This window comes from Clytia hemisphaerica, unplaced genomic scaffold (assembly GCF_902728285.1).
Source record: "Clytia hemisphaerica strain Z4C2 unplaced genomic scaffold, Clytia hemisphaerica genome assembly, whole genome shotgun sequence".
NCBI classification, from domain to species: domain Eukaryota; kingdom Metazoa; phylum Cnidaria; class Hydrozoa; order Leptothecata; family Clytiidae; genus Clytia; species Clytia hemisphaerica.
The window spans coordinates 216,172-360,350 of NW_027104428.1; the positions used below are offsets into that span (position 1 = coordinate 216,172).

The 144,179-nt window shown below is 35.0% G+C and overlaps 9 protein-coding genes across 17 annotated transcripts in view; 6 read left to right on the top strand and 3 right to left on the bottom strand.

Moving 5' to 3' along the window:
- The window catches only part of LOC136820511 (3'-5' ssDNA/RNA exonuclease TatD-like), a 7,527-nt gene extending 1,275 nt beyond the window's left edge, over positions 1 to 6,252 (bottom strand). Inside the window, 6 exon segments of the mRNA XM_067076698.1 lie at positions 601 to 799; positions 949 to 1,205; positions 1,208 to 1,257; positions 1,771 to 1,987; positions 2,038 to 2,208; positions 6,102 to 6,252. Of these exon segments, the coding sequence (XP_066932799.1) occupies positions 601 to 799; positions 949 to 1,205; positions 1,208 to 1,257; positions 1,771 to 1,987; positions 2,038 to 2,208; positions 6,102 to 6,162 (955 nt within the window). The 5' untranslated portion in view covers positions 6,163 to 6,252.
- A 9,672-nt stretch (positions 6,253 to 15,924) lies between these two features.
- Positions 15,925 to 30,898, top strand: LOC136820499 (leucine-rich repeat and calponin homology domain-containing protein 1-like). 8 transcript variants are annotated; one of them, XM_067076682.1, is made up of 21 exons: positions 15,929 to 16,175; positions 16,302 to 16,443; positions 16,730 to 16,856; positions 17,148 to 17,253; positions 17,728 to 17,867; positions 18,195 to 18,260; positions 18,627 to 18,697; positions 18,901 to 18,994; positions 19,809 to 19,874; positions 20,650 to 20,798; positions 21,068 to 21,211; positions 21,474 to 21,527; positions 21,881 to 21,905; positions 22,526 to 22,648; positions 23,166 to 23,198; positions 23,576 to 23,620; positions 25,486 to 25,537; positions 26,871 to 26,965; positions 27,568 to 27,705; positions 28,230 to 28,307; positions 28,894 to 29,132. In XM_067076682.1, the coding sequence occupies exons 1-21, from the start codon at positions 16,040 to 16,042 to the stop codon at positions 29,029 to 29,031; spliced, it is 2,022 nt and encodes a 673-aa protein (XP_066932783.1). In that variant the 5' UTR covers positions 15,929 to 16,039; the 3' UTR covers positions 29,032 to 29,132. The 8 variants fall into 8 exon arrangements, with proteins under 8 accessions (XP_066932788.1, XP_066932785.1, XP_066932790.1 ...); XM_067076685.1 differs by having other exon boundaries at positions 20,707 to 20,798; XM_067076687.1 differs by lacking the exon at positions 21,474 to 21,527 and having other exon boundaries at positions 15,925 to 16,175; positions 20,707 to 20,798; positions 28,894 to 30,898.
- A 7,008-nt stretch (positions 30,899 to 37,906) lies between these two features.
- On the top strand, positions 37,907 to 38,398 carry LOC136820501 (DNA-directed RNA polymerase II subunit RPB11-like). The gene has a single exon (XM_067076692.1). The coding sequence runs from the start codon at positions 37,961 to 37,963 to the stop codon at positions 38,312 to 38,314; it is 354 nt and encodes a 117-aa protein (XP_066932793.1). The 5' UTR covers positions 37,907 to 37,960; the 3' UTR covers positions 38,315 to 38,398.
- Positions 38,399 to 38,679: 281 nt separating this feature from the next.
- LOC136820500 (vacuolar protein sorting-associated protein 37A-like) lies at positions 38,680 to 49,140 on the top strand. Its single transcript, XM_067076691.1, has 13 exons — positions 38,680 to 38,834; positions 39,593 to 39,670; positions 39,827 to 39,908; positions 40,211 to 40,246; positions 40,410 to 40,486; positions 46,032 to 46,119; positions 46,934 to 46,995; positions 47,147 to 47,216; positions 47,313 to 47,370; positions 47,731 to 47,858; positions 48,435 to 48,528; positions 48,846 to 48,895; positions 49,045 to 49,140. Exons 1-13 carry the CDS (start codon positions 38,719 to 38,721, stop codon positions 49,099 to 49,101), a joined length of 996 nt encoding a protein of 331 aa, XP_066932792.1. The 5' UTR covers positions 38,680 to 38,718; the 3' UTR covers positions 49,102 to 49,140.
- Positions 49,141 to 51,196: 2,056 nt separating this feature from the next.
- LOC136820512 (contactin-5-like) lies at positions 51,197 to 65,424 on the top strand (the record flags this gene model as incomplete). Its single annotated transcript, XM_067076699.1, has 9 exons — positions 51,197 to 51,399; positions 59,776 to 59,907; positions 60,991 to 61,293; positions 61,745 to 62,066; positions 62,465 to 62,743; positions 63,071 to 63,358; positions 63,665 to 63,946; positions 64,424 to 64,693; positions 65,324 to 65,424. Coding segments are annotated over exons 4-9 (1,236 nt in total), but the record flags the coding sequence as incomplete, so codon positions are not given.
- A 4,798-nt stretch (positions 65,425 to 70,222) lies between these two features.
- On the top strand, positions 70,223 to 75,320 carry LOC136820513 (uncharacterized). The gene is made up of 7 exons (XM_067076700.1): positions 70,223 to 70,247; positions 70,434 to 70,616; positions 70,870 to 71,157; positions 72,124 to 72,402; positions 72,706 to 73,032; positions 73,329 to 73,499; positions 73,766 to 75,320. Exons 1-7 carry the CDS (start codon positions 70,223 to 70,225, stop codon positions 75,163 to 75,165), a joined length of 2,673 nt encoding a protein of 890 aa, XP_066932801.1. The 3' UTR covers positions 75,166 to 75,320.
- A 3,103-nt stretch (positions 75,321 to 78,423) lies between these two features.
- Positions 78,424 to 84,367, bottom strand: LOC136820491 (uncharacterized). Of its 2 annotated transcripts, none has more exons than XM_067076676.1 (8): positions 84,070 to 84,367; positions 82,673 to 82,744; positions 82,058 to 82,285; positions 81,670 to 81,799; positions 80,696 to 80,892; positions 80,050 to 80,140; positions 79,558 to 79,667; positions 78,424 to 79,203 (listed from the first exon to the last, which is right to left on the bottom strand). In XM_067076676.1, exons 1-7 carry the CDS (start codon positions 84,308 to 84,310, stop codon positions 79,595 to 79,597), a joined length of 1,032 nt encoding a protein of 343 aa, XP_066932777.1. In that variant the 5' UTR covers positions 84,311 to 84,367; the 3' UTR covers positions 78,424 to 79,203; positions 79,558 to 79,594. The 2 variants fall into 2 exon arrangements, with proteins under 2 accessions (XP_066932777.1, XP_066932776.1); XM_067076675.1 differs by having other exon boundaries at positions 79,553 to 79,667.
- Positions 84,368 to 86,984: 2,617 nt separating this feature from the next.
- On the bottom strand, positions 86,985 to 108,939 carry LOC136820514 (uncharacterized). Its single transcript, XM_067076701.1, has 27 exons — positions 108,568 to 108,939; positions 107,338 to 107,628; positions 105,744 to 106,734; positions 105,202 to 105,456; positions 104,232 to 104,351; positions 103,831 to 103,941; positions 103,306 to 103,403; positions 102,847 to 102,997; positions 102,140 to 102,427; positions 101,478 to 101,615; positions 100,919 to 101,194; positions 100,204 to 100,416; positions 99,594 to 99,716; positions 98,877 to 99,021; positions 98,070 to 98,224; positions 97,454 to 97,645; positions 96,977 to 97,204; positions 96,485 to 96,592; positions 95,970 to 96,203; positions 95,276 to 95,434; positions 94,780 to 94,920; positions 94,200 to 94,490; positions 93,451 to 93,645; positions 92,203 to 92,586; positions 91,219 to 91,524; positions 89,089 to 89,616; positions 86,985 to 87,283 (listed from the first exon to the last, which is right to left on the bottom strand). The coding sequence occupies exons 3-27, from the start codon at positions 105,979 to 105,981 to the stop codon at positions 86,985 to 86,987; spliced, it is 5,376 nt and encodes a 1,791-aa protein (XP_066932802.1). The 5' UTR covers positions 105,982 to 106,734; positions 107,338 to 107,628; positions 108,568 to 108,939.
- Positions 108,940 to 118,690: 9,751 nt separating this feature from the next.
- Positions 118,691 to 139,522, top strand: LOC136820492 (neurocalcin homolog). The gene is made up of 3 exons (XM_067076677.1): positions 118,691 to 119,050; positions 138,215 to 138,468; positions 138,807 to 139,522. Exons 1-3 carry the CDS (start codon positions 118,767 to 118,769, stop codon positions 139,115 to 139,117), a joined length of 849 nt encoding a protein of 282 aa, XP_066932778.1. The 5' UTR covers positions 118,691 to 118,766; the 3' UTR covers positions 139,118 to 139,522.
- The last annotated feature ends 4,657 nt before the right edge of the window (positions 139,523 to 144,179 follow it).

The following is a 144,179-nucleotide window of genomic DNA, read 5'->3' on the forward strand; positions in this document are numbered from 1 at the left end:
TTAGAATGCGACACTCTCTAAAATTATTAGACACTTTTAAGTCAAAATTTAGAAATATTAGTCTGAGTTTTGACAAGCTGACGATGATTTTGCCTCTGTTATCTTTGTTATGATATAGATAAAAGACTTGAGAAGATTAGAACAACAGAGACTTTTGTCGAAGTTTTGACGTTGTTCGCAAGGTACTCCCAAGTGGTATATCATCAAAATCTATTGTTTCATTTTATGCTTTTAACGAGGCGGCAACGAAGCTAGCAGCCTTTTCTAAAAAAGACAAAGGAGATGGATGTCCAGTCGTTTATATGTTCATGGTTATAGGGTATTAGAAATTTCTCTAATCATCTCATTTACCTAACCTCTTTAAAAATACTCCATGGATGTGTTATGAGATTTCTTAACGCCAAACACAGCCACATCCACCAAATCGTTCATGGCTGACCTGGACCAAAGCCTACTCTGTCTGCCCAAAAATATTGACAGTCATCAGATTATTATGATACATTCCTCGGGAAAGAAATAGATTAATACCTAGATGTGAAAAGAATCAGAAAAATAGGATGAAATCCAAAGAAAAGAATCTGGTTCAAAGCAAGATCATACCTTTACAAAGATAGCCAGTTACTCCAATATAATATCCACGGTCGATATAAGCTTTAATTTGATCTTTAGTTCCAGTGAAGCAATGAATAATAACTGGTGGAAGGGCATCAGTGAAAGGTTCAAGAATATCCAAAATACTTTGATGAGCGTCACGGTCATGAACAAGTAAAGTTTTCTTGTAGCGAACAGCCAAATTGATCTGTGAAACAAAAATTAAGAAAAATTCAAACTCTTCAATTTTCAATGTGTGAATGTAGCTTGACGAGAAGCTATTTTCAAGACACTCTCAAGCCAATTGAATCTCAAACTTCTCATATAGCTTTACGCAATTCAGCATGTAAAGGTTACCTGTTCCTTGAAGGCAGTTTCTTGTAATTCTCTTGGGGAATAGTCTTTATTGAAATCCAAACCACATTCACCAATGGCAACAACACAAGGATCTTTCACTAGCTCCTCGATTTGATTAAGTGATTTATCCGTCCAGTCATCCTTTACAAAATGTGGATGAATGCCTACAGCTGCATACAAAATATTTGGTCTTGTTTTAGACATGACAACTGCTGATTTACATCCATTCATTTTAAGTCCTGTGACAACCATTTTTGAATACCACCTTTCAATGCACGGGCAATAACGTAGTCAATGAACTGGTTGAATCTAAAATGATAGATAGACTTTATAGCTATTGCTCAGACGAATAGTAGAATGTCCTTCGCTTCTAAGATCAGTATTCCAAGATTTCAGTATCATCAGCTGTTCCAGCATTTTAATAAAATTGAGAAGTTTCATGTCTATTCTGGTCTATTTTGCTTACAACAATTTTGGTTTGTTAGAACATTACCGTTACTTTATAAATAAACACATTTTTTGAGGAAAAATTTTTCCATAAATGCCCCTTTGAATAACCCCTCCTATAGAGGGGAGTTTATTTGAAACAAGTAGCTAAAAGGAAGTATGATATATATGATACCAAACAGTAGCAAACGTACTATTATAGTATTTTAACTGATTTTGACCTATTTCTACATCTCAAAGTTAAACATTTGCAGGCAAACTTTGTCAAAGTAATACAGCAGCTCTTAAAATTTGTCTCTGGAACTCTAGCACTACACAAGCTTGTCAGTTCAGTTTCTTTAAATGAGGAAATCTTAGATTTAAATTTGAGGAAACCTTGGATTTGTTAAATTGCATCCGCCATCAACCAAAGAAAAAACTTGATCTGCTTCTATGGCTGGAACAGTGTATTTTTTTCGTTGGTCATATCTGTTACCACCTCTACCATTGTTTCTATTATAACCACCACGTCCACGTCTGTTGTTGTTGTAAGGTCGCTGTTTATTTCTGTTTTCTTTGTTTTCATCATTTTTCTCATCATCTTTTGTTTTGGCTTCTTCGATAACCAATTGTCGTCCATAAAATTCAATACCATTCAATTTCATAAGTTCACTATGGACATGTTCAGGAACATTAACAAAAGCAAAGTTCTTTGATTTTCCAGTTTTTCACAAGTAGCAATTTCAATTGTACATGAGGTTTTCAAGTATGGAGTGGCTGCAAGTCCAAACAAATTTACTAAGTCATCTCTGGTTACATTGGTTCCAAGATTTCCTAAACACAAAATAAAGAATTCAATAATTAAGATGGATGATAATGGAAAAAACATCACAGCAAAGTTATTTGTCTCAGCTGGTCTCAGACATGAACATGAAAACCTTTTTGACTTGCTAGGCTATCAAAACATTTCTTGACCTGGAAATCTAGATTTATCCCTAACCAATCCCTAGGTAGGACAGGTTTTTCTCCAGCAAACCTCCATAGGATTTACATAAGACCTTTACTAGAGAGCCCTCTACTGAGCCCTTGCAAATGAACAAAGCCATCCTTTCCAGACGCCTTCAGCATTGTTTATCACACTGATTAAATATGGCTTTTAGGCCTCACTCTTGGTCTATAGGCACTGCTATGGGCGGCCACTAGTGACCCCTACCGGGAATTTGCTTTTTAAAGCTGTGTGTCCACTGGAAAAAATAAGTTTGTCGCAAATTTGTTTGTCGCAAAAAAATAATTCCAGACAATTAAATACTTTTTGTTTTATTTGCGATAGGGCGAAAAAAATAAGTGATGAAAAAATGAAAACATTTTATTCTATACCGTTTATATTTTACTTTGTATTTAAAAAGAACAAAAGATTTTTTAATTCCAGACATATGTCTGGATTTATTTGTTGTCAATAGGTATTTGAGACTAACTTACTTTTTTTCAGTGGACACCCAGCTTAATAAGATTAAATCATAACAGAAATTTTAAGCAAAACAATTTTATCAATAGATTTAAGTATTGTGCACTATTTCCAGACTGGCCCGGTGGGAGAAATATTTCTCAGGTTTGCTTAGCATTATAATTAAATTTGATACCAAATTTTTTGATGATTTTTGACATTTTTCAAAGGGAATTTTGACTTCAAAAGCTTAAAACTTGAGAACCACTAACTAAATCTAAAAAAGTTATACAAAGTTTAAGTATGCCTTTCATCTTTACAATGTGAAAAGAATTACGTAAAAGTTCAAATTATTTCAGACACAGTTAATCTCCAAACCCTTATACTTTTTCTGGGTCACCCGGTATTTGGAGGAAAGGAAGCACCAGAAAGGGCGACACCTCAGTGCTTAGTCAGATAGATAAAAGCTACTTCTTTAAACAACAATAATCTCAAAGCAAAATGAAAAATTGAAAGTTGTTTCGAGATGTGACCTCTCATTCTATTGTTTTTGTAAACAAACAAAAAATAGCAAAGTTGATTTCAAACGAATTTACAATATAATTTTTTGATACAAAATACAGAAAAACCTTCAATTTTACTATATATGCATGGAAACATTCTTTTGTGTGAAAAAGATTTATTATCTTGCACTTGTTTTTACTTACGCATTGCATACTTACTGCACATGCGTGACCATTCCTGAAATATTGTCGACCTTTCAATCAAACCAAAACTTTTAATTCTTCGAAAATATTCAAAATCTGCTGGTCCCAGGGAAAAGGGCATGAAATTCTGATGAAAATTGTGATATAAAATATGCCTTGCAAAGGTTCATTAAAAGAACAATATTCAAGCAAAGTTTCAGCTACAAGATTTTGGATTTTGCCTCCAAAAACCTGACCTGAACACCCCCCCACAAAACCTGTGCTGACAAGTTCAGGTCATGTTCCAGACTTTTAAAGAGTTCAAAATCGCACAATTGCACAAAAGGGTTCAGTTAATTCTGCCAGTGTCAATTGAACGCAATCAAAGAAATTGTCATTTGATTGTTGAACGCAATCAAATCGTAATCGATATCACCCAGGAATTGCTGTTCGATGGCTTCAGTTGCATTTGCTCTCATTAATCACTCCTGTCTCATGCAGTACTAAAATGCGCCTGCTCATATCCAATTTTCCAATTGGGGTATTGGCAGCCGTTGATGCTACAGCTCTAACAGTCTACATTAACCTGATCGGTAAGATTCTTCCGAATTGGGAAAACTTCCTAGATGGGAAGAATTTACTCAGATTTTTTCTGCCCATTTGGGAAGATTTTTCCTCATCTGGAAGTTGAAAAGTGACAAATTTTTCGGTAAAGCTGTACGACGGCCGGCGAAAGCGAAAACTTTTTAGAGGTTTTATTGAATTTTAAGATTTTTCACCAAAAGAAAGAAAGTCAGACAGTGCCCCTCTTTTTTATCCCCGCCATATTAAAATTTTATTTGGTCCACCCCTCTTTTTTTGCTTTCCCCCAATTATTTCCATCGAATCAATTTTTGTAATCGAACCAGAATTTCTTCGCATGAAATACCGAACCTGATCGAGCAGTAATCAAACCAGAAAATCTCGGTTCAATGACTGTTTGATTTGGTTTGGTAATCGAACAGTTCAATTGGCATCGCCTGGTTATATGACAATTTTGCAGTTCCCCTGTTTGGTTAACATAAATTTAACATTATTTTAACATAAAAATGCCTTATCAAGTTTAAAGTTTTAGAAATCTTGAAAATGATAGCCTTGAAACTGCTTGAAAAATGAAGTTTTGTTGAAAAATTAGTTTGGTTCAAGTAAGGTTTGCTGATTTTATTGCTTAAACAGGTCTTCTACGAGATCGCCTTGAGATCAGTGAAATTCCCCCAATCAAAATTTCTGGTTTTCATCCTCTTTATTATTTAAATTTTTCATTTTCCCCATACCTTAAAAAATGGGGCCAAATCAGAATCCCCTTTTTAAATGGGTTGAGGACACTATGGTATTGTACAGGAAGAAATTTTGGCAGGAATTTCATTTGGCAGATGGCCGAAAAAGCTTATTTTGGCGAGAATTTAATTTGGTGGATCATGGAAAAAGCTTATTTTGGCGAGAATTTGATTTGGCGGATGCCAGATTTTTAAATCTGAAATCAGGCTGAAAACATTGATATCAGTGGTAAATTGTGAAAAATTGGCCATAAAAAGAAAAAAATTTAATTTGGCGGAAGGCCCTGAAAAAATTAGTTTGGCTGGAACTTATAATGGTGGATTTCAGACAAATTCGCTAAATTTTCTTCCCACCAAAATTTCTTCCTTTAATCCAGACGGTGTCAATCGAACAACTTCGAACAAAAATCGCAATCGAACCAATCAAACGTTAGCGAATGCGATCGAATAATTGCGATTCGATTGTCAAACGTAATCGAATCTCAATCGAACGGCCGATTCCTGGGTAATATTCGATTGTGTTTGATTGCGTTCGAGTAAGGTTAGATTGGTGGTTCGATTAATAGTTGACTATGTTCCATTGGTTCGATTACGATTATGTTCGATGAGTTTGATTGCGATTAAATTAAATTGGATCACTCTGTTAGAGCTTTTTAGCGTGGGGCGGCCGAGCGCTTATTAAGTATAGTACGAAAGCGAATAAAATCTAAATCATTTCAATCGAACGTACTCAAACATAATCGAATACAATCGAACGTAATCGAAGCAATCGAACGGCAAATCCTGGGTAATATTCGATTGCGATTCGATTGCGTTCGACAATCGAATCGCAATTATTCGACTGTGATCAATTGATTCGGCGTTCGATTCGTTCGATTGACACCGTCTGGTTTAATTTAATACTTTTTGGCACATGATAAAATACAGTATGGTCTTAACTTGACTAGTTCAATTTGCAGGTTAGTAGATCTAAACCAATCGACAATGTGAAATTTTTAACTTCAAGTAGGCCAAAACCTGCTCATCAGAGCATGTAGTATACTATCTTCACTTTCTGATTTGAATGATGGTGTATCAAAATTGTTAAAGGAAAAAAGTGGTTGAGCTTCAGCTTTTGAAGTAAAACCTGCTAAGTCATAACATGATCTGATTTAACACGTGCAGATCCATAAATGGGCAGTTAATAGTTACAATTTGCTGGTTACATATGCTAATGAGTAAGCCACAATTTATGTTATAAAAAATATCAAAAATCATCATACTTTAGAAGAACAAACTTACCAACATATATTTTCTTATTTGTAGGTGCATCAGGTGCTGCAACTGTTGTACCAGTTGACATTTTTAATAGAAAAGTCTAAGCGAAATCAGCTCCAACCGAAATGCAGATGGCAAGAGGAGATCGTCACGGCCCTGCGAATCTTATTGCTCAACACGTGCAAAATGCGGACCAAGGAGGCTGGGGTGGAATCATAGATTGAAGATAGAGGAATTTTTCTCCAATTTCTTCGGGAATTTCTTTTGACTTTGTAACAAAAAATGGAAAAATTAGGCATTAGAAATTTCAATTTATTACCTAGGTAATTTTCATCAAATGTTTTGGGGGAAATTTTCGAATTTGTTGAAATTTCAATGGCAAATCAAATAAATATCAGCTGGTGATTTTTTAGACAGCGGAATTTCCCGCCCGCGTTTAAGAAAAACTTGCCGGCAATGAACTCTCACGCGTTTTGTTTCACATGCTACCGCGGTTAGTCGAAAACGCGGGTAACATATTTTCTAATGTAAACATAATGGCGGAACTTGTAGTGGGAGAAACCAAAAATGAAATTTTATCAAAAATTCACTTGGCTTTTGGCTTTTTGACTTTTGAGAATTTTTTATATGGAATGGCAGGTAACGCACTTCATTGTGTACATCATTATTATTATTTGATACACACAAAATTTATTTCCTTCCTGTGAGACTTTGCTAGCCATTCCAGGGTCAAATTGAAACTATTCTGTTGGCAATTAAACCTAGTTCATCTTGTATATTGTAGAGCTTCAAAAAAGAAAAAAAATGAGGGGTCATACAACTCCTAATGATAAGCGGTTCCAGAGATATTGAGATTTTGGTTCCGCTGAAATACCACCTTTTTAGACATTTGAGGTTGACAATTTAGCCCAGAAATGGCATAACCTGTGGCACCAAAATATGCTGCAAAAATTGAAAATTCAAGCTTTTGTACTGAGTCAAGATATTCCAGATATCTTCATTTTGACTGCAGACTTTTATCAAATTCTTTTTGTAATGGCTTGGTAACACTTCAAGGAAGAAATGAAAAGACATTTTTTTAAAAAAAGAAGACATTGCATTGCAAAAAAACAACAAAAACGTTATAAAGCGGAAGTTAAAATTGCTGAACCTACCTATCTTTGTAATCAAAGCGCTGCGGAGGAAAAATTCCCCATGGCATATAAATAACTGTTTTAGGCTAAAAAAGGGTCAAATTTTTCAGTGGTACCACTCTCTATAATTCTAGTCCTCATTTTCAGGCTGAAAATGCTTGCTAAAGTATAAAAAGTAAAAAATAATAACTTTAATGAAAGAATTAATTTCAGAGAGTAGCACCATTGGATTTCTCAGGTATTTTCTGATAAATATGGAAAGTTTCACTGTCTGAAACATATTTTCCTCCACAGCGCTTTGAAATCAAAGATGAGTTGTGAAATTTTTTGTGTCCCGCAGATCTAATTTTTCTAAAAATGGCCTTAGGTGGAACGAATTTTTAGACGAAAGTGTAGAATATTACACCTGTATATTATATATGGACATGGTTGGAAAGCTAGAAGAAAACTCTAAAATTACTCAAAAATAATTAATGTTATAGCTCAACTACACAAAGAACAATTGTTTGTCAAAGTTGGACCTAAAATTGAAGATTTTCATGAGCGTCAAATAAAAAACAAGCAAACCCGGAATGGCTAACTTTGCATGTTAAGTATAAAGCCAAACCAGTATTTAGATTTTCTTTTTTTTTCTAGCTAGCTAGCCTACGACCTGTCAGCTAGCTCTGGCGGCTGGGGTATCTATCCAGCAGTCTGGGAAATCCTCTTAGTTATGGGCTCAACTTCTGAGTAGTTGTGCAAATTACATGGCTATCAAAATTGTAGAATTTCTTAAAAGCAGGGTGCAATAGACCTTTTTTCAAAGAGCAGAGGAGGACCCTGCCGACGCACCGGACTTAACGAACACCGGACACGCGAAAGTCCGGTGTAAAATGAGAATTTTTTTTACCACCGGACAATCTCTACACCGGACTTAAGGAAGTCAGATGTCCGGTGTGGAAGAAGGATATTTTTTCCACCGGACAATCAAACCAGGGTTTGAACAAAAGCTGGCTCGCCCAGTTGGCCCGGGCCATTTGGCCTACTATATGGCCCACCTTTTGGCTCGCTGATTTTGCTGAATAAGCAGTTTTAAAAAAAGTCGATGTAAGGGGAAAATTACGAAATTTAGCAATGGTCCTTACGGGAAGGTCTTGCGCTGTACTAATTGTTAAAAAAGTCCAGACCGATTTAATGCAAAATCTAATCGGGCGCTGTTTCTTCAATTTTGGTGCTACGTCGTAGATATTTTGCAGGCTTGTTCTCCATTCTGTAGAGATTCCTCACGGAAAGTTTGACTGGCTAAAAACGCCGTACGGCCCGGCAATCGTCCTTACGGGGACGTCTTGCAGCGTACCTTTCGCTGCCCGTAGCCTGGTGACCGGTAACGGTGGAGTGATGAAATTTGGGATGCTTTCCCCCTTTGATATGCTTGACGTCTCCAGAAAGTTTCAAGTCATTAAATCCACCCAGTCCGGCACTAGGGGAGGGAGTCATTAACGATCATGTACGGGTCCTTTACGGTCACGTAGCGCCCTTCCGTCAACTTTTGAGGACTTTGGACCTATTTTTTCGAAATCTACACCCAAAAAAACAAAAGTTATCAAAACCTGAATAAAGATTTTAAAGGTGCCCCTAACCCGATTCGAACTGGGGATCGCTAGTGTGTGAACCTAACACCTTAGACCACTGGGCCAACTTCAAGCCGTGCATCAATTTGCCTTCTCAGGGATGTCATTCCTTCGCACAATAGGGACCTCTCAAAGTATTTTTTAGACTTAGCTAAAGGTGTACAGCACAAAATTTCGTAATTTCCCCTTATATCGACGGCCAACTATTACTTGCTTTTTTAAAAACTGCTTATTCAGTAAAATCAGCGAGCCAAAAGGTGGGCCATATAGTAGGCCAAATGGCCTGGGCCAACTAGGCGAGCCAGATTTTGTTCAAACCCATCAAACCATCGGACATGAGCAGTCCGGCGGGTCCGGTGTTTCTTAATTTTTTGTTTCATAAATGTCCGTCCAAAATTCCCTGTATGCAACACCGGACTGACACCGGACTTATTGCGTCCGGTGTAGCGAAAGGATACTTTTTGCCACCGGACAAATACACCGGACAGTCCGGTGCGTCGGCAGGGTCCTCAAAGAGGACGTCCTGTTGAATAGTGTTGAATAATTATGTAGTCCAGCCATAAAAACAATAATAGAGCCATGCATAAATACTGTATATTCATGCATATTGTAATAATTATGCATGGTTTTATCATTGTTTTTCTGCTGGACTACATAATTATTCAACAGGGTGGCCTCTTTGAAAAAAGGTCTATTGCACCCTGCTTTTAAGAAATTCTACAATTTTGATACCCATGTAATTTGCACAATTACTCAGAAGTTGGTCTATTACAAGCTTATCACAGCAGACTGCAGACAGTACTATACCAGACCCTATCAATCGAACTTGTCGAACCAATCAAACAATCGAACTGCATCGAACGATTAAAGTTCTATTAAAAAATTTAATCGAACTCTAAGATTTTTTAAAAGATTGTGAGTGTTCGATTAAGTGTGATCAATGAGTTTCGGTTCGATTAGTTCGATAAACCAATTTTGTTCGACAAGTTTGTGCTGCTCTGCCGCCGTATATTAACTTCTTTTCAAAGCCAAATTTGGAATGTAAATCGGGAAATCACTTACGATAATGGGTTACACACTTTTCCTGTATCCTTTTAGCGCCAGAGGTAGGGTGGTTAGGCCAAAATTTTCCCCTCAAATTTTGAAAACCAAACTAATTTTATTTGAAAGTCCTTACCTTTGTGAGAAAAATGAGGGGTCATTTGTTAAAATTGGTTAAGTAGTTCCAAAGTTATTCCATTTTTAAACCACAATCTGTAAAAAATGAACTGTCTCAAATTGACTGGGACAATGCGTTTTATGAATTAAAATCTGTAGAAAAATTTGAAAAACTGTTGAAAATATGCGAAAAAATTGTAGAAAAATTTGTTCCAATTAGGAAACCTTACAAAACGAACAAAAATAAAAGAATTCCGAGAGAAAGGAGGATTCTAATGAGGAGGCGTTCTAAGCTAGAAAAACGATTCATCTTGGCAAGAAACTGTTTTCAGATAAAAAAAATCAAAACCCAACTTGTTGATATTGAAAAACAATTACAAACCTCATACAGGAAGAGTACTACAACTGCAGAAAAGAAAGCGTGTGAAGCGATCAAACTAAATCCAAAATATTTCTTTTCTTATGCTAAAAGACATAGTAAGACCAAAGCTAGAATTGGTCCTTTAATAGATAAAACAACAAACAATTATGTGTCTGACAGTAAAAAAATAGCAGACATTCTTCAAAAACAGTACCAATCAGTCTTCAGTACACCACTCGAAAACGCAAAATATAATGATAAAGACAGTGATTTTGTTTTGACTGATATGGATTTTACGAAAGAGGACTTTGTTGAGGAGATTGGAATAATATCCAAAAATGCAGCACCAGGACCCGATGGTTTTTCTGCAATCTTTCTCAAAAATTGTAGTCAAGAACTAGCAACTCCTTTTTGTTCAATCTGGAGAGAGTGTTTTGATAACGGGGAACACCACATCTCTTCAAAGACAGTCATATCATTCCTATTTACAAAGGTGGGGACCAAGGTGAAGCCCAAAATTATCGGCCAGTGTCACTAACCTCGCACATAATGAAAACTTTTGAAAAGATTGTGCGAAAAAACATTGTTAATTATCTAGAAGCAAATAACATTGTTAATGACTCCCAACATGGCTTTCGACAAGGTAGATCTTGTTTGAGTCAACTTCTTGAACATTATGATAGAATACTATCATACCTTGAGAGAGGTATTAATGTCGACACAATTTATTTGGACTTCAGTAAGGCGTTCGACAAGTGGGGCTTTCGCATGTCTTTACACGTACGCGAACCTTGCGTGTCAGAGACTCGCAAGCGGCTTCTTTCACTATTGAAAACCTATTTATTGGCGACTCGTAGCCTCGAATTAATAGGGACACTCAAGCTATTTAAAACAGGTCAAAAGCCTATTATAATTTGCGAGCTATTATGTAGTGCAAACAGAAAACAATAGTCTGCGTGTTGAGTGTCGCAAGTCTTCTTATGTGGGAGTGCTCCTATTGTTGGACAGTTGCTTATATCGTTTAATAAAAATGTATTGTGCTTAGGATGGAACTAAAAGGCTTGAAATCAAATGAAAGAAAGTAAACTTTTCTTTTCTCCTTTTTAATTCATTTTTACTTTTCTTTTAGTCTAAAATTTCGAAATGTAGTAAGGAAACAACGGAAAGAAATGTTGTTGCTATTAAAAGAATTGAATATAGAAAATTAAATGAAATTAAATGAAACAACTAGAAATTTAATAAAAGTATTGAATTAAGGCTTCGTAATCTGAATGTGACGTTCTAATATACAAATACTGGATATTTTAGGAGCTTCCCTATTTTTTTGAGCGAAGCGAGATAAAGGAGCAAAGTAAGACTTGAAGTCAGAGATTATAGACAAAGTCTGAAGTTTTGAAGTAACGAGTTTGTAAAGCAATAGATAAACGAAAGAAGAAATTAGCGAGGTAGCGAGTGAATAAAGCAATAGATAAACGAGTGAATAAAGTAGCGAAGTGGCAAGTTGATAAAGCAATAGATAAACGAATGAAGAAAGTAGCGCAGTAGCAAGTTGATAAAGCAATGGATACACGAGTGAATAAATTAGCGAAGTAGCGAGTTTATAAAGCAATAGATAAACGAATGAAGAAAGTAGCGAACTCGCAAATCGATAAAGCAATAGATAAACGAGTGAATAAAGTAGCCGAGTAGATAAAGCTCGCAAGTAGATAAAGCAATAGATAAACGAGTGAATAAAGTGGAGAAATAGCGAGTTGATAAAGCAATAGATAAACGAGTGAATAAAGTAGCGAAGTGGCAAGTTGATAAAGCAATAGATACATAAACGAGTGAATAAATTAGCGAAGTAGCGAGTTTATAATATAAAGCAATAGATAAACAAATGAAAGAAGTAGCAAAATAGGTGTTTTCTTGTAGTTTTTAAATTTTGCATTTTTAGCTAGGAAATCTTTTTGGATCTCTAAAAAATTCACTTCGCATTTTGTGAAGTGCAAAGCTATAAATTGGAACCCTGGATATTGTTTATAATTATTATCTCGTCTTTTGGACGCTCTTATTATTCAATAAATACATTGAAAGACTTTTCACAAATGTTTCAGCTGTATCTTCTTTGCTTAAAATAGGAGGCCTTTAAATATGAAACGTCAGTAAATACTCACTCGCTTCCTATTAATCAGCGGTTGAATAGCACGTACCTATTATACTAAACTAAATAGGCCTTTTATAAAAGGTACGAGTTGAGTGTTGGGAGGGAAATCAAAAGCACTCGCATTGAACGAGTCTGAATAAATTGGATTTCTAACACCTATACATTATGTACTCGCAACGCGCGAGCTTCGCGCACACGTAAAGACACATAAATTGTCTCAGCTCGGGATCAAAGGAAAGCTATTGCGATGGATTGAATCGTTTTTGAAAGGCAGAAAACAATCTGTTGTTGTAAATGGCTTCAAATCCGAAAGTGCCCCTGTCATATCAGGAGTACCTCAAGGAACAGTACTTGGGCCAATTTTGTTTCTTCTGATGATTTCTGATATTGATGATAATATCAGGTATTCAATCCTTGCAAGCTTTGCTGACAATACTAGAATGCTTAAAGAAATCCAAGGAATAATTGACACGTTCAAGTTGCAACATGATCTCAACATAGTTTATGATTGGACTGAGAACAATAACATGAAACTAAATAGTTGTAAATTCGAACATTTGAAATACGGTAAAGATACTGAATCAAAAAGTTTATCAACCTATTTCACAACAAAACTGTAATTGAAAACAAAAACTCTGTCAAAGATCTTGGAGTGTGGATGAGTAGTGACTGCTCATTCACTGATCACATCAATAAAAAGATAGCAAAAGCTAAGGACATTTTCTAGTTGGATTTTGAGAACATTCAACAACAGAAGCAGTGATGTTATGATAACGTTATGGAAATCCTTAGTTCTCCCTCACCTCGACTACTGTTCTCAGCTTCGGTCACCAAACAGAACCACCAAATTGAACAGATTGAATCCGTACAAAAGAACTTCTTCAATAAAATCAAAGGCCTTAGTGCTTTCGATTATTGGGAACAATTGAAAATGTTGAAAATGTATTCTCTACAAAGGAGGAAGGAGAGATACAGAATTATTTATATTTGGTCGATACTAGAGGGTTTAGTACCAAATTTCAGCCACACTGAAGGAGATGGCACTGTAAAAGGTGGTGTCTCGTCTTCAACTACAAGCCATCATGGTCGAAAATACCAACTATGAACAATCGAACGAAGTAGCTTTCGCAAATTTATTTGTGAGAGCTTAGCTGTACAGGGTCCAAAACTCTTCAACAGTATTCCCTCTGACATACGAAATATCACTGGCTGTTCAAAAGATTCATTCAAGAAACGACTCGATAAATATCTGTGCTCTATACCCGACGAACCTCACATTACGTCGCGACAAACAAGATTGGCTGAATCAAATGCTCTTTTCGATCAAATTATACGTGTTGGGCTCAACGAGCTGGACAGATGAATATCATCAAATCAAACTGAAGTATACAAAAGAACCACCTTTTCGAGGAATCGTCTCCCTACCACGCGCAACCAAGAAATGACCTTTGGACAGCACCGCAAAACATTAAAGATGGCGGGTGAATTCTAGCCTTCCGCGTGGCGGGGCGTGAGGAGTTTTGCTGGCACGGTCTGAAAATTGGCCCGATGACTGTTAAACTTTAGCCTATTGCTAATGAGCTGGAAATGATAGCTAAAAACAAATTTTACCAATGAAAAGCTGTAACCCTTAGCTTTCCAACGATATATGGTAGTCCTGATAAAAATTTCAGGAAAGTGCCGAAAAATCGAAATTTCTTCTTTTTTCTCGATTTAAGGACCGCCCGTAGATTATCCAAAAGGCTACCACGTGACAAACTAAAGTACTATCTTTCACGCGTTTTATAAAAAAGACCTATAACTAATTTAGCTCAATAGCGATAGCCATTTGAAAATTGGTGGTCAAGGTAGACGGTGGTGCCACAAATTCCGAGTCGCCATTTTTTCACCTTGATGTCTAATAAATGGTATATTTTTTTATTGAAGGTAGGTAATGGGATGGGGTTTTTTTCTTTGTTTTCTCTGATAAATTCTGAGCATTTAAAAAAAAAGAATGAACAAGTTTGGAGTTGTTAAGGATAAGTTATGATGGATGGAATGTTCTAATTTTGATTTTCGACTTGTTCCATGCAAAAAATCTTAACGAGTGCGCACCCTACCAGAGGCGGTTTGTTGGGGCGTAGTGTTCCGCCACTCGGCCGCGCGCAAAATCGCTTTATTCCGGATAGATAAATATTCAGGTACAATAAACATTAAGCTGTTAAGTCCGGGAACTGTCGAAATGGCAATGGCATGCAAGGATAAAGTTTTTGCAAGCGGGGGAAGATATGAGGATTTAATATCATCAAACTAATCGAAGTTTTTACAGACCGAACTAATCAAACTGCTATTGCTTCAAAAATTGTGAGTGTTCGATTAGGTTCAATTAATTTTTTTAATCGAACTTTAATCATTCGATTCAGCCACAAATTTGTTGTCAAAGAGATTTAACAGTAATTGAAAATACAGGCCAGATATCTACAGTCCCATGTTTCGACTAATCGTCCCAAGTTAGAGCAGTTGATGGTACACACATCAAACTTTCAAAACATGCAAACTGAAAACAGTATATGACACTACACATTCTTTCTTGTGCAAGAAAACATTAAAACCCCTGTTTTGATATACAAGACGTCAAGCGCAACACGTTAGTAAAAGCCGCTGTAAATCAGGGGGTTCGGATCAATGTTTTGATTTGATCATTTGGCGGTTCTATCCCCAGGAGAATAATTTACCGTCAGCCAAATAAGGATTATTTTTGTAACTTCGCTGGTGATTTTTCAGCTTGAGTTTATGTCTAATGTTATGGTTTTTGAAGTGCTTGTTCTAAGAGATGAGCGATTATGATTATTTTTAGTTTTCAAGAGAAGCTAATTTAATTTTTCTTCTACAAGATTACACTTGTAATACAATATAATGCCAATTATGCATGTAAGTTTTATTTTAATACTTTTATTTTGCATAAGTTTTACATATTTTTAATGCAATCTCACCATGTTAATTTGGCCACCATAATTTTTGCAAACACTTCAATATTCAGATGGAAAGGCAAAAAGGTCTATTAAATACTATCCATTGATGATCCGCAGCGCTATTGTAAAGCTAGAATTGCTTCTCATACTCTTTGTTTGAAAAAATGAGTGACAGATTAAAGTTTTTCACGAGTGTGGGAGAACTTAAACCTATTCTCAGTGCCATGTTGAACAGTAAAAAACTCCAGCTTAAATTATGATAGCTCCATGTGTTGCAATGGATAGGCAGGAAACAGCAACAACATCAAAGTTAAAATTTATGTTGGAGCTTGGGTGGAGTTTTGATTTAAAATGGTAAATTGTGATTAGGAGAAATTATATTTTTTCATTATATCAGGCTGTTGGTGATTAGGCGTCAGGCACTTTCTTGTTCTCCAATCTTATTGACCATTTCAATATTTTAAGGAAAATTTAATTGCTTGTAATTTAGTGTTAAAGCATACTATTTCAAAATAAAAAGCATGATGTGAATACTAGTGATGGAATTTTGTGAAAGATGATACTCTCAATAAACATTTCACCTCATCCAAATAATTTTGGAAAATGAGTAGCCCAGCTGGAGTTGAGAAATGCTTTGAAGAAGCTCAGGACAGTGGAGTACTAAAGGTCTGCCACAAAGGCTTAAAATGTTTTCCAAATTTTGTGGATGAATATGATTTATTGGATGTCCTCAATGTTGGTAAGTTTTTGGTTCTTTTTATTATAAAGATTGATTATATGTATTTTGGTTTTGTTACTAATAAGGAATATTAGATGTTCAACAGTGTATTTTGATAAATGATAAGTGTGATTTTTATTTCTTTAGACATCTCAAAGAACAGATTTGTGGAGCTTCCACAAGAGGTTTTATCCTTCGTCATGATGGAGAAGCTAGTCGCATCACATAATTTCCTCAAGACATTACCTGATCTAAGCAACTTGAATGCTCTAACTTATCTCGATATAAGGTATTGCTCCATCACCGTGAATTTTGATTCTACATTAAGTCAAGTTTGTAGGAGGGCAATCCGCAATGCTTCTACCATTTTCAAAATGACTTGCATAATTAATCATATTAGTTTTCCTGAGACTGAAATTGACAAATTATTTTTTAATCTCTTGTTTCCCCAATAATAAGGTAATTTATTTATATTAATGACAGGTGATAAGACTTTTCAATTTCATTAAAGAAAAGAAAGCATGTTTGAAAACTAATGTTTACAATAGCTCTTACTTATTTTTGTTTGTTTTTAGTCAAAATCAGATGCAAACTATACCAGTACACACTTGTTCGCTACCCTTGAAGATACTAAAAGCCAGTCATAATAAGATTACCGTGATTCCTTGTGAAATAGGACTACTCAGTAAACTACAATCCTTGGTAAGTATCTTAATAATTCATTTAAGCCATCAATACATTTAAAAACACGAGACAAGTAAAGCCAAGGTAGATGTGTAACCAAAGCAAAATAAAGCAAAACAATATCTCAGCCTTTTACAAGTCTTTTAAATTCAATTATGCAATTCAATATGCACCTTTTTTTGTTCACTACTTTCTCTCAAATTGTGCTTTGTAATTTAAGTCATTTTCTTGTTTTATCCCCTGAATTTGGCTTGGTATTACTGCATTTGTTTTCCATCATTCTATTCATTTTATACTTTTCGTCATTAGGATATTTCTTGTAATGAGTTGACGAACCTGCCATCTACATTAGGCGACTTAACGTCTCTCAGGATGTTAAATGTTCGTAGAAATGTTATTGTATCGCTGCCTGATGGTAAGTTACTAGAGACGTGATTTTTGAGTAAATTCATCAAGTTCAATTGATAGTGATGCAGTGATTGTTAATTTTAAGATTCCACCCAGATTTAATATCACTAACTATGATGAAGTATTAGAGGAAATCTAGCTGTCTAGCTTCACAAACTCGTTGTTATATTAAAAAAAAGTTTAGACTGACTCAAATGTTTAGACCCTAATTTCAATTTCAATTTTTTATTATTCTAAAATGTTGTGGAACATTTTTCTAGTTCTGGTATTAAATTGCCAGTGTTTGAAAACAAAGCCAAAAAGAATAGAATCTCGCACAAAAGATTCTTTTAAGGATCTTTGAAATTATTATTTCATTACATACAGCTCCTTTCATGCAAGCGAACAGGTAGAATTGCAATATCATGTCAACTTCTCATATGAATAAATATAATGTACTCTGTCCACTAACACCAAAATTGTATTTTTTGTCTTTTGGTAGAGTTGAGCAAGCTGAAGAATTTATGCAATTTAAACTTCTCTTGCAATCGCATATCAAATATCCCGCCAGCTTTTCGTCTTATATCATCTTTAATTGAACTGGATTTGACCAATAACCCACTATCATCTCCACCTGCACAGGTAATTAGAATTTAAAATCATCTCAACAAATAAATCATATGAAAATTTATCGGTAAAAATTTAAGTTCAAAGATCATGTCTTATTAAGGAAATTCATTTAAAAAAGAGCTTTTTGTGGCATGTATTTCTACAATCATTTACAGTGATGCTTGTAATGGCATATAATTTCTTCATATAGAAGGTTTTTCCGTATAAAACTAAAGAACTATTTCATGGATTTATTCTATTCTACCTGAAAGCCAAGGACTGACATCCAAAGCAATTCAACTATGTTTCTTTGTAATGATCTTAGTGCATTTTTTGTTCTTTTATTTCTTTCAATATTAGATATGCTTAAAAGGAAGACTACACATTGTAAAATTTTTAAGTATGGCAGCCCAACAACAAGAAAAGGTTTGAGTTACTTTCATAGAGTCCACAATGTTCTAAGTTCTTCTGTTGTGGACAGATTTCTGTCTATGCAAATCCCACCAGGATATTGAAAATTTGAGCTGTTTTGTTGTGTTGGATTCATTTTCCATCTCAGACAAAAATTTTGCTTTGATCACTACGTCCAAATACATTTCAGCATAAAGAAATTTCAAATTTCGCATTGTTTTCATTTTCAACAACATTATATTAATTGGAGTGACCCAAATCCATATTTTATGTTTCAGAATTATAAAGAAACCAGTTTATCCCATATTATAAAGGTAATATGTTAATAAAAGCTGTAAGTCGAATTCTTAACTGATTCAAATCAATTTTCTTGCTTTTCAGCGTTGGTCAACAATGTTGAAAGATAAAGCAAATCGATCACCATCAACTAATAGTCTAACAACGACAAATAAGTAAGTGCTGCTTACAACAATAACTCCTTATTTCTATCAAAAAGGAATGACTCAAAAAAAAATGTCCGGTTAAAAAAACATTTTAAAAGGCATTGTTATTATCTTAAAAACAGATTTCAGTTTCAATAAATTTTCATCAAAATTGAACTTACCAACTGACACAAGTATTACTTTGAGAATTTTGACTTTTTTTACATTTTTAGTGACAGTGAGAAACATTTGACAGATAAGCAACTTGGAAATGAAGTTCATGATATTATGGCTAACGGTGCCATCAAAGAAATGGATGTTTTATCGGTATGTTCAGTCTTAAAAATGCTTTAACACCATCACTGCCAACTACGAGTATACTCGTAAAATACCAGTAGTTATTCAAAGGACCATAACTTTTGACACAGAAAACTTGTGTTTGCCTTTTCATTGTATTTTTGAAATCTACGTGGCATTTTGCGTTGATTGGTGTACAATTAATTCACTTAAAGTAAAACTCAGACCATCGGAGCCTCAGAAAGTCAAATTTTCGATAAAATTCCAAAAAGAATTCAATTTCTGAAAAAAGGTAGTGTGCGTGTTAAACATATCAATTTTGTTGGCCGATGCGAAAGAAAAAACAACCAAAAATATGTTAAGGAATTTTTAAATAATTACAGCAAGAATTTCTCGAGTTTTCTTGATAAATTTTCAAAACCAAGCCGATAAATTAACCTGTGCAAAGCGCAATGTAACATTGTACTTGTATTTCATAGATCTATTGAAATGATAAAAGATCTCTAAGATGACATGTTTTTAACTGAACGATGTACACTTTTTTAATAAATAAACTGACCTCATTGCTTTGAAAATCGTGGAACATTACATTCTCAGCTCAGCTCAAGGATGATAGTGATGTGATTTTAAATCGACATGAACATTATTACTATTATCAGTTGAATGAGTGAGTGAAACATAAAAAGCCTTGTGATGTGTAACCAAATCAAAATAAAACACAATTTATAAAATAAAACACAACCTCTTCCGTGTCCTTTTTAAATTAAAATGCTTTAACAACTTTAACAACTAATCAGTTGAATGAATATGTTTTTAAATTTTGTATCTGTCTGACTTTTTTAAGGATACCTTGGAGAAGGAATTGGTCGATTCTCCTACAAGATCTGATTCTTTCACTCATAAATCCGAAGTAAGATTGCTATTTGATTAAAGTTTTGATATAAGACCCATAGATACCTCTTAAAACAGTACATTGGGTTATTTGTATTCGGGTAAAGTTTATTTGGCAAAGGTAAAAAAACCCTATCCAGTGAATAAGCAAGGTATTTTGTGAATTCTCGGTTATCAGAAACTTTAATTGATGCTCGTCACGTTTAATATAACAAGCTTTCTAAATTGTCAAACAACAATTAAGGAAAAAATTCTATTTTACCTAGAGCTCCTAATATTTCATCAAAACTAATATTAGCGAGTTTATGTATCGGAGTAAATCGAGAGCGACGGTAAGAAGTCAACGGAAAATAAAGTCGATAGTTGATTCACGGCTTTTTACCGCCTTTGCTGACCTAAACAGACGGTATTTGGGTGTTTTTACAGTCGTCAAGCAAAGTGGACAGCAATTTCGGGGACATGTCAACTTTACCGTCCTTCTTCGATCTATCTCAAATACATAAACTCGCTAGCTGGTGATACTTAGTTCTTAAATTATATCTTATGTAATGCCTCATAAAAATAGTGTAACTTACCTACTCAACTTGTTTAGTGCAAGAGAGTTGATCTAAAGCTTCCATAATCTCTACTAACCTAGCCCAGGATCAACTTAAGGCTCTTTAATCGCGCTCTTCTTGTCTGCTTTACTAGAAGCGACTTCAAAAATTATCAGAAAACTAACTTCAGTCAGAAGAAGACTCAGGTCTACTACTAACCTTCTACTAATCTCTTTTTCATTTAATCAACTAACACAGCTGGGTATGATGTCTTCTTCTGATGGTAATGTTCTTCTTTCTCCAATCAAACCCAAGCTACCTCGAAAACCAGAAGGATTAACATTACAAGAAAACCGAGAAAAACAAAGGATCCTACAAGAAAAAGGAAAACTTACACCACAATTCAAGTATGTGAAAGACAAGGATTAATATGTTACAGTTTGTCCAGAAAAAAGTGGAGAAGAATATATAAATTAAAAATCCATAAAATAATTTATTTATTCTACAGTGGAAACTCCATAATTCGAACCTCTACAACTCCAGTGTTTCCTGGACTCGAACAAGTTGTTTTGTCCCTTCAGTTAACACGCCTGATAAGACTTACTCCTTTCTCTAAATCTGCATGTTTAAAATAGGGTTTACAAGATTGGTTTTATTGACATTGGACTTTTTACAGGACAAGAATGCCGACACCGACTTTTCCAACAACGGACAACCAAATGGTGACGTCGCCGACACAAGGTACCATGTCTCTTGACCGAAATGTCGGACGGCAAGTGGGTAGCCAAGTTAAAAGCAAAGACTCAAATGAGAAGCTAAGGTATGAACATTTTTCTGTGATAGACAATAAAGAAATCTATTACAGTGACAGTGAGAAAGGTATTTGCTTAACGAAAGTTTTGAGAAAAGGTTTGTCCCAAAAGGGTTATAGGGCCTTAAAAGTAAAGTACACTACTTCTTCCGGCACAGACTTAAAACTCTATTCCAAACTTTCGTAGCAATCAACAGTTAAGAGTTGAGTTATAGTATATAAAAGTTTAATCCAATTTTCAATTCTTTGTTGTTTGTTTGTAATATTTTAGTAGAAAGAATAGTTTGATGCGAAGAATGTCATCCTTCTTTGGAAGAAACAAGAGGTAAATTAATGAGAAGGTTGTTTACTTTATAAATTTACCAAAGCTAGTATGTATCTTTGTATCAGGAATTTAGGTTGCAGCTTTTTGTTCTCAGTTTAGAAGTACACGTGAAACAGTAAATTTCGACTTTTTTTTGTCAGGCTTAATGCTTCCCTTATTCACTTTATTGGATCAAATTCAGCATTCGGCTTTTTCTAAAATCTAAAGCTGGGGTGCTACTTAATTTGTTATTAAGCCAAAATTGAGCGACGCTTTCTTATAAGATTGTTCTTTAAACAAGCATGTATAGGCTCTCAACAGAAAAATCTTGATGAATACAACTGATATTCTTTTTCATAATTTTATTGTTTCAGGTCGGAAAGTCTCACAGAAGAAGAGGTTTGCTATGCTTATAATGTTCACGTTCTTTCCCATTATATACTATCTACTTTACCTATGCTTCGGCTTTTTCTTTGTGTTCTTCTAACTTCTACTAACATTAATTCTAAACCGTTGAATAACAGAAAATAACCGGAACTAAACCTTACTAACTAAAATCTTACAACCACTAATTTACACATACTAATCGAAATTTATTAACTGTCAATCAAACACACTACTACTAATTTTAAAACCAAAAATTGTTACAGTTGCCTCGCTCTAATCCGAATTTCTATTATTCAAATCTTTCTGTAATTTGAGCTAAAACATTGGTCCCCTTTCGCAGTTGAAAAGTAGTGTAAAATACTCTCTGTAATTCGACTATTTCTATAACTCAAAGAAACGTCTCACTTTAAGATCGAATAAGAGAGAGTCAACAGTACGCAATTTATGTTTTTCAGTCTCACTGAAACCCTATAGTTAGACATCACTGGGTGTTTACAAACGCTAATATAAACTAACCTGCTTACTAACCAAAATATTCATCGAAAAGAAATACATTTTCAAATTTAACTCTAACTACCAAATCATACTACCAAAAGAAGTCAAAATCTAAAAATGTTAAATTCTTTTTCCAGAAATTAAATAACATTGCAGCACGCAAAGAACAACTGTTAAAAAATAAAGAAGAAATAATCAAGTCTAGACAACGCTTAGAACTCATTAAATCCAAAACTTCACAACGAGATAATAATATGCTGGTGAGTTTAAGCATAACCATAACTTTCAAATTCAAGAAAGCTGTCCCTATTGGTGCATATGAAAGTGGCATCTCAAGAGAGTCATGTGTGTAAAAATCTCTATCTCAAAATGCCTTGTCTTACGAAAGACCAGAGAGTTTGAGTTTATCTTGAGTATGCCAGAATTAATAATACTTTCCCCAACGGATAAATTTTCTTCATAAAAAATTGTGTCAGTAATTTGCGCCACCTGACCCTTTAACTGTATCACTTTTCTGCTCGTTTCCTTTAGAAAATGTAGATAAAAACGATCCGCCATCTTTTTAAAAAAACAGTTTATTGTTCGGGTTAAAGGTCATAGAGGCCATGTAGAGACATAGCGAAAATTCTTTTGACAGCGCTGTGTCATCCGGCCCCGGGTTTAACATCTGAACCGTTATCGTCTTGGAAACAATTTGTGACAAATCTAATGAAAATATTTTGAAAGTCTCACATACTTATTAATATTCTCATCCCTATATAAATTCTTTCTTTTTAGTCTCCTGGTGATAAACCAGAGCTGTCCTCGCCGGTAAGAAATAAATCATTTTTTGGCTTTTTGAATGTTATGTACGGTTTTTACATCGTTCTTTCGGAAATTTTGGCTGATAAAAAGATTCTAACCTGTGCTCAAAGCTACTTTTGCTAGAGCGAGGAATTTGAAGTTTCAACGTCGAGGCATAATTTTCAAATTCTTATAGGTATAGTTAAAATGTTTACTTTAAAGTTATGTTAACTGTCATCTGTCTAGTAAAAGAAACTGAGCTCAATATAGAACTCCTTTGATGTTAGTATGTGTCAAAGAAAATTTTCGGTCATCCGGTATAGATTGTAAACTGGTTCGTTTCATCACCAAATGATAAAGTGATTCGAGATACTAATATTTTTATCGTTTCCCATTTGTTTTAGAATTCAACGAGCAGCCATACTTCATCAGACTCAAACCAAGCTGGTGTAAGTCTTTTTATAAAACTCTTCAATGATTGCCTTTCCATTATTAAAACTGTCTGATAATTGGATGGGTCACAGGCAAGAAACAACAAAAAAATTATTTATTGATATATTTTCTCTCTACTCTATGATCTATCATCTTCAGATCTACCATAACCATTTGTAAATGCTAGATGTCATATGATAGGTTATGAGAGTTATGTTAGATCTGAAGATGCTATACCATAGAGTAGAGAGGAAATTTATCAATAAATAATTTTTGGACCTACCTTAAGGTAGTCCTTTAAATTAACCCTTGTCCGTCCGTTTGTTCGTCCGTTCGTCTGTTGCCAGCTTTTCTCGGGATCGGCTTATTAGTTTTTTCAAATTTTTTGCACAAAGATGCAAAATGGCAATGCCCAAAATGTGACGGAGCCCGATTTTCGAAAAAAAAAATTTTCCGGCCGAAAATGGCGGAAATATGCCGGAAAAACTGTTTTTTTGGCATTTTCTCGAGATTTTATCATTAGTTTTTTCTGACTTTTTGCTCAAAGATGCGTATTAACAATGCCCTAAACATGGCCGAGTCCGAAAATTTTTTCCGGCGGAAAATGCCTGAAATATGCCGGAAAATCGCCGTTTTTCTAGATTTTCATAGGACTTTTTCCTTATAATTGGTTGTTTTTTCATTCAAAAACATTATTAATAGCAATGCCCACCATTAAGCATGTTTCAATTTTCAATAAAATTGTATTTTGAAGCCAGAACTATTTTAAAAGTCGCCGGAACAACCTATTTTCGCCGGAAAGACAGTATTTCTTGAATTTCTCGAGCTATACTTTATATATTTTTATGAAATTTTGCACACTGATGCAATATGACAATACCTAAAATGTGACGGAGCCCGATTTTCGAAAAACATTTTTTTCCGACCAAAAATGCCGGAAATATGCCGGAAAAACCGGTTTTTTGACTTTTTCTCGAATTTTCATTTTTAGTTTTTTCTGATTTTTTGCAGAAAGATGCGTATTCGCAATGCTCAAAAAATGGCCGAGTTCGATTTTTGAGAAAAAATATTTTCCGGTTGAAAATGCCGGAAATCGTCGTTTTTGCAGATTTTCATTGGATTTTTTCCTTATATTTCTATGTTTTTCACACAAAAACATTATTGATAACAATGCTCACCATCAAGCATGATTCAATTGTCAATAAAACTGATTTTTTCGACCAGAACTTCCTATTTATTTTTTCCCTACAACCCTTCCCTCTCCCCCCATCAACAATCAATGATGAATTTATTGTGTTGTGTAAATACTAAACGCTAAACGCTATATTTTCTGACTGATTTTTTTCATTTTTCTTTTCGCATTGCTATCTAACTTTCATCATCAGGTAGGTCCATTCAGCATGTTGCTTGTTTTGTTGTTTCTTGCCTGTGATCCATTCAAATATTACAGTTTTAATAAGTCTTTTTGTCTTTACAACACTTAGCATGTGCGCCCTTTTGAGTTAAATGAGAAAATTATGTGCCATTATCTCCAATCGCGAAATAAGGTTGTAGAACCATGCATTCTTACACTTAATCAAAGGGTTTGGGGAGTATATCAGGTTCGTTAGTGACGTAGAATTTCTTAACCTTTCGCCATTCGTCCCTTTCAAACCCAAACCCGATTCTCCCCAATAAACAAAAAAAGGTAATTGCCGTTGCTCAGGGTAACCAAGGTATCATTTGGTTGCAAAACGCAGTTTATATATTCAAACTTCAACGCGTTTTATGAAATGATGTAGAAAACCTACATTGCTTCCAAAGTTTCAAACACTAAATAAACACATACATATATGAGTCTAGTATTCCTTTTATTTATCTTGTCCTTTAATTTCTTCCGTAGGAAGTTGTATTCGAAGGCATCGCAAAACGTGGATCCTTGAAACAAAGGAACAGTAAGTTTTTCTTTAGTTGAGTGTCTTATTTCAAAGCTCTTGAATTTCGCGAATGACAGAGAAGGAATCTTTATCCTATTAAAAGTAGTAAGGGCTTATCCGATAAATTTAGTTACCGCAGAAAATTTCTGTAGTAGTAAAAGTATTGGTATGTATAACATGTATAGATTTAGCGGAGTGTACAGCGTCATTAGTCTTTTTTCAACCTTTCTGTTTCTACATTCTTTGATGACCAGATTTTATATGAGATTTTATGAAGATAAAAGATATACTTCAGTTTTTTTGTGCTGTATTTGGAAGGTCTTTTTGGATCTAAGGCATAGGGACCATTCAAAAGGTATGTACGCTCTGAGAGGGGGAGGGGGTCTTTCGAAAAGCGTACGAAAACGTACGCGGGGAGAGGAAGGGTCAATCAAGAAGTGTACGTACGCCTTGCAAACTTTTTCAAACTGTTTTTACAAGTTTTTTTGTAACGTTTTATTTGAAAAAACTAAACAAAGTTTTAAGTCTTCTTTTTTCATTTTAAAAATATCTAGAAGAAGTTTCAGCGCAAATGCGGGGATACGTACGTACTTGAAGGGGGGGGGGCGTACAAGGGGATGGGGTAGTCAAATTTTGCCTTCATTTAAGAGTACGTAGTTTATGAATGGTCCCATAGTAGCGAAAATTTTACAATTGATTTGAATGATTTCTTTTTGTAGCTGAAAGTTGTATAAGGCATTGGCGAGCCTCCACCCCTAAGCATGAAAAGAAGTTGGGAACAGTTCCTAAATAAATAGTAATGAAAGTGAATATTTTAGCTCTTAATTGAAGTATTTTTTTAGAAAAAGTCATTGCATTGCAGCAATAAAACCCAATTTATCTGAAATCGAGTCTTAACAAAGTGGTATCTTACGGCAGTCCCAACTGCATCAGTGGCCTTCAATAAAGAATCTTAGTGCGGTAATCAGCGTTGTCGAAGTTTTTAATTAGATCATTAGCAACTCCTTAGTCATAATTTAGGCTATAACTCACTTGAATAGTTTGTAAATAAGTTTTTATTGTTTTTTATACAAAATATAAAATGTGAATAAAGATCTTGCTTCCTGGCAATTGTGTTTTGTTTTGCCTTATATTTAGGTCTTAGCTGGAATCGCCTTGCTTTTAGTTTTTGTCTTGTCTTGTTTTTTTCAGAATAGAAGCTAGATCGTTTTGATAAATAATTAACAATAATAGTCTTTAGATATTAAAATTTTCAGCAACAAAGGCAGTACTGGAAGAAAAAATCGAGCTTTTTTTTACAAAGTTTCTTTCATCATTAATGGCATGATGTATGGTTTAATTCTTGTTGTAGATAAAATATTAAAAGATGGCGCTTCTAATTACACAATGAGGCGCTTCTACGACGTCGCTAAAGAAGAATTCGAAAAGTTAGAAAAATTAAGAGAGGTATGTATAATCACCACTGACCTTTATATATCTCTGGACCAAGCTATATCCGCCATCTTTGATCGAAGTTTTTTTTTTAAGTCGGTACCCGCAAACAAGGCATTGTAGTGTTTGAAACTTTGCCTAACGACAATCGGCGCTACATCATTAGTGTACAAGTGAAACTAGATCTAGCGCTCTCTCCGCGGGTACCAATTTCAAAAAAAACTCCGATCATAATATTTTGGTTGGCCAGGATTGAGTAACTTCGTCCAGAGATATATAAAAGTCAGTGATAATCACCATGTCTGTTGATTTGACTTATTTGCCTTGTTGCTTCCATGGGCAACGCTGCTTCTTTTAACAAAACTGTCAACGATTCAACACGCCATTTAGTCGTTAATAAATTGCTATTTTCCAGTTTTATTGGATTGCTAATTTATTGATGCCGTTGAATCTTTTTACGTATTTTGTAATTTAATTTGATTTTCAATTGAGTAACTGAAATACATATACAGATTTTATTTTGAAAAAGTCTCAACAAACTTCAGACCACATTACACTTCTAAAATGTAAGTATTTCAATACATGTTACTTCAATGTTCTGAACTCTTTCCTCGTAGGCAATGGAATCAAAACTGCGGATCAAATTACCGGACGACCTACCAGCCTCGTTATCGGACGGAATAGTATTATGTCATCTGATTAATCATTTACGGAAAGGAACTATACAAGTCATACACGTACCAAGCTCAGGAGTAGTAAGTTTATAATTTTAAACCTTTTTTTTATCCTCCTGTTAGTCAATTCATGTTTTTAATGTGTTACAGCTAAAAACATACCGGTCTTAACTTCTAGTCTGAATTTCAAAACATTCGAATCCAAACATACAAGCATTATAGAAAGAAAGATGGCGGACTAGTCAGCTCAACATGGACACGCTTTCTATTATGCATTAAGGGAAATAATTTTCTCGGAACTTATTTTTGTGGAACTTATTTTCGCGGAGCAAGGGTACTAAATTGGCGTATTTCCGGAACTAATTTTCGCGGTAGACGCCCAAAAACGCGAAAATAGTTTCCTTAAGGTATAGGAAGCTCGATTCAGCCAAATAGCCAAAAATCAGTGGTTATAGCCATATCGAAAACCTCGGTACTCTCTCTACCTAGGAGACTTGATGCTGCTTGTCTCGCTTGGCATTTCAAGCCATGAATCCTTGACTTGCTTCTGCTTTCCTTCACTATGATTTCTAACTAAGTTTTTTATATTCTTTTCTTCTATACAGCCGAAACTAACGATGCCAAAATGTCAAATGAATGTTGATGCGTTTTTAGATGCTTGTAGAAGGGTGGGAGTTGAAAAGGTATGGAATTTATTTATAATAAAAGAATTCATTCAAAATAAGAAAACGAACGATACTCGTCCGAAAGATTTATATTCTAGCCCAACAAAACATAAAATCTGTTTTATTCATGTTATTGGTATGGCATGTGATATACCGTAAGTCCTAATTCTGACACCCTTCTTTAGAGATAGAAATAATAGGAAGATTGGGATCACTTATAGACAAAAAATTTTTTCTTCTCTGATTGCTAAGCACAGAAAAATAGTTTCCATCAGCGATTCCAACATTCTGATTATTCCTATCTTTAAAGAAGGGTGTCGAAATTAGAAGGGGGATGTCGATATTAGACCAACTTACGGTACGTTAGAGGAAATTTTCGATTCAATTCTCTCGAGCTTTGTACAGTGCCTTTGAAAGAAAGTTCGAAATAAGTTAGAAAAATAGTGAGATATTTTGAGAATATTTATATAATTCGTGTTCCGCTTTTTATGAATCGATTTGAAATTTACGTTTTAAGTAAGATAGATTCATCAAATTTTTCTATACAAACATTAAGAATACCTAGATTTGCAGATTAGTTTGATGTATCTTTCATTTTTTTCAGGTGGATGTTTGCACTGCACCAGACATTTTAGAGGAGAAATCACCAATAAAATTATGCAGGACTGTAGAGGCGTTAATGCAAGTCATGGGCGTGGCTCCGCCCCAGATAAGCATCGCCAAACCTACAACGCCTAGATAGGGTGGTCTATGTAATGGTTAATTAATATAGAGTATGATTTTATTGAATGGAGAAATAACGGATCAATAGTTGGTACAATTTCACATTGCATTTTTTGGGGGATGGCGTTCACTGGAGAATGGGAAAGCTAAGGGTTTCACGGTTTATGCTTTGGAATCGGAATAAGTTAATTATACTTTCATGGCATTTGGTGGTTTTCATTGGATTTAACCATTCAATGTACGTTCAAGCCGTGGTGTGGCGACTGTTTGTTCTTCAAGTGCAGATTTTCAATTCCGTCTAACTGGTTCAGGATATTCGTCAACAACGCAATTAGCTAATCCTGGGATAGTATCACTTCTTATGTGGAGGTCACTCTTTTTAGGCTTATGTTGTGACCTCTGTTTTTTTTACCAAAAAAACAAATACACATGTATGACTCAATGCCTGAATAAAACTGTTTTACAAAATAACTTATCTTTAGAACTTTTCAAACCAATTAAGATTCACTTTTGATTTTTTTGAGCATCACTACAATAACAAATGATGAACATTTTAAAAAGGTTTCTTAAAAGACGGTTATTAGTTATCTAGCACTGAATACAAATTGCGATAGAAATATTGCTACAAATAAATTCTAAGCGCCGAATGATTTTTATTTATTTTTATTTTCTGGTTGAACTTCGTTTAAAAATTTTTTGATAATATTGATGATGATGATGTTTAATTTTTTTACAATTTACTTTTCAATTCCACGCTCTATTACACCTTATAGAAAGTTATAGCTAATTATGAGATTATTTTTAAGCTTTTTACGTTTGTACTTTCTCCGTTAATTGATGCGTCGTCGTTACAATTTTAAAATAATTTTGATTTCCCTTGCTAGTTTTAGCCGTAATTCATTCATACAGTATTGAATAAGGTCAACTTCCCAAGAAGTTCAATACTATTTTCATAGAAACTTGAAACCTTGATTCGCGCTATTCCAAGATAGATGTTGATCGACATGTAAAATAAAGGACCTTAACTTACGCATATATCAATAATTTGGTCGTCCCCTTCATTTTTTCACAAAACTTATTCTACAACTAATGAACGAAAGATGATGTTATAACTAATGTTAGTATTTTTTATACCACAATGAACGAGAACACCACGAGTATTATATTTCCTAGCTAGAATACTATTTTGATAGCCTTCTTATCTATCTAAGTGCCCTTTTACACACTACTGCCCGTCATTAAAATTTCTTTATATTCATTTCCTTTTTTTTCCTGAATTATTTTAGACTTTTTTGTATTATCTTTGCTTTTTAAATTTAAATCCTTCTTAGATTAATACTTTAGAACTTATCCGTGATGACCCAGCAACTAAAATAAGGTGCCTTTTTAGTTCATCTGCAAACGTTTTTGCTGTAACCAAAACAAAGTTTTAGTTTTAATTCAAGCTAAAGGATTACGTCAGAGGGACAAAATTCACCGATCAAATGTTGTCAAGCTTTACCGAAACATTATACATTTATCCAGCCCTTTTTTTACCTCCCTTACTTTATTAACATGTTTGTTGAACATCTCTGCTAACGACATATTTTGATTAAATTCGAATGTCGAATTTGAACCTTTTTTCATTAGGTAGTCCGTCAAATATGGGCCCTTTTTTAGCATAATCAGCATTGTTTTTTGCCATGAAAATTAATGGTTGATGGATGAATTATGAAATAGTTATAACTTTTTTAATTGGTTTATTTCTTTCCTCATTACTATACTAGGCACTATTTTCTTATTATTTTCAAAAATTTAGTTACTTTGCTTTACTTTTTGTAAATAAGTTAACTCTTAAGTCCATCTCTCGAATTCAAGATAAGATACTGGGTAGTACATATTTTAAATTTACGTTCTTCTACTTTACTACTGGCTCCTACAAGACTGCTTTTTCATAGCCAAAAAATCTATCATTGGCTCTTTTCTGCTATACTGTGGGCTGATCCAGATTACACCTACGTCAGGAGAGGTCTAACAATCAGTACAAGACACTGTGTAACTACTGTGTCGGTTAGTACCGTGGTGGTAAAATTGATGAAAATCAGTTAGTACACTGTTTTTTATAAGAACAAACTATATAAGAACATAAGGCTTCGATGGCCAAAATGTTAAGAACAAGTTAAGAATATTTTAAGGCTTTGCGGACTCTAAAACACCCTATTTCTTAGGAAAATGGACAAAAATACTCAAAACATGGTGAAAGTGTTAAGAACATGTTAAGGATTTCTATTTTCAGCCTTAAAACTCAAAAAGTTAAGAACGTCCAGGCTTCAATAATATTGGATGTTCTTGTAAAAAAACGTGTACTCGATTGTACTAAGTGACATTTAGGGTGGCGACAAGTAGAAAGTGATCTCCCTATCTACGCACTCCTTCTCATAACGTTATGAAGTGTCACAATTATAATCTGCTTGTTGAAACAAATGTTTTTCCTTAGATCTGTGAAATATTCTTTTTAGACGTGAAGTAGAGAATTCCCATTAGACGTAAAATAATTGCTTTTTCTCTCGAGATTTCTAAGCCAATCGAAAGTCGAGCACAGAAACTAGGTCTCTCCCACAGATATCTAAGCCCGAAGGGCTAGATTTGCAACTTTAAGCTTTCTCCAGCAAAAAAAAGTGAAGCTAAAATTTGACTTTTTAAATTTCGTGCCGATGGATAGGATCTAGCATTTTAATTGTTTTCGGAGCGCGAGATCAAAAAACGTAGCCGACAAACGCTATTTCACATCTCTCAAACCGGTGAAATTGCATATTTTAGTCACGTGACTCTGGTAGGAAATCCTTCCAAAGATGAGCTTCACTTTTTGATAAAAGCTGCAAATCTAGCCCTTCGGGCTTTACAGATATCTGTGGTCTCTCCTGGTGACTAAATCCGTTGCTGAAGCCACCTCCATCATAAAAAATCAGAAAGATTCAATTCAGCGTTTAGTTTTTCGTCACCAGGTTTCCGGAAATTCCGAAATCAAACAAAGGAAGTCGTGTTTGAGTGAGGATAAAAAATTAGGAATCAAATGTCTGTACTATTTTTCCAGGAGAGAGAATTTTAGGGAGGAAATCCTGGAACAGCTCTGAATTTCCAGCTGGCTAATTCAAGGAACAGCTCAATCTTTGTCCAGAAAAAAAACTTAATCTCGACCGGAACAGCTCCAGATTTCCAGTTGGTTACATGAACAGCTCCCAAGTTCTATATCAATCAGTTGTGAAAATTACATGGAATCAACCCGGAACGCACATGTGAATTCCAAGCTTTAGAGAGCTAATGCAGAACTTTCAGGATTTTTCCAGGCGGTTCCAAGGAACAGCTAAAAAATGGAAAAATGGGTGCCGGGTGGGGGTGTACGGTTTGAGTTGACGGTATATGGGATAAGGCTTTTTTTAACATGGGATAACAACCCCACTGTGACGCTCCCACACAACACCCCCCCCCCACTCGGGTATGTGCGACACATTAGCTAGGTGTTCTCTTTTTAAACCCTCGAAAGTCTCTCAAAGGGGTACAAAAAATGATGAATCAGGAATTACTTTAGGCGTACAAACTTTCGCGAGGACGAAAAATCGCGAAATTCACGACATTTACTTTCGCGAATTTAACGGAAAAATAATTTTCGCGAGCATAAACTTTCGCGAATCAAGACGTAAAATTGAGAATTTTCGCATGAAAAAATGGCTTAGAGGGACAAATACTTCTTGGAATGGTTTGAAACATTTGTCCTTTGACTAATTAGTCTTTTAGCAGGCTAAAAAGTGCCATAGAAGTTACATTTTATTCAAAGTTTGAAGTTTTACAGAATTTCTATTTTTTCAAGAATTTTTCGCGAGCATAAACTTTCGCGAATGACCCTTCCTAGAATTTTTAAAATACATTTACTTTCGCGAAAAGGGCCAAAATTCGCGAAAATCGCGAAAGTTTCTGCTCGCGAAAGTTTGTACACCTAAAGTAGCCTCTGAAACGGTCCCAAGAATTGTGGCAGAGAGTCATCCATTCTGGTATTATTTTCAATTCAGCTAAAAAGCGTTGGGCGTGCGCGGCGTGAAGGGGAGGGCGTTCTTTCGCGTTTTATATTTCATTACGTAATGTATAATGGTATCCCATGCTATGGTTGAAAACGAAACTGATTTTTTATAAGTTTTACTGTGTTCCGTTGGCTGTTCGGTTCTTTACGTTTGTTACTTGTTCTAACTTGTTATGTCTCTGGTGCTTTTGCTTGTTATTTATCCAATTTCGTCCTAGGCGGAGTGTTATTTAGTTTTTGTTGGCTTATAGAATGGCAGGATCCTGGATGGTTTCCCTAACTGTATATGAGCTTGGTGCAGCAGGTAGATTAGTCTGACACAGAATGTTATAAACAGTCTTGTTGACAGCAGTATCCACCCAGCTAGACAGCGTTGTACAAATGTGAAATATCAGCCCATTCAGGGCAAGATTAAATGCTATTCAAACTCATTCTTTCCATCTACCGTCAACTGTTCTAACTTGAGACGATTGGTCGAAACATGGGACTGGTTGATATCTGGTCTGTATTTTCACTTACTGCTAAATCAGTCGAGGATTATGCCCTAAATAAGAGATATACTCTATTTAAGAGAAGGTCTCTTAAGTAGGAGATTTCTTTCTCTTAACTAGGAGACTTTTCTTTCTTCGTTAATTTTTTACCTTCTCATCATTTTGCGCAAGTTTTGAACTTCATAGATCGACTCAGCACATTTTTTTCTCCCTTCTAACAAAATTTGGTTGAGTTCTGCTTTTGTTTTGTGGACCTAGGATGGTTAGGGTCTATCAATCTAAAGGCCGATCTACGTCATGAGAATTTTGTGAAAAGTAATAATATAGATCGAGCCATATTTAAGAAACGCGTTTAAGCGCGATCAAAACGCGGGTCAAACAGAAAGTGAGTTGCTCTTGTCTCTCCTAAATAAGGGGGGTTGAGAAAAAACGCGTTTTGAAGGTCGAGGTTGTTTCTTCATTATTTTAAAAATTACGTCAACACATGCAAATGAGGCTATTTATAGTTTTTCGAAGTTTGAAAAAGAATGAAAAGGTATTTTATTTTGGTTTTTGGGTCATTGGAATCACGGAAACGTGATCTTTCACGTGATCTTATTTTCATATTGCGCAAATAGTCTGCTCTGAAGTAAATTGGTGAAACGTACAGAATTCTCCTAGTTTAGGTAACGTTCTCTTAAATAAGAGACTGAAAATCTCCTAAATAAGGTAATCCTCTAACTTGGGTATTCTCTTATTTAGGGCATAATCCTCGACTGCAAATCTCTTTGACAACAAATTTGTTTTTGTGTATTTTTTAATACGCCGTTCATTAAGTCAAATCAAAACAAATCAAATGACTTTGGAGGTTCGGTGAAATGGTGGCCGAATTGCGGTCCCATGTTTTGTCAGATAGTCCCATCCAAGTTAGAGCAGTTGACGGTACCTTAAAGGAAGAAATTTTGGCGGAAAGAAAATTTGGCGTATTTGGCGGATTTTGCCAAAATCCGCCAATTTTTAAGTTCCCGTCAAATTAATTTTTGTCTTCATCCGCCAAATTAAATTCCCGCCAAATTTAATTCATTTCATGCATTCCCCAAATTCGTCCTATTTCAAGCCTTAAAACAGGTTTTTTAGCTTAATTTAATAACGCTTTTGGCCAAAAATATCCTGCAACTGCCAAATTAAATTCCCTTCAAATTTAATTTATACAGATATCCGCCAAGTTAAATTCCCTCATGAAAAAACTTTTTCGGCCACTCACTAAATTAAATTCCCACCAGAATTTTTTCCTTTAAGGTACCATCAAAATATGGAACAAATTACCAATTAGAGCTGCAAATTTGAAAACTGAAAATGAATTCAAAAATTCTATTGATAGCTTATTATTCAAGTGTACACTTAAACCTCCACTTGTTCCTCCACTGAGTCTATGCTCATACTTATGTTTTTTTTGCTACATTATCCTCTAGCGACCAGCTGGGCTCTTGTTTACCTCGATTTTAGTTCCAGCTTTTGAACACCTTTCTCATGTGACCCTCCTATGTGCGTCCCCTATTAGTGTACTATTTTTAACACTTTTATTACTGTACTATTTTTAAACTTTTTTAAACTTTTATGAATTTTAATCTAATAAATCTAATTTGAAATTGTATAAATTACCTACCGGGTGCGCCACAAAAAAGTTTCTCTCTTTAAAACTAATTTTCCCAAAATCTAAAAATTCCATTGGAAAGAAGAAAGATAAACTTAAATTTTGATGGGTCATTTATTAAATTCGGTTGATGAGATCGAGAGTTTAGCCTGGGTATCCAGACTCAAAATTTCAGAAAAAAAAACTCTTACCTCAACATACAGAGTTTCTAAAATTTTAGAGTCTGGTGCAACTAAAAAAGTCTGATACAGTTTTGAATGACACAGTCTGTGAGTAAACCCTTGTTGACAGAATCTCAAAACTTTGGAAACCCAGGCAGACACACATAATTACTTACCATAAAACCTCTTTTACAAACTCAATAAACTTTCAAAACCACTTTAAAGTACATCAAAGCATGAGCCACATTCATAAAGGCTCCTTTCCAGCGGCCATTTTTTTTAGAAATGAACTTGTGTTTTCTTTTTCATTTGTTTATCTTTTTTTGCAAGGTCAGCTTTTTCCATAAATTATGCGCGCGCATCGAAAAATATCAAAAACCCTGCGAAAATTCTGCTCAGTGACTGGGCGCGTACTGACCAATTAGAACACTCGCATATGCAGGGACAGATATCCCTGCAGACGAGTTACTTCGACCAGACCGTAAACCAGAGACAAGATTATAAAAAACTAGACGGTGAAATAGTTTACGGTCTGGATATCCAGGCTATCGAGAGTTATGCTCTATTGAATGAAAAAGTTACTTTTTGAAAGTGCTCAAAAACGTTAAAAATCAACCTATCAAATTAAACAGAAAAATAATAACATAATGCATCAGTATTTTCGAGTGTGATTATTTACGTGGGTCCCGTGCCCTCGTGGGTCCCGTGCCCTCGTGGGTCCCGTGCCCTCGTGGGTTCGTGCCCCCGTGGGTCCAAAAAAAAAACCTGTGGGTCCGAAAAAAAACCCGTGGGTCCAAAAAAAAACCCGTGGGTCCCAAATAAAAAACCCGTGGGTCCGAAAAAAAACCCCGTGGGTCCGAAAAAAAAACCTGTGGGTCCAAAAAAAACCCGTGGGTCCAAAAAAAAACCCGTGGGTCCGAAAAAAAATCCCGTGGGTCCAAAAAAGAAATCCCGTGGGTCCAAAAAAAAACCCCGAAAAAAAAATCCAACTTCGTGGATTTCATTGGTTGGTTTGTTCCGGAAAAATAAATGTCTCGAAACATTCTATTGTTTGCTTGTGTGTTTTAAACTGCGGGTCGGTTTTAGATATTGTCTGCGGGAGATTTTTTTTTAAATATCTATTCTATCAAAAAGATATAGTCCAAAGTTTATCAATGATTGATTTCAAAAATCATCAAAAAACAACCAAAAAGAGCCCTTCTTTAAGTCAACCAAACTTTACTGCTTTACTGTCAACTGCTCTAACTTGGTGGGACTATTTGACAAAACAATTCGGCCACCATTTCACCAAACCTCCAAAGTCATTTGATTTGAGTTAATGAACGGCTAATACAAGTTAATACACGATTTCTCTTTCGCACCGAGTAGGCTTTTAATTCGAAAAATCTGTAGTGGAGCACACGCGAATGTCTGGAACGAAGAAGACCAAATTAGTGGCATAACGATTGAGCGTTTGATGTCACTCGGGCAGCAAGTTAAGCGCCGGTTATTTGTTAATCCCATCAGGCGATATGCGGTTAGACGGCAGGCGCTCTCTAATTCTCCAATCCACGTCCGGTCATTTTGAATGAAAACAAAAAAGTTAAAAAGGGCGCGCTATCAGTGAAAGTTATAGTGACATGTTATGACAGAAAGTATGATTGATAAACTTGGTGGGGTTATCAAAACAAATTTGTTGTCAAAGAGATAATTAACAGTAAGTGAAAACACAGGCCAGATATCAACAGTCCCATGTTTCGACCAATCGTCCCAAGTTAAAGCAGTTGACGGTATTTTTTTATTGAATTAATATTTTTTGAATCTTTTTTAGCATTTATGACCTTCTAAGATTTAAGGGTTTGAACAGGCATATTATCTAATCAGATGCACTCGCATATGTGCAATTTATTTCCCTACAGTGGAATCAGTTGGACCTAAAGATTTTTACTATATATAGTCGTTTGGGAGAACAGGAGGACCTATTGACTCAGTTCCGCTTATTAAATTACTCAAGCCATTCAGGCTGAAAATTATCTGCTCGGTATTACGGAAATGAAATACTAATACTTTATAGCACATCGTGTGGGAAGATTCACAGCATTATTGCATGCTAAATTTGGGAGAATATTAGTGTGCAAATCTGAACAAAGCTTATTTTATATGTAATATCCAGCTAGTTTGAAACACAGGTGACAGGTCACAGGTCATAGACACAGGTCACAGGTCATACAAACTAAAGACCGGAAAACTGTAATGCACTCGTAACATAAAATTCATAATGTTTAATTTTAATTCATAATGTTTCTTAAAATATTATATGCAATGGAAATGTTGTATACAAAATATGAATTAGAAAATTTCAAGGACAAATTTTTCAAACATTTTCTTTTGTAGTTTACAATAATTAAAGCTGATCTGTGTCAATGACCTGTGACATGTGACCCGTTGACCTGTGACCTGTGTTTTGAACTAGCCGGGTATTATCTAATTTCCTGCTAGTTTTACTTGTATCCACTGAAGTATGGAGTAATAAATTGTACAATAGACCATCTTTTGCATAAAAGAGTATACTTCTGTTCATGACTTTATTAAATTTTTCTTTGTAGATAATCTAGATTCAGTAAGTCAAGATGAATGCACCTGAATCCTTTGAGCCGTTCCTCTTATTAGATGGGGAAAAGAAGATCAGTATAGTTAAGGATACAAAGGTACCAAATGCTGCCCATTTTACAGTAATGAAAGAGGATCACACTCTTGGTAATCTATTGCGTGCTCAATTACTCAAAGATCCACAAGTTATTTTTGCTGGTTATAAAGTTCCACATCCTCTAGAACATAAATTTAATTTACGTGTTCAAACAACTCCAGATTACAGCCCACAAGAGGCTTTCACCAATGCTATTACAGACTTGATAAGTGAAGTTTCTCTGTTGGAAGAAAAATTTCGATCATCTATAAAAGAGAAAAGGGAAGGACTTGAATAAACAAATGCAACAACACTACAGGAATGAGCTATCATGGATAAAGTACTTTCATCGACTTTTTGATGACAAGCATATTTTTAAAACATTGAATAACATTTAGCAAAATGATTAGTTCATCAAAAGACTACCATATTACTTATCATGCGTTTATTATATCTTCAAACTTTTTTTTGTGGAAATAGGCATTTTTTATTTATAAATACATAACAAAAACAGGTTTTATATTGAAAATACTGCGCGCACTGGGGCAACACTACTTACTGTTATGTTGAACACTATTTCGCATTCTTCATCAAAAATAATATTGGTATTTTAAAAGTCTAATTTGATTATTTATATTATATACTCTTATATTTTCATTTAGATAAACATTCAAACATACATTAATAATATAAACATTCTGCATGATGAGTTGGTTCTTTGGAAAGACACCCTCTTCGTCGTCACAAATTCCTGCAACCACACCACTTCAGCAACAAAGAATAAAACAAATCAAATCTTTGTCAAATCATAACCAAAAGTAAGAACCCCTGATTTTCTATAGACTGTCAAGAATAGATATTTTCATAAATTACGTCACAAACAACACTTGCCTCGTTTTGAAATTATTGCCATGATGGTTAACTCCCAGTGGGTTTTATTAAAACTACTTTCTATTCATAAAATAATAATTTCATGTCTCAAGGGACATAATCACCATGGTAATTGTTTGGAGACGAGGCAAGTGATGTTCGTGATGTAATTTATGAAAAGATCTATTCATTGAACTATTGTTGTTTTTTTATTATTCACTATTTTTTTGTCTCATTGTGTATTATTATTATTGGTTGCGATTTTATAATTAATAGAGCTCAACCCTACAGGCCAGAAGTATTGATAATTCCTTTTTAGTATGATGTGAGCTAACAAATTATGCCTTTCAGTCTGCAAACAGCCTTGAAAAATCTGCTATAATAGATTCTGTTATATAGATAAGTTTTGTTATCTCATATCAGTAAGATTCTAACCATTTCAATTGTCAAAAGACATCATATGGAGGTGAAGACATTACATATTGATAAAATGCGCTTTCGAATGTTTTTTTTTAAGACTTGCAAATAGGGTTTTTGCTGACCCTGTATATCTCCTATCCTACGTCTCGAGAAGACTGTGTAACTAATATATCTGCTCTGCCACCCAAATCTCCAGAGTGGTTTATAGTTGGGCAGAAATTCTTATTTCTTCACATTTATTTTGAAAGCATTTTTTCTGACTGCTTTGAAATTATTTTCTTTCAAGTGTCACAGAAATCAAGAGAGACAAGATCTACAAGGTTACTTTTCTCAACAGCAACAGCAAAACGTTTGCCTTGAATATGTAAGAATTAGATTTTAAAGATTGTTGAATCTGTTTATTTCAAATATTTGTAAAAGCTAAGACCTTTGTTATCTTATTCTTTAAAACAATGTAGTTCATTTTGAAAAACAGTTTTCCTTCTTTTTTTTCAAACTACAGTGCTTATCTTTTTTTAAGTCATCTTCCACCTGAATTTCCAAACGAGAAACCGTACATCACACTCAGCCCAAAGTCCTTTCATCCATGGGTGGATTCCACGGTAATTATTTCATATTCTAGACATGAACTTATTTTTTAATGTTTCAAATGTAAACAACTCTGAGCTTTCAATGAGCACTTTTGACATAGAGAAGAATTTTAGTGTTTATTTTGTTGTGACTCATTTTTGGTTTGTAGCTTTTGTCTTTTTTTTCTTTGTTCTTTTTATCTTACTAAAGTTATGTAATACAATGTTTTGTAGCAAGTAATGTATACATATGTGATTTATAGTTATCATCCGAAAAACAAGGTATCAACAGTGCAAATTATCAACTTTCTTTTTACTCTCTTATTCACATTCAGACTGATGAAATAAGAGGATGCATGGCTTTGAATTCAGTGAGTATCAAAGTCAATATTATTGTAAATACAAAGTAAATTTAATATTAATACTAGTGAAAACTGCGGTTTTGAACCAAATTTGGCGCGTCTTTTTGGAAGATTAACTCTCTGAAGTTTCTATTCACGATATAAAGTATTATTAATCTATTTTATATTTCAGTTTTACATGCATTCTGATCTGGGAAAGGTTGTGCAACAAATTATCAAAGAAATGAAAAAGACCAGCCCTGTTATAAAGTAAGTTGTCAACACAGGTTATTAAAATCAGCTTAAATCATTTTTACAGAACCACTCATGTTTATCGAGCTTACAGAACACAACTAGAAAAAAATAAAGAATTTGACGAGGCTCGGAATTCCCGAGTGAGCAAAAAACCGAGTTATGACGTCATCAAACGAAAATTTTGACATAACATCCAAAATTTCTTGCTCGATCTTTGATTTCCCTAACGCGATTTGATAGATTCTAGAAATATATTTATTGACAACGATTAAATTGTTTAGTAATTGATATATTGCCTAATTAATAAGAATTTTCAGATTTTGTCGCCATTTGCTTTGTTCTTTAACACTCAAAGGAAACCCAAAAGATTAAAGCGTGCTATAAAAAGCGGGGGAGGGGTACTAGGCTTGCGAGCTGAAAATCAAATTTGATTTTCTGATTTTCCGACCCTTAGCGGGACTAATCCTAAGTACCCCCCCCCCGGATAAGAAGCTATAAAAGCTGACATATTAAGTCAGCGGAATTAAAAAATATAAAGCTGCTTGATTGTGTACATTATTTTGGCGGGTACTCATTTCTTCAGTTTGCCAGGATCAGACATTGTATTAAATTTGGAGGGTTTTTAATTTGGTGGTTGTTGAAAAATGAAGCCTTAAAATAATGTAAAAACAGCAGCGAAAAAAATTGCAAATCATTACGCTCCATTATATTTTGGGCATTGCAAGTTCGGAAGATTTCCACTTATAAAAAGACACTCCCCTGTTGGAAATATTTTTTCCGACCTCGTTTATTGGAACAAATTCACCATATTCAGAAGGTACGGAACTGTACAACTGCAAAATAAACAAAACAAGACGACTTTAAGCCGAAAATTTCGCCTAATATGCAAGGAAAAAACAAGTAGTTGAGATGGAAGCTAATTCAAAATCTACTACTACAAAGAAAAGATTGAGAGTTTTTTGTCATAAATTAAGTACGGGATATATTGGTTAACACAGCTAATAGATATTTACTTTATCTCACTTTCAAGAAATGCAATCCATATACAAATTCAATTAGATTTTCATGGATATGCGACTCGAGTCAGGGACACATTTACCAAGTTTCTGTAAAAACTTTTCTCTCGAAAGGTTGCATCAATAAGGAAAAAAAAATATCCAACACTCGTGTTTTACTTTGCACGATGGTATGTAACTATCTGTTAAGAGTAATTTATTCAGGATAGACAGTCGAACGGGAAGTTAACTTGACTCCCGAACGGTAAGATCTTCCCGATTAGGTTTCGAAAATATCTCGGCACTCAAACGGGAAGATAGAGAATCTTTCCTAATTCGGAAGATCTGCCGGTTTAGAAAAGTTTGATTTCTTCAAAACAGAAACGGGAAGTAAGATGGAAAAATGTAAACAAAGAAACAGACTTCCCAATTCAGAAGAAAATCCCCTTCTAAAATTCAGAAAATCATCCCCTCAACATGAAGCACTTCATTTGTCGTTTTTCAATCAAACTGTTAACATAACAAGTTTCAGATGAAATATGTTTTGGGTATTTGTTAACAAGTCTTTCGTTATCTTTCGTTAAATTTTATCCTCTGATTTTTGCTTTTTTCCACTTACTACCAACTAGAAGAACCATCATTTTTCAACAGAAACAGGTAATGTCTTATAAATGTTCTGCAACTCTCTTGAAGGTAGGTCCCTCTCTTAAATACATTAGAGTTTCCGCTGTCCCAACGGCAACCGCGACGGCAACGTGAAAACGTGTGAAATCGCATATAGGTTAGAAACTAGCCGTCACCCGGCGTCGCACCCGCCGAGTAGAGTGTTGTTGAACACATCAAAAGCCCTTTGGATGGTGGGGGAAGGTAAAAATTGTATATTGTAAGCCCAAAGAAGGAAATATTACCACTTTTCTATGATCAAAACTCGGAAAACCGCATATTTCATGTTTTGTGACGTCATTTTGGCCCTAAATGACGTCATCGAAAGGGTAATAAACTGTTCACTTCACTGAAATCAATTTGTCATTTATCCAAAAGATTCTCTTGATGATTTCCGATCCAATGAGCGGTCATCTATTGCTTAAATCTTTCTCAAACTCGAGATATTGTATTTTTTAGGTTTTGATGACGTCATCGGACCCAAAATGCCCCAATTTGAATATATATATTTTCTAAAGTTTCTTTATACCCACTCTTACCTTTCCCAACTTATTCTCTATTAAATTCCCGATCCAATGAGGGGTCAACCATCTCCTAACTCCTTTCCAATCTCGAGATATCGCCTTATTGAGTTTCATAGCTATCTTCCGTAAAAGTCCGGGCTATAAAATATACGGTCTATCACGTTGCTATGTGAACGGATTTAAAGAAAAATGGCGGATTCCCAATGTAAACAAAAAACACAGGGAACAAAAATGTGTCACAGATTAGAAAAAAGTTTTTTTTCCTATTTTCCTTCCCGATTAACCATTTTACTTTTTATATAGACATAATGATTAACAACTGAATACTTTAAAAGCAAGAATTTAAGCTTGAAGGCCAAAACCATTTACTACACAGACAACATGAATTTATTGAGGACAAAAAACTGGTACGGTATAAAATGAAAATATCAGCCGCTCAATACTACAAAGGAACCCAAAGAAATGGAAGATAGGATAATGTCAATATTTTTTATAATGAGGTTTAGTGTTAATTGAAGAGGTGCTAGTGATAAATTTAATGTATATAAATCTGAATGAAATTAGAATGATTCATTTTATCATATAATGGTGTCAATAATAACTATAACCTTTTCCTATTTACAACATAATAAAAATGATGGAAAATAAAGTGTTCTTATAAAACAAAGAGTCGGTTGGTCTAAAACGTGAGTCGGTCGGTCGGTCTAAAACGTGAGTCGGTCGGTCGGTCTAAAACATGAGTCGGTCGATCGGTCTAAAAATTGAGTCGGTCGGTCGGTCTAAAAAGTGAGTCGGTCGATCGGTCTAAAAAGTGAGTCGGTCGATCGGTCTAAAAGTGAGTCGGATCGGTCGGTCTAAAAAAGTGAGTCGGTCGGTCTAAAAAGTGAGTCGGTCTAAAAAGTGAGTCGGTCTAAAAAGTGAGTCGGTCTAAAAAGTGAGTCGGTCAGTCGGTCTAAAAATTGAGTCGGTCGGTCTACAAAAAGTGAGGCCGTCGGTCTACAAAGTGAGGCGGTCGGTCGGGCTACAAAGTGAGGCGGTCGGTCAATCTAAAAAGTGAGGCGGTCAGTCGGTCTAAAAATTGAGTCGGTCGGTCAACAAAAAGTGAGGCGGTCGGTCTACAAAGTGAGGCGGTCGGTCGGTCTACAAAGTGAGGCGGTCGGTCGGTCTACAAAGTGAGGCGGTCGGTCCGTCTACAAAGTGAAGCGGTCGGTCAGTCTACAAAGTGAGGCGGACGGTCGGTCTACAAAGTGAGGCGGTCGGTCTACAAAATGAGGTGGTCGGTCGGTCTACAAAGTGAGGCGGTCGGTCGGTCTACAAATTGAGGCGGTCAGTCGGTCTACAAAGTGAGGCGGTCGGTCGGTCTAATCGGACGGTCGGTCGGGACATATTTGTGATTGCCGCCTACAAAGACTACCAAATTACTTGGATGTATTACCATGCAGCAAAAATATGCCACCCTCTATTTTCAAGAGGGCTAAAGTAAATGTTTCCATTGGTCGGTCTTTGTTCTTTGTTTATTTTGTTAAGATGGTTGGTTGCGATAAGCCCCATAATAATTTCTGAAGAACAACTGTACAAATCCATAACAAAATGTTCTCTATTTAAGAAACAGGATACCATAACCATTACACCATTCCCTATCCATGTACAAACGATGGCACCAGTGACCAGAGCAGAGAGACCACATCAATCAATGAACTTCTTGCTTTTCTATTTACTTTTACGAAAATTACCAGTAAAGTAGAATTTCGAAAACGGAGATACGCTTCCGAACCGGGCGACGTTTCCCGATCGGCAAGGAACCGTAGGCATGTTTTCCGGTGCCGTGTCTCAAAAGAAACGTACTCCGCCGCGAAAAAAGAACACTGTACTGTTTTCCCGCTCGGAGCTCGATTTAAAAAGAAACTTGGAAAAAAAATCCATAATGGCCCCCCCACGGCTCAATACGAATTAGACTTTTAGTATATAGAAAATATCAGCGTTGTCGTTGTGGCTGACTTTTGTTTCTGCAATTATTTTTAACAACGGCAAAGTGTATCATTTTTACAAAGGAAAGAAAAATGGTAAATTTTGGAGAAAATCTCGAAGCTATTCTCTTCCAATGCAAACAAAAAATACTGTAATATAAAGAATTATTTTGAAATGTAATTATCAACAAATTGCACAAAGTTAAAATTAGGATTTCTAAAAATGAATACGTGAAACTTACACATCTTGCACAAGAAAAAAGCTAAATTGTTACAAGAAATGATAAAAAGCTTAAAAATATTGAAATATTTTTTTTCAAAACTGTCTTTACTGTTTGCTTGATTTTGATATTTATGAAAAAATCTCACGTTGTCTGACAACGCCAAAATGAGTGATTTGCCGTCGGGCACGGGAAGAGAAAACGTCTAATTGGAGTTTACTCAGAGTTTTGACAGCTCAAAGGTGTGAATTTGATGTTTTCACGTTGCCGTTGCAGTTGCCGTTGTGACTGCGGAAACTCTATTATCCATTTTAGTGTAAATTATGACTCAAACTTGCGGAAGAGAATAATATGCGTAAATATGCGAAAATTAGATGACAAAAAAGTTTTTTAAGGTTTGAAAAGATAATTGAGTATAATTATAGTTTTATTGGTCGAACTTCTCAACTCAAAAATATCACAACACCTTAATTTATTTCCGTGGCAAATGGGTTGTAGCATGGGATTCTTATAAAGTAGATTCTTATAAGAGAAATAAATACCCTATTACATTTTATTTTTTCGATTTTAAGAGGGGCGTTTATTTGAGGAGGCGTTTAAAAGAAGGGGGCGTTTATTGAATTATTAGCGGGACTAATACTTGTGAATAATTTAAATTTAGTGAGTTTAGTAATATTCCACCGTATCAAACACTTTCGTTTTCTAAATTTTATTCCACACCGCCGCGAAAGGCTATCGTAATACTTTTGCTTTTGTTTAGTTTTCGTAGATACACAACACTTTCTTGTATAAGATAGCTAACTCGAAAATGTTAATTATGATAAACAAAATCGACTTAGCTAACTCGGAATATTCGAAAAATTTTAATTTGACAAAAAAAATCGAGTTAGCTAACTAGAGAAATCAGAAATTGAGTTAGATATTTTGATTGTGACGTCAAAATTTTCGTTTGATGATGTCATAACTCGGCTTTTTGCTAACTCGGTTTTCTAACTCGGTTTTTCTAACTCGGGAATTCCGAGCCTCGAATTTGACTTGTCCAAAAAGTGAATGGACTAATAAAGAAAAGAAACTCAACAGATATCTTCATCTTACTTAAAACATTTCAAAACTTTATGGCTATATTTGTGTGGCTATGCTATTTCGAAAAAACTTTAATTGTGATAATTTTGATTTTTCTCTCTTTTCAGAAAAGTGGAATCTCCAACATCCTCACTACCTTACAACAAGTCACCTGAAACAAATTTAACTCCACCAATTTTTGCTATGCCAAAAAGGGTACTCTTGTGGTTTTATTTTAATTTTTGTTATTTACAAACGTTTGTTCTTTCCCTGATGTCAATTATATGTAGGGCAGTTGTAAATTGATCAATTTTCGATAAAACCTTGCCAAATTTTTATTTTGAAGTACTAACATATCTAACATCAAGGACTTACAAATATATTATAGCTAACTAACACATCTTGAACACTAGAAAGAGCTACTCTATCTTTCCAAAGCCATGACAGGTGAAGCAAGATAATGTGCCATCTTTGATAAAAGTAGACCACCGTTAAAGTATTTTGACACTGCAATGACTTCAAGATTTCATGGATTGTCCAAGAAGAATTGTCATCTGGGCCATATTGTCAAGACGGCCCAGATGGCCCATAATTCTGCCTCTATCAGGGACAAAGAAGCTTCATATAGTGTTTTATATAAGACATCTGTGATAACTACTAATAAATCGAGTTAGTAATATTCTGTTCCTTATAACACCCCCCTTCTCACAGACCCACTGGGAACCCTTCCCACTGGAAAAATTGTCCAAAATATCGTCCGCAGTGGAAAATTATCTTCCAGTTTTTGTCCCCACTAAAAATAATCAAATAAACCAATCCTCACTGCAAAACATGATGCTTTTTTTCTCAACCCCACTGAATTTTCTGACTTGAAAACAAAAAGAATTGAAATCCCCAGCCATAAGAAATATGGGAATATCAATCCCCATCGAGTTTCAGTCCGTTGTTTTTATCCCCACTGGCTGAAAAAATCCTACCGGGTCTTATAGATTTGAGATCAAGAGGATAACAGGGTCATCTGTTTTTTTAGATTCCTCAAGATACTGGAGATCCTGATCTTGACAAACTGTTAGGTGATCTTGGTGAAAAGTCGTAAGATCGGTTTAAAATTAGCCTTCAAAATCAGTTTATATAGATTTTCTATAGTAATTTTATTTGACTCCATTTTGACGGTCATTGTTTGTATCGCAACCTTCAGTGTTGAAAATTCAAATCTCTTCCATTATATTCTTTGGTTTTTTAGAAATTCTGAATTGGAACAAATCTGTAATGACCCTGATATACTGATTGACCAAATCGAAAGTATGGAGAGTGTAAGTTGCCCTGTAAATTTCATTTGTCAGAATTAGAATTTTCATTTTATAAAAAAGTTGAGCTAAATAAAAATGAAATATTGTTGTTTTTCCTAGGTGAAAAAGCTACAGACCGACCGGATAAAATGTATTGAAGAAAATGAAGCTATTGCAAGTACGTCAAATCAATGACATTTCAAACTGCTTTCAAACTGCTTTTCCCTATACTTTAGAAAATCATTTAACGTATCCACTTCAATTTTTTCGCACAGCACTTATAAAAATGAAACAACTTTTTTTAAAACAGTTAATTCTTCTTTTTTGAGGGACAAATAACGCAAAGTTCTATTTTATATCAATGCCAAAACGTCTTCATGTAGACTGGTCTTCTTTTTTGATGCCTTGTTTTAAAGATTATAATTGTTTCTAGATTATGCAGGTTGCAGGTTGCTATGCACTAAGCGAAGTGTTTTCCAATACATAGCACTTCCATTCTATCAAAACATGTTAAATTTTTATTTACTCCTTTGTTTAGAATCTAGTCTTGACTTAGAGCCAGTGATAGACGATTTGAAAGGAGATTTGAAAGAAACTTTTGAAACATACAATGAGCTGTTTTATTCATGCCAGGATAAAATACAAAAACAGAACGAACTGTCCCAGGTGATTATGTTTTCTTTGTTTATAACAACACTGTAACAAACTTTTCACAACGATCAATTTAGGGGAATTTTCTTGATCTTCTCAATCAATAATCATTATACACTTATTCCAAACCTATGTAATCTTTACAAGTTACAATAAAAACAAACGAGAGAACAAGACTCAATAGAATACGTCACTTTCTTCATTATTTAAGTGGATCATAGCTAGTAGTCTCCTAATCTTGGAAGCTTTTATGTTGCTGTATATCATGGATTAATATCACTCGCCATTATAAGCCCTGGTCTAAGTAATATCCTCCATCGTTGAGCAGAGTACCAGCCAAAAAGTCGATGCGGTGCCAAAACTTTGCTTTGAAGATCTAGCACTCTCGTATATGCATCAAGATACCATTAGGGTACCACTTTCTAAACTCTGATCAAAGATGTTGGTCGGCCAGATTTGAGAAACTGCCTCCAAGGTTTATAATTAATTAATCTATGGTTAGTTTATGTAACGAAAAAAATTTATGAAAACCTTTCATTTATTGAATGAAAGTAAACTTTTTCTAATTTTGAGTATTTCTTTTAATCTTAGTTTTATGAAACTGGTAATATTTTGACAAATCTACGCATTAGTGTCATGCAGAGTGAAGAAGAGTCTGAAAATATTGCTGAAGATTTCCTAAAAGGTCTGATATTATTCGTTTGTATGTCTGTATATCCCAAATTTTTGGGGTGGTCTGGAGACAAAATAGTCGGATTTGGCCGAAATTTTAACAGTCTTGTTCCTGTGGTGAATATCTGTGATACTTTCTTCATTTTGTAAGGAAAAATTAGATTTTTGGGTCCTGGGGACAAGTTTTGTGCCAAAATGAGGCTAAAACCTTTGGGAGGCCTGAACCTTGGTCAACTTTTAGTAAAATACTGTATCAACCAACACGTATAGCACAAGATTACTTGGTGCCTTAGGTTTGCTTTTCTTCAATTCATACTTTTCTTTTTGCAGGAAACTTGAAATTGGATGATTTCTTGAATAATTTCATTGAGAAAAGAAAGGTAACGCAAATAAACCGAATTTTCAAAAATTTTAATTTTCTATAGCCTTTATAGAATTGTCATTAAAAGGCTCACTACTTTCTTATAATATTATAACTGTGACATCGCAGATGGTAAAATTTAAAACATTTCTGTTAATTATTTTTTAGGAAACCCATCTAAGGCGTGTCAAGGAGGAGAGAATCAAATGCCTGGTCCCATACTGATCTTTAATTTGCATCTTGGCTTAAGATAACGACGGAGATTCCTTGAAGGAGTCAATACTGATCTTTAATTTCACCTTGACCTAAGATAATGGAGATAAAAATGATTCCTTGGAGGAAACAATTCTGATCACCTTCACTTACACCGTGTCTTATGATAATGGAGATAAAACATTATTCCATGGAGTGATCACGATGATGGAGATAACCAAGATGATTCACTTATGTCATCATAGGTTGGTTTATTATGGTGGAGATAATCGATTGGTAAATGGTAGCATTCGAAACTTATTATTCGATCTCGATATATGGGGTATGAGGAGAGAGTGTTGAATTTCAGCATTTTCGATAGAATGATATTATTTAATAGAGCAAAACGTCTTGGTCCCATGATTACTCATCATGGGAACAACTCTTGTTTTGCTGCTGAGAAAGTTGAGCTGAAATTTTGCACTGGTAACACTTGTAGTAATAGTAAGATACATTTCACTGAATGGAACAAATATTTGTACGAAGCTTCATAATAAAACCATTTTTGCCATGATTTTATGGTTCTACTAATGAGACTTGGACATATGGACATATGAATTTTTTAGCGTAAGAAGAATTTATTATATCAATGCAATTAATTAAAGGACTTGGAACGATGCTATCATTGTACGAAAATGGTATGGTATAATGTATGTCAGATCTAGTTTGAAAGCTTGGATCTGCTTTTTTCAACATCCATTGAAAAATGGTGTTTTGTAATGGTTATAGGGGAAGATTGTTTTTCAAAATCTTCTGATAAATTGCGAAAGAAATAACAAATTCATTGAAATTGATATCCATCTTCTGTTCTTCTTGAAAAAGGAATTCTGTGTTTACACTTTTTGAAATCAAAACAGATTTAGAACTGATTGACTTTGTCTTTACTTTTCACTTATTTCGTAAGCTCTTCTGGTTTTTGACTCCTGTTCTTCTTTTTTTTCAAAATATTTTGGTTTACTTTTCGCTTTGTGGTTTCTTCTCACTTTTTTTGAAACATTCATACTAAATAACTGAAATACATGATGGGATGATGTAGTAGTAAATTTTTCTAGTGCTTTTAATCCATCCTGGATAAAATGAGTTTCGATTGATTTGCTGAGGTTGAAAACAATATTTAGACCTGAAGTCAATTGTCCTGGCAAAAGATGATGCTCATTGAAACACCGTCGTTCGCTTGAAGGTAAGCTCTTTTCTTTCGCGATCAAGGTAAATTTTGTTGTCTCGTTTAACCCTTAAAAAGGTCATTTATATATTTAACTCTCTTTCGTTGTACACGTTTTTTATAAGAATATCCAAAGTTTCTAAAGACTTCAGATGTTCTTAATATTTTGAGTTTTAAGCCTAAAAATGTTCTTAACATGTTCTTATTTTCACCATTCTGTGACTACTTTTGTCCATTTTCCTATGAAAATAGGTGTTTTGGGATCCACAAAGCCTTCAAACGTTCTTAACTTGTTCTTAATATTTTGGCAATCAAAGCCTTGTGTTCTTATATAGTTTGTTCTTGTAAAAAAACGTGTACTAGATGTCGTATGACTCATTATGTAATAACCTGTAATAAGAGGATTGTAATAGATATGACTGAAAGGTCAAATCACTTAACTTAGTCAGTTTTACCAAATCTGCAAATAACGTAGAGTAATACAAAGTTTGTCACGTGATTTTGTACAATAAACAATAACAAAGGCCCTAACGATTTGTTTTCGTGAGATCTCTTTTTTTGGAGATATTGGCAAATAAGTGAAATATTATTTGTATTCTTGAAAGTTTTCTTTTAAGCATCTTTATAGTTTTCCACCGATATTTCTTCTTTCAGATTTAGCTTGGAAGAATATAGCTACATTGTGACGTCATAAATTTTGATGAGGAAGTATAAAATAGTAGATCCAATTTGGTTTTTTATTTTTACTATTTTGCTTCTTTTATGTATATTTTATTATAAGTATAGAGTTTGCACTTCAGGGAACTATTTTTTAGAAAATTTCGATTTATTTGAAAACCAAACAGCGTGAGTAATCAGTATTTTTGCTGATAAGGCAGTTAGGTGGATTTCTTTCTTGGTTTTATTTGTTCTTCGATTGTTCATAATTTGTAATCTGTTTAAATGTAAATTTTGATTAGCTATATTGGATATATTGGGGCTACACTGATAACATACGAGGCCTTATAGGATTCTCGTTTATATTTTCTTATTAAAACTCTTTGAATTTTCAGAGTTATTGAGGAAACAGAGCAAAAACAAAGTTTCAGCCAGCTCAAGATAAATTGAAGGTAAGAACGTTTTTCTACATACAAGCCCGGGCTTGAAGCGCATCGTTAACTTTTCTCTGGCAAGAAAAAGTACAATAGCCTTTAAAATGTGCGTCGTATTTTTTATGACGGATTCAATCCTGCGATTTTTTTCTTTTCGAGTGGTAAATTTTTGAAGATCTGGCGGTAATGAAAATATGATTGAAGATTCATCTCTAGCCCCTTGGGGGTTTCAAAATCAATGGTTCCAACAGCTCATCCAATTTGTTCCGATTTTTACTAGAGATTCCCCGATTTCTGAATTTCTCAGTACTCAAGCTCTTTACTTTCTTATTCCCTTTTTCTATTCATAGAATTTTGATTAGCGTTCAGAAGCACGTGTCGCTAATGATTTACAGTATCTTACTAATTAGTATTTTGGCGTTAAAAATTGCAGCTGCCGTTTGTTAAGTCTTTGTTTCTTATAAGAAACAAGGTATCTGGATATTGTTTTTGAATTGCTATTTTTTATTGTTTTCTTGATTTTGTTTTCTTTTATCGTGTGGCCTAGTCTTTTTGCTTGGATGATATGTTTTGAAAACTTTAAAACCGTACTACTTATAATCAGGGGAGGTATTTCAAAGAAATTTAAACCTTAAAGTTTAAAAGCAAGATATAATCTGTTCTAACTAACTTGAAGCTTATAAATTTTTAAAAGATTCTTATAATAAAAACTTCAATCAATCAATCAAAGACTAAATCAGAGAACACAAAAACATTAATATAGTAAAAACATGTCGTTTAGTCTATCGCGAGATAAGGTTGCAAAAAGTCGAATGTTCAACTTATTAAATCATTAAAATTTTTTTGTCAAAAAAAAAAGAGAAGATTTATTTTCAATAATAAATGAATTTTGAATTGAACTTTCACAAGATGAAAGGTGGCAGGAGGGCCTGATACCTGATTGAGAATTTTGACTTTTTTTCTACTTATCTTTTAAACCACATGAATGAGTTAGTTGAATCTGTATTGAGTATAAACTACACACAGGATTGGAAGGTGGTCCAGTGATTTCATACTTCTCTATTTGTCATCCCAAATTTCCTTTTTGTCTCTTGATGTATTTTTGGTTTGGTGGTTTTTTTGTGTTGAGAAATTCTTTTTTTTGTCGGTATCCTCTTGAAAGTCAGTACTGGACTGGACTGTTTGTAGGTTTGAAAATGAAAAGGTAGATGATGGCTCACTTTAAGTACTTGTAAATTGTGAGATTATCGTTCCTATATAATATACGCTTTTTTATAAAATGGCGTTTTTTTTTCCTTTCATCATGGATATTCTTAACATTTTTGGGAAGATCATTCTGAAATATTCTTACGGTGTTCTTAGGATCATAATTCATCCTAAATTTTTGACATGTTATTATTCACAACTAACGAAAATAACAGGGCTGTTGTTATAATAGGGCTGAGTGTCAGAGTACCTAACCTTTGTTAGGTATTTCATTAGTCATTTTTGGTTTCCTTATGTAACATTTCGATTGTTGGAGCTCCAAGACAATAATTTATTGTACTGTGGAAACCAGAATTAATGGTTTTTTTTAATGTCTTTTTCTCATTGTCCTTGGTCGTAATTTTGAAGATGGTTTGTCTCCTCAATTAAATAGAAACTCAAAGGAAAAATTTAATGAAGTTTTGAAAATAATTTTCTAAATATTTTTCCTTCCGTAATTTCTCTCTCAATTTTCTACTTTTCAACAAAAAAAAATTAAACAAGAAAACCATTATTTTTTCCTTAAAATAATTTTCTTTTTGATCAAAATATTTTTCAATTCTAGAAATTCCTGTCTACTATAATATACTCTTTTTTCAGAATTTTCTTATTTTCTCGTCTAATATTACTTTGCTTCTCCTTCATTATGTTTTTAATGAAAATTTCAGTTTATCAGGCCAACCTTTTTCAGTAAATTCTTCAGGCGAAGAACGTAGTTGACACAGAAAGTTTTGGTTGTCAGAGTCAAATTTATTCGTTGACCAATCATACTATATCTGGCTTAGATAAAACGCAATCCTTGAGAGTGATTCATGGAAAAGCCATGATATTTAGTTTTCCACCCCCTTTGGCATAATAATTAGAGTTTTAGTTGAACTAGATTTGATGTGTAGTGCCTTTGGGAGTGCTCTCCAAATTAATTAATTAATTAGGAGTAGTTTTAGATAGTAGTAGCACTTTTCCCCAGAAGTCTTCTTGAAATTCTCGAAGAATATTTTATATTCAAGTGAACTATTCAAGTTACAAAACTTTTCAACACTTTCGATATTTCACATCTCTAAGCAACCTCGAGTGTATCTGTGAACTTCTCACTGTTTCACAAAAACGGTTAAAAGAATGGCATGTGGAACAAAGTAAAAGAGAGAGACATAAAAACGAGGGATTCATGATAAATTTTAAAAGTTGAAAGGTGAATAACGATACTGTATGAAGGTTAGAAAGGTTTAGAATTGAGAGAGTTTGACTCACTGAGTTTTAGATTTTTCGTCTGGCCTTTCAAAGTACTCTATTCGTACTGGTGATTTATTTCAATATGTCGCAACGTCTTGGATAATCAAAGCTTTGGGTGGCTTGAGACTTCAGTTTGAATATTTTTCAAATAAAGATAAGCTCCCGGCCCTTTTGATCTTGTCGAGTTTAAAGTGTTTTGAGCTCGTTGATCTTTATGCTAATGTTTCCAATAGTTTGATTTAGGATTACCGTAAGCTCTATATAAGGTCTTTTGCTCGGGAAACTAAAGCACAGACAACTATTTATCGAACTCATTATAGTTGCTTTATTAATTGGTCTTTGGTAATAAGACCTTTTGAGATTTTATACAACCTTATTTTTAAAGTAATTGTTTAAAATTATAAGAACAATCTCTAGAACTGATAGATGCATCGTGGTTTTTTTGGGTTAATGTTCGTATTCTATTCGTCTTATTTCTTATCACAGTCGAGTCACAACTCACGGGGAACACATATTTGTTAGAGTTGTGGAAATTTCGAGTTATGGAAAAATGAGGTGTTGTTAACTGAAGAGACCAGCAAATTTATTCGGGTTGTAGAGGTTCGAGTTACGGAAACTCAACAATAATACTACTATTAGTACCTCAAGCCCGAGCGGTAATTCTACAGAGAAGTAGACTTTATTAAGTGATATCTCCAATTTAAGAACCAAGACTCGAATATTAAAAGTTTGATGTTTGGCTTTTGACGTTAATGCAATGTCTTCTTTCAACCTTTTCCAAGCAAAGATTTTAACTGTTAACTTTGTGCCCTCTTTCTGCCTACTCTAACAATTAGGCAGGGCAGAAAGTCGGTCGTCTAAACTAGAGCTTAGTCCACTTCACTAGAATGTTCTTATAAATAGAACTGAATGCTCGTTATACAAATTATTATATTGATGAAGCTAATAGTAATGACCATAGACCAATCAATTAAGAGGGGAAAATCTGTTATAACCTATGTATTGCCTGATTGATTAAAAGGAAGTTATAGTAAGGACTTCCTCCTGTTTTGTATGTTTAAATCTTACTGAGTTTATTATCACAATATCCCATGGTTGCAGTATACCTCCGCAGTCAATCAGTGATCAACCAAAATTCTAAATATTTATTTGTTTGGTCTTTGTAAGAAGGAGTAAACTAGGTTATAGTCTGTGTGATGATTTTGCATTTTGTGTGCCGAGTCGTTGATTAGATGAGAGTTTTGTTATAGCGTGAGCTTCTTTTGTATTATGAAATATTTAAATTTAGTCCAGAGTTTTCTATTCGAAATTTTGATTTGATTGTTCCAGCCAGTTAACTAAGATTGCTACCACGTAATTTCAGCTTTAGATAATTTTATTTTGATCTTTTTGCTTATAAATCATTTATGGCAATATCCTACATACCGTTTCTTTAATTAAATTAGCTTGTAAAAGGTTAAGGATTCAGTGTTACTAATGTGACTTTCGTTATTCGTATTCGTATTTCAAGACTATTTGACATTTAAGTGCATATTTAATGGAAAGACTCTGATTGGGAAATGAGTTGGGGTAGATTAATGGATTGGATTTTGGTTTCTTCTCTTTTCTCATTTTCTCACCATAACTGATTGGATTTCAACTTTTAGGGTAAAGCTTCTTTCTAAAATGGATTAGCTATCCTTATTCAGTGAATATCCCTTGAAGTCCTTGAAGTGTATCGGCTGAGAGCTCTCCGAACCAAAGGTTTTTCTTTTTCATTAAAAGTCAAGGGACCTGGAGATATCTAAAGATGACTTTGTCTTTTTTAGGCTTGAATTTTTTTACAGCAAAAAAAATTGAATTTTGAACGTAAGAATTGTTTTCTTCGTTTGCACTTTCTCTGTTCGATCGAAATTTTTTTGGATTCAGGTTTTTGATAAATGTACTCTTCCCAACACTTTTAGAGAAATCATTCATTACACGCTTCAAACTCTGTCAAACCTTTTAATAGTGTCAGATAATCTTCAGAAAATTGATAGAAATTTAGATATAAATATTGGGGTCCTTTATGCCGACTAGTGGTCTGTTCAAATCATTTGAAATGTGATATTTTCTGTAAGTATTATCTTTTATAATTCTTTCAAGATTTTCGAAAAAACTTTTTGAGGGACATGTGTATCTGTTATCATTTTTTTCACTGATTAAATTTTCACTTAGACGTGACTTTGAACCAGATAAAAAGCTTAGTCTTTATCTTTAGTACTGTGCTCTGTTTTTCATTGTTTCACGAAAACGAGGCTGGAATTGTAAAAAAAAATTCTAATTCTAGAATCTGGTTAGGGAGTCAATCTGACTAAAGTTCAGATTTTTGGAGAGATTGATAAACTTAAAGTACTCTCATTCGCAAATATTCATGAAAAACACATTTCTACAATAAATATATGGGCCAAATACAACAAACAATATATAGTTAATATGTTAAGTTTGAAATCGGTCTGGAAGAAAATATTCGGAAATTGGATCCCTCTAAAAACGGTTCTATCTAGAGAAAGGAGACGAACCTCGATTGCTCATCAAAAGTTTTAAAAAACGTATGATATTGTTACAATATCCATTTTCCAAACCACAAAATTTAAAGAATAAGGCTTTTTACCGTCTGAAAATATACCAGGGGATACAGAAGTAAATTTAGCTCTTATATTTGGAGCTCAAATCAACTACAAGTACCCCCTGGTTGCTTTTCAAAGATCGATCACAAAGAAAAAACAATGTAGCCGGAGTAATGCTAAAGTTTTCAACATTCAAACTAGTCCCTGATGTAAAGAGAAAATCTCATAAAATATGTATTACAAATTTTCATTATTTTTTCTCGGTTATATTATAAAGAAAGAGCTTTTATTTTTTTCAGAGTGTGAGATTTCTGATGGTTTTTCTTCTTTTTTAGCCGGTTTTCCATCATATTCAACTGTCTGTTTCATCTCTGTTATGTTTTGGGAAATCTTCATGTTTAACTGTGTATTTACTTTTGCCTTCAGACTGTTGTATGTGGGAGCTCTTTTGAAATGTCTCCCTTTCTCGACATGGACAAATATTTTTTGTCCCCTTCTTCAACCTTTAGTTCAAGTCTGAGATTTGATTTTTTGAGAAATCTACAGGCGCTTACAGGTAAAAAAGTAAGTTTGAACGTCTTTCTATTAAAGCTTTCACTAGTATGTATTTGATTTATTCCGAGACCTTTGACAGTGGAGCGTCCATAACTTGAACCTCTATATCTCGAACCTCTATATCTCGAACCTCTATATCTCGAACCTCTATATCTCGAACCTCTATATCTCGAACCTCTATATCTCGAACCTCTATATCTCAAATGTGTCCTTAACTCAAACAGTTTGTTTGACACCTTCTGTCATTGCCTCATTGGCTGGTCTCCTTATCCTGAATAAATTTGCTTTCCCTTCCATGTGGTTTAGAGACTGTTGTTAAATGATTCTTGTACACTTTTTTATAAAAACATCCAAAATTTTTGATGCCTTAGGATGTTCTTAACATTTTGAGCTTTAAGCCCAAAAATACTCTTAACATGTTCTTATTTTCCCCATTAAGAACATGTGAGCATTTTTGTCCATTTTCTTAAGAAATTGGAGTAAGTAAAGCCTTGAAGTATTCTTAACTTGTTCTTAACATTTTAGCCGTCGAAGCCTTAAGTTCTTATATAGTTTGTTCTTATAAAAAAACATGTATATTAAAACTTAAAAATTACTTCGTTCAATTAGAAAAAACGAAATAATTTTAAACGCGCAGAGATCACGTAAGATGCATTTCTTGAACCTTCACGGTACGCATCCTTTGAAATCTCCCTTCAAGATGTTATTGTTTTTCAAAGTTGACTTTGTTCGTTTATTTAAAGTACCTTTTTCCGATAACAAGGGAAATGTTTTTAATTTTTGAATTTGATCAAATGGGGAAAACCTTTTAGAGGGGATAAGGAAAAAAAATCTTTTAAACTGAACAAAGACAAAGAAAGATCAAAATTAATCTTTTAGGCTTTTTGGGGTTTCTATAAAAATAATATATTTTTAGATTATTTGGGGGTTTAAAAACAAATGTTCACTTTTTCATGAAAATATAATATTTTTGCTGTTTTTGCGCCTTTGTAACGATTCCGTGAATCAATATTTAGCTCTCACTCCCTTTGATAAGAGACAAAGTTCAATTGAGAGCTATAAAGGTTTTACTGACCTTTCTGTGTTCAGTGTTTTTATAAGAACTAGAGACTGAGGGAAGAGGGCTAAGAGTTTAATCCCCTTCGATCTGAAAAAATATGTCTGGGTTGGAATCTTCACTGACTTAACATGAAGCGACAAACACGTTTTTTTATTAGGACAGCTAAAATTTATGAAGCCTTCGGATGTTCTTAACTTTTTGAGTTTCAATTCTGAAAATGTTCTTAACATGCTGTTAGTTTTGCAATTTTTATGTGTTTTTGTCCATTTTCCTAAGAAATTGACTGTTTTAGAGTCTGAAGCCTTAGAATGTTCTTAACTTATGTTCTTATAAAGTTTGTTTTTATAAAAAAACGTGTACACTGCTACAATATCGAATCCCAAAAGTAGCAAATAGTGAAAGTTTTTGTATTTTTCGATAATCCTTTTACTGGTACGGTGCTGAAAATTTGAATCAGAAATTTTTTTTGGAATTATGGAACTCTTGTTTCTTACAAAGAAATAAATAATGTTGTCATCCATGTCATATTGTCCTGTGTAATTTACACTAACATGAAAACAAAAGAATCTATTCATGACGTTTTTTTCTCATTATTATGTATGACTTTATATTTTTAAAAACTTTCTGGTCAAAATCTCTCACAGTTTTCCAAATTTTTGTCAGGATATTCTACTGTAGCCGATGTTTAGATTTTGTGCGATCACATAAGAGCTTATATTCTTCTGAAGTTTTTTAAATGTTATAAAGTTCTAAGTGGTGACAAATGAACAGGTTTCTTGTGGATAAGCTTAGGTAGAATGAGGATAAATTCTGGTTATAGTTTTCATTTTAATCACAGAAATGGTTCGTTTTTTACAATTTTATAAATGATCATTCCTCTCCTCCTCTTCCTCCTCTTCTTTCACATTTTTACAAGTAATCAATTTTTTTGAAAGTCAAAAAAACTACTACTTCAAAACTCGAACTTAGCCCTTTTTGATTTTGTTTAATTAGGTATCTCTTTCTCTTCGTTATTTTTGGTCCCAGAATACTCCACGCGATTAAATGTTTAGATAAGGCTTTCTTCAGACCAACCAAATGTTTAGCAAACAATCTGAACAGACAGAAACTTAAAAGACAAATCTGGTTCTGTTTCTATTCCCTCTATTTCTTCTCTATATGTTTTTTTTTAAAGAAACATCCAAAAGTTTTGAGCCTTCGGATTCGGACGAATGTTCTTGACTTTTTGAATATTAAGGTTAACAAATGTTCATAAAATGTTCTTATTTTCACCATGCATTTTGTTAGTTTTTTTGTGTAACTTCCTGAAAGAATGGGTGTTTTAGAGTCCGTATCAAATGCCTTAAAATGTTTTAGCTTGTTCTTTAGATTTCGGCTATCGGGGCCTTATGTTCTTATATAGTTTGTTCTTATAAAAAAAACTCGGACATTGAATTTAAAGTCTTCAAAGAATGATTATTTACGCAGCGAAAGTTCAAGTTTGCTTCTTTATGAAAAAAATCCTTTTTAGTTCTTGAGATATTAAGGCAAGAGTAGACTACATGAGCGGGGAATATGATTTTGGAAATCGAAAATGCTCTTTCGAATTAAAATTGCGTTCTAATTGGATGATTTCAAGGAACCGACCACAGACTTTCGTTTTATAATTGTATAGCATAGATGTATAGTATAGTATAATCATAGTATAAAATTTCTATCTCATATGATTATTTTCAGGTCTAAAAATGTACAGAATCAAACCTCAATGATTGGCGAAACACAGTCAAATAAAAAAGATGGAATTCCTAGAAATATGGTGTTTGTCGATGATAGTCTGTTTCTTTGGATGTGAGGCCGCTGATAATCAAGGTATGTTATTGTTAAGTTTTCTTCAGGCAGAGAAATCTATTCTCTATTTGTCCAATCATAGGCTGTGCTTTTGTAGCGTAACTACTCTAATCTACCATGCAATCATTGGAATGGTTTTTGTCGGATAAAGAAATTAAATATAGATCGCGTGTTACTGTACTAAATCAAGTCATGCATAGATTTATAAAAACCCAAAGGGCTAGATAGAATGCTTTTGCTGAAAAGTGTGCCGAGGTTAGGTAGGAAATCCAACCTAAGTCATGTGACATTACAATAGAATTTAAGCGCTTGACCAATCAGAAGCCTCGCGGGCTTTCGAAAACAATAGCAGCAATATTTTTTGCAATATTCACTTTTTTTTTGCTTGGAAGAGCTTAAAGCAGGCCATCTAGCCCTTCGGGCTTTATAAATCTCAGCCCAGCCAACCGACCATTTCGTTCTAAAAGTAATTCATCGCACGCAGCGCTTCTGCTCATTTTCATCTTGCGTTACTGACTATCTAAGCTTCTTTCTGAACTCCTGAGTATAAATTCGGCCATCGGCATCAACGTCAAATATTTAACGCTATCCAGTATTATTCTGACTTGATTAAGATTTCCTCAACATGCTTCTGGGATTATCTTCGTTTAACTTCTTAACTGGATGATCCACCAGAACTAATTACTTAGAACCATACCTTACCTCTGAGCTCTAATCTATTCTAAGCAAAAAGTAACTTTATTTCCGGTAATATTGATATGGCTGAAACAACCAGGATTTCCGCCCTTGATTTGATTTCTCTCTCGTTGTATTATCGAATACCGGACTTACTTTTTATCGACCACTGTTTTTTTGTATATAAGGTTTAAAAAAGTTTAAACTTGACATTCAGCAGTAGTTAGAGAAAGAAAATTTATATCAAATTCGTGGTAAAAAATAGCATGAAGGAAAATGGTAAGGCTAGATTTTTTTCTAGTCAAATACCTTAACAATTTTTGCCTTTTTTTATATTTCAGTTAAACGTTTTACTACTTTCCCCGACGATTCTTCCTCTTTCAAGTTACATTTAACTATTTTCTGATGAAGTCAATGTATCTTTTTTAGGGAAACAATATGCAAGTCTATCTTTCACTGAACAGCCATCCGACCTAACTTTTCTCAACACCATTGATGCCTCGATTACCTGCAAAAGTTCTGGTCAACTTTCACCTAAAATCACCTGGTTAACAGAGTCAGGTTCCGCTGTCACAGATATCCCGGAACTTCGTACAGTGTCTAATGACCGGCTTATTTTTCACCATTTCCGAGCGGAAAGATATGATGCCCGGATTCATGATACGAAATATAGATGTAAAGTGACTAGCCTGGCTGGTGAAATCATCAGCAGACTAGCTTCTGTCCGTGCAGGTAATTTGCATTTTTTTTGCAAAAAAAAATAACGATTTAGATAAAAGTTTTCTCAATCTACATACCTCTTTTGTCGAGGAATTGCTCCTGTTTCATAAGGCTTTGATTCCTTCTCTTGATCTGATATATTTTCACCATCCATACATTTTTCAAGTACATTTGCTTTACTAATACTATATGTTATAATCTGCCCATAGACCTTATCAGAGTTTTTGATTTTTCTAAAACAGCGATGCATTGTGGGATTGTTTCGGGAGTATTACAATAGAATTCCCGCGAAGAATTCCTAAGAGTTTTTCTATTGTAATACCCCCGAAACAATCCAATCAGTAAAATCAGAAAACTCCGATAAGATCTATTGATCAAAGATAACGAACGTGAAGGTGATAGTTGACTGACACTACAAACATTCCTTAATCTTTGTAGTAATAAAATCTTTTTATTTTTTTAGAATTAGACATCAGGTATTCACCGATCGTCCATCACCAACCGGCCAATCAAAATGCTCCAGCTATTTTCAAATGTCATCTTCCACCATACAAATCATTCCTCAAAGTACATCAATGGCAAATCATCTCTCCACATAACTCCAACAATGCTAAAATCCTTGGTTTAAACGATGTATCCAATGGCTTCAAAGTTCTTTCGACTGGAGAGTTATTGATCTTGAATGTCGCTAAAAGTCATGGTGATTATAAATTTGCATGTGTCAGCATAAATGTGTTGAGTAATGCAACAATGAGGAAGCTCCCCAGCTATGTTATATATTAATGGTATGGTTTTTACCAATTTTCTTTATTACATGATTCTTATTTTATAAGAAAAATTTAATGAGGCTCAAATATGGTAAAAACCTAAGGACAAATTAAGAACAATCCTACTGACCCTCTTGACGGACGATGCTATCGTGGGAAAGTATATATGCGTAGAGTCAGGGCGTCAGGGTGGTTTACGGGGAAATAGTGGCGGTAGAGTTTTGGAACACCTCCACCACTGCTTACTCCGCCCCGGGCTAACCACCATTTTCAAATTTATCCCGCCTCCTAAACTCCTTTTTAGTGATCTTGTGTAGACGATAGGATCGTCTAATGCTAATGCTTGGGCTGACATTTGTTTTTCAAACTTTATAGAAACGTCTCATGATTCATAATTTGCCATGCTCAATTTATAGAAAACTCACCGAACTTCGGACCCAGGAGTATAATCAAACCACGCCCTCAAACTGTCCAAGAGGGTGATGATTTACACATCTACTGTTATGCTAGCGCCCATCCACGCCCTTTGATCACATGGGAGAAAGATGGCGTCAAATTAAGTGATTCTACGAAAGTTTCTATCGATATTGAGAGGCTGACTGTGGTTAGTGTGTCGAGCGCGGACTGGGGACGATATTCATGTGTTATCAATGACAAGGAGAAATATCGATATGACGCTTTTGTTAAAGTTAAAGGTAGATATTTTTAATTTTGATACCACGAGTCAATGCAATTTTTTGAAGGTAGGAAATTTGAAATTTGCAGAACTCTAATGCAAATAGAGAATCTGTAAACAGATGATCCAAGGTGAGGTTTTTGGAATCTTCTCGATAAACCAACAAATATAAAACATAAGAACTTTCATGACAAGCTAATCACCAACTGTTTTGAAGCAGTGTCAAACATATTATAGAAAGCCTAAGCAACGTCGAATAAGCGCTTATAACATCTACAAAACGTTAGATGAATGTTGAAACAACGCTGTTTGCTAGTCTTATACTCTCTTTTTTCTTTGCTTCCAGTACCTCTAGTTTTCATCGAAAAACCGGAAACCATCCACGTCAAGGATGATCAAACATCTGCACGATTCAAATGTAAAGCTATCGGTTCAATGCCCATCATTTACCATTGGTTCAAAAACGGTCAAAAGCTTTCGTCAGAAACTGATGTCACCATAACGAGTGGTGAGAAAGGTGTTGGTAGTGTCTTGGAGATTCAAGATATTGATGTAAAGGATGAAGGATCTTACCAATGCTTTGCTTTCAACCATTTTGAAAGTGTCCAACATTCAGTACAACTCGTTGTAGATTGTAAGTATATAGTAAAAGAAAGCTAGAATTCTTGGAAAGTCTAACCTCTTCCGAAATAGATTTCTTAACTTTAAGCGAGAAAAAAAATCAATCCTTTAATTTACTTTTAAATGTCTTTTTTTGCTCAAAAGTCTTTTTGCAGATGACATTAAAGTAAGTCTTCGAGATCCGTGAACTTTATTTCCCGCGACATTTTATCATTCAAAACTTAGATATACTAAAGGTTCTTTATTCAAGGTAGTGATGAGCCTTAAATCTTTTAGTCTTGAGTGCCTTCAATCTTCAATAATTTTTCCTTTCTTTTAGCCGTTCTGCCAAATATAACATCTATTTCACCCGGTCGATCAATCAACGAAGGAGATGCTCTTTCAGTCGTGTGCCAATATACCGCCCTTCCACGCCCAAAACAAACATGGGTGTATGAAAATCGCCCTGTAGAGGAATCGTCAAATATCGTGATAAATTCTAACGGAACTTTTTCTGAGCTTCGCGTTCCGAAATTTACGATGGCCATGTCCGGCCGGTATCAATGTCTTGTTGAAAATCGAGTTGGCTTAGATTCCAAATATGTCAATATTGAGATAGAGGGTGAGTAATTTTGTCCAACTTTTCTTCCTCTTTCAAGCTTGAGTTTTATTCACGTATTGCTTTGCTTGTCCTAACTAATGACCAACAAATCAAAATTTTTATCATCTTTAACATCGTCATAAGAAGAAAACTATATAACTAGCAAGGTCATTTACTTCTTGGTCAATTTTGCTATCTAATGGTTTCCAATACAGTTCACGTACTGAAAGAATAAGTGAGTATGAGACTACACAGCTTTCTATAAGAATTACATATGTCGAAATGAGCCTTGTGATACCTAAGAATTTTTTCAATTTTTGAGCTTTAGGATATTTTTAATTAATTCTTGAATTTGCCATTTGAGCCTTACGATTCTTATAAATATAGAATTTTCGTAAAAAAGCTGTTCAGTACGATTCGTATTGACAACGTTCTCAGAGTGAGTACAGTCTAATTATAACCAGCTGTTTGCCATCATTTTCATTTCTTTTCTTCTAGGGAAACCGTTAATCACTGATTTCGAATCGATGAAAGAAGGTTTAGTAGGAAAACCACTTTCACTTCATTGTAACGTCAAAGGTTCACCAAAACCTCTCGTGCGTTGGATGCGATGGGGAAGCCGAGTGACTAGTTCCCAGTCCATGAAAGTATTGTCAAATGGGACACTGCTGATTGGCTCATTTTCGGCCAATGAGGAGGGAGAATTTGAATGTCATGCGCAGAATAGTTTTGGAAGAACTTCGAAAAAAGTTTACGTCAAGTCAATTGGTAAGTTATACCACACCCCCCTCCGTTATTCAAACTCCCATTATTCGAATCTTTCTATAATTCTAGCTTTTTAGTCCCCGTCAAGGAGAAACCTTCTCAAAATGATTTCTATATTTCGAATCTTTCTGTAATTCGAACAAATAAGATTCCCCGTTCGATTTCGTTCTAGAGTCAACTCTACATGTTCTTTCCAGGAAGCCAGTACCACCCTACCCCCCCCTACCACGAGCAATTCTTTCTCAAAGATTTTGCCGTGTTGTACTTCGCAATTTTTTATAAGGAGAAGAATGCGATACAGGCTAAACCCCAGGTGCTCTTTCTCTCTGCACCCTGTATTCCCTGCACTGCACTATAGCTTTGGATTTCTTTATCATGACATAAGATCGGTGGAAGTGGGATAAAACAGAGCACTCCTTAAAAGATTAATTGTGTGTTTTATTCATAGAATTATATTTCACAGGTCTATTGACCTCTACGAAATGATATTGAAATTTAGTGCACAAAACCTCTTAGTAAACTGTAGTGATTGGTTGCTCCTAGAATTGGTGATTTTTACATGGCGAATAACTTATCCCGGACTAAATGACTTGTTCTAGTTGAAATTCTTTGTTTTTTACCTTCTGCCAATAGAACCACCAGTTATCAGTCCCGTCAAAGTGGATCCTGCGATTGCGGGATCCCGTGTCCTGTTCACTTGCACCTGTAATCGCGGGAGTTCAGATGATCTCACAATCACGTGGTACAAAGATGGAATATTAGCCAATCAGATTGATGGAATTGAAAAACAAGTCGGAAATCGATATACGTCGAATATTTTCATTGAGAAAGTGAACGCAAAGCATCATGGTCGATATACATGCATTGCGCGTAATCGTGCCGGAGAAATGTCACGTTACCAAGACTTTGTCGTTTATGGTAAGTTGACGTCTTTGAAATTTGTTCGATATTATTTAACTTGAATGGTGATCTAAATGTTTGGAGAAGGAGCGATTGGATTCTCATCTCCCGTTACCTTAGCTGATTGATTGGAAATGACGTACTAGCCAGAAATATTTCTTGTTTTGTATGAAAAAGGCTATGGGATGATCTAATCCAATGAAACCTTAACTTTCTTGTCTAATCTTTACTTTTGCTTTTTCAGAAAAAGCCCTGTTTAAAGATGAACCGAAAGATACATCAGTTTTGTATAAACATTCCACATCTTTGTCCTGCCTGGCAACGGGATTTCCAACCCCGCAAATTATTTGGATGAAAAAATCTCCTGATGATTTCTTTGAACCCATCCAACTGAGTAATCGAATACAACAACTCAATAATGGTACACTTCATATTACCATGACAACAGGACTGGATGATGGTGAATATGCATGTAAAGCTTTCTTTGATACCAAACAACCGGTATTCATCCCACCCAAGATGTCAAGAACTGCCCATGTTAAAGTTAAAGGTCAGTATACACGCTCATTTCGATACCAATACAGTTGATGCTCTCTAAGTCGAAGTTCTACTATCCTTTACGCTCCATTATTCGATGAAATTGAAAGCCACCGTTAGCAAGAAACTCTCGTAAACGACGCTCCCTCATTCGATAAAAATCCCTTTGAAAATCTATTAATCAGAGGGCGTCAACTGTAGCTTTTTCAGCATCAAATTTGTCCGTCATTCTTCTTTTCTTTTAATCAATGCCAGCCATTTTGGTCATACTAAGGTCTCTACGTGACCTTGAAACTGAACCACTCAAACCTTGAGGTATGCCCGATAAACGCTAATTTTGCCGCACATTTGTAATCACACAAACTTGTCCAGCTTATCAACATGAATGCTCCGGATAGAGGGACATTGAGCTGATTTGGGTTTATCAGCTTTCTGCTATAATGAATAATTTTGAACTTCTTTAATGGCTTAAATGAATTTTCTTTCTTCCGCAGTACCAGCGAGAGTGGTTCATTCCTCACCGACCATCGCCCGTATGGAAAAAGGGGGTGATGTCCATCTGATATGTTCAATAGTTGGTACGACACAACTCTCTGTGAAATGGTTCATGAATGGGGCATTAATTGATAACCGAAACTCCAAATACCAGATTGAAACTAACGAAAATATTGGTGCTTTACATCAAACTTCAATGTTGAATAGCACGTTGGTCATTAAGAATGTTTTGACACGTGATAATGCAACGTATGAATGCATGGGACGAAATTTATATGGATCAAATAAAAAGTTTTTCCACATTATGGTCGAAGGTAAGTGACCCAACTTTGTTGTAATGTCTTCAAGTACATTATTCACTGATTATTAGTCAGTGCAAACGAGGGTAAAAGTTATTGAATGAGGTAACGGATATTTTGATCATCTAGTCTAGTACAGCTAATGATTGTATTAACATGAAACTTAAAGTACTGTGAAGCAAAGTGTTTTTTTTTCTGAAAATTGTAGCGGATATTTTAAAAGTTTAACGGTTCCTCTTGTAAATATTTGAAAATACTTTTTCTAAATGTATCTGTCATTATAGTATCCTGAGGTTTGTCAATAAGCGACATTTCTCAAACACCATTTCACATTTCTATAATTCTAGAAAAGCCTTCCAAACCAATAATCATCCGCCAAGTAGACTCCACTCCAGATTCAATGCTATTATCCTGGACAGCAGGCTACAATGGAAACTTAGACATCTCTGAATACATTATTCAAATCAAACGCCAAAATGATGAATCAGATCTCATCCTATGGACAGATGCTCAGACGTACTCCGTCGCAGTTTCTAGTGTTCCGTACCGTGTTGTGAATTTACACCCCGGTACACAGTATATGGTCAGAGTGAAAGCGAAAAATCGGATTGGGTTCAGCGATTTCAGTCACGTGTTTGTGTTCAGCACCAAGGAGAAAGGTATTAAAGTCTATTCACGATAAGTGTGCACTCTTTTTTCATTTACTTATAACTTTTGAAGGAATTCTTCAATCTTTATAAATTTGGTATCATTGGAAAGATATTAGTGAGTGGAACAATTTGAAATAAAAAAATTTTTAAAAAAATTCTAAAAATGAAGATGAAAATGAAGAAGAAAAAAATGAAGATCTTGTAGAAGAGTGCCATAACTTTCATTTTCACTGGAGAGATTCTTTGATTTTAGGAGATAATCACTGTGAAGAAATTTTATTAAAATATTTATTCAATATAAAGTTATGATACAAAGTTCATAAGTGATTGACCCCAAAAAACAGCAAAAAACTGCAAAAACAAGCGTTTTTTAGACTTCAATCAGCTTATAACTTTGTTTGATATCTTTTGACTGAATGATTATTTTAGAGAATTTTTTTCACAGTGATGACGTTCGATGATTAAGGATTCACTTCAGTGAAAATGATAGTTATAGCACTTTTCTACAAGATCTTCATTTTTTTCTTCTTCATTTTCATCTTCATTTTTAGAATTTTTTTAAATATTTTTTTATTTCAAATTGTTCCACTCACTAATATCTTTCCAATGATACCAAATTTATAAAGATTGAAGAATTCCTTCAAAAGTTATAGGTAAATGAAAAAAGAGTGCACACTTATCGTGAATAGACTTTAAATCAAAACATTAAAATGTTGCAAGACCTTTGATATTTCTACGTCTTTAAGACTGGATACTAAGTTGGTCAAAATCATGCATACCTTTTTTATGTTAGCTAACATGAGGATGGCGCAAACATAAGGACACCCCCTTCTCACAGATCCGGTGGGACCCCTCCCATTGGAAGAATTGGCCAAAGTATCATCCCTTATACTCAAATTTTTGTCCCCGCTGAAGATAATCAAATAAAAAAACCGTCACTGCAAAATATTGTGTTATTTTTCCATCACCACTGAATTTTCTGACTCGAAAACAACAGAATTCGAATACCCACTGTCTTCTTCTCAAACTCGTAAATAGATTTTAACTTAAATCAGCTAAACAATACCCATAGTATCAAGAAGACTTGACGAGGAGTCAGAACAGGCACAGAATTTTCTTATCAAATCACTCAATTGTTCCACACATTTTAGCACCATCATCGCCACCACAGAATGTCACTATGGTCGCAATCGCCAAAGATAAATTCTTACTCCAATGGAAGGTTAGAAAACCATTTTACTCAACTTTTCAACATTTAAAAGGAAGAGACGGGTCTAAGGAGACTGGGTTTAAGTTTATCAGGAAGGAATGGAGTAAAAATCCTAGAAGTCGATATATTCACATTTTCAAAGAAAAGAATCTCGACGTCATTTCCTTGTTAATTCATTATCATTCTTTTCAAAAGTAGACCGCGCGTTTAAGGTTGATTCGACTACTCAAAAAACACTTTAGATCCATTATCGGTCTTAAAAAATAATAAGTTGTCAGGAGATTGAACAATTCAACATTTTTAGTTTTTGTGCTTTGATAAAGTTTGATAAAGGATGAATTTGGTGTTTAATAAGTATCTGAGCTACTCCACTGTATGCAATATACTCGATACCATTCTCTCTTTTTTCTTAGCATCCATCAAAAACTTCGCGAAACGGAATCCTGACTCGTTACCAGATCTCTTCACTCACCTCCAACCTCCTCTCTTGTTGTCGTGGAGACCAAAATTGTCAACATCCCCTCTGTGACCGAATACACGCTTACCAACCTTTATCAATACACTGCATACAAAGTTCAATTACAAGCCGCCACCAAGGTGGGCCTTGGACCACCCTCAACGCCCGTTTATGCAACGACTTTAGAAGGAGGTGAGAAGAATCACCATTGCATTAATTTCAAGAATACAATATTCATTTTTCTGTGAATATGGGTTTAATGCTTTACTCAGGAGATTTTTAACAACCTTTGTTTTACTTTACTGACAGATTAATCAAACGGGAGGTACGGTCAGATAAAGTCAGGCTCAGATTGTATATTATAATTCCGTAGGTCAGAATTCGCCGTTAAGCGTAGACGATGTTATCGTCCGTTACAGTGATAGTAAAGGCGGGAAAATATGGTGGTATGGCGTTATGGTGGTATACGGGAAAAAATCGGTGGGAGAATTTCGAAGACTGGCAACTCTACCGACTGTAAACTCTTTTCGGCAAAAAAAAACCGTTTGTGAATTTTCTTCGGCTTTGGGCTTTTTTCTTAGATAGTGATTCGTCTTAGACTATAACATAGTCTACGTTAAGCGAAGTTCACAAGTTTAAATTTTGAATTTTGACTACTTCTACTTTCATTCCTCATCTCTCACTCAATATCGGTCCCTTTCAGTTCCTTCACAAGCACCGACATCGGTGGAGGCGCATGCGCTTTCTGCACACCAAATTGTCATCACGTGGAAAGCTATCCCTCAAAATGCTGTCAATGGTGTGTTAAAAGGTAATTGGTTAATTCAAGACCCATTTTTACAATTTTGTTTGTATCATCTTACCAACTTACAGCAGACGGTTGTCGTGCACTTGAATGATGATATCGAACTTAGCTACTGTTTAAGCTAAGATATCTCCTCATCTGGAACAAGCCTTTTAGTTTCTTGCGAGTTTGAAAATGAGATGATTTACACAAAATATCCAAAATGTAGAAGAAGATCACGCAAGAGTTGAATGGTTTTTAACTTAGCTTCCCCTGCCATTGTATAAACCAATTACCTAAACATTCAACTGATTGCATATAGGCTGCAATTGACGGAAAATAATGCACAACTTTTGGCTCTTAAATGCACCTAAAATAACTCAAAACTTTGTCTCCATTTTTTTTCACCAGGCTACACTGTTCAATACACAGATATTGAACGCTCAAAACATTATCAGACAACTGTCAAAAGATTGCAAGCATCTCTGACGAATTTGAAAGCGTTCACGAGATATCAGATTCGTGTATCTGCTTACACAAAGATCGGTTTGGGCGTGGCAAGTACCGAGCAACATATAGTAACTTATGAAGACCGTGAGTAAAAAGTTTTAAAAAAGTCTTAATTTTTTTTCTGGAGATATAACCTCATATCGCCTGATATGAGATAAGTCTATATATACTTATGGAGTACTTTCAAAAGATAATTGTCCCCTCGTAGTTTCTTGATTGCGTGATATTTTTTTGATTCATGGTTTGAGGTAGCCCTTTTTATCGTTATTAATTCTCGGGAAAAGTCTAATTTATGAATAAAAAAACAGAACGTCTTTTCGTCTTATTCAATATCTAGGTCCAGGAAAGCCAGCTGATTTTAAAGCCATTCCAGCGAATCCAAAAGAAATCGTGCTCACATGGCGCCCTCCTCTTGAAAAGAACGGAATCCTCCTCAACTACAACATCTATTTCAAGTCGGAACACGATGAATATGAACGGAAATCAGTTGTTCAGCCTCATTTGGTCAAGTACCGTATACAAGATTTGGTTGTAATGCGGAAATACACTTTTTGGATGAGTGCTGTCACGAGTAAAGGGGAAGGCAACTTTACGGAACATCGTATCGCCCGCACTACTACCCATGGTAAGCTTTTCAAATGATTTTTTTTAATAAGAACATCCAAAATTTCTGAAGTCTTCGGATGTTATTTACTTTTTTAGTGTTAAGGCTAAATATGTTTTTAAATGTTTTTAGTTACACCATTTTGTGAGTATTTTAGTGCAAACTCCCAGGAAGTTGAATCTATGAAGCCTTGGAATATTTTTAACTTGTTCTTAATATTTTAGTCATCATAGCCTTTTGTTCTTATAAAAACGATGTAGTAATTGCTAAGTTATGGGAAAGGAATTACACAATGTTCAGGTTCTCCTAAAGAAAAAATGATTGATTGTTTGCAGAGATGCTTTTGTTAATACTCTTGATTAACGCTATGAATATTTGAAAAAAAAAATTTGAAAAATCATGGAATTTTTATTGTTAAACTGAATTGTTTGAGTTGCATGATACCCTGCGAGACGTGCATTCTTTCTGAGAATGGGCTTTTCCAGAAAAAAATATTTTACCTCCACTGTTAAGGGTATTCATTTTTCGAAGTATCGAACCCCCTGGATATCCTACTTTATTAGTAAAGATCCCCTGAATATCCACTCTTAAAAGTATGCTCAACCCCCTGGATATCCTCTCTTATAAAGATGCTTGCCGCTGGATATCGTATTTTTTATATGAACAGACACTTTACCCCCTGGATATCCGCTCCATTGTAGATATTTAACCCCCTGGATACAGGGGGGGGGCACAGAGGGGCACGGACTATTTCTGGAAAAGCCCGATTTTGTCCCGAGGGCCAATCACTGACGAAATGGGGGGCGTTAATTTTTTAATCGCCACACTGTTTGATGGCCCCGCTACGATGATTTAATCCAGTTAGAATCACCGTAGCTCGTGATTGACTATCCAAAACTTAGACCAATTTTAAAAGTCCTTGTCAAATAATGTAGCGCGGCCCCGACTTATGACATTAAATCATTTTTAATCATATTTTCAAATCAGTACCTGCACGCATCATTACCCCTCAAAATTTCATCATTCATAAACCCATCGGTAGTGACGTCAGTCTTCCATGCACAGCCGTTGGTTACCCCAAACCAATGATCACGTGGTCAAACCGCCACCCCTCCGGAAACAATCCGGTCAACACACGACGTTGGATGGCGGAAGACAAACCCATGCTTTTGTACCGGATAACCAAAGATGCGGAAGGGGAATATAACTGTACGGCAATGAATTCATACGGCTCTGATTGGAATGTTGTCAAACTGAAAGTTCAAGGTTTGTAATAGATTGTTTATCAAATGCTTAATACTTTCTGGGTTGAAAGACTTCTTAAGATCTAGGAGGCTCTCATCGGGCCTTTGCCAACTCTCCTGGTGGTCGTCGGAAACCAGGTTGGTCTGTGTTGGCTTCACCACAAGTGAAGTAAGACTTGCTCTAAGAATCCTACAACCGTGCCAAAGAATTAGCTGATGTAGCATTTCAGTTACAGAAACGGCCATGATTGATTGGTTAACTCACCTGTAAAACATTTCCCTATCTACAAATATTGATCTGAATTCTTTTTCAATTTCTTTCCAGTGCCACCATTTCCTCCTGAAGAAATCTCATCAAGCCTTGTACACAAAACGGATGATTTTTATACACTTAACATTACGTGGGTCCTAGGCCCTAACGGTGGTTCCACAACAATAAAGAATCACGTGTTTTACATCATTGAGAATCAACATTCTGATTGGATTAAAGACTCGGTTCAAGGCCATCAAGGCTGGTTTGGTATCAGCAATGTGACATATGATGACGTCATTTATTTCAAAGTTTCATCTGAGAATGCGATTGGTATAGGGTCGATGACGTCATCAATGAAATTTATCATCGCGCATTCAAACAATGCATTCGAATCAGGATGTAAGTAAATTCTATGAACAAGATATTTATGAAAATTTTCCTCATGCTTTTCTTGTATGGTGCTGAATAAATCCCTTATACTTATGAGCTTATAGAGACGTAACGATCAGAGAGTAAATCACTCGATAAAAATCTATGATATATACCAATTTGCATCCATATTTTATTTATATCCATATTATTTGCATCTGTATTTTTAAGTAAAAGTCGTATGAAATTGACGAAAAGATGGAGCTTCTTGGTCACTTTTTTTTTGGAAAATTAAAATTTCTCAAAGCATTCTTTTCTCATTCCAGCTGTCATTCAGATGTACGCTGCACCGTTGGTTGCTCAAAAACAAAATAAAAAGCCGAGCAGTTTACAACGGTTCTTAAAACCAATCTTAATCTCAGCTGTCGCCTTTGTCACGCTATTAATGGTGTTACTATTGGTCGCTTCGTATGATCGCGAGGAGCACAGAATGAGAGGTATGTATTCAGGCTTTCATTCAATTCTGTTAAAAAGTTTCTTTTCTATCGTTCTTACGTGCAGATATTTACTTAGCTAAACAAACTTAATTAAGTTCCAAAGCCCCCAAAACGTAGTCATTCTAGCATTATTTCTCTCTTCCTTTGAAGATCATTTTCTCTTATTCCCTAGCACTTTTCAGTAGATTTATCTTTTTGGATGTTTAAGCTGTTTAATCTTAGATGTTTGATTGACGGTTATTGTTATCTACAATTTTATGTTTCAGAGCCGCGTTGTAGCCGTCTAATCTGCCGATGCTCTTGTAAGCAACATAAAGAATATAACCCAGCTCCATACGGCGAGCCTGGCCTTTTGTGGCCGTGGAATATCAAACAAAACCGACACAGTGGAGCCTTTGATATGAAAGATGAGTTACTACCAAACGATACTATAGAGATGAAATATTGCAATGGAACTGCGTTCAATTATAACGCTTTACAACAAAACGGGAATGCGTCCGGCGGGAGCCTGGGACGACCAAAAATGCAAAACACTAACAAATTTAATGATTTTGAGCCGGTAGTGCTCTTTACGCCAAGTAAAACACCGGATAATCATTCCTTTGCTGCCGGTAATCCGCAACCGAAACTTTCAAACGGTAACAAGAGAGGCGCGGGGAGTGACGTCGGAGTGAGGGTAGCTCCTCCGAGAACACAGGCTAATAATAACACGGCAGAGAGACCCATATCAAGTAGATACGCATCAACTCCGTCTATTATAGAGAAATATTTTCAATCGCAAGAACAGTGTGGAAACACGGCTCTCAAACAAAATGGATACGGTAATCGATTCGCAACCGGAGATGATAACGTACGGAATAGTATTCTTACGGAACATTCAATAGACTTTACAGAGCTTGATGGAGGTGGAGTGAATTCACAAATAACAGCTCCTAAAGACAATATCCAACAAATAGAACAATTACCAGTCAGCCCACCAGAGTATAACGAACTTTATTCCAATGAACCCGAAACGGGTGATCCAAGTAAACCGTCACCGCCTAATTATCGGGATATTATAAGTAGTTTATCGGATTACTCGGATGCACCACGTGCGCTGTTTCGGAAAGAGGGGGAACCACCGAGACGTGGAAAACGGAATCGTAAAAGTTTAGATAGTTTGTTATTAAAAACATTAGAAGATATAGAGGAGCAACAAATTTTGACGAATCATGCAAATGTGAGCAATACGCCGGCCCTTGAGAGACACGTAGCGATAGTACGGGATGCGTTACAGAAAGCTACGCGTTCATTTGATTCAGTTTCGTCAACGTGTAGTAGCTCTGTAGGTGAGTTACGGCGTGCTTTTGAATTCGGTAAGAAATACGGGTTACAGAATTATGGTGAGATTCCGAATTACTTACAAGAATCAATGGATGATTTAACTCTGGATGAAACCAATGAAGAATTTGATTTTGCTGAGCATGAGAAATTATTGGATTTAATGGCTTTAACCAATTTCTCTGAACAACCGAGAAGTTCGAATGATATTGCAGTCAAGATTCCGTTACCTGTCCGGCTGACTGATTCAGATGAAGAATCAGATCCGGACGATTTAGATGAATATGAACAGGATGGATTGAATGGCTATGTTAAAAAAGAAAATCCTACATTATCATTAGTCTAAATTTTTATATCTTGTCTAGATAAAAAAGATTATATAGAGCCTGATCTAATGACAAAGTGCCCAAAGAGCTTAGTCTGGGTCTAAGCTTTCCGTAGCTAAAAAGTGAAGTTAGTTTTGTGATTTTTGCGCCAAAATCTTTTTCTCTAAACAGTTGGCTGACCATGTCTCTTAGTCCCAACATTAAGTATTATTTCTCTACAGATTGAAGATTTCCTCAATGTCAAGTCTAGGATTTTCCTTGAATAGTTTTTTTCCAATTTTTAGTTTTAAGAATTTTCTTTGTAAAAAAGCGTCAAAATGTATAGTTTATTTATTTGAAATTTGGAAATTTAGAAAGAAAAAAAAGAACATTACATTTAAACATTACATGTACATTTAATTCTCACAAATCATCAAGTTAAATTTCGTGATCAATATATTATCACATCATGGGCTCATTATATCCATTATATCCTCTGCACAATAATCCTAATTCTAGAGCGAGTTGTGGAATGTGATAAGTTGATAATTACACCCCCTTCTCACAGACCCAGTGAGACCCCCTCCCACTGAAAGAAATTGGCCATGATAATCTCCCCAGTGGAAAATTGTACTCTACTTTTTTTCCCCACTGAAAGTCTGAAAATGATCAAATAAATAATTCCTTACTGCAAAATATTTTTTTCCATTCCCACTGAATTATTTGACTTAAAAACAACAAGAGCCGCAAAGATGCGGATAAATATTTCCTTTACAAATAATAAAATAATTATTGATGTCCTCAAAAGATTTCAAAGTGCTTTATCTCAGATAACATCAAGCAACACAAGTCCCCAAGAATTTCAAAGTTCGTTTATGTAATTGCTAGTATTTGCAGGATTATTCCTAAGATGACGAAGGTTCAAACCTACGGATTACGGAGTATATCCAAGCTGAACTCGACTGAGAATATAACAATACAGTAACTAAATTGGCTAGACAACCTTTAATTTTTGTTACTCTCGGGTACCTAGTAGCCGCCCCCCTCCCCCGCTAATTTATTTTTCGAAGATTTTCCACCCAGAACATTCTTATTCCAACCCCCCCCCCCGCTTATTAATTTTTGGGGAAATGTTTTTGAAAGTTCCCTTTTTTGTCCCAATTCTGCTGTATAGACCTTTTTTTCAAAGAGGACGTCCTGTTGAATAATTTTGTATTCCAGCCATAAAAACAATGATAGAGCCATGCATAATTACTGTATCATGTATATTGTATACATTATGCATGGTTTTATCATTGTTTTTCTGCTGGACTACATAATTATTCAACAGGGTGGCCTCTTTGAAAAAAGGTCTATTAGGCTCCTTTTAAAAAAATTTGCCACCCAGGACATTTTTATTCCATTTTTTTGGAAAAAATCTCCACGACCAAAGTTTTCCACATTAACAGGGAAGAAAATCTCCAAGTACCAAGTTCAAGACAGTTCAAGACAATGATTCCAATTTTTTAATTCCATATTCAATACAATCAAAATTTTAAGAGTTAACATTCTTCATATTGGCCAAGGTGTTCCGGTTATATCAGCTTAAAAAGTTTGAAATTACAGTTCTGTAACCGCAACAGAATTTCCCCCACAAAAAGAGTTTTCACCAACTGTCACTAACCAGTTAATTTATTGTTGTAGATAAAAACACCAAGGGAAATTCAATGTCAATCATTAACCAGTCGATTTTGCTCCATGTTTAAATTTTTGGCTCAAATCTAGCTAAATCATAGTTCATCACCAACCATATCGCCATCTGACCATTGCACATTGGGTGGTGCATACCATAAAAGTGAGTTCAAACTTTTTTGATGTCGCAAGTATTTTTTTTCAGGTATAGCAAGGTCAGATTAATCCACAATATCACTTTAGGTAAATATACAGGCATGAAGTTAGCTTGTTGTGAAACATGATTATGAAAGTAAAGTTGACGAAATGTCCTGTTTTTCCAAGACCATCAAGATAAGAGATTGTATCTCTCACACCAAGAGTATGTAAACAAAACATCGAATCCAGACAATCGTACAAAAAAACATGATCCAATTCAACTCATGAAAGCATAAAAACCAAAGAAAATAGCGAAAGAGCAACATTTGTTGTCTATTTTTTGCCTCCATCTTTGTTATGACTGTTAAAAAGCAGTATGGTCCGATCAACAATACGCTTTCGAACCGGGCGACGTTTTCCGATTGGCAAGGAGAATAGACCACCGTACGCATATTTTCTAGGACGTGTCTTGAAAAAATGACGTCTTCCACCTCGAAAAAAGAACATCATACTGTTTTTACCGCCGGAGCTTGATTTAAAAAGAGACTCATGTACAAACTCACGAAATTGACCAAAACCGGCGTTAGACTTGAAGGAGAAGGAGAAGGAGAAGGAGAAGGAGAAAAATTACCGTTTTAACAAATATTTCCTTCTGGAAAGGAAATATTTAATTAGAATTCAAATCCCCGGCCAGAAAAAACACAGAAATATCAGTCCGTGATTTCTATATCCTCTGGCTCAAAAAATCTTACCGAGTCTGTGAGAAGGGGTTGTATAATTGAAATCAGATTGAAATAGTTTTCGAGATTTGACAGCTTTAGCCAAATTCTGACCGAATTTCTTCTCCGAATGTTATATTGTTAGCCAGGTCTAACCATATAGTCATCATAAAAAACCCCGGTATGGCAATGTATTGTTTTAGCTTTTTGTTTAATCACATGATCAATTTTGCAAAATTAAAAGATTTTGGTATGTAAGCTCTATCTTTTAACAATAAAAAGATGCAAAAGCCTATTCCAGACCAGTGTTTTTATAATGACTATGGTCTAATAGAATATTATGTAAATGGCAAGGACAAAATGACAATGGAAAATTGATGGTAACCACACTCGGTTTCAGTGTTTAGCTCATCAACTTTAATCTCGATAATCGTTGATGATTTTTAAGCAAAAACCTTTTCAAACAAGCACCATATCTGGATATCTTGGGTCATTTTATTATGGAAATATTTCATCGGTTAAGTTTTTATTGCAGAAAATATTGAACATACAGCTAATAAAATAATCTAACAAAAAATGAGAAAATATTATAAACGATACAAACACTTTGAAAAAAAATAAAGCCAAATAGAACATACAATGAAGAACTGTATCAAAATAAAATTGCTTCTGTAATTGCTTCGAATAACGAAGAAAAAACAGGATTTTGAATTCTCAAGAGACCTTAGGATAATGAGAAAATTAATAAAACCATCCTAGCAGGTAAGGTAATCAACACGAAAATTTACAGTTTTCTACACAATTCATGATATTCACGACGTAATGTTTTATACGGAATAAGCACCAAAAAAAGACCGGGTGTTTGCCACTAATTTCGGATTGAAACGATAAAACCAGCGGCAAACGCCCGGGCTATTTTAGGTTCTTCCGTATAAGAGACTACGATGAGAATTTAATGGATATAGTAACTGTCCGTTTGTTCTATCATTATCCTCTAAGTTTTTCGGGAGATCCAAACATGCGAAAAATAAATTTCAGTGAAAAGAGCAATAAACAAGTTATATAATAATCTAAACAAAAAAAATTAGCTATCAGAAAATAAAATCTTCGTCAAAAAAACAAAAAAAATATCATTATAAAGACAGCAAGTCCAAGTTCAAACGAATCGCTATCCATGTCAATTATACATCAATTCGGGTCTGTGTAATATTCTTTTTACATTGTCATTTCTATCTACATTGTCAATAATCCTAATGACTTATTCAGGGCTGTATCTAATAATCGATCTGCCCCTTCGTCATTTTACGACCATCTAGTTACATTAAAACGTCCGAACTCTACGGCACCGAAAGTCAAGTCATTTATATTATACAGCGTTTTTATCCAACATGGTCTTTTTTCCACAGTTTTCGTGAACGTTTTTTTTAAATCTTTATTGGAGACATATTTCGTTATTGTTTCAGGAATTCTCAAAAGTTCATTTCGTCCGTTATCTAATATCATTACGTCATTCGAATGTCAGCGTTAGCCATCTTTATACGTCAACCAACCCTGATTACGTAATGAAAAAACATGACTCATCGTTACACACGTTTTTTTATAAAAACATCTAAAAATTTTGTAGCCTTCCGGTGTTTTTAAATTTTTTCAAGCCTAGAAATATTTTTAACATGTTCTTATTTTCACCATTTTGTCCTCAATTTTGTCCATTGGTTAAAGCCTTAAAGTGTTCTTAACTTGTTCTTAATATTTTGGCAATCAAAGCCTTATGTAGTTTGTTCTTATAAAAAAGCGGATAATCTCGAAAATTGTAGTTTATCGGTAGTATTTTTAAATACATCAAATAAGTACTGGAAAAAACATTGAGGTCAGATTGGGGTTAATTTGGATATAAACAAACCATACAGCACCACCAAAAGAGATTTTTGTGTCAAAATTTTGTTCATCTTTCGGGTTTCTGTTCATCATTTTCTTTTCTCGTTCGTGCCGCTATGTTCTTCTTTTTCACTTCGTTCCTGAATGGCAAGAATGGCATTATTGAAAGAAAAAAACAAAAGGAGAAGGTGGATTTAACCAAATTTGCAAGATTTCGACATGCGAAAAAAAAAACCCGTACACCTTCCAACAGTTCCTAAAAAATCCTAAAAAATAAAAAAACGCAAAAATCCCCAAAATTCCCTAAATCACGAAAAAAAACTTGTCCTTTTTGGGAAGTGATTAACCCCTTTTCTGCATCACTGAGCTTTATAAAGAGATTATTTGGTCAGTGAATGCATTCCCAAGAAGACCTTTATTATTGATGAGATTTCCGTAATTTATAATCACTATCCCTATTAAAGCAACAGAAGAGATTGATTTTTAAAAGGTTCAAAAAAAGCAATTGCACTGATTGCAAACCTTTTGACGAAGATAAGAGCAGCCCAAAGAAATCCAGCCACTCCAACCACAGCACCCAGCAATCCAATGGCGAAATAAGCTGCTAGAAGACCTGAAATGAAACACATCGTGCGGTAAAATGACCAACTCCACTTATTTATGTATATTGAAACAAAACAAACCGGAAATCACACCCAGAGTTTTAAGTATACCGTATTTACAGCTAACTGTCCAAAAAGTCCACTCAACAATCAAATCAATATCATTGGTTGAATCTCAAAATCATGATGTAATTGAAATCACTGCTCCGAAAAGCATTTGATTTTTGAGCAGAATTTTGCATAGTAAGAACGGTATAACTGAGGACAACCCGGTCTTTTCGGCCGAAAAAAACGATACACTGGTAGAAGTATATCGAAGATTCGTAAAGAAGAAAGGGCTTTACAATACAATTTTACAAACGATCTGGGCTCTACTTAAAAAAAATTGTCATCAACGCCCAAACCCCTTCCAACTCCTTGCAAACAATACACAAGTGTGATCTTATGGAGTTTTTAACAAAATCTTTTTGCTGTTTTCCAAGCTGGATACCACGATATCCAACGTCCATCTGACGTTTTATGGATGTTCCAGACGTTAGATAGACATTGTTTTGACGTTTTCTTACCTCTACTGATTTGATGTCTGTGTTTGGGTTTGATTAATTTCGCAATCTCGATATCACGGTTGTGAAATAGTTTATCAGTGACTTGACACAGCTCTGGTGTGAAACAGTTGACTGAAAAACATTGATCACGATTCACCAAATACGCTAAATCGCATCCACCAGACGAACAACATTTACTGAGACATTGTGTGATGTCACTGAAAAAAAATATCACGGAAACGGTTTTTTAACGGTTAACTATAAGCTATAAGACCGAAATAAAACCGTTAACAATATGATTAAACTCTAATCCCGGTAAATTCAAAGAGAAGGGAAGGTTAAAATCAAGCCAAGTTACACAAACCATAACCACCCCTGAATATGTTCCCTTTGGCTACCCCGGGGAGAAAGATTAGAAAACGGATACCAAAATTGGTGAGAGAAACTAATGCATTGTTTACCCATGATAGGGCTTCAATATTAGGTACTCATACAGGAGTGTTTAAGGGACAACATTCTACCAATGTTGGTATAATGAGGTAGAATGATATGCCAATCGCACTGGAACGATATCGTAGGAAGAAAATTTGTCAGCGGTAAGGGCTGAAAGTTAATCGACAGCCTCTTACCAACTTTTGCTTGTTCTCCTACGCAGCTACATTTTTAACAAACGCTCGCCGTGTTTTCCACCTCTGACATGATTATCAACAGGGGATTAACAGACTAGCTTGCTATTCTAGTTCTGAGCATGGAGAAAAATTCTTCACAAGTAACACGAATAGACCTTTTCCTAATAATCACGATGTCATTTGGAATAATCAAAAACTCCCGCCCAACAAGTTTTAACGTTGCTATTTTTGTTGCTTTTTCCAATCATTCGTTGAATCGTGGAGTTATCGCAACATGACATCGTGGCGAGGAAAAAGTTTACAAAAGAAACACTCAGTTACAAATCTTAACCCCCTCTAATTTGCAACGAAACAAGATGTACTTACTTTGCTTTGCCGAGGTAAGAGAAATTGCCAGCTTTCATACCACCAATAAGCGTTTTGTTTTTGTAGACTGGACCATGTTTCACTTTATTGATACTGCATACTCCCTCTGATTGTACTTTAAACTCGATGCCTACAAAGACAGATGGAAATAGAAAATTCATTCTTCTGTCAATGGCCTGTAATGAGTCCAACCAACACGAAAACCTAACCATGAAAACTAAATACAAATTCTGCCACAAACCTTCTGCCATTTGTCAAATGGAATAACTCGAGAAAGTTTCCACAGGTCTCTTTAACGGTCAAATTACGGGAATTTCTTGCCTAGCTTAAAGTCATTTTAATAGAACAATGAAAAACTTCGTAAATTAAGAATAAAAACTGAACGAACCGTCCGTGATAGCCGGCTGTGATGATCCACGGTTTTTCGAAATGTACGCCAATTTAGGGCTCAATGCAGACGGCTTCGCGACAACGGCTTGACAATCTGCCTCATTGAAACATCCAACCGCATAACATTTATCAGAGAACATAAACGCCACATCACATAGGGGCGTATTACAGCAACGCCCTACACAACTTCTCATGTCAATACCACGCCCAAGTTGAGTAAATTTACCTGAAAAGTTTCAAATTGTTGATGTAGACTCCAGGATTCAAATTCATTTTTATTTGGCTTTTTTTAGATTTTGGGGTCGGGCTAATCTAAAAGTCTCGCATAGAAACTGTAAGATGTTCAAAAACGTACAACTGATTTCATTTTGGTAGTTTCTAATCTAATAACAAACTCAGCCGGCACTCGACGTCGTTAAAACAAAAAACTCAACGTTATTTGAACGTTAAAACAACGTTGTGTGCCAGCTGGGAAGGGAATAATGACAAAATAATCCACGAAATGTTGAAAAAAAGAACTTTAAGAACCATTTTTAGGCTAAAAACATTATTAAGATACAGGATAGGCTACAACATTAAAAAATCGTGTAGAGATGTCAAACTTTGACTTTACCTGCGTGTATTCCACCTCTAAGAGTCACATTATAAGTGATCGGACTGTCAGAACATGTTCCTTCATTTGAACCTAAAAATATTCAATACCGTATAATTGGTTGGAATAAAGTTTATTTTGATTCTGATAAAGGGCATCGTACACAAGCCCATTTTTAAAAACATCTAAAAAAACTCAGGGAACTTTGTATTAATTTTTCCCATTTTCGAAAAATCTGCGAAGTGTTTAGAGATTTTGCTTGGAATGTTTTGTAGATTTTGTTTTAGCAGACAAATTTGCATGGGTAAGGAGTCTCTGGATGACCTCTTTGAGCCCAAAAGGGATTATCAGCATAAGTGAGTAAAATAAACCCGGCTGACACCCAACAATCTTCATCTAACGTGTTATGAACGCATTATGTACGTTGTTCCAACACTTTGTGTAAGATGTGAAGGAGAGAACGTCCTCTCAAACATGATAACTGGTGATGGCGTAAGCCGAAAAGCTTTTTATCCAATTTTCAAATATATTTTATATTCCTCTCAAACAGTTTTTACCATTACCAGCTTATCGAATCTTTTCAATTTATAAACATCATGATGCGATGGACAGAAAAGACCAGAAAGTAACAACAGCGCACACAGTACATACCAGTATATGACTTTCACCAAACGGCGTAAAAACCCAATTGAACTTTTACAGTTACACGTTTTTTCTTCTTATAAAAACCAGTATATTTTGGCCGAGGCTTAGCTGCTCTAACTTTTTCATCCCAGGCTTGAATGTTCTTAAGATGTTCTCAATATGGTTTTTTATTCACTTATAAAATCAGCTTTGGGCTCAAAATCAGCTTTCCTTAGCCATTCCTGAAAACTGATGGTGAAATTTTTCTTAAGTTGTTCTTAGGTTTTCACTAAAATTGAGCCTCATATTCTTATGGAATCGTTCTTTAAAAGACGTGTGAAAGGAGAGAATGTCCAAAATAATCAAAGAAAGAAATCGAGATTAAATGTATTAATCGCACGATGAGTTAATTTTTCTTATTTGGCGCCCCTTCAAAGAGAGCAATCAATCGTTAATTGCATCCTGTAGATTACATATATTAATTTTGTAAACACCCCAGTATTAATAAATAACCGTCTAGAAATTCCTAAGATAATGTCAAGAGGGGTTAAGGGAGGGTAGATGTTTCAAACTCTATCCTTCTCGGTTCAAAATTCCCATAGGGGACCTTCAAAGCTATGGTGCCTGCCCAGTAAAATTGAGAACTAAGTGTACTTCTTTAATGGAAAGGAATTTTAGAGTACTTTCTCACAAAGAAGTTTCTAGTTGATTTATCTGTTGGGACTGTGTCTGTGACACAGATTTGTTTGTAAGGAAAATTTGGGGAATTCGAAAGCCTCATAAACTATGCTTACCAGCATCCCAGTAACCTTCAGTTATAATATCATCGTCAACTTGTTGTTCAGAAGATATGATATCATGCTGTATGGAATTTGATGTTATGGTATTATGTTGTATGGAGTTTGATGTTACGGATGATTGTGAATGAGGGTGGCTTTTATGTTGTTGGGCGGATGCAGTGGGGCGGACTTGATGTGTTAAGTTACGAATGACAATGTTTATGAGGTCATCTGTATCAAGTGCAGTGGAATACATTGAACCTAATATGTCTTTGTCTGTCTCATCTGAAAATGTAATACATGAGTGATAGAGTCAAATGAATGAAATGGAAATGTAATATAATGATGAGTATTATGGATGTATGTTATGAAAAGGTAAGAATCGTTAGATGGGTATAATTGACACATTCAATTTCGTTCTTCAAAGGATGAAGACGTTGAATCGTAGTGAGTATTTTTACGACTCTCGAGAGCGACTAATGTCTTTTATTTCAAATTATATGATAAATTGTAGGGAAATGCAACACACCAATAGTGAGTGTATATTATTTGATGAATGGTGCAGTGCAGTCACTGACCTTTATATATCCCTGGACCAAGCTATATCCGCTATTTTTGATCGAAGTTTTTTTTTGAATTCGTTCCCGTAAAGAAGCCATTGTAGTGTTTGAAACTTTGCCTACCGACAAACGGCGCTACATCGCTAGTGTACAAGCGAAATAAGATCTAGCGATCTCTCCGCGGGTACCAATTTCAAAATTTAGTTTTGCTTGGCCGGCATTGAGTAACTTGGTCCAGGGATATATAAAGGTCAGTGAGTGCAGTGTTGTAAAGATTCTGGTATAAATCGATCAAGGAATAAGCCTCAACGAAATAAAACCTGGGAGAGCTGTCGGTTATACGACAGAACTCTAAAGTAAGTACAGTATAGTGCCTCTGGTTACTATTGCCTCCAAAGTAGGCAGGGGGGGGGGTCGGTAGTAAAATCTCAGACATATATGAGTAGTAAAAGGATTTCTACGAATTTTTACATACCACCAACCAGACTCTTAGAAGAGGTATTTTACAAACCTGGTAGTAAAAGTTTTTGGGACAATTTGTCATGGAGACAAAAAAACAAAAAAAAGCTAAAAAATGATTATTTCTGTGACACATTTTTCACTTAGTGCAAAAATTAATGTTTTGCCCTTAGAATTAAAGTCTTTTTTATATTGACAAAAAAATTTCGAGAATTTTTTGTTTGCAGCAAACAACTTTCCAACAGAAAATTTTTTCAAATTATGAAAATTTTCAGATTTTTTCAGAAAATTCATCCAAAAAATTAAAAGAATTACAAAAATAGCTAAAATTTGCTAATTTTACCAGTTTTAACTACCCAGGTGGTAAAAATTTTTCAACATTTAACACATAGATACCACCCATTTTAGTATTTAACTACCCTGGGTAGTAAAAGTTTTTTTCGATTTTTCGTCACACCACCACCGTAGTAAACGTCATTATGTCTGAGATTTTACTACCGACCCCTCCCTGAAGTAGGGGGAGTAGGATTCTAACCTGCAGATTTGAGAGCGTTTTCAAATTTAACTGACATGTTGGGGGTCATATACTATAATGTAAATTGTTGCAAGAGTCACGTGAATAGTGAAAGGTATACCAAATACGTGGTTAAAAAAATTATAGCACTCACCAACAACTGATAATGGCATTTTATCTTGGTTCAAAAATGAGATGGCTGGATTCAAATTCAGACTTGTGATATCGGAAAACATCGTCGGTGAAGGTTTGCACATCTCTCTTGTCTTGCATTTGACAGCAAAACAAAAAGAGCCTAGTTTATAAGCTACGTCCACGTTGGATGATTTGCAACATCGTTCTATACAGTCGTCCATGCTGTTCACGCGACCGAGCTTCGTGAACATCCCGGAGTGCATACCTAGTCTTAGGGTAGCGTTGTATATGATTTTTCCGGCGTTGCAGGAATGTTTTTTGGGTTCAGCTAAAGATTGAAAAAAAATTGAAAAAAAAATCCATCATACTCGCATTCAGTAAAGTCTAAAGTTTTTGCCTTAGAGTACAAAATATATTTTCCATCATTTGAACAAATTGCTTCAAATTTTGAACGTTAAACCTTTATCCTTTAATAAAAGCTTTAGAGATCAGATACTGATTAAACTGCAACCAACAAACCGAACTTTTTATATATTCACTCGCTGTACAATAAAACGGTACATGCGTCTGGTACAGGTTAGCTAGTTGCTGGCTGAGAAACAAATTACTCACCGAGAACTGGTGTAGCGAGACTTGCTTCTGATGATTTAGCGTCTCCTTTTGTTATATTTGATGATGAGGGGGATGTTGAATTATTGCTGATCTCCATCTTTTCGGTATCTTTCTCGTTCAAATCTAAAAAAATTTATCAAGATTTCTTGGTAAGAGTGGGAAAGATATTCTTGATTGAACACTATTTTTCTCGGAAAGCCCCCCCTTTCTTCTCCTTACCTTCTCTTCATTGAATGAATGAATGAATGAATGAATGAATGAATGAATGAATGAATGAATGAATGAATGAATGAACAAATGAATGAATGAATGAATGAATGAACGAATGAACGAATGAACGAATGAACGAATGAACGAATGAACGAATGAATGAATGAATGAATGAATGAATGAATGAATGAATGAATGAATGAATGAAAATGATATGAATGAATGGAATTGAATGATGAATGAATGAATGAATGAATGAATGAATGAATGAATGAATGAATGAATGAATGAATGAATGAATGAATGAATGAATGAATGAATGAATGAATGAATGAATGAATGAATGAATGAATGAATGAATGAATGAACGAATGGACGAATGAATGAATGAATGAATGAATGAATGAAAAATAAATAACTTGGATTGATAAATAAATGAATTAACAAACTAATAAATGAACAATCAGATACTTGGATGGAGGGATGAATAAATGAATGAATGGATATGAATGAATGAACTTACGATCGAATGGATCAGATTCTAGATCATGGTCTGATGTTCTGGAATTTCCAGCCACATTATGCGTTGACTTAATAACATATTTTGTCACCGGTGAAGTCGGCTCGTTGATGTCGCCCAAACCCTTATAAAGGGCCTTTAGAGGCCGAATAACTCTATCTTGATCGAAAGTCAGTTCTGCCACAGTGTCTTTGACAAAATCAAGAGCTTCACTGACACCTGTTCGTTTGTGGAATGAAATGAATGAATAAATGATTGAATGAATGGATGACAAAGGTGATGGATGGTTTTATGTATTGTATGTTTAAGTCAAGATTACGTCATTTCTTCTGATAAAAACACGATGAAGATAAGTCAGGAGGTTGGAAAAATTGTTAATCAGAGTGAGGAGAACGAATTCACCTTCTTAGCGTAAAAATATATTGTGTACATTGTGATAATAAACACTACAGCCTGGTTTGTACAGATTCTAACTCTAATCCCACTGAAAATAGTCAGATAAGCAAATCCTCACTGAAAAATATTGTGCTATTTTTTCTATTATCTCCACTGAATTCTCTAGCTCGAAAACAATGTCCCAAGCCATAAAAATATAAGAATATCAATCCCCATCGAGTGTTGGTTCATTATTTTTACCCTAACTGTGAGAAGTGGGTGTTAAAACGCCTTTTCTAAGGCAAAAATAACCAAATTACCCTGCCATTCGCCAAAATTAGTTCTCGCTAAAATTAGTTCCCTTTAGGTAATGTTTTGTCACTAATGTTAAGTTCTAATGGCCTTCTTTCTACTACTTCTAATCTGGTATAAGTCTAAAAATAATTGTATCTTATTAATAGATGGTGGGTCAGATTTTATGATATGTCGTGTGGTAGTAATGAGATTGACTGGTGGATGTTGATGCATGATTGTGTCTTATTTACTGTCAGAGAATTCGTGATGTGATGCCATTAATTATTGGTGTTTCATTGGAGCCATTGTTGGTATTACAATGTTCAACATTATTGGGCTGTATTAGATGTTAGATTGACGTTTTTTGGACGTTTTTTGTAGGTTAAAAGGTTTTTTAAAGATCGGTGTTTAAACTATTGAGTGTAGAAGTGATGCAATTATTAGTCTTGGTGATGGCAATGTGTTTTGCTTGATGATGGATGTGTCACTGTAATGTTAGACCGAGTCATTGTTAGCATATGGTGCTATAGTGCAAAGTACATGTTTTTGGATGATGTATGTAATTTAATTGCTACAATGTTAGTCTTGAATTTATTGTTTGTTGTGATATGATTTTAGTAATGAGTTGATCGGTCAGCAGTCAGGTTACTGGTGAAGGATTGTGGTGATGAATAAATGCTAACTGAATGAATCGATATGGATTTGATTGATATAATTAATGAATAAACGAACATAACATTACTGTGTGATTTTGACTTTATTTTGCTAAAATGTTAGGTGCATTGATATTTCGATAAAGTTGCTGAACAAATGAATGAATATTGATTTGTTGGGATGAATGAATGAACATTACATTATTGTGTGGTTTTGACTGTATGGTAATGATTGATTTACTGAGATGGTAAGTACATCTGGCACTTCGATGAAGGGTTGATAAATGACGTGGTATTGTATGGTATGAAAATGTGCGAATGGCGATGATGGAATGATGTATGTGAACATTTGGTGAAATTGTATGGTATTGATATGATTCGAAAGCTTTTGAATGCTAAAACTTAATATTCCGCAAGAGTGGTGGTTGAGCAAGACTTGGTGAGAAAATTTTTATAATTCTCACGCTTCCTTACACTAACTTACTCATTGATGGTTTTTTATAAATTCGCACTCGATAAAAGGAACATAGAAGAAAACTCATTGCTGAATATTCCCTCCAATAAAATGTTATTAGGGGGTTTTACAACAACTGAGTCTCCACAAAATATTGATTATAAATACACTCTCTTTTTGAGAAACTTGGAAAAAATTCATCGCTAGGTATTTGCTATGTATGTTTTAAGGGTTTTACAACAACTTACTCTCTACAACATTTGATTTCTTCTTGTAAGCGATTCTTGGTATGAACGAAGTTGCTTTAGCTTTCCTGGTTTGACATAAATCACTTCTGGAGCATTTCACTGTATAGCAATCCTTATCAATCATGAAACTAAGATCACAATCTTCCTCCTTGCAACATTGTCCCATACATTCTTTCATAGTAGTTGCTTGGGTATGTTCTCTGAAATCACCAGAGTTGATTCCACCAACCAAAGTTCGATTCTGAATCTCTTTACCGTCCCATTCACAAATGTTTTTACTTTCTGTGTTGGTCATGTTTGAGGCATTGGTTAAAGCAGCTTCTTTATGGTCTTGCGTTTTTGGTTTAAAACGTGGAGATTCTTGTTTTTTAACAGCATTCATTTCAAAATTACTTTGTTGACCTGTATTGAGTTTAGATTCAGTTGTGGTAAGCTTGGATATCGGTTCACTTGATGTTGTATCATTTGATGGTGATGGGAGATCTGTTTTCGTTGCTGCAACTGTGGTGCTGGAAGCTATTGAAGGTTCTATGATTGACAGGCAGTTGAAATTTACAGACTCGTTGTAAAACTAGAATAAATATGATATATAATTGAAACGCATCCAATTATCTGTAATGCTGCATTAGTACATTATCGTATTCTGGGATCGGGTTTCTAAACTGGAATAAGCTCAAACTTTTATCTCTATCCAGATTCCTAAAACATCATCAACATCAAAACCGTTAAGGGCTACATACACTACACAATACATTGTCAGGCAATATATTGATGATATATTGCTGAATGTCGACAATATATTGAAAAGGTGTCCGCAATATACTGCCAGCTCGATTTGCAATATTCCAACAATAAATGGGGATTGTTTACAGAAAGAAAGTTCCTTTTTATAATAGAGTACCAGTTGTTTACTTCGTACATTACGGTACGCAAACCATATTGTCGAATATTGTTCGTCAATATATTGTGTAGTCTAAGTAGCCCTTTAGTTGGTTATGAGAATAAAATATATGGATTCCCCATAACACAAACACTCATGGGGAAACGTTAGATTTGTCCGAGTGATTAATAATTCCTTAGGGAATCAGTTTCAAATACCCCATTTTCACAGATCCACTGGAACCCCTTCCCACTGAAAAAATTGGCCAAAATTATCGTCCCCAGTGGAAAGTTATACACAAATATTTTGTTCTTGCTGAAAATAATCATATATAAGCAAATTCTCACTGCAAAATATCGTGCTAATTTTTCGATCCCCATTTCGACTTTTCTGGCTCGAAAACAATGGAATTCAAATCCCACAGCCATAAAGAATATGGGGATATCAATCCCCATCAATTTTTTGTCCGTTATCTATACCCCCACCTGGTGAAAAAATCCTACCGGGTCTGTGAGAAGGGGGTGTTTTTGATACCGAAGAAGGGGAGATTTGGGTTACAAAAGTTCATATTATGGAGATACCACTACTTACACAGTCATCAATAAGCGTCAAAGTCTTCGTAAAAAAGCTCGTTTTCAAGTCAGTTCTCATATATTGTATCTTCCAGTCATAACGGTTGTAGTCATCAGTATATTGAGGAAAGTGGCAAACGTCAATCGTTCATGTAGTAGTTCTTTTGTGAGAAAAATAAAATTAATATTGTCAAATGTTTAAACGGGAATTATTGTCGAGTTAAGTCAGTTACAGTTGTGTTCTCGAAAAAAAATGGAAAAAGACAAGCGTCAATACGAATGTACAGGGTCACAGTGATAGGACATTGTGTAAGTCTCTCGCGTTGGCAGCTAAGCATTGGTAGCATATTAGTCCGCTTGTCAATCACTCTTAAGTGGTGCAGGCTAAATCAATCGTACTGCTTAGAGCTAGTAGCGAGTTTATGCATCTGCATTTTCGAATACTACTTAGGTGACTGAAGGTATTGGAATAATCCCCAGTTTTGACTCGAAAAATTGAGGACACGGTAAAAGTGCTGATTTAGTGTCGTCTCAGTCAATCAGGATTAAGAAAAATCAGAAGCTAACCGTTCTCGTTGCTGAAAACAACACATACATAACATAAACTCGCTAGTAAAGTAAGCCATAACCAAATCCCAGCGTACAGTCTCCAGATAAAAAGAAAACAAAAAAACTTACTTTGTTCTAAAGTTTCATGTACCGAGCGCATCAAAGCCATTTCAGGACTGAAAATATTAGCGTTTTTTGCCGGCCTTGTTCTACAACTTTCACGGCTATGACATGCAACACCGTAACAGTCTTCTTGTATCTTGAACGCGATATTGCAGCCAGTGTTTTCGCAACACTTTTGTTTACATTGATCAAAGGTTGCTACGTGACCCATATCGGTGAAATTTCCAGAGTTGATACCCTCAATAAAGGTCACATTGGATAATTCGGTTTTGACAGGACATGGTTTATCAGGGAATGACGTTCTTCCAAAAGCTGGAATAAATTATGGAAACTTTTAGTTTAGATTTGAAAAAGTTTTGAACCCAAAAGGAATTAAAAGGAATTAAAACTTCTCTGTAGTCTTTAGGTTATTTTGCGTTTCACGCGATCCCAGCTGGCACACAACGTTGTTTCAACGTTTATCTAACGTTCACAACGTCCATATAACGTTATATTAACGTTGAAACAACGTTGTGTGCCAGCTGGGATGATTGTTCGTTCAACCCAACTCAACTCAGCTTCACGCGAGTCAATTTTACATAATTTTTTTATTTCAAAATAACTTAAGTAATTGCAGTAGCGTGGACAAGAGGGTTGCAAAATTTGTGTAGGAGGGCAGATTTTAGTGACACTGTAATTATATATTCATAATATAAATAGATAATTACTATGTCATAAAAATATGCTCTACTTCGCAAACTTTGCGCCCCTCTTGTCCACGCTACTGCTTGAGCCATTTCATAATACAAATAACCGGTTATCAATAAGAACAGATAAGATACGGTAGAGTTACAAAAGCAACCAACTCTCTAAAAGGGTCCCAAAATCACGAGGATTGAAATTTCATCACAAATTCAACAAATTTTAATCAAAACTTGGGGAAATATCTCTCTCTAGAGGACCAAAAACTGGCCGTTCTTTATGACAAACCTAGTGTAATCGTACCCTTACTTGTGTTCTTGTGCCTATTGATGACTCTGTGTTTCACATACGCCAACTGTGGTTGATAGAAGTCGGAGAATGCTGGTTTGTTCTGGCAAGACTCCTCGGAGAAACAATGTACAGTAAAACATTGTGAGCTCAACATGAAAGCAACATCACAATCACCAGCCTGGCCACACATCTTGATACAATCGTCCATTGAATTCACTTTACCACGATCATCAAATTTACCAGCATTGATCGCAGATCTAAGAGTAACATTCACCAATGTGGGTGCAGCTTTATAGACGAGTTTCTGGACATCACCATTGTCGGCGATTGTTTCTTTGTAAACATGTTCTTCATTTTCAACATCGGAATCGTCGGAAACTTCTTGGTGTTGCTTGTCAAGACCTAATGATGAAAAAGAGTAATTCATATGTACAATCGGCGCCGAAATATTTTGGCACTGTTGAGTATTTCAACGTTTTTCAGAATTTAAAGATCGGGCGAGAATTGTAGCTTCAGTACTTCCACTTTGTTTCGTTAGATTTTTCGATTTAAAACGAGTTAAAACTCTACTTTCCAACCGCACTTTAAAGCACTTACACTTAAAAATCGGAAATTACAGAATTCCCCTTTTGTACCAAATATTACGGTGGGGATTGTACGTCATAATCTATTCCTAACTATGACCCTAATTTTCTCAAAATCTGTTTTATATAGATAACTCAAGTTTTCTCAGTCGGGAAGACCAATTTATCTTTTGATTTTCTGAGCGTAGGGCAAATACATTCTTTATTCTATTTGGATACACTACACTTGTAGACCGTAGACACGGGCCCGAGGCACGATTTTTAAAGTGAGGGGGCCAATAAAAAAATATAGTGACTAAGGAGGCACAACCATGGTTTGCGCCGACGGGTCGGAAAATTTTCGATTTTGACCTGCCTTATTTGGCTAAAACAGCTTCCTTTTTGTTCTGATTTTCCGAAAGATAATTACAAACCATGTCCCATTTTAGAAAGAATCTAACGTTTTTATTGGCACGCACACTGGAAAATTTGGCCAAAGTTTCGTCCCCGGTGGGGAAAATGCCTAAGAATTTCAGCCCCACTGAGGAATTGACTTTGATTTCATCCATATTCGAAATTCAATGCCTAAAAATTAACAATAGCTTAACAATAGAATTTTTATCCCCGCTGTGGGAAAAAGTTTCACCGGGGCTGCGAGACAGGGGAGTGGTGTATTATTGGTAAGAATTGATAGATTCTATACCTGGTTTGAAAGCGACCAATTTGTCACTGTTCGAAGTATCAGTCGTTGCATTTTTTGATGTTGTCTTCTCATCATCAGATGACATCGGTTTAGAAAGTTCTTCCACTAATTTTGTTCCCGATGTTTGTTTACTTTCTGCTGTAGCTGTTTTGTTCTCTTTGTCGGAAGATGTCGGTAAGGCTGCCAGTGTTTTATCTAAGGTTGAAAATGAAGTCGTTTATGAATGGTTGAAACCATGCATTTCCATTGTTGGTAAAATGAAAATAGTGGAAAGCACACATTTGGGTGCAACTAAAATGTGTAAATATCTAGATGGAAATTCTATAAGAACACCAGCCTAAATTTTGGCTAAAAAGGTCAGAAAAAATATAAAGAATTTGAGGCTCAACTTTTGAAATTACAAAACATATTCAAGAACACCTTAATAATATAGCCTTAAAATAACGACAAAATAAGAGCATCTGAGATTCAGCATACATTTGCTGATGCTTATAAATATAAAAAGATAAGCATGCAACATGCAGCATTAAGATATACAGGGAAAGAAGTGAGCTCCTATTTTAGACATTCGATGGTCCTTATGAGCGATAGCTTCAAGCAAGGATTGCAAAGGATAGTACAAAAATCGCAGGGAAAGAGTGAGCACCAATTTTTGACACCCAATGGTCCTTAAAGCAATTAAGCAATAGTTTCAAGAAAGGATTACAAAGAATGAAAAAAAACTCTTATAAGACAAAAATCACTCATACTTTTCTTCAACATGTAGACATCGTTAGCCATTTGTCCACCTAAACCATATTTACATTTCCGGGATGGTAAATATCGTTGGTAATCGATTTCACCAGACTTTCCAACAAAACATTGTCCTCCTTTCTGTAGAGCGAAATAAGGAACGTTCAGCTTTTGTGCCACTTGTGCGCATGCGCCGATTGGATCAGAACGTTGTGCAACACTGTCGCGTAGCAACGGGTCATTTTTCTCCATACGTCGGAATGCACGGTCTTTCAAGTCGGCCCAACATCCAAGACCAATGACAGATCCTGAAAGTGTTTAAAATAGAATGTGGCTTCTTATTAAGCAAAATAGTTTTTGATTTATCTAAACGCTTCAAGCCATCAAATAGGACATAAGTTTTTATATGCAATTTTAGAGGATATATTGGCATGTTTATCATACTATTAAAATCATTCAAACTCTGAAGTCACAGATGGAAATTGAACCACACAACACCTTTACTAGATGTTACTGTGGCAATTTTGAGGGGTTGAAATTTACAGAATTTTGGAGAATTTAAAGAGGATTTAAAAAATAAGAAATATGAGAACTCACCATCATCAAAGGTCTTATAAACATTGTTAGCAAACGGTCCACCTTTACCAGATTTGCATCCATCAGATTTTCCATACCGTTTGTAAGTCTGTTCGCCATCAGGACCACTGAAACATGCTCCACCGTTTTGCACGGCAAATACTAAAAAGACAGTAATAGAGTCGTTTAATCATTTCATAGCATCTTGGAGGAGGTAACAAAAGCAAGCGTGTTGACCCTAGGTACTTTTCAATGATTTGGATTATATCTATTGGATGGTAGTGAGTCTAAAAGATTAACCATAAAAATAAAATTCCTATCATGTTGAAGACCCCGATACAGCGGGGTCGTTAAAACTCGAATGCGTTTTGTTCGAGTTGTGAAAATTTACAGTTATGGAGACATGTTCATTAGGAAGTGTTTACTGAATTTAAATAAAACAATTTTAAAAATACTACTTACTATAACAGCAACATATCGATATCGATCAATATAAGAAAGATGAGATAGAACGTACCTCTATATCCTCTGTCTTGAGCAACTCTTGAACATGTGCTGACAGGGTCACTTCGTTTCTTGTATGGTTCACTTAGTTTAGGATCTGTTCCTTCCATGAGTGGCATGGCGAAAGCTGTGATATCGAAATCACGCCAACAACCTTTATACGTGTACGGTACTGAAAAAGTAAATTAGGTTGCTTCAATTACGTTCACCTTACGTTCATAACGTTCAATTTAACGTTAAATGAACGTTATAGTTACGTCACCGTCATTAGCTTAGTTTAAATATCTACCTTTTTGAGAGCAACGGCGTGACTGAGGTGATTCAGAACAACCCAAAGTTTAGATCTGCAAAATCGAGGACAGTAAAAGTGTTGATTTACCGTTGTCCTAAGTCAACCAGGATCCAGACAAATCAAAAACCAATCGTTTCTGTCGTACAAAAACACACAAACACAAACTTGCTATTAGCCAAGACAGTATTGTCAATAGCTTGGTGACACAATTGAGGAGCTATTGAGTAGCGCTAAAGGCGGGTGATATTTTTAATGCTTCATCGAGATAGAAATATTGGTAGATATAGGTGAAACCATTTCCATAACGTTGCTAGTTCAAGGAAAATTTCAGTCTACCTTAGGAAGCTTTAGAAAATAAAATAAATCAGGAAATTCTTAAAAAACAATACATAAACAATGCAACAATGCTACATACCTGCATCGTCAAGGTCTTTTGGCGGGTTCCAATTAATGTATGCTATCTTTGGACTGTAATATTCCGATCGAGCTGATTTCAAACCACAATTATCATAGGATTTGCATTTGACCAGGAAACAGGTATTTTTGATGACGAAAGCCACATTGCAAGTATCAGTATCACAGCATTTGGAAACACATTCATCGATACTGGAGACATGTCCTTTGTCTGTGAAATCACCAGAGTTGATACCTTTGGAAAATGAGTCCATAAAAGTTAAGGTTTTGTTATTAGCAAGTATCCGTCGCTGATTTGAACTAATTTTCTGTTCCTGATAAGGTGACACTACCACGAGCTTTTATAGCGCAAGTTTCTCCTAAACAAGACTTTATTATCTTATTTTACCAGTGTGAACTCTTTTTTGCTACCATGTGGAACCACTGTCAAGAGAATTAATCTTATTGGAACGACATGGTCTCTACAAGGTAGTAAAAAGAGTGCACACTTAGAACGAATGGAATTTATTTAATAACCTCCGTTAAGAGTGACATCGTTGTAGATTTTGGACACTCTCATATCTTTGCATGTTGATTCTTCATTGGAAGATGAAATCTCCCCTTTGGTGGAACCTGTTTCTGTGGCTGTAAAGAAAAAAGATGAAAGTACTTAGTGCCATATTTTCGGTCAAATAAGCACTGCGTCTGCGTCTGAAACTTGAATTTCAATGTAAGCGGGTCTGAACGTTGTCTGGAGTTTTTTCAATTCATCGACGTACTAAGCGACATTATATCGCCTCGACAACGAAGTAATGAAACTCTATAGAAGGAAAACATAAGGTGAACAATTTTCCGTGTTATGGCGCGTCATTTTAGACCTTGTTCAGACGTTACGGTTCCGAAACGAAACGTATCGTGTGAACGTAGTCTGAAGGATGGTTTGGATGCTTAAAATCAGGCGATGTCAAATTATAACAATGGCACTTCATGGGGTTAAGGTGGTAATAATAAGATTTCTAAACAACTCACCAATTTTCTGTGGTTTATATCTGGTCATGTAAGCAACCATTGGATGATAAGGTGACGGTTTAGCTGCTTTACTACGACATAATTTATCATCTAGACATTTGAGTGAGAAACACGTGTTCTTTACCATGAAGGCTAAATCGCACTCGTCTTGGTCGCAACAGTACTGGATACAATCCTTCATATTGTCAACATGGCCATGTGATTTGAATTTACCAGACCTGATCCCACCTTTTTTTAAAAAGAAAGGATAAATCATTTGATAATTTAATCTTATAAACTTTTCAATAACATTGAGTAAGAAAAATTTGTGAAATGTTAAGTTTTCCGCTCTACAAATTTCATTAAAAAGAAGGTCTTTTAGACTCGGTGAAATTCCTTCGCAGCTGAGAGGGATCGCGTATACTAAAAAGTTCTTCGGCCTTTTTGGTCTTATAACAGCAATCATGGATAGAAAATGCAAAAGAAAACCACCAGTACCTGTCAAGGTGACATTATTGAGGATTGGTTGATGTGAACATTTGTTTGAAGCTCCTTCAGTGGTTGAATCAACTGCGTTGGTGGAGGAAGGTGAAGCACCAGCATTCTCTTTCGATTCCCCTGTTGTTGATGCTGAAGATGCTGGTGGTGAATTTGATGATTCAGATTCTTCAACTACTGGCTCTTCCAGATCTAAAGAAAGCACATGAATTTTATAACTGTACTTAAATTTAAAATAGCCCAGCATGCTTCTTCTTATCAACGGTCATGCGATAGTGAAGTTTCTTTGCCGAAGAGATTCTTCCCCTCGTCAAAAATGTTTTACTTTGAAAAAAGACTTCAATGTCTACTTTCATGACATAACTGATTTTTCCACATGACAGGAGTCAGATTTTAAACCTCAATCCATAACTAATTTAAATGAAGCAATTCTGGAAAAGGATCTAAGATAGCTTCAATATTTTGCTTAGTAAGCCAAGTAATCTGGGTCTTTCGATTGTTTTCATATCAAGGAAACTACGGCTAACCAGCTTGGCTATCTGAACTGAACTGAACTTTTATGAGGAAAGCATGAGAAATCCATCAAAGTTCTGAAAGAAACACAAAGTAAACAAACCTTCATCAGGATCAGTTGATAGGAAAGCAATTCTTGGATTCAAACCCGATGATTTCGCTTTTCGAACGCGACATAAATCTTTATTTGTACATTTGACTGCATAACAATTTTCATCAATGAGAAATGCAGCATCGCATGCTCCGCTGTGACAACACCTTAAATACGGAAATTTCATATTTTATTCACAAAAACGTTGTTTCGACGTCCTTCTAACGTCCTTAATATCCAAATAAAGATGCATATGAATGGTGAAACCAATCAATTATTTGAACGCCGATGACTCTCAATTGAAACCGGAAAATTGAAAAGTGTGATCACATAGTGCTGATACTAGATTTGTAGCCTTTATCCTGAAAATTAAAACCACCACCGACACCCCGTATCACAGAACCCCTACGCCCTGGAAAAGTTGGTAAGAAATTGCCACTGGTGAACAAAGACACGGACCATGAAAATAAATTTTACTTCCATTAAAATAAAGAATGGACCCTTGTCCCCATTGAACAAAGACATATTAGAATTTTCAGAATCAAAGCTAGATTTTTTCCTTAAAAATCAAAAAAAAAAATCCAACCACCCAATATTAATTAATGCTCTCTCATATCAACATTAAATTCTAGCTAGGCTGCGCGTATCCCCGAAATTGATTTTGATATAGAGGATACACATCGTATATAAAATTTCCTGTCCAATAGTACACGATACACATCCCCACATCAAAACATATCAGAGTGGATGCGTGTACTCTAAATTTTACCCTAAATCACCTGCATCTAGACAACAATATCAGTAGATTGATTATAATACCTTTGTTTACAGAGATCCATGTCTTCAGTGGTACCAAGTTGTGTGAATTTCCCTGCTCTCATCCCACCAACCAAAGTCACATTGTTTAAGGTACGTGTAGAACGGCAATCGTCGAACAAAGTCTTCTTGGTCGTTCGTTTCGCTTCTGTATATGGGAGAGGAATATAGAATCATGGTATAGTGAATACGAGATATGGAAATTAGTTGTACAATAATGGTTTTTCATGTTTTATGAAACTTCCGCCATTATGGAAACAAACGTTCGAGTTGCATAAGGAATCGCCTATACAGATTTGAACGTTTGCTTACATAATGGCAGAAAAACATGAAAAACATAAACAACATATCTCAGTGCTATCTTAGACCGCCAACTCGTGTGATCTCACTTCAGTCTTCAAGCTTAGTAGCTCACTTTTAGATAGGCTGCTGGTGTCTGCTAATAGATTCGTGCTCTCTTTACTACCTGCGGTTTTGTGATTCAGACTAGGTTTTAGACAAATGATGATGTTGCGTTTTGTAAATTTGAGAAATTCACTGCAAACCAACTTAAATGAATTTTGAATGTTATTCCTCCGTAGATATTTAAAATGTTTAAAAGGTCATTCCTCATCTTCTGCGAAAAGATCTTGTTTGATTAACAGAAATCCTAAAGGTATCAGTAATATAAAAATGAAATCAAAAAGTACTTTTAAGGCTCTGGCTCTGGCTCTGTCTTACCTCTATGATAATCGACTTTGAACATTTCACCAGGTAATGCACCATCAGTGGTATATTGAATGTACATTCTGTTGGAATGAGATCTCACAATCTTTGGAGCGGTGTTAGAGCCACAGTAATTACCTGGAATGATGGAAGAATTCAGTAACAAAATCTGTCAAAAATAGACTCTAAGAACTAGCCAACATAAAGTATTCGCTGGTCCTCATCAAAAACGTAAATAAAGCCTAGGATGAACGAGAACGAGGTTGATCTAACAGTAGTTTAAGAAAAACAGGAAAATTAGTGTGGAAAAGCGACGAATTTATCAGGAAAGTGACGAAAAACCTTTTCCTTGGCAAATAGAAAAACTATCTGGTCAACTTCAAGGGGTGCTTGCAAAGATTTTTACACAAGTAACGAAGTTTTAAGGTATGCCTTTGATTGGACAATTTAATAAAGCAGAGGAATAAATGAATAATGAGATTGTATATTTTTGTATCTAACTTGTGCCGAGTAACTCTCTTCTTTGACAAAAAGACTGAAAAATAGATGTTATGGGTCAACCTACATCTAAATTCTCATATTCTCTGCTACGAACAAAGAGCTAATATTCCCAATCTCAACATACCTATAACAGAATCATTAAGACCATCTCGAACTTCAAAACTCGCTTTTCCACAAGTATCTTTGTTTCCCAAATGAAATTGAGACATATCCAAGACAATCACTTCTCCCGGTTGACCGTGAATATTCCATGCACAATCAACTGGTCCGGTAAATTGTTTTGGATAATCAGGACTTGATACGGATCCGTTCTTTTCGGTAAGTGTGGAACCACAATCTAAAAAAATCAAGTTGGGTGAAATAAAATACTTTAATATTTAAATACAGTATTAACTGTTTGAAGGTCAATACGGGAAAATGTTGACCGCTTGCGAGACCGCTAGATAACCAATCAGAACATCTTATTTCACCTGTATTGGACCACTTACGTCACAAACAGTCAATAGACTTTAACATTGGTACTTTATGCACCGTGATCCACATAATTTAGGTCTATGGTCTATGCCTTTTTTTTGGGTAGGTTTAGTCTCTCAATATTGGTACTGCAATGGTCGCACGGACTTTAGTGCCTAGAATTTAGATTCTGGGTGTTCTGATAAATAAACTTTGTTTCCAAAATCGATTAGCACCGTGTGAATTATAGTTTAGGAAAAGAACTTTTGAAACTTTTGGATCTGAATCTTTGACCTTTTTCTTACGAAAATTGAAAACAGTCAATATCAAATCCTTCATTTTTCAAGTATTCTAGAAAGAAAGAAAAAAATTCCACTTCAACTTACAATATTTCGAGAAATCGCATTTCTTCGCTAACTCATCAATAGAATCTTTCTGCAGTGCTTCATCATAAAGTTTAAACTCGTCAATCATCCCATCAAGAAATCGGGAACCTTTATGTCGCCCGATACCAACCCGATTATTCCAATCGGATGATAACAAGCCATGACCTTTAGCTCGTGAATTTTCGGTTCCATTGATGTAAATGATGGCGTCGCCAGTGTTCGAATCATACGTGACTGCAAGATGGTTCCAAACATGTGGTTTGATCACTTTCTCACCTATAAAAATGAAAATTTGTGGAAATTTATGTTGGATGACTTGAAAGAAAGATAAGAAAAATCATCTATGGTTAAACTTCCAGTTTTTACATTCATAAAGCCAGCTGAGACAGCCAAAATTAACGAAACTCAATATTTAAGGCAATTTTAGAGATAACATCAGAAAAACACCAGGCGTATGACGCCTTTTGGATGAATGAACAGAATCTTTTTTTATGAAAAAATGAAAATGACATTTGGAAGTAAGATTTGAGAGCCTAGAAAACATATTATGAGATCATACCTGTGATAGCACTGAAGACTTCACCCCCTGTTTCGTTGCGATGAAACCATCTGACGTCGCCGCCTACTACTTCGAAATGATATAGTCCTAAATTGTGGTTGGAATGCGATCCGACAGTGTCGAAGATCGAATGAACACCTGAGAATAAAAAAGGGACGAGAATATTGTTACGAAAATAGTTAGTAATAAATATTAGAGTAATTAAACAGCTAGTCTAACACGCAAGACGACTAATTTATACATAGTAAGAAATAAACAAAAATATTGGAAAAGACAAATGTTTGTGTTAGTCTTATTGCAGTAACACAAACTGATATTACCCCGTAACAATTATTGGTTTATCAAATGACACCCATATTACTAGTATTATATGGATCATAAACGATTCTAGTCTAATAATTAGGGAGCACTTATAATTGTATGGCATTCGAATAGGCAGACACTGCTAAGATAGCGAATTAGACAAATATTTCTAACAATCAGACATCACCTACACTCACCGGTAGTACCTGGTAACGAGAGCTTTCAATCTAAGTGTAGAGAATGAATACAACCATCGAAAACGAAAATCCTTGAATATTAGGAACCTAGGTGGATCAAAAGAACTGATACCAAGAGGGTCTTAAATTTAAACAGTTGTATGTTTTATAAAACGTTCTCACCTTCAACGTGATTCAAGTTAACCCAACTAGCAATGGTGATAGCTGTCTTAGGATGGTTCTTCATAACACTTCCGTCAAACACGATATCTCCGCCAAGCGGTATAGTGACACCGTGTCTACACGAACTATGCGTGTCTATGATCTGACTACCTCCATTCAAGAAACCATTATTCCCGTAATTTGATTTATCAAGTGCAACCGTTTCGTCCATTTTCTCAAACCCGATATCCTCGATTAATGTCGAATCGGCTTTCGGGATATCTGATCTACTGTGTTGCTCTTGATTCTCTAAAATATTGAAATAGACATGCAATATAGACTTTCATCATGCGCATACATTCTTCAGCGTTAAGCAAAACCTATGGCCTATGCTTAGAATAGGCAGACAATATCTTTCTTGGTAAACACATATAGTATAGTGGTACATAATGACATTTTTCGATAAGTAGCCTTTGAGCAAGATTTCAAGATTTCAATGCATTTCCCTTATTTCGGTGAAGACAAAAGGTTGTTTCAACGTCCAACTAACGTACATCGTATAACGCTAGATGAACGTTGAAACAATGTGAGTGACAGCTGGGTATCACCCCCATCCATCCAATGCGTGCAGTATCAAACCCACTAAAAGGAGATTATGTTGTTGTAAACGACCGTTCAAATAAATGCAATAGCAAAGATATACAAAATTGCAAACAACATAAAAGTACCTTTAGCCAAAGTGGTATTGAAGACTTCTATACGAAGACACGGAACATCTCCACTCCAAAAAACGGGGAGAAATCGGATAAAACGGGCCATAATGGGATTCTTTAACGTTTGGAAAGTGACATCATGTTCATCATGGTTTCCGTAAAAGATCTAAAGAGAATACCAAATATGATAGCTTGGACTTTCAATTAATATTAGAGTATAGTAAACCTGTGGTCAATACTGTAAAAACTTGTCTAACATACTAGAGCCTTGTTTTCAGTCAAAAGTGTATATACACAAGCTCGCCGACGTCTTTCAAAAATAGAAAAGGATTTACTATGCTATTCTTTACAGCTAAACACGTAATGTAATTTTGTAAACTATATTGATATCCCAGTGCGGTGCAGTTTCCCTGTATGATAAATGGTTGTTAGTAGTGGGTAAAATTGTCCCATCGGGTCTGTGATATATATTACCTTTTCATCTCCGTCTTCACGGTAAGATTCCCAAAGTTTTCCATCATCACTAAATTGTAATTTGAATCGCTCCACCCATTTTCTTTGTAAAGGATTCCCTAAGAAAAACACAGAGTATAATTCAAGTAAGATTAAGGTTTCAGATAGGCATAATGTAAGGCAGTACTTCAATGATACCCAGGGGCTACCTACCCTTGCTGTCCAACGGGAGTGTGCCGCTGAAGTGTGAAAAATGGACTCCACGTGGAAAAAAGGGATTCTGAATGGGACTGAAATTTCAGAATTTTCTCAAAATCTTCCATATTTTTCCAAATTTCCCCAAAAAGGTACCCTTCGATGGACTGATTTTTTTCATTTTTGCTGTTTTTGCGTTTTAGTACGAAATGACTCTAAAGGCATTACATAGTCTTACAGTCAGGGTAACCTGGCGGCGGGTCAATTTCTTAGCACTTTATATTTATCTTGATTGGTCTTACAAAAGTCTATATGAACAATATTTCAACCAATCAATCAATTGGTTTTTACCTTGCATGCCAATCCTACAAAACATGGTTTGTTGTCCGAAATCAATCGAAAGGTATTGTGGGATACCAATGTCTGTTGAGTTCTTATCAGCACACCATGATCCTCCTTTGTCTACAAGAAATAAAAATGAGAACACATTTTGAATTTTCATTTTCATAGTGTATATATCATGCTATTTTTCCTACCGAGGACACCCGGAAAAATCTGGAATTCGCTATCTATTTTTCTCTAAATAGAGCTTATTTTTCATATTTGGTTCAAACCTTCCAACTCAAGTTATTGTCAGTAGTGGCAAATTCAAAAGAATTTTTCGCTAACGTTAATTTAATCCTGAAAAACCGGGGTGTTTTCGCAGTAGACATTACGTCGTGAATATCAAGAATGGGGAAGTAAACACATACCTTCGTAAGCGACTTTCAATCTTGCATCATGAGCTGGGAAACCTTGCATGCTTGAAGTTGCAGAAAAACGATCATCAGGGATCTGAGAAGGACGACTCACTCCAACAGGATGTAAACAACCTATTGTAGTGTGGAATAATACAATAATCTTGTATCATTAGAAGTTTCAAGACTAGACTTTGATTGATCTGGATATTATAAATAAATGTCATGGTGATTTTTTTGGAATGTTTGAGTGTGATAGAGCGGTATGTATGTCAATGGTATGAAGATATGAATAAAATAGCCTTAAAAATTTACTTTTTTGCTAAAACTTCGGGATGCTAGATGCGAGTACGTAAAGTGTGTTGCGTAAGTTAGGACGGGAATGTTGAATTTGAAACGATGCATGGGAAATATGATTGCAATGGTAAAATATATGACGATGACATACTCATTCCCACCAAGTTCCTACGAATCTTATCGGCATAAAAGTCGTTGTAAATTTTTGGCCCGCACATACCGTCAGTCTGCAAAACCCAGTGCCCCCCCCCGGGATTAAGAGGAAAAGATTTGGTCGATTTGTGGAAATTTCTGTCAAAACTGGTCATGGAAATATTTTATCGGGGAAAAGTTATGACACCCTCTAAATATCGCCCTATGATTTTTCTTGTCTTTATATACACAGGGGTTAAGAATTTTGACTGAACTTTATATAAACCCTGGAGACAGTTTTTTAATCCCGGCCAAAATCTTTGATCGGAATTTTGTTTTTGAAAGTGGTAGCCTTATGGTAGCACTACTCGATAGCAGGAAAATGCATCGATTGCGCTAGATCTGCTTTTCTTCAAATACGTGCGATGATGTAGCACCGTTTGAGGTTATTTCTGAACACTGCGGGTACCACTTTCAAAAAAAAAACTCCGATCAAAGATGGTGGATATGCTTAGTCCAGAGTTTATGAAGATCAGTGTATTGTTGTGAATCTTACGTTGTAAGAACAATTTTTGGAATGAATGACGTTGCATTGTAGAGATAGGATAAAGCATGGAATAGATTTTATTTTCAATCTCTTTAGATGAATATGTTGGTATTGTCGGTGAGGACAGATATGGTGGTGTATGAGATGAAATGTATGGTGATGATGGATGTGAGGGCGTAAGTGGCGGTGATGGTGGTAATGGTGGTGGCGGTGATAGAATATTATTCAAACGTCGTTTATAAGGATTCTTTAATAATAACAACCCTAGAAAAAAAGATATTCCGAAATGATAAAATCTTTTTTTTTCGAAAGAAATCCCTCCTGAAACATCACAACCGACCACGTTTCAAAATAAGCAAAGATAAATCTCCCCCAATACATTAAAACCTACTCTAAGTTTTCCCAACCTAAATTTTCCAAAATTCTAACCCAAGCTGTCCTAATTTAAATTAATTGATTGTTTTTAAGTGGAACAAAAAATCGTCCTGCAGCAGCAGCTACGAAAAAGTCTTAACGATTCAAATTAACATATGAAAGACAAAAGACCTTACCTGGGAAAAAACTGTGTACTCCTTTCAACGCTTCGATCGGATGTGAATTCGGGATATCATAAATATTATCTTTAGCTACAAGTTGGTGAACAGGTTCAAATATACCCGCAGACGAATCGGGCGCCAAATTGACAGAAGATGGCAATGGCGGTCTTGGAATAGCATCTTTCTCAACTCTCACTTCAGGCGATTCATCCGTAGGAAATTCTGTAAGCGGCTCAACATTAATTTGTGACATAATTTTATCCTTTTCTTTCCGCGTTTCATCTGGGTTCGGTGTCTCCAATTTTTTAATATTTGGTCTTAACGGTACGTTTGTCTTTTTTAACTATATCGTATTTTGGTGATTCGATCTTCGGGTTAATAAAACTCTTAATCACCTTGTTTGATTTCGGTTTAATTGCATTACTACTTGCCATTAAATCAAAAGTCGGTTTATACACAGTACTTTTCTTACTATTAACAACTACTGGGGCAGGTTTCCCCGGGGAAGTAGGCGACCCGCTTAAAAACGGGACAGTCCCCCTCTGTTGAAAAGCCGGAAAATTAAACCATTGTCCTTGCGGTATAAAAGACCTTTGATTCGTATTCATAAAGTTCGGCTGCTGTTGTTGATAGGTGTTTAAATTATTAGTAATATATTGTCTAGCATTATAAGGTGAATTTAATGTCTGTGTATTAGATGAGAGTGGATTATTCCGAGGCCCCGTTAGCCTCCACAGTGGGGTATTATAATAATCATATGGGAAGTCTCTAGTAACACGCTTTTTATGTTTCTTATGGTGGTGGTGATGGTGGTGGCTATGGTGGTGTTTGTGTTTGTGTTTATGCTTATTGTTGTTTTTATTATAACTTTGTTGTATAAGTGTCTTTGATGCTTCTTGTGTATGGTGTGCATTGTTAACATGTTTTTGTTGTTGTTTATTGTCTTTTGTTTTATGCTGCATATTTTGTTGTTCTTGTTTATTTACATTGTTCTTCGAGTCGTGGCCTTAAAAAGTACGGTGACAAGAAAATTAGAACCATGTAGCACTGCCAAGAAACTTTCTTGTTTATCCAAAATAACAATTTATTCCGACGTAGAGGCTAAGGGAAGTTTTATTTTTACGTTTCTTCGCAAAATAAATTCTATATAAGAAAAGATTTTCTTTCTCTTTTTTTTCAGCCAGATGGACAAACGAATTTCAAAATTCTCTAAAACCCTTCGAAACCCTTTTCAAAACTTTAGATATTAACAAATTTGAAAGTAAAGTGTAAAAGGTAAAAGGAGAATCACTTATCAAAGTCAGTGAGCAAATAGTTCACACACCCCTGTCTCACAACCCCGTTGGAATGTTCTCCCACAGTGGGATAAACATTTCTGTCAAAATCCCAATTGGGATAGATATTCTATTGTTCCAAGTTAAAAAAATTTTTGTACATTGAATTTTGAATGGGTATGAAATCAAAGTCAATTTTCCAGTGGGGCTGAAATTATAGGGTATTTTCCCACCGGGGACAAAATTTTGACCAAATTTTCCAGTAGGTTGGGACTCCCACCAGGTCCGTGACATAGAGGTGTGACAAAGGGATTTTGAAAAGTAATCACCACTACCTTGAGCTGAAGAAGAGCCTTCTCTCTTTAGTGCAAATATGGAGAACACTGCATTGCCATCCTCCATCAAGGTGCAATGTGGATCTGCGTTACCTTGGCAATGTATACCAAAACATTTCGAACCATCATATAAACCATATTGAAATATCTGAGATTTACAACATAATTTACGACATCCTTCAAATTCAAGATCGTCACCTAATAATTTGACATTCTCTGTATCTAGTCCATTTTTTAAGGAATAACCTACTTTGATACTGTCTATTGTACATTTCTGAGCGTAAACATCTCCTGAAAAAGGTAGAAAAGAAAAGTGGAAATGATTAAAAGGTATTCCAGTTTTGATAAGTCTTAAAGGTTTTGTTTATAAATAATAGAGTGATATCGTTTGGTTACTCATCAATCTTAATTTACAAGCTTTCTTATTTTGAATTGAGACGAATACAGAGCAAGATTGGTCAGAAAGAGGAAAGTTTTTTGTTTATTCAGCACAATATAACAACAGGGAGACACCGTCCTGATATGAAATATGTGTCTGATATGAAACGGGAGCACTTATGTTATATAAAAGTAAAGGCACATTTGCCCTGGGAACAGGTTGATAAAAGGAAATGTGGTAGGAAATGAAAGTCAATTGAGAAAGCAGAGAATGTTAGCGCTAACTGTTGAGGAAAATATATGGTTTTTGACCTTTAACATTCTAAACAGGAAATGTAACTAGTTTAGGTTCTTACGTCTTATTGTCATAAATGGGGTAAATTCTTGAAAAATATGGAAAGGACACCTTTAGAAACAACTTGCAGGGTGTACATATCTAATATGAGCCCTATAATATTTGTGTTTTCCCGGTATTTTGCATAAACCCCTCCTCAAACTTCAAATTTAGGGGCCTCAAGGTTAAATGAGTCTGTTAGCAAAGCTATCAAATTATTTCAAGGGTATACTGCCATCATATAACTACACTGATTGTAGATAGGCTTCATTATGAACATCTGCAGAGGTATATTACGAGCAAGCGTGGGGAATATAGTTTGAGCCAATATGATTGATCAGATAAAAACAAGCAGATCAATTATCGATTACAGCCTAGTTGTACAATTCAGATTTGCTGCGGACGACAAAGATGAGATGTCCAATTTGACATGGGAATGTCATAGGAAAGTGGTGTATGTATAGGGTCTATATCCATTCCAAATGATTCCTAGGTCAGTAAATAATAAAGACACTAACCTATTCCCAATAGCAGGAGGATCGTCAATCGCCAAGCCAAGAGGGCTGGTTTAAATCGAACTTTACAATTTGACATGCTTACGAGCTAACAAGTCATTACGCTTAGCTAAATTGTGACATTTCAACACAACATTTTAAATCAAGTTTCGAACAAACAAAACCATGGACAAAAAATTAATACAAAATCACCAAAAATAATACAATCCACACCACAAAAAGCAATAAGTTACGACATTTTTTCCACTAAAATTTCAAAGCAGTCAAATTTTCAAAATTCAGCTCTGTGCAGCTCTGCGCAAAAAGATTATGCAAAAAAATTCGGTAAATTATTGTTGTTTAAAAGTTTTGCAAACTTTTTGTATTAGTTTTAAAAGTTTGGCTAGTTTAAGCGAAACTTAGGTAGCTTGGTTGAAATTTGCATTCAGCTTTATAAAAATGTGCATTTTGCGTTTAAAACAAATGGCCGAAACATAAAGGTTGAATGCGCTTACAAATGTTGGGAAACTGTTTAGCGCGCTGTTGTTCAGAACTCGAATCAGCCAACCATAGCAAACATTTTTAATTTTCCCGCTAGAATTTTTTATTCTATTTTGATTATATCTAATAATTTTACTATAATAATTTTAGGAAGAATCTAATTTACTCTGAACATGAGTTATTGTGTTTGGAGACAAAATTTTCTTTTGTTTTGTTTTTATTTTGTTTAGAAAACAATGAAATTAAACAAAAGAAACAAAAGTTTCCGCACCCTTAAAAGCCTAGGTTAATTAAGAATAAGCATGCTTATAACCGTTATGCTTATAAAAGAAAAAACATATACTAAAAGAATTTCCTACTTAATAAGTGCTTTCTTTCCAAGAAAGCATCAAAAGTATATCATCTTTTATAGGGGAATAATAAGCCCACGAAACATACAAAGGCTGAGTGTAAGAGCTTTTCAAGTCTAAGAAATTATCTTGTTCTTAAGAAATTGCACCAAAAAATCCACAAAATGCTGAATCTTTTAATATATCAGGCAAAGAAGCCAGGGCATTCTAAACTTTAGACGTTTTTTTTTTTAGAAATAGCTAAAGAAGGCTTTTTTGTAACGATTTCAGCGATTTTTCTCTGATTTTTACGAAAGGTCGATACCGCAGGTTTGTAACCTAAAGAAAGAAGAAACAACCTTTTCGAGATTTCCGAGACAACAATTCTGTTATGAATTTTTACAATTTAATTATGAAATAACACAAAATAATAGATATTGTCAGGAGGCTCATTAACGAAAATTGTTGCCAATGCACGTTTTTTATAAGAACTAACTGTATAAGAATATAGGGCTTCGATGGCCAAAATATTAAGAACAAGTTAAGAACATTTTAAGCCTTTGGGGAATCTAAAATACCCGATTTCTTAGGAAAATGGACAAAAATACTCACAAAATGGAGAAAATAAGAACATGTTAAGAACATTTTTTGGCTTAAAACTCAAAAAGTTAAGAGCATCCGAAGGCTTCAAAAATTTTGCGGATATTCTTATAAAAAAACGTGTAGCATTAAAAGACTTTTCAGCAAATTGAGGTTGATATACAAACCTTCTAGAATCAAATTTCTATATGAGTACTTGGTTGAAGGTGTTGTCTTGCTTTCGTTTTGCTTGGCCGCCATTGAATAACTAACTTATCCTGATGAATACTTGAGTCCAGGCCGTCGAATTCTTAGAATTCTCAATTAGTATAATGATCATCTGTGGGGGGGGGGGGGGGTTCCGTTGGCTTCTCTAATACCGGTCAGAAATGTTCAAACGACTACTGGAACAATAACCGCAACAATTTTCCGTCAAATAACAGAATGCCGGTCAATACCGAAGCCTCCTTTATCTGTGCCACAGGTAAACAATAGACGATATCGGCTTAACGTGAAAACTCAGATTTGACCCCCGAGAATTGCCCACAATGCTTTGCGCGGAAAAAAGTTCACCATGAAATTCTTTCCACACAAAGCATTGTGGGCAATTCTCGGGGGTCAAATCTGAGTTTTCATGTAAAGCCGATATCGTCTATTAAAATATTTTGGCTGGAAAATATTTGCTAAATTCGGTTCTACGAAAATTTTCGTTGTTGAGCGTTAAGGTCTTTTTCCCCCAGAAAATTTGTTACCTCATTTTTTTTTCCTGGAGGAGACGGGTTGGACAAAAACTCACGTAGACAATTTGTTTGATAAATGGCGACAAAAGACAACAAGAGTTTCGGCCACAGGGAGCCATGTCTTATCAGTGTGGTATCAAAACAAGGTTCCATGTACGAAATATTTCGTGTTTCTTTTTTATCGATTTATTATTTCGCAATTGTTTCTAACTGTTTGGCTTTTCTAGTTTGATAAAAATATACACCAGTCAGAATTGGGAAAGCCAAGACCATGAATAATTCAACATAGAAACGGAATACTGTAAAATTTCCTGTAAATATTTTCTAATTTTTCGATAGATGTTTGATTTATTTTTGCAATCGAGAGGTGAATTGCTCAAACATTAAGCAAGTATCTGATGTTTAAGCCTGCAAAGGATTCGGATCTTTTCACATTAGCACATAGAGTTTCTTTGGTCTTTTTGACCACAATACCTTGAAAGTTGACGCCTTATGGTTTTCGGTTGTGTCTGAATGACATATTCACCTATGCATCCTGTAAATATTTTCTAATTTTTCGATAGATGTTTGATTTTGGCAATTGAGAGGTGAATTGCCCAAACATTAAGCAATTTTTTTCTTGAGCCTGCAAAGGTTTCGGATGTTTTTCACAAAGATTTTTCATCTTAACAACAATGAATTATATGTGCATCTACAAATGCTCAATCTTTGAGACTTTGATATATGTTTAGGTCCTTGATTGAACTTAAAGGTTTTGCTTTTAAATAAGAGTGTTATCGTTTGTTTACTCATCAATTTTGATTCACAAGCTTTTTAATATTGGATTGACAGATATGTGGAGCAAGATTGGTCGCAGAAAGAGGAAAGGAAAAACATTTTTTTGCTAATATCAGCATAATATAACAGTAAGAAGACACTGTCCTGATATGAAATATGTGTCTGATATGAAACGGGGACACTTATGTAAAAATAAAACCTTTAAGGTGATTTTTCGAAGAATTTACAGGTTTAACACATCTTGGATCTGCCTGGATGTCTAAGCTGAATGATAATGAATCTCTAATCTCTCTAATGATTTGTTATGTTCTAATGTTTCTATGTTCTGAGAAACAGACTAACGAGCGAACAGTATTTAGTTTGACTTTAGTTTTGCGCAATGATAGATATTATAATGTATATTTCTAAGAAATCAAGGATGTTTTTTTGTAGGAAACATTAAAAAGAATTTCAAGGTTTTCATCGGGTCAAAAAATTGTTATGCACTGAGGTATGGAGTTAAATTATGCGAGAGGTACTTTTGCAGCAGTTAGCGATGTGGGGTGGGGGGAGCAAAAATGATCTTTATATTCTAAAAGGATAGTCAAAAGATTAAAATAAAAACTGTGCAAACTCTGTTGTGGTCTAATTTGTCGATGTCTAAGAAATAATTTCCAAGCCAAAGAAAAATAAGTGAACGGGTTTTGCTAGTTTACAGCTGGTAAAAATAGATGTCTCAGACATACGGTTTCGATACGCAAGCGAAAATCATTGAAATGCGAGCTTTCGAGCTTCAAATTAGCCAGCCGTGTGCGGTATTCAAAAAAATGAAGTCTTATTTGTTAGTCTAATCAAAACCGCAAAAACGCCTTTATGGTTGTGGTTGGGATTTTGTCCGTTTCTTCGAAACTCTACCGCGAAAATCTTTTTCTCTAACTATTGCTGTTACCAGCTGCAAACTCTATATATTTTACCGCGTTTACTATCCCTGTAACGGTACCGTGAGCGCAACAGTCTAGCTTTTTCTGAAATTCAAACTGTAGAGACCGAATACCCTTCTTTCTTTTTAATGAGAAACAATAATTGTTTTTTTTGTTAAGGCTTAACTATGTTTTTATCTTTTAACTTTGAGCCATCTTATTTTATTACTTTGACTCTAACATTTGCTAAAAATTCGGTTACCATGCAAATCAAATCAATCAAGTCCAGGTTCAGAATAGTTCTTAAATTGTTCTTAGCTAAGAATATTCTGATAAAAATGAGTGTATCGAATAATCCCCTTTTGACAAGGTCATAGATAATTTAGAATGAGGGCCATAATTTTTGGACACCTATTTCGATCAACATTAAAAAGGAAAATATTCTAGAGGTCCTTTATAGTCTGATCCCTATCCAGGAAAACTTCCCCTTCATTTTTTTCTACATCTGGTGATTTTCCTCCCAAAGAAAGATATCGGAAAAACAAAAACAGTTCATCAACCTTATGGTTCAAAAAAAAATGTTCTTGAGAGATGTAAACAACCTTAAGTTCTCGCGAGAAAATGTTAAAGGAAAAATTCTTCAATCAACTCAGTGAGTATCAGTCAGCTTGGTCTAGAACACGCGAAAACAATCTCAGTATTGAAAGTGGCTTACTTTGAAAAGAAGGTACACCTGACTGGGCACAAGAGACAATGTTATTGATTTCTTTTAACTAACATTGGCCATGTCCTATGGTTGACCGGCTAATACAGTTGATTTTCAATGAAAATCTGACATTGTTCTATGAAATAATAAGTCGAGCCGTTTGTCAGTCGATAAACTAATTTTTGGACTACTAATCACCAAATAGAAGATGACTTGTAGGTTCTTTAGGGAAATAGGAAGAAAAAATCAGCGGTGATGTTTTCAAACAAGGGGAGGGGCAAACTTCGTGACTTTAAGGCGCACGGTAGGAAAGTTTACGAATGTTTATGATTTTCTCACTGTAGGAAAGTGGTAAAGGGAGGTTCATCTCTGAGGATTATTCAGTAATGGGTCAGAGGTCAGAGAAACAGTTACCAAGATGGTGGGGTGGATTATTTCGGTATCGTCTTAGTAGAGAGTTGAGGTTTTATCAGATTAGTTCATAGTAATTTAATGAGGGATGACTCTGCTGTCTTTTGGACCGCCCGTCTTGCGTGGCAAAAGGTAAAGCCATTGAGTTTGAAACCTTAAAGGAGCTAGAGAGAAATCTTCAACCTTTCTCAAGCAAGAAAAGGAGAAGCCTTAAGTTTGCCTCGCATTTATAGATTTTGCTTGAAAACACGCGGGTCACGTGTTTTAGATGGGAAAAAGGCTTTATTTCCCATACAGAAGTTTCGGATCTAGCCCCTTCAAGACTTTGAAATCAATGGCAAAGGTAAAGCATCCAACTACGGTGCGTAAAGTCTATCCCCGGCCTAGTCATACCAAAAACTTCGAGTACAAAATGGTACTGGATACGTTTCTGCTTATTGCTCGGAAAATAAGAGGGGGATCAAGAGTAGGCGGAGCAATCCAGGGAGAAAGAGTAGTGCCCTCCCCTACCTTTGGGTAGATAGCTATCGAAAGAAAAACCTTCGGGTTGCGCCCGGTTTTCCTAAAAACTGATGCATCCGAAAACTGAGCTTCTTTATACATGAATTGATAGATGAAACTGAGATGAAATCATCAAAATTCGTACCATCAGACAAAGTTTGACCAAAAAGCCTTTTTTATTTGGAAAAAGAGAAAATCTATTTGACCACAATAACTTCGAAGTTGACTTCGAGGCTACTTTAAAAAGCAATCGAGGTTACTTTAGAAAGTAATATCAAAAAGCTCCATATGATGTCTTGTTTTGTACGTGTCTGGAAATTCCTTTAAAGTCAAAACTTTTTGGCCAATGTTTCTGTGTATGAAAAGATGACAAAGTTTTTGTCAGAGAAATACACGTAGTTGTTTTTACGGTACAATCTAGTGGTTACAGAACATGGTTTTGAACGATTTTTAACGATAGCAATATTAAGAAAACTGGATTTTTTTCATGGAGAGACACCAATTATCTGTTTCAAATCGCAGGTCACTACAGAGGTAGTACACCATGGGTTTAACCACTGACCTTGATGAGCCTTTGGTTAAGCCTTTTCCACTATCTTTGATCGCAGTTTCTTTGAAGCTGGTATCCGCAAAGAATTCATTGCAGTGTTAAAGATTAATGTCAATTGACGCAACATCATCGCAAGTATTCAAGGGGAAGTTAACCTTGCACTATTGATACATTTACACCACTAATGAGTAGTGCTACCATTAAGGTAACACTTTCAAAAAAACTCCGATCTAAGATTTTGATTGGCCGGAATTAAGAAACTGTCTCCAGGGTCTACATAAAGTTTAGTGCATTTAATTTCAAATAAAAATGATAAGTGTGTTGGAATTTCACTCGAGATATTTTTAGCAAACAGAAGGTGAAGAAATTGAGTAATAATCACAAATTAATATGTTGAAAGGTAGGATGAGCTCTCACAATATAAAATGTGTACAAATTTTGAGGTTAAAATATTACAATATTGGTACTCATGAAGAAATTTTTCTTTGAAGGAAAAATGAACTAATTTCTTTCATATCTTTTTGATAAAGTCTCATAAAAATTGAAAATGAAAAACCAATAAAAAGGAAAACACGAAAGAAGCCATCAGAAAGGCGACAAGATTTAATCCACTGATAAAAATTCTAAGTCAAGACCAGCCAAGTATCTACGATCATCACTTTGTTGAATGTTTTCAACTTGAAGAGTGGAAGATTCGTTGTGAAATTTGTGAGCCCTAAGGAAGAAGTGTGTATCGTAGTATGACAATTGAGTTTCAAACCGAAGACTAGAGGGGAATCTTCAATCTTTTTCAAGCAAAATAAAGGGGAAAGGAAGGCCTGAAAAGTTGTATCGTATTTTAAATATGACGGATTGAAACAAGCACTTTCTTTGTTTTAGCATTTCAAATTTGAATGAATTCTAGCGGTAAATGTTAATCCCAAGGAAATAATGCGTGCTGTACAAAGGTAAAGAAATGAAGTGAATAGTTTTGGCTGCATTTTAGAAGCAGATTTAACCATCCTACGTAAAGATTTAACACAAGTCTTTATTTTTTTTGGGATGCATTTGATTTGATGATAAACTCTCTCAAAGTATTAAAACCTGATTTTGGAGAAGTGCACTTTTAAGTAGCTTTATTTTGATCTATATTTTTACCTTTAAAATGATCCATTTAATTAGGGTCGATTTTACCTATAAGTCACTGAGTGTGTGGGTGGGTGGGTGGTTAGTGATACATTTTTTAGATTTTTATGTGTTATGTATCGTCTGTTGCATTATCAAAAACCGAAGCCAACCAAACTCACATGGCTCTTTTCGCCTTCTGAACAGGTGCTTTTTGAGGTCGTCCCAATACCGAAGGAATAAATCACGAATTTAAGCCAGAGGTACTTTTCTGATTATTTCAACCCTTACAGGTACTTCCAGTTTCTTAAAAGGAAATGCTTAAAGGCCGGTCTCCACTTTCGCAAATTCTTAACCTTTTTTGCCTGAAGAAAAGATTACGTCATAACATTTTTTCGCGCGAACAAAAAAAAGTTGAAGGAAGTTCTACTTTTTTCATCCGTTACGTCAGTTTCTACCAATGAAATTGCTTCATTTTTCAACCGACCAATGACCTTAAAAAAACGTCAAAAAGTTTTCGCCCATGTCGGGCGAAAGTGGAGACCGCCCTTAAGAATGACACATAACCATACCCTTCACTTGCCTAGCCTATGTACCCCCTACATGCAAAGCTCTATTTTAAATGTTTGTAAAAATAGGGAGATTTTATATCCTGTTCCTGGAATTTAACTTACGTTCTTTCAGTAATTAGTAACATGTTGTTAAAAACATAGTTTGACCATAGGCCATGCCAATCAACGGAGAAACTAAGTTTATTAATATGCCAGATCTTTCACTGTGCAGAGCCGAACTATTTTCCAGAAATCGTATATCGATATCTATATCAAAAATTTCAAAAAATAGGGAGTCTAATTAGAAGAGACTATTTTGATCTTGGATGGTATACATAAGAATTTTTCTCAATTTGCTAAAAAAGCATAAATAGTTCATTTAGAAATAAGAATTGAACATTTCTTTTTGGTGAAATAAATTGGAAAATTTGGTTTCATATCTTGGCATCAAAACTATAACAAGATCAAAGCTTCTAGATTCTGTTTCTTACATCTTTTGAAGAGTATATTCTTTAGTTTTGGGGTCATTGGGACCCAGCTAAAAATCTTCTATATAATTCAAGTCTGTTAATGTCATTTCAATTCTTAAGGTATTCAGATTTGATTTATGGTAAAGATAAAAGCACGAGTTTTGAAATCTCGTTTGACCTGACTTAGAATTAGTACATTTTTGTAGATCATGTTGGACGGTGGAGTATTGCATGAAGCTAAGAGCCTTTTTTCTAGGCTACATCGTATCTTTGTTCGTTACAATCGATTTTTACCCAAGTTTTGGTCGACCCACTGTGCTACCGCAAAATACAATTGTTTGCTAGTTTTACATAATCCCTAATTTTTATCTAGCGTGGTGTATTTTAGACAAAAAGGAACCAATTTGCTTTGCAGATCGCGTTTCTTGGAAGAGACCAACATCACAGCAAAAAGCTGCAAACAGTGAAATATCATCCCCATGAGATGATGCAGGCTAAGAATTCATTATTGAACGATTTTTACCACTTTTTACATAATAATGGTGATTACAGATTGTATCCTAAAAAACTAGACACTTTTCTGAACGGCAGAAAAAGTTTTTCCTTCCCTGCTGTCTAACATCAGTTCAATACGATCCTATCGTCTACACAAGATCTCTAGAACAGCCCCTTCTCACAGACCCGGGATTTTATCAGCCAGTGGGGGTGAAAAAAACGGACCAAAACTCGATGGGGATTGATATTCATATGTTTCTAATGACTGGGGATTTGAATTACACTGTTTTCTAGCCAAAAAGATTCAGTGGGGATGGAAAAAATAGCACAATATTTTACAATGGGGATTTGCTCATCTGATCTTTTTCAGAGGAGACAAAAATTGGAGGATAATTTTTCACCAGGGGCGATATTTTTGCCAATTTTGCCAGTGGGGAGGGTTCCCAGTAGGTCTGTGAGAAGGGGGTGTTATGGAATAGTTTAAGAGGCGGGATGAGTTTGGAAATAAAGGTTAGCCCGGGGCGGAGTAAGCAGTGGCGGAGGTGTTTATATAGGTTTTGTGTTGAGATGCCAAATTGGTATCGTACGTTCGTTCCAAACTCTACCGCCAGCGTTTATTATCCCTCTAAAGTTTAACGGACGATAGCATTGTCTATGGCGGTGTCTGTTTTGAAAGTAGACTCAGTGCGTATAATATAGAAAATGGCTTATGAGTGGTCTCTCTAGAATTATACATTGCTAATATTCACTGTTGTCTTAATTTGAATTTTTCTTTCAAAGGCAGTCAAAGGGATAGTTCAACAATTATAAGGCTTGCTTCATGAGCACAGTAGGGTCCAGGGCTAATTTATTTGGACAACACCATAACCCCTGCTGATTTTGAAACCAACTTTATTTCATCTACTTTTTTCTCTTATAAGGTTACTATTTATTGTCAGCTAATTTTCTTGAATTTTAGCTTTGGTAAAATATAATTTTCTTTTTTTTTAGCAGAGAAATTTTAATAATATTTTCAGTTATTTTTTTTTTTGTTTTCAACCATTCTTATCCATTTTTTCTAAAAGATGGAATCATTTAAATGGTTTTTTTGGTACGATGGCCTAAAATCCTAGCCCTCAAATGAACATTCTTTTCAGTTCTATAAAGGGAGTACGCAAGGAACAGTTTTCCTTTTTCTTGTATTTTTAGAGAATAAGAAAGAAAAAAGAGGCAAAGAAGAAAAAACAGAAGACCAAAATCGATAGAAGTAAATTGAAACACAGAAAAATAAACAAGTCTTTTTAAAAGTGTGTTGTTATCCAAAACATTTGAAACGAAGAAACAAGAAACTTAGGAAAATAGAGGAAAAAACGGCGAGGAATGAAGACAAGGCCTTTAATTTATTCCATTGATACACGATTTAACATGGTTATGTGGATCTGAAGGAAGACAACGTGAGATTGTAAAAAAAACGCGACATTCTGTACGCGATATTTTTACCAGGGACTCCATATTCATAGTACATTAAAATTATTCTAACAAACCGTTGGTTGAGCGTATTGGTAGTGAATATTACTTTTGACAGTTATCAAAGATTCAAGCAATCCGCCCCTATTCCGCCCCTGAATGTAATGGGCGGTAAATCAACGAAGCAAAAATGGGAACATATAGATCAAAATGAGAACTCAATGGTAGAAACTCGGAAATCACCAAATCGACCACGAGGGCAAAATGGATCATTTCTTGGGACGAACTTTGCTGATACCTTGCCACCTCCTCCTGGTGCTGAAATAGACCAATCAAAGACAGGGACAGATGGTTTGGATGGCGCTCCTAGCCTAAAGAGAGGCTCCTCGAAGAGATCGTCATGGAGACGCGGATCAAGCGCTTTTTCAAAATTTGGAAACAGTATCAGGTAAGATTATTTTGTTCTTTAAAAAAATTTTGCTGGTGTGTAAGATATTTTATTTAAGTTTTTTTTGTAAGAACAAATTAAACTATATAATAAAATGAGGCTTCAATAGCCAAAATATTAAGAGCAAGTTAAGAACATTTTAAGGGCTCTGGACAATTTTTCAATTTTACACCAACTTAAATTACAATTTCTCCATTTTAAAAAGATTAATGTATAACTTTTTTTATATGTCCTGTTAAACCTACCTTTTTAGAATTTAAAAATCGAAAAATTGAAATGAAAAAATTAAATGAAGAAGAAAACGAAGAGTTTTTCGAAGAAGAATATTTCACCTTTCAAAGCCCTAATCTCGGTAAAAATCAAACATTTTGGAATTTTTTTTGGTTCAGGTGATCAATTTTGGTGAAATGGTGAAAATAAGAACAGCTAAGAACATTAGAGATTTGGAAAAAAAAAAAACTTTTCGTTAAGACCGGAGCAAACCGATCCAACATTTCATCCAACATGCCTTTTTTCTGATGTTGGATGAAATGTTGGACAGGTTTGCGTCAATCCAAATTTTTGGAAAAAAACGAAAATTCAAAAAAAGAAGAACAAAAACCGTGTTGGACGGTGTTGGATGAAGTTTGATCGCCATCAAACATTTCATCCAACATTTGCGGCGAGATCAAAGAAGCTCTCTCATTGAATTGTGTAATTTTTCGTGTTGGATTGGTTTGGTGGTACTTTTTTCTTTATTTTTTTTAATTTTCATTTTTTTCCAAGTCATGTCGGATGAAATGTTGGATCGGTTTGCCCCGGCCTTGATTTTTGCTTCATCCCACGCAAGTTTTTCCATCAAACATTTCATCCAACATTTCAAAATCATGTTGGATGAAATGTTGGACTGGTTTGCCCTGGCCTTTAGCCATTATCACATTAATGGTGTGCTTTTAACCCTTTAAGTGCCAATGTCGTATATATCAGACATGGGCTATGTAGGAGGGCGAAGCCCTTCTGTAATGCCCAGTTTGAGAAAAATCCACTTTTTTAAGATTTTGACCGTTTTTTGACAATTTTTGGTAAACGAGTGATCGAAAAACCTCAAAATCTGGCCCTACTTTACTTGATTCTGTCCTCCAGCGAATTATTTTGGAGTTTTACCACTGGGCACCTTTCTATCATTCTATCAATGTTCTAAATTAATGCATCAAAAGTTATGGCTGCTTTTTATGAAAAATTGGGATGACAAATTGGTCAAAAACCACTATTTTCAAGATTTTGAGACAAGGGAAATAAGCTTTTAGAAAAATTTTCCGAAAATATATTTTTAGCTCGGTAAAAGATACACCATCTACTGCAAAAAAAAATTCAAAATACATTTTCTTCGCCGAAAATAAGCTCTTCAAAGTTGAAGTACTCTTCTTCGCCAAAGTCTTCATTTTCTTCTTCATCGTTTTTTTCATTGCGATTCCTAAATTTTCAGACTCAAGGATAATTGGCCTAACAGAAAATGTATAACATGCCACAGTTTTGTGTGCTACATCAAGTAGAAATTTATATTTTGTACGTGGCAAATATTAAAAGCTCACTATGGTCAGAGCCCTGAAAGTTTGAACTAGAGATTTTCTTTAAAAAACTTAGAAATAAATGACCGTGGTTTTTAAAGAGTTAAGATAACATTTTTTGGTATGGTAAGCTAATTTAGATACAAATTTGACTAAAATGGGGGCCCTAAAAAAGTCCGAGAACGACAAACAAATCAGGTTTGGAACTCTTGATACCGCGCAAAAGTGAGCGTAGGCCATATTCATGATAAATCAATATCTTAATTCAAGCTGAACTTGATAGTTAAGTAGTCAAACTTGCTTTAAACCTGATATCATACGTGTTCCTGTTGTTGTTTTTTTTCATCAAAATATTCAGTGTAAAAAACTTAAAAGCTTAACTGTTTGAGATGTGTGAACCTTATAACCAAGGGGAATAGAACTCTCAAGAACAATCCCGAAAACACCTAATAACGAACGGACGGACACAGGTTAATTTATAGGACGCGCCTTAAGGTAGGTCCAAAATAACAAAATTGATACGACAAAAAGTAAGGACAAAATCTGATAATGTACCTTTTATATAATGTACCAGCGGGTTTAAAGTAATGAATACAGTCCACTCTCTCTAATTCGAACAAAAGCATTTGTTCGCTCCGTTGGAAAGTAAATTAAACTTTCCGTTTTCCTAATCTTTCTATTATTCGAAGAAAATTCTTGGTCACTTGAAGGTTAGCCTGGGAATCCATGCTATGATTTCTTCGTTGATATACTGATGGCGAAATGAATAGCATGGTTTGGGCTGCCAATTTGAATTTCGCTCCTCAAAATGACAGTTGGTGAATTAGCCAATGAAAGTTTGTTTTAGTTTCTATGTTCAAACTGCTTTAATAAAAAGCACGATTTTTTATTATTTACTCATTTTTATTTAGTGAGTGAGTCCTGCGCTGTTTCAACTGTAAAAAATGTGAGTCCAAAATTGGACTCACAGCTCGAACCCGTCTAGTGTAACATCAAATTATAAAAAACACTTGACGGGTCTCCTGTCTACTTGAAGGTCGAATTGAAGAGAATCAACGGTAAATCCAAACAGAGTCTTATAAGTATGACGAAGCAACCGCCTTTAAAGAAGCCATATATCTATTTTCATCAATATTAGAAGCTCATTTCTTATTCATTATCCATTTTCTTGTATTCCTCCGTCTGCCGAAAAAAAATGAAAAAGTTGATGAAGAATCAAAATTGGCGTGAAAATATAAAAAAAAGAACTTTGAATATTACTTTTCCTTTGTGTACAAAAAAAGGAGAGAAGAATTAACATTTCTAGATAGTAGTATGCAATACAGGACACAGTACACTACAGAACATACGGGGGCTAGTTACAATGAGTGTCTCTATTACGAAATGTTTTTGAAAAGTATAAAATAGCTCTCTTTTGGATTTACCCATTTATTTTTGGTTTATCGACTGTTTGGTCAGAAAGAAGAAGAAGGAGAATTGCAACAAGAAAAGAACTTAAAGACAAACATGAGCCACTGTTTTACAGTATTTCGGAGTAGAAAGTAGGTACCATCCCTCTTTAATATTTAAAAGGTTTCAGTGGCGGATCTAAGGGGGGTACTCAAAATTTATAACGGAGAGTTTCTTTTAGCCATACTCCTTATAAAGGAAAGAACGGACTCTCGCTCCCCTACCCCAGATCCGCTAATGGGTTTTTAGGATGTGGTTTATTATCAAATTAAGGTATAGGGGTTGGGCTAAAGCCCATTCGCTTCAATGATGTTTTAATTGTAGTTTGTTTTGGAAAAAATTACCTTCCAGTGGGAAGGGTTCCCAGTGGGTCTGTGTGAAGGGAGTGTCAAACCATTGTAAAGATAGTTCAGAGCACTACAATATTCTAAAGGATAAAACAAACTACAATTAAAACATCATTGAAGCGAATGGGCTTTAGCCCAACCCCTATACCTATCGTCCCCGGTGGAAAGTTATCCTCCAATTTTTGTCCCCACTGAAAATAATGAAATAAATCTATCCTCACTGCAAAATATGATGCTTTTATTCCCATCCCTACTGGATTTTCTGGTTTGAAAACTAAAGAATTGAAATCCCCAGCCATAAAAGATATGGAAATATCAATCCCCATCGAGTTCCAGTCCGTTAATTTTATCCCCACAGGCTGAAAAATTCCTACCGGGTCTGTGAGAAGAGGGTGTGGTATGAAACTTTAGAACATTCGTTTACAAATGCCGAGTAAGGCAAGAGTTAATGCACAGTTGGATTAATATATTTTAAAAACCCTTTGCCCAACAAAAATTATTTACTTTTTAAAATACATGATTACGTTACCTTATTATGATATATTTTCCTCTGAAAATGCAAATTCTTTTAACGAAAATACACGAGTATATTCCAATGGAGGTTAAATTTGGCTGATTTGGTAGTTTTAGGCAAAATCCACTAAATAAAATACCCGCCAAAATTTACGAAACGCCAAATTTTATACCAGTTAACATAGGCCTTTTCATAAAATACAGGGTGTCCCAAAAAAAGTCTTTTGTCAAAACACGACTACAAGTAGAAAGTTTTATGTGCGTGTTTGTCAAAAATTTATTCAGTATAAATGCCAATTAATATAATGCGATCATTAAAATGTTTTTACTTTGCGTTTGAAAGAGAAGTTCATAAAAATGATTTATTTCACAACACAATTGATATCTTAATTTTAAGTTTATTGTGCTTCTGCTTCACTGTAACCATTAAAGTGTTAATTACTGGCGTTGCGTCAAAGAGATAAACTAGACATGCACACAAAACAAATTACTACTTGACCTCGTGTTCTGAGACTTTTTTTCGGGACACCCTGTACATCTTGCCTTGTATTCAAACAATGACCATGGTGATGAATAGAAAGTAGTTTTAATAAAATTTGCTGGGAGTTAATCACCATGGCAATAATTTTATAACGAAACAAGTGATGTTATTTTATAACGAAACAAGTGATGTTCGTGACGTAATTTATGAAAAGGTCTATTAAAAAAATTATGAAAAGTAATATTTTAGGTATATCAAGTAATATATTACACGCTTTTTATTATAAGAATACACTTTATAAGAATGTCGATGATGAAAATGGCCAAAAATTAAGAGTAATGCTAAGAATATCACCATCATGGACCCCCCGGGATCATGGAATTTTGCTTCTCAAGCTAAGAATGCCATTTTCAATTATAAATTGTCAATTAGCCCCAAGTAAGGCTCACTCCTTTAAAAAAAGTGCCAATTTGCTTAAGACATACCTAAATGCTAAATCTAATCTGAATTAGGATCCTAACCTAAGAATGCTGTAAGAATATTTTAGGATGATTTTCCCAAAGAAGTTAAGAATATCCACGAAGAAATGGATTTACACCATTCTTATAAAAAAAAAAGCGTGTAAGTATCTATTCCAGAAATATTAAATCCCCGTCAAAATTTATACCTGAAATCCGTCAACTGACAAGTTAAATTACACGCCAAACTTATGAGTTTTTCTTTGAAAAGGCAAAGTATTTTCCTAAAATATTGTCCTTTAAAAATACACAATTATTTCGATTGAGAACGCAAATACACCCATGCATTAGGCACCTTTAAAGCTTACATTTGTCAAAAGGTTTCGAAACGTGAGTGAAAAGAAAAGACAATGATCATTCTCAATTATTGGAATCGCACGCATATTTCCATAGTTTCATTCATCATGACTGAAAACAAATTTTTGATAATTTTTAATAGTTTTTTGCTCAAATTCTGTGTGATGACTCCTTTTGACATACAAACATTTTTACTCCTTCGGGCTAATTCAGGCCTGAATTTTTATATCTCAGGATTGAAAATAGCAATTGACTTAAAATTTGCATTTGGACGAGTAATAGGTAATGACTATACTGTCAAAAATTTAGCGAAATCGGACAAGCATTTGTGTCAAAAGTGAGCATTTAGGTAAGATACTGACCACCGGTCTGCAAAATACCAGAGGTTCAGGTGATCGACTTGAAATCTTATACACTGCCTCAGGTGGTTAAAATATATCACCTGGGAAATTTAAAGTTAAAGGCATTTTTATTTTTATTTGACAAATGGACCAAATTTCAACAAATTCATTACTTGAGCCATTTTGAAGTTCTGGTCTCCAAAGTACCAACTAAACAGGCGGTCAACTTAGCAAATCATCTTCATTTGACAATATCTACTACATGTTTTTCAATAAACAAGTGTCCACCCCAATATTAGGCTCGCAATATGCTTAGTATCTTATTGTTCTTTAAACAATAGAGCCATTGTTTAGGTACCAAAAACAGAGCCTGTATATGCTTATAAACGTTATGCTTATAGAAAAAAACATGTAATGGTCAAAATTTCAACTTTATAGTACCACATAACCTTGAGATGCCAGCGGGTCAGGCAGCTTAGAGCTCCGTATCAAAAAAATGGAAGTTACTCAAAGCTTTCTCCAAGGGTTAATAACCATAAGCGGGTTGCTTACTATAAAGATAAAAATATGTCACTAGGATGGAAGCTCAATAATACTCACTCAAGTTTTATTTAGAGGCCAGAGCAGAACGTGATCGGGGAGGGAGGTAGGAAGTTTTGTCTTGGGGAGGAGGAGTTCTGTTTACACGTTTTATTTTTTATTAGAACCCAGTTTATAAGAACATTGAGGCTGAAATTTGTCGAAAAATTAAGAACATCGTAAGAACATGCCCAGCCTCAGTTTGGAAAAAAATGACAAGAAACTACTATTTTTTCCACTTTTCAAGCAGTTTTAACCGAACTTAGGAATGGATTTTCTAAAATCGAGAGTCAAATATTGTCCAAATTTTACCAATTTTAAGTGCTCTTTATTTTGCATGATATTGTCGATTTAGAGTAGTCTGAAAAATTAAGAACGCATTTAAGAACATTTTAGGCTGAAAACTGCCAAAAAAATAAGCACATCCAGGCTTAGCCAAATTTTAGGTGTTCTAAAAAAAAAAAACGTGTACTATCCCTCAGAAAACTTTACCTTTTCTGGTGTGGGAGCATAGTTTAGACGTATTTAATACGATAACAATCGTTTTTCGAAGTTCTGGATGAATATTTTATTTGCAAGAACAAAAAACATAAGGCTTGATGGCTAAAGCATGGATGTTCTTATTGAAAAACGTGTAGATAATCAATATGTCAAATCTACTCTCATGTTCGTTTGCAAAAGTACTGGTTGCTAAGGAGGGAGAAGCTCGTTCTAGTTGTACTTTAGAGTTCGTTGATATTAAGTTGAAATATAGGGGAAGAAGCTAATATAATGTTTACGATAAAGCTTACTAAACCCACGCTGTGAGGTCGGGAGGCCTTTTGGTGAACTCAACAGTTCCATAGGCCACTTTTATAAATTACCCTGTTGGCTATTTTTTCTTTTTATTTCTTTTTTTCACTCAGTTTACAATCAATTCTTCTTTTGAAAATTTCATTGAAATTTTAAAATATTCTTTTTTGCTATAATGTATGTTTCATTTGTACCCTTGAAAATTAATTCATATTTTTTTAGGGAAAATGTTACGTTCTTGTTTGTAATTACTAGTTCGTCCTTTCTCATATATTTTTTGTTTTGTTTCTACTTTGTTTTAACTCTTGTTTCGCCCAATTATCTATTCAACGGATAGGGAAAAATCATAAAAATTAATGAATATTTCCCCCTTATTTTTCTGTTGTATAATCCGAATAATAAAACTTTCAAAAACACAAAAAAAAAATTCAAAGAAAAATTACTACAGACAGAGTTTTAAAGAGAAGAGTTCTGTTGTTGTGTAAAATTTCTTTCACTAAACTAAAATCCAGTAAAAGAATCTTGACCAAGAAATCAATGTAGATTTTTTTTCGCTTTCGCTTATCTGCCGTTAATGTTATTTCAGGTTTGGTTTATATTTGCAAAAATATTTTGAAAATTATTTCTTGTTTTTGGAAGCGGAAAAATAAAACACACGATTCCTATCATTAAACTTGACGAGGTTTTATGGTAAGTTATCATCTTCCTTTTCGTTTTAAATTGTTTTCTGATTTAATCATTACTGATAATTTGAAAGTTTGGATTCTCGGAAAATCTTATACTGTGAATAATAGTTGAAGGCAAAGAAATTTTGCTTGCTGTTCTAGCTATCTTTTCCAAACGGCTCTTTTTGCCATATTTTTAAATGATCTGATCATGTGGAGTGCTGTGAATTTTATTGGTGAAACAAAAATTCTACACGTTTTTCATTTTTTAATTAGAACACCTAAAATTAGGCTGAGCCTGGAAGTGCTTATATTTTAGCAATTTTCAGTCTAAAATGTTCTTAAATGCGTCCTTAATCTTTTAGACTACTCTAAATCGACAATATTGAGCAAAATAAAGAGCTTTTAAAATTGGTAAGATTTGGACACTATTTGACTCTCGATTTTAGAAAATCCATCCCTAAGTTCGGTTAAAACTGCTTGAAAAGAGGAAAGAATTGTAATTTCTTTTCATTTTTTTTCCAAACTGAGGCTGGGAATGTTCTTACGATGTTCTTAATTTTTTGACGAATTTCAGCCTCAATGTTCTTATAAACTGGGTTCTAATGAAACAAAACGTGTATGGTGAGGGGGGTTTTGATCCTGGTGTCTATCATTATTATCTGGATAATGCTTTGAATAAACGCTGGATGATGATTCAAAGTCAAATAGAAGTTTGGTTTCATAATTTTCTCAACTCCCTTCTCCACGTTTTTTTATAAGAACATCCAAAATTTTTGAGGCCTTCGGATTTTCTTAACTTTTTGTGTTTTAAGCCTAAAAATGTTCATAACATGTTCTTAATTTTTTTTTGTGAATATGTTTGACCATTCTCCTAAGAAATTGGGTGTTTTAGAGACCACAAAGCCAATTTTCTTAACTTGTTCTTAAGATTTTGGCCATCGAAACCTTATGTTCTTATATAGTTTGTTCTTATAAAAAAACATGTTACTAAGATATACTTTTTTAGCTTTTTTATTAACGATTTGGTTAGATTTTGGGAATTTCTAACCTGAAATCAGATTGTGATTGTTTTCTGCACACCACGCTGAAGCTCTAAAGGTATGTGTGAAAACATAACAATCTGACGAATATGCAATCTCGAAATCGTAAGGACCGCGTTCATCTAAAGGGACTAGTTGCATGATTGTGTTTATGAATAGGGCGCCGTATCAGTTTTTGAGATTCCAGCGCAGAACAATTCTTGTTGTAAAATTTTGCGCGGGAGGACTATTTTCCTCAGATGTTTAATTTTCAAGCGCCTTCAGAGGTTTGCCATGCACGTAAGAAAATTATGAACAGCTGTTATCAAGTTAGGAATTTCTTGCTTTAAACCTGATTTTTCTACTTTGAGTGCAACAAACCCATGCTGAGGTTTGTTATTGATGGCACCGATGTTCTTATGCAAAGAGTATTAGTGCGTGTAGTGGGTTAACTGCTTGAAAGTTTATTTTCATATAAAATTTTGTTTACAAAAAATAAGTTCTACTGTAGATTATAATCTAGAAACTCTTTGAAACAAATTTTTAGTCTATGAGATATGAAACGAAGCTTAAGTTTGTTTCAAGATAAACATCTTTTACGTCAATAAGAAGTTTTACGCAAGCATGAAGATGTGTTGCAAAGATTTCGTCCCCAACTTCATAGGTCATTTGCCACCGCATGGAGCTTAGCAAGGATTGATGAGAATACTCGGTAGTTTGAGATTCTTCAATTGAGTTGGCGGTAGCAACGTTCTGGTATTTGATATGAGTCCTACAAATCACTTCTTTTCCGGATTCTAGCTAGACTGGTAAAAACCACATCGTTGTATTTCGCTGCGCTTTCCAAACCGCTTTCTATTTTCTATAAGAAGACTTTGTAAGGACTTTTCCCGCGTTCATGTGTCCAAGGAAAGGTAGTCTAGATTCTACCAGTAGCAGATCTAAGGCTGGAGTTCAAAATTTACGATGGAGAGTGTTTCTTTTAGCCGAACCGCTTTAGCCAATCATGAATTTTTAGCCCCCTCAGATCCGCTATTGTATTACAGGTGTAAAAACCATTTACAGGAGTCCAAACGCCCTCTACTGCACTTAGGCTTTTAGATTCTTCCACCTACAACCCCCTTAACTTTTCACACTTTTCAACTAGAGTTAGTAAATATAAACACGTACTTGTTTTTTTATAAGAACGTAAGGCTTCGATGGCCAAAATGTTAAGAACAAGTTAAGAACATTTTAAGGTTTTGTGGCCTCTAAAACACCCCATTTTCTTGGGAAATTGACAAAAATACACTCACAAAATGCTGAAAATAAGAACATGCTAAGAATTTTTAGGCTTAAAACTCAAAAAGTTAAGAACGGAAAAAGAAAGACTTCAAAAAATTTGGATGTTCCTCAAAAATGTATGTATAGTATATAATATATGTCAATGCTTTCAAGCAGCAACATGAAGCTTTTTGCTGAATTTTTTTAAAGTGCAAGGTCGTCAAACATGATGCACTGAAAAATTGTCTGAAAAAACCGGTTGACAATGAATCAATTGTTTTTTTAATAAATCATTCAACCTTTGATTCGCGAAACCAAATCAGAGCCTAGGTTCACTGCATGCAAAACGTACTTTTTTTGTCTTCTTTTTTTGTCTTAAGCGAGTCTCTGGTAAAGAGTTCATTCTTCTTGGACTGATAAGGCTCTAAAACCACAGAGTTTTCTGAGAAAATAAAAACTAACGAGAACGCGTATTCTGTTAGTAAGAATCATGCTGATAAAAATGTTCCCTAAAAATAGTAATCTCATAAAATCGGTGAAAAATGGGAAATCAAATAAAATTTATTTTCAAATGAAATAAAAATATTTTTTTGCTACAATAAAAAAAGTCTTCAATATATTAGGGGGACAACGCAGAGTTGTGAGAAGTTTTCTTTTAATCTCACCAAGGCGATTGTGAGGCTATTGTGTTTCTAATTCCAAAATACTTTTCATAATAATCATATCCATCCATCAAAATATATGAAATATAATATCTTCCAAAAGCATAGTACAAGGTCGTACAAGATAGTGGAAAAGAATTCTACTTTGATTTGGCTGATATTATATTGATCAGAGGCTGGTGAGAGTTTTTGAACTTTTCCAGGAAAAAATCATGTTATATTCTACAAAAGAGGATAAGGATTTCTTTTGCGAGGTGTAAAAATGTTGGGATAGGAAGGAAACGAGAGTGGAAAACCTAGGGCGGTACATTCAGACTTTAAAAAAAAAGTTACAATGTGGGAGACGAAGGAAACGAAAGGACTTGAGACGCTTAAAGTGTGCTCCTCCCATCTGGCACGCAATGTTTTTATAACCTTCATCTGTCGTCCTAGACGATGCTATCGTCCGTTAGAGGGTCAGTAAGCACGGGAAAATATATGTGAGCAGTATCAGGGCGTGAGGGCGGTTTATGCGAAAAAAGTAGAGTTTGGAACAAACGCTGTAAATACTTCCGCCATTGCTTACTCCGCCCCGCGCTAACCACCGTTTCAAATTTATCCCGCCTCCTAAACTATTACTATGATCTGTTTTAGTGACCTTGTGTAGAAGATATGATCGTCTATTGTCGTCCTTTTAACGTTAGATGAACGTTAAAACGACATTTTGTGCCCTCAAGAAGGTCGATTTTTTTGGTTCCTAACAGATTTGGGATAACGGTGGTGTTTGTTGGGTGTCGATGTGTACAGTGTACCCTTTTCCTATTATCTCAGAGCAAATAATTAGCTGGTATAATAAATCTATATATGTAAGCTACAATTAAAGTTCTTGAGAAATTTTGACTGAAATTTTGAGAAGATTTGCGGCTATGGGGATCTTAAAACGTTATATTTTCGTTAAATTTTTGAAAGTCTGTTTATTGTAGGCTACGTCATATCTTCGTTCGTTTCGAGCGTAAAACTCCTACTCTTCGGGATATGAGCACTGCTCTTGTTTTTAATATTGAAATTCTTCGGATAAATCGCATGCGCACTGAGGTTTTAATGAAACGATAGAGAGTTTCGAAACCTAAGCCAATCAGCTGTGTTTTAAACATTCTTTATTTTGAAATCTCTATTGATAAACATCTTTTGTGAAAGTTGTCTATTATGTTTAGACCTATTAATAAGCAATTCCCGGTGGGGGTTACTAGTGGCCGCCTATAGCAGTGCCTATAGACCAAGAGTAAGGCCTAAAAGCCTGGAGCTGTCTTTTGTGTAGACTAGTTTATTGTGGAAATGAGATACATTTTGCCAATGAAGATGAATTCGTTTGTTTTCCTCTCGTAACACTTTTTGGCTTTTTTTCCGGAGAAATTATTGTTAGGAGTTTTGTTCTCGGAAAACTCAGATACAGTCTTTTTTTCAGAACAATTTTATAAGAACAGTCTTATAAGAACAACAAGCTAAAATCGCCAAAAAATTATAACAATGTAAGAACAATGCTGCAACAAAATTGGGTATAAAGCCTATAATACCTCAATTCCACCCATTAAATACGAACATTATTAGAACAGTTTGAGGCTAAAACTGTTAAAGAAAATAAGAACAGCCGAGCCTCATCAAAAATCTACTGGTTCTTATAAAAAAAGAATGTACTGACTTTGTACGATTTGTACGAAACTTGATACATTGTTTGACAAATGCATAAACGGACGAAAGTTATAGAAAGACCTATATCCCTTATAGCACTAGGCCAACAATTCTCTAGGTTTCAGATCACAGTTTCACTGTCTTGAATGACAATTGCCACAAGCAGACACATACTCCTTTTTTATAAGAGTAATTTTATAAGAACAATGAAGCAAAGAAATGTAATAAGAACAATTTTTGAGCAAAGCTGGGCCTGAATTTTAAGCAATTAGAGTGTCAAAATTGGTAAAAATTGGTAACAAGCCTAAATCACCAAAATTTTTGCCTTAGAGATAGAAAAGGAGAAGAATAAATTTAGGCTGAAAATTTTACTGGTTCTAATGAAAAACAAGCAACATGCTGAATGGACCTACCTAATGATTAACATCAGATGAAAATAAGAAAAAAGTGACAATAATTGTACAAAAATTCAGAATGGAAAAATAAAGCTTGTGTGTTGAATAATGTAAAATGGTAAAAAGGAATTTCCCAAAATACGAAAATTACTTGAACCATTCAGGCCCAAAAAACCTTTTAAGCTGTTTTTTGCCCAAATTTGCCCAAAATAATTTTCCTTAAAAATCTGGCTTCGTCACATTTTGGGCATTGCCATTTTGCATCATTGTGCAAAAAATCAGATAAAAAATAATGAGTCAACTTTGAGAAAAGCTATATTTTCTTATTTGGTTAAAGGGAATTTCCCCAAATTACGAAAATCCGTTTTTTAAGGCGAAAAAGAATTTTCCGGGAAAAACCACTTCAGCCATTCTTTAGAGAATCTTGCCCTCCATCTTTGTACAAAAAATCAGAAAAAAGTAATTACAGGATTTTGCACAAAGTCCAAAAAACCCTATTTTAGGCAGTTTTTGGCCCAAATTTGCCCAAATATATTTTTTTTCGAAAGTCTGGCTCCGTCACATTTTAGGCATAACCATTTTGCATCATTGTGCAAAAAATCAGAAAAAAATAATGAGTCAACTTTGAGAAAAGCTATATTTTCTTATTTGGTTAAAGGGAATTTCCCCAAAATACGAAAATCCGTTTTTTAAGGCGAAAAAGAATTTTCCGGGAAAAACCACTTCAGCCATTCTTTAGAGAATCTTGCCCTCCATCTTTGTACAAAAAATCAGAAAAAAGTAATGACAGGATTTTGCACCAAGTCCAAAAAACCCTATTTTTAGGCAGTTTTTGGCCCAAATTAGCCCAAATATATTTTTTTTCGAAAATCGGGCTCCGACACATTTTAGGCATTGCCATTTTGCATCATTGCGCAAAAAATCAGAAAAAAATAACGAGTCAACATTGTTAAAAGCTATATTTTCTTATTTGGTTAAAGGGAATTTCCCCCAAAATACGAAAATCCGTTTTTTAAGGCGAATAAGAATTTTCCGGGAAAAACCACTTCAGCCATTCTTTAGAGAATCTTGCCCTCCATCTTTGTACAAAAAATCAGGAAAAAGTAATGACAGGATTTTGCACAAAGTCCAAAAAACCCTATTTTTAGGTAGTTTTTGGCCCAAATTTGCCCAAATAAATTTTTTCTCAAAAATCGGGCTCCGTCACGTTCTGGGCATTGCCATTTTGCATCATTGTGCAAAAAATCAGAAAAAACTAATGAGCCAATCCTGAGAAAAGCTGGTAACAGACGGACAGACGAACGAACGAACGAACGAACGAACGGACATGGGTTAATTTATAGGACCTCCACCGGGGCACCCGGAGGTAGGTCCAAAAAGTGTATTAAAATATTTCTTCTTTGTGTGACTTTCTGATGACAATGAAGGATATCGTCTGAAACAAAAATGAAGCTTTTTGATCATCTCTTTCAAAAGTTTGGACAAATCCTATGTAAGAAACAGATTAACAATCTCTCACTCCGATTCTCTACCCCCCCCCCTTCTCGGTCATATTGAGCTTTAAAGTTATTATTTTTTATAGAAATGAGGCACTCCTCTTCTGCTGACAATGCAGAATAAACAAAATAATTTCTCTAAATTTTGTGCTCACGCGCCCACGAAAGAGGAGAAAGTTGTTCTCCTTTTGTTTAAAAATGCTGTGTAAGCAAATTTTAGGGGATTCATTAAATGATTTCCTTTCACAAAAGCCTACTTTCAAGATACAAGTCTTTTGAGCCTTAGTTGGAATTCATTGCAGTTACAGTCTTACAGTTAGCACAGAGTCCACTTAAAGCTTTTCTATAGACTGGATGGCGTGATTAAGTGGCCCGGTAGTATATGATAATACGATTTTGCTTATATTTTCAAACTTCAAGTAGCTTTTTTGTTATTTGGATTTTAAACATTTTTTTTTCAAAATGGTAACCTCGTCAAATGTTCCTAGTCTACTTCACTGGACTCATCAAAAATTATTAGAAAGCTAAGTTTAGCCAGAAGTAGATTGTAGTCTATCTTACAGTCAGAAAGAATTTTTTTTATCAATTACATAATCAATTGATGGCTTATCTCCATATGGAAAAGGCTCGAAACTAACAAACTTTGATTACTTGGTCGGGAAAGGTCATTATTACTACACCTTGACTTGAGAACCTATCTCTTGGAAATCAAAGCAAACTGTTTTCTGTGCCTAAAGAAAATGATTGACAGGTCTTTTATTTCTTGTTAAGAAAATGATTGGCAGGTCTTAAAATTCTTATAAAGAAAATACTTGACGGATCTTTTATTTCTTGACAGGTCTTTTATTTCTTATAAAGAAAATGACTGAAATGTGTTATATTTCTTATAAATAACATAAATGACAGTTCTTGTATTTCTTAAAGGAAAATGATTGACAGGTCTTGTATCTCTTATAAAGGGAAATCCCATTGCAAAGTGACCTGAACCAGACGAGCAAACTGCTGTTTGAAACGATAATAAGTAGCGAGAGGAAGACAATATCAAAGTATTCCTTTCTTGTACCTAAATTTCTTTCTCAAAGAAGAAAAAGCAAGGCAAATGAGTTAAGAAAACAGAAATAACAAAAGATATCAAATAAAAACAAAGAAGAATGTTTTCTTAAGGTGTGAAGAGTGATGAATATGGGGAAGAAATTGAAAAAGAAGAAGAGAAGAAGTAGAAGAAAACCAAGGAAAAACAAAGATGGGGAAAAAGATAAGGGAGTTCTGTAATATTTCCATCTGTTCAATTTACTGTACAAAGTATTCATAAAAACCTTGTTTCGGTTTTAACTTGGAGAATTTTTTTCACTACTATTCTCTCATCTTTTAGTGGATTTTTCCCCCTCTTTTGTATAAGCTTTTTCTGGTTTTCCGCACTTCGATATTTAAGTTGGTGTTTTTGCATTGGAGAAGCCGAGGATAATCTTTATTATATTCTCTCTTTTATTTTTTTTGAAGAAGGAATTATTGAAACCTACTGTTCTGTAGCTTATGAGATTGTTAGCCTTTTATTGTTAAAGTTTTGGTCAAACATTAGTTCAATTTTGTATATAGTTCTTCAATGAATTTTGCAAGGTTGGAAAAAAGCTGATCCAGAACTTAACATTTTGGAGCTGCTGGTCAAGCTGGTTTATGGAGTACATCCTTGACTTAAATGACTCAGTTTAGAATTTTTTTAGCAAATGCCAATGGGGATGCTCATGTGGATTCTCATAATTATATAGTGTATTCCCCTATGGGGATAATAGCTCAAAGCTCAGTGACTTTTGTTATGGAGATGATATAGGGTTCCCTCTCACCGGGGACGATTAAAATTTCTTACAAACTAGGTTCTAGTAAAGAAAACATGTATCTAAGATCTGTTGCAGCAGTGAGAAAAGGTGTGTTGTGGACTTTTGTTGTACACGTTTTTTATAAGAACATCCAAAATTTTTGAAGGCTTCGAAAGTAACTTTTTGAGTATAAAATCATAAAAATGATCTTAACATGTTCTTATTTTCACCTTTTTTGGACTATTATTACCCTGACCTTGTTAAAAATTCACGACGTAGTCCTTGTTCAGGCGCTAAAAATTTCTGAATTATTCATTAAAAACATAGAATTTCCAATAGATTTTATTTCTATTTTTTCAAATTCATTAAATCTTCAAGGGGAAATAATAATTTAAAGCTTAATTGTAATAGAAATCCCAGATTTCACATGGCCTTTTTCGTAATTTATTCATTACATTTTGCGATGATTTCTTTAATATATTTTTCTTCTCGAGATAAAGTGCTGCTACAGTTAGTAGTTATCGGTTTAATCTTCATCAACCCTTCGAGCATCTTCCTAGGGTATTATATTATAAGGGGAAGCATCTTAGGGAGGGGGATCCTTTTAAACTATCAAGATCGACAAGCGCTATGACCTTTGAAACGTCGTAGATATGGATAATCGGAGATAACTTGCAAGATTTTGGTTCGATCACCTATCTGATTTGTATTTTACAGACCAGAATGTAAATTTGGCTAAAATCACATTATTGACCTATATTGGCTCGTTCGATTTGATTGAAATCTATTTCTGAAAGCTGGTTTGTCAATAAAAGAGACTAGCAACGGAAAAAAAAATTGGCCCCATTAGTATTCGGCACTTTGCAGGCCAGACTGTAAAATACAAGTCGACCCGAACTACAGGAGATTTTCACTAGTGGTACACATTGATGATCTAGAGTGTGCGAAATTTCAGTTTTGTCACGTGTGTGGCAGTTTTTACAGACTAAAACGGGGGTAATTCTCAGACGGGAATTTTATACATGATACCCATCCCCTATATCAAAATCAATTTTGGAGATGCGTGCATCCTTTAAAAAGGGTGGGTTTTCGAGACAATGCCTTAATAGTTAGAATAAAGCAAAATGGAACTTACCTGAATGACATGATCCATAGCACGTAGTGTGTTTGGCAATTCAATCTCTAGAAAGAGACAATAGGAAACAGTCATCATTATTCAATATGCAAATAAATTTAGCGGTTTTTTTACGCTCAAAGTACATCTTTATATTTAGTACGCAAATATTTTCTCTCTTAAGAGGAATTTTCCCCTAATTGCTTAAGATTTTTAGGAAGATTTTTTTTTCTCTCATGTCTGTCGCGATTTCAGTTTAGTGGTACTCACTAACCTTGATGACATGACAATAGCTAATTTTGTCTAGTAGTCCGGTTTTATGTTTTCATACACGTTGTTTATAAGAACAAACTATATAAGAAAATAAGGCTTCGATGGCTAAGAACATTTTATGGCTTTACAGACTCTAAAATTGCCAATTTCTTAGGAAATTGCACAAAAATATTACAAAATGGTGAAATCAAGAACATCCGAAGGCTTCAAAGTTCTTATAAAAAACGTGTAGGAAAACAATTTATTGCCTATTTAGGAAGAATGCAAACATTTGTTGCCAGCTCTCTTGAAGGTTGAAGAGGAATGCTTAAGAACTGAAATGGAGAGTTTTGCTTTTAAGTTAATCAACTTATATGGGAGTTAAAACAACTCTCCGTCAGAAAGCTTTGAGTACAAGACACATCCGAATAACGTTAATCTAACATCCATGTCACCAAAAGTAACGTTGGATGAATGTTGAAAAAACCTTATTCATGATATGCACCACTGGAGAGTCTTCTGACATTACATTACGGACCCAATAGCTGATTGGTTGTAAGTGACGTAAAATCAGTCAATATATGTGACTTTCAACCAATCAGATGTTGGGTGCGTGGAAGACAATGCAATGGAGCATATCATGAATTGGGCGATAAGCACGAGAGCATAAAAGGTGATTAGTAGCATTTTCGCGTATAAGTTGGACATCTTGATAAATCGATTGTGATTTGAGTTAGGTTGAGTAGAGCAAAATCGAGGTTATTTAAACGTATGATTTTATCGAATTTTTACTATTCTGATCTTTACTTTGTTTGAAATTCAGCCATTTCTGGCTCTCTTGACTTTTGTAATCGTCTTTGCTGTTATAAAATTGTTTTTATTACAAAAAAAGTGCAAAATTTTTTTCCATTGTGATTAAATGAAAATTTTATCCAGAAAGTTTCGATTGCTTGCTGGGTTAAATTCATAGGTTAATAATTCGATTCCAAAAACACGTCAATTAAATGCTCAATAAATCATGAGATTCATTCATTGGGTGACAAATTTGGGTGACAAACATTGCCTTAGGAAAGAAACTGTTCTTTCTTGAAATGACCGATTATGAGGGAAGATCCGCGCAGAGAAGTGTAAAGGGATAGAAAAACAGCTTCTTGAAAACAAAGGGAAATACGGCTCGTCATGTACAAGGTCCTTTGCCTTTAAGGGAGTTTGTTTCAGTTAATGGATTTCTTTTGTTGTTGATCAAAAAAATATATAAGCATAAGCAGAGTGATGTGACGAGATTCTTTTGTTTTGAGTCTAATTTTGCGTAAACTTTAGGGGCTCATACTCAGACCAAAATATGCCTATATTTTCTTGCTCAGAATATTCTAGCGATTCTAATCATATAACGGCATCACGACGGCACAATTAGATAAAAGGCTAAAGTGCGAAGAAATAAGAAATCAAATCTGTTTTTAATGAATTTCTTGCAAATTTTCTCCAAGTAAATTGATAATGATAGTGATGAGAATTTTTCAGACTACAAGTTAGTGTAAAATTTGTTACTGGATACTGAAAGTTTAAAAGTAATGGATCAAAAACAAAAAATACCGATCCACTTTTATAAACTTTCCATTTCTCTAATCCGTGTAATTAGATGTCGGGTCTGGAAAATCTAGATCAGTCAAAGTTTTTTTTTTTTACATAAAGTATTGTGAGGAGGGAGTTGAATTTCTCATTTGTAAGTCTCGTTTAGTTTAGAACATAAACCCTTTTTAAAACAAACCTCCATTATTCCAATACTCTATATCTCGAAGAATTTTGTGCTCTGTATAGATGTTCGAATTATGGGAGCTCCACTATACAGACTGTACAAAGGATTTGTCAGGAAGAAAGTTATTATGCGTGCAGCACAAAAAAAAATTACATAATCTTAAATCAATAATTTTTTAATTCTTTCTTTATAGGAGAAGTAGCCAAATGGGAAAAGTTCAAAGTAAAATCCCACCATCCGAGCTCAAAGATCTTCTGACCCGGACACATTTTACGGAAAACGAGCTTAAAGAATGGTATTCCGGTTTCAAAAGGGATTGCCCGGATGGTAGACTAACGTTAGAGCAGTTTACGAATATTTATAGTGAATTCTATGGGACGCACGAAGCGAAAAAGTTCGCTGAACATCTTTTCAGAACCTTCGATGTCAACCAAGATGGCCGAATAGGTGAGCCGTTGTTAGTTTTCATGATCACTTGTTTTGCTGACCACCCTGGATTTTCAACCTCGTTTTACTGATCACCCTGAATTTTTATACTCGAAAAACCACACTCACCCACACGAATTTCTATTTTCCAGACCACCCTGAACGTCAAATTAGGAGATACAGACTATTTCTGGAATAGTACAATGTCTTTCCCAGCGAGGGTAAAATTAAAACCTTCAGTGTATTTTTCTCGCTGTGACAGTACTTTTGTCGATATTTTCAATGAGAAGGTTTGTGACAGTGGTGTATTAAACAGGGAAAATTATGATTATGTAACATTCTGTTATTGCTTCTTTTAGATTTCCGAGAGTTTATCTGTTCGTTGTCAATCACAACTCGAGGATCGTTTGAAGAAAAACTACGTTGGGCTTTTGATGTATATGACATAGATGGAAATGGAGTAATATCATTCAATGAAGTGTTGGCAATAGTACGTTCCATTAATAAAATGATGGGTTACATTAATGATAAGAACGCCAGTACTGAACGAATACAAGATGTTTTTAAAAACTTTGATAAAAATCAAGACCAGATGCTTTCGTTGGAGGAATTTATTGAAGGCGCGAAACGCGATCAGACTTTTGTAAAAATGCTACAGTGTACTGAATGAATGAATGAATGACCTTTGTTGAGGATGAATGGATTTTTTTCATCAAGTCTTTTTGTTTTAAAATGGAATTTTTGACAGAGGCAAAAATTTATATGAACAACGCGGAGAGAGGACTATTTCTGACTGAAAGGATAATTTTTGGAAGGAAGCAATATTTGATTGCTAAGAACGAATGTCAATACATGCTTCTCTAGCTTTCTAGCTTGGTGAATTGATTACGTAAAGAGAAAGAATTCACAATGGTCAGCATTTTACACGCCAAGTAAGCCTAAGAATTGCTAAAATATGAGTAACTTTTTTTAAGGTGACCAACAAGACAAGAAGAGCTTGTTAAATAACAAAGTCACGGTAAAAGCAATTGAAAAACTTTTACATTCTTTGGGCTACAATCAACTCTCTTTAATTTGAACCCCGGGGGGAGGGGGCAGATGAGCAAAAGGACCGACGGGTATGTGCGGGTCCTAAGGGTACCTTTTCCAATATGTTTAAAATGCACTGTAAGGGTCGGAAAAACTAGAGATGCACTGTAAGGGTAGAAATTTCAGAAAATTCTTGAAAAATCTAGATATTTTGACCAAAAATGCTAGAATTTTGACCATTTTTTGCACGAAAGGGATCGAAAGTTTGGGGGAAAATGCACTCTAAGGGTATGATTTTCACTGATTTTTGCTGCACTGTAAGGGTGCAATTTTAAAAGCCAATTTTTGGCCCGCACATACCGTCAGTCCGCAAACCCAGTGTCCCCCCGGGATTTGAACCTATCGTATTATTCGAATACTTTTTGTCATTTGAGCTAAAAGATTAATCTCAGGGGGGGGGGGGTACTTAGGCAAAAATAGGTGCTGTGTATGTCCGTACCTTAAGGATCGGGTTTTTCAAAGTCTGTCTAAGGGTCGGAAAAATCAGAAATTTTTAAATCAGTCATAAAATTCATGATTTTTAGGAATTCTTTTTTTATAAAAAAGTCTCTAAGGATAGGTCCTTTTTCAAAAGTGGAAGAACATTTTTCAAAAAACAGTCTCTCTAAGGATCACCTTTTCAGCAAAAATCAGTCTCTCTAAGGGTCAGGGTTTGGAGGTCCGGCACGCACATACCCAGCATTCCTCAACCCTCTTACCCCCCCCCCCCCGGATTAATCCCCTTACCTGATTTGTACAAAATATATAATAAATACTCAACTCGAATCTTGAATCATTTAAAAAGTTTGACGTTTGGACCTAACCTATAGCTTATCATTTTTAAAGCTCCGTTCAAATCCAAGCCTCTTATTTCATGTGTAAATTGCTGACCAGAAATAATCAATATTGGTAAAACGAACGATCCACTGGATATTGGTTCCATATGTTCGCTCATGAAACCTCAGATAGTACCACGATATGATATGTCGGAGGTGTATACAATAATGAACATTGCACTTAAATTTTTTATGATAAACTATAATTATTATACTATTATTGTTCTGATTAGAGTGTATTGAGAGAAAATTGTTATTTTATAGAAAAAAATCACATAATTTTGATTGAACATTGAATAGAAATTGTCCAGTAAAATGTTACAGGGGGGAGTTTCCAGGGACTAATTTCCAAGGCCAAAATTCTGTGGGAGGCAGAGGAGTTTCCCAGTTTTCCGTGGCAATTTCCTAGAATCCTAGACAGAAGATGGACGAAGGGTTAAGGATTTTTTTAAGATCGAATTTTAGTATGAATAATAATACAAAATTCTAACACATAAAATTATTTTATATGATATATTTTCTGGAGTACTACAAATGCGTATTTACAAGAGTTGATTATGTGTCTTTAGATTATTACAAAAAGTGAAGCAAGCTTCGATCAAAATGCAAAAACCAAAAGAATTGCTATTGTTGGCTCGGACCAGTGGGTTGGAAAGATACAACCGAGAGGAAATTACGAGGGAAGTATCCAAGTACTTCAACGCAGGCCCTTAGTTCGATTCTTTGATCCAATAGATAGCACTTCTGAAAGTTTAACTACGCTGATATGGTGACCACATTGAAACAAAAAGGGGTGCATACTTGAAGCGAATAGACTCCAATTCCGACCAGGAGAATGTCAACTAGAATTCGGAGTCTAGGACCAGGATTGATCTTCCTTTCACATGTTCCCTTCGGAAACTTTTGATATCTACTTCATAGACGTAAATTAAGAATGGTAAATACAGTCTGCGACCGCAGTCGGAGGCGACCCGAAGGCTCCTCTTTCGATAAAGCTATCTACCCGAAGGAAGGTGAGGGTACTACTCCTTCTCCCTGGATTGCTCCACGTAAATCACCAAATTCTCTGGAAATTTTCCATAAACCTTTTCAATTCTTTGAAGGCAGGTGGGTAAAAGAAAATATAGATAACAGCATCAGAAATGAAGCCAATGGGATGCAAGAACAATTGTGGTGCATAAATATCAGTCTTCTTTGACCAGTACGTTATCTGGAAAGGTAGAACCCAGAATAACACAAAAGTAAAAACAATGAAAAATGGAGCCATGATTGCTTTTCTTATATTGATATGCTCCCTAGTATTATTGGTGACCATTTTTGAGCCGTTAGGTGTGATTTTCCTCAAATTACGCTTCGATCGTAGCATTTCTCTTAAGATCAAAAGATAACTGGCTGTAACGACTATAGTGAAAGTTAAGCTACCAACAACATTGATTTCCAACAGTAAATGACGTTCGAATCGATATTCCAATGCAATTACAAAATAGGTACACGCGAAAACAACCAATATGGCGATAGAAAGCATTATTTTTCGTCTTGTTACCATGGAAGGATATTTCAAATTCAAAAACACAGCTAAAACTCTATCCAAGGTCAGTAATAACATTGAGCCAATGTATAAATAAAAACCACCGGTTCTCTGGTAAGTTAAGAGTGTTTGTTCAATGTTCCCATTAATATCAACTTCAAAGATGATGTAACTCACAACTAACAACAAGCAAACCAGAATCTCAACTAAAATTAATACCAGCAAGAAGATTCGTTGGCCTTTTCCAAATTGTGGATTTCTTGGACGTTTTTGAACTTTCAAAATCAGGACCAGTCCAAATATGTGTAAGATAATTGCGGCTCCATATAGGCACATAATGATTATAAAAAAGGTTCGAAGCATTTTTGGCAAAATATAGAGCTTTTAGTTATCAATCTTAATTCTTATTACTGATAACGTTAATATGTGTAAAAACATTTTTTCGTGGGATTTTGACGGCGATTTTTTTCGGAATCAAATTACAATTCTTTATGTTTTTCACCTGTTTTCAAGTGATTACGTTCAAAAAATTATTTTGAAATATTGAAATCAGAAGGGAAGTCCCCGCTGTTTATATTACTTTAAATCTGTGAGGAATTAGTACATGGTTTGAATTTTCAATTTTATAATAAGATTTTTTTTAAAGGGTACTGAGGCACTCTTCTTCTCAAATGAATTCCTAGATATAAGATAAAAACATATAAAAGAGAAAAACTCTTGGAAAAATCTGAATAAAGATTCACACTTGAACGGCCGAAAATGAACAGAAAAAAATTTTCGAATTAGAGAAAGATTCGAATTACAGAGAGTTTTTTTGCGTGACTTTAACAAGCTGTCTAACCATGATATATCCAACGAAGGGCAGTTTCAAAGTATCTAGAGTCTTATCTAAATTGTAATAAGCGACACTTTTTGAGGAACAACGCTTTCTAGAAGGGCGACATTGAATACTTTAATGTAATTTATTACTTTCCAAAAATCTTCAGTACAGCTATTTTTCAGGGGAGAAAGATTTTTAGAAATGTTGGTCTGAATTGCACTTTCGGCCAAGAACGTAAAAAATCAACAAGATGTTCGAAAATCCACCAAAGGTTATGGCAACAGTTGGATAAAATGGGTTCCATCTATTCCCCCGAGAAGTGGAGCAGAGTTAGGTGTGTTAAGAGAGAGTAGTTATCTAACATCAGATGGTGATGTAGACATATATGTTGACCCAGCTGGCACACGACGTTGTTTAAACGTTTAACTAACGTTCACGACGTCCATATAACGTTAGATGAACGTTGAAACAACGTTGTGTGCCAGCTGGGGATGTTCCTCAAGGAATACTATATGCTGAGTTACCTAGAAATCTTTTGCTGGAATCTCAATATGGCAAACTTCAGATGTCATATATGCTGAAGTTCCTTGGACGATGAAAAGATGCCCACAAGTTCATATGGTTTTCAATAAATGGACTGCAGACGAGATGATGACAGACGGGGGTTTAAGACCCACCATGAAGGACTTATGTGTTTGTTATTATGGACTCGGTGAAACTCGCTTCTCATAAGGATGGTAAAGACCGTATGAATGGACCTCAGTATGGCCCTTCATGGCGTGTACCACTTCACGTTAGATACTGAGACGCTCCGAGTAGCGCAAGTGTAAGGAAGAAACTTCGAGACAAATTGAAAAGTGTGACATCACCTGACGGAATCAGTAGAAAAAGCTCTTTCATGAATCTTTAGGGGGGATTTAAACTCAGGGGGACCTAATTTTTGCCTGGGACCTAAATCCAGGCTGACGTTATGAAGTATGCGATAAAAGGACTGGATCCAAGTATTGAGTATACTGAAATGGACATGGAAATGATACGAGCACAATTGAACATGCTTCAACAATCTTTGCCTAGTTCAACCTCTAAATGAAGTCATTCGAGATTGGCTTATCTATTTTCATTTCCACCATATTTTTTGGTTGCTGTCACATCCTTTATGAAACGAAAGAATATTTTAGCTTGGAGATTGTAAAATCATATTTTTGCAGTAATATTTTTAGCCTTAAATTATTTCTACTTGTAGCGGCTTATCGTATTTTTCATAAAGTTTTACCGTATCTTATTCCCTGAATCAAAAACCATAATGATAGGGAGTTATCTTTGATTTTATAGGTTACTATTTCAGCTTTATCATCAACATGAAAAATATGAGCAATCTTACGAAAAATCTGAACTCGAAAAATATATCTTCTTGTATCATTGTACAATATCTAAATATTGTTCTGAGTACAGAATTCTATGGAAATATGTATACAATTTC

Excerpts from the sequence above, each read along its gene's own strand:
- LOC136820499 (XM_067076682.1), top strand. The coding sequence starts at position 16,040 with ATGAGTAGCCCAGCTGGAGTTGAGAAATGCTTTGAAGAAGCTCAGGAC. Across the intron at positions 16,444-16,729 it reads CTAACTTATCTCGATATAAG|TCAAAATCAGATGCAAACTA; the intron begins GTATTGCTCCAT and ends GTTTGTTTTTAG. Across the intron at positions 23,199-23,575 it reads AACCAGAGCTGTCCTCGCCG|AATTCAACGAGCAGCCATAC; the intron begins GTAAGAAATAAA and ends CATTTGTTTTAG.
- LOC136820501 (XM_067076692.1), top strand. The coding sequence starts at position 37,961 with ATGAATGCACCTGAATCCTTTGAGCCGTTCCTCTTATTAGATGGGGAA.
- LOC136820500 (XM_067076691.1), top strand. The coding sequence starts at position 38,719 with ATGATGAGTTGGTTCTTTGGAAAGACACCCTCTTCGTCGTCACAAATT. Across the intron at positions 39,909-40,210 it reads ATCCATGGGTGGATTCCACG|ACTGATGAAATAAGAGGATG; the intron begins GTAATTATTTCA and ends ATTCACATTCAG. Across the intron at positions 40,487-46,031 it reads AAGACCAGCCCTGTTATAAA|AAAAGTGGAATCTCCAACAT; the intron begins GTAAGTTGTCAA and ends CTCTCTTTTCAG.
- LOC136820513 (XM_067076700.1), top strand. The coding sequence starts at position 70,223 with ATGATTTACACAAAATATCCAAAAT. Across the intron at positions 72,403-72,705 it reads TGTCAAACTGAAAGTTCAAG|TGCCACCATTTCCTCCTGAA; the intron begins GTTTGTAATAGA and ends ATTTCTTTCCAG. Across the intron at positions 73,033-73,328 it reads CAATGCATTCGAATCAGGAT|CTGTCATTCAGATGTACGCT; the intron begins GTAAGTAAATTC and ends TTCTCATTCCAG.
- LOC136820491 (XM_067076676.1), bottom strand. The coding sequence starts at position 84,310 with ATGTATTCCACTGCACTTGATACAGATGACCTCATAAACATTGTCATT. Across the intron at positions 82,286-82,672 it reads TAGAGGTGGAATACACGCAG|GTAAATTTACTCAACTTGGG; the intron begins GTAAAGTCAAAG and ends GAAACTTTTCAG. Across the intron at positions 81,800-82,057 it reads ACAGCCGGCTATCACGGACG|GCATCGAGTTTAAAGTACAA; the intron begins GTTCGTTCAGTT and ends CTGTCTTTGTAG.
- LOC136820514 (XM_067076701.1), bottom strand. The coding sequence starts at position 105,981 with ATGTCACAAATTAATGTTGAGCCGCTTACAGAATTTCCTACGGATGAA. Across the intron at positions 99,022-99,593 it reads CAAAGTCGATTATCATAGAG|AAGCGAAACGAACGACCAAG; the intron begins GTAAGACAGAGC and ends TCCCATATACAG. Across the intron at positions 97,646-98,069 it reads ATCAACTGATCCTGATGAAG|ATCTGGAAGAGCCAGTAGTT; the intron begins GTTTGTTTACTT and ends TGCTTTCTTTAG.
- LOC136820492 (XM_067076677.1), top strand. The coding sequence starts at position 118,767 with ATGGGCGGTAAATCAACGAAGCAAAAATGGGAACATATAGATCAAAAT. Across the intron at positions 119,051-138,214 it reads AAATTTGGAAACAGTATCAG|GAGAAGTAGCCAAATGGGAA; the intron begins GTAAGATTATTT and ends CTTTCTTTATAG. Across the intron at positions 138,469-138,806 it reads CAACCAAGATGGCCGAATAG|ATTTCCGAGAGTTTATCTGT; the intron begins GTGAGCCGTTGT and ends TGCTTCTTTTAG.